This window comes from Centruroides sculpturatus, unplaced genomic scaffold (genome assembly GCF_000671375.1).
Source record: "Centruroides sculpturatus isolate CEXI.00-Female unplaced genomic scaffold, Cexi_2.0 scaffold423, whole genome shotgun sequence".
NCBI classification, from domain to species: Eukaryota; Metazoa; Arthropoda; class Arachnida; order Scorpiones; family Buthidae; genus Centruroides; species Centruroides sculpturatus.
This window is the reverse complement of record NW_019384765.1, coordinates 361,853-506,031: the sequence shown is the minus strand read 5'-3', so window position 1 is coordinate 506,031 and position 144,179 is coordinate 361,853. Positions and strand designations below refer to the sequence as shown.

The 144,179-nt window shown below is 29.8% G+C and overlaps 4 protein-coding genes across 4 annotated transcripts in view; 2 read left to right on the top strand and 2 right to left on the bottom strand.

The window, feature by feature from the left end:
- LOC111628901 (testis-expressed protein 264-like) overlaps window positions 1-17,192 on the top strand; it is a 24,813-nt gene extending 7,621 nt beyond the window's left edge. Inside the window, exons 2-3 of the mRNA XM_023372758.1 lie at window positions 5,438-5,659; window positions 14,093-17,192. Of these exons, the coding sequence (XP_023228526.1) occupies window positions 5,438-5,659; window positions 14,093-14,458 (588 nt within the window). The 3' untranslated portion in view covers window positions 14,459-17,192. The remainder of the gene's footprint in view (window positions 1-5,437; window positions 5,660-14,092) is intronic.
- A 16,808-nt stretch (window positions 17,193-34,000) lies between these two features.
- Window positions 34,001-68,227, top strand: LOC111628900 (condensin-2 complex subunit D3-like). Its single transcript, XM_023372757.1, has 6 exons — window positions 34,001-35,779; window positions 37,060-37,403; window positions 43,354-43,595; window positions 47,371-47,522; window positions 52,567-52,756; window positions 66,125-68,227. Exons 1-6 carry the CDS (start codon window positions 34,040-34,042, stop codon window positions 67,843-67,845), a joined length of 4,389 nt encoding a protein of 1,462 aa, XP_023228525.1. The 5' UTR covers window positions 34,001-34,039; the 3' UTR covers window positions 67,846-68,227.
- Window positions 68,228-90,885: 22,658 nt separating this feature from the next.
- Window positions 90,886-112,109, bottom strand: LOC111628905 (LHFPL tetraspan subfamily member 3 protein-like). Its single transcript, XM_023372762.1, has 3 exons — window positions 111,288-112,109; window positions 92,451-92,696; window positions 90,886-91,097 (listed from the first exon to the last, which is right to left on the bottom strand). The coding sequence occupies exons 1-3, from the start codon at window positions 111,697-111,699 to the stop codon at window positions 90,898-90,900; spliced, it is 858 nt and encodes a 285-aa protein (XP_023228530.1). The 5' UTR covers window positions 111,700-112,109; the 3' UTR covers window positions 90,886-90,897.
- A 16,234-nt stretch (window positions 112,110-128,343) lies between these two features.
- The window catches only part of LOC111628903 (reelin-like), a 283,387-nt gene continuing 267,551 nt past the window's right edge, over window positions 128,344-144,179 (bottom strand). Inside the window, exons 67-70 of the mRNA XM_023372760.1 lie at window positions 137,583-137,814; window positions 133,972-134,140; window positions 131,716-131,843; window positions 128,344-128,429 (exon numbers count right to left, since the gene is read on the bottom strand). Coding sequence (XP_023228528.1) covers window positions 128,372-128,429; window positions 131,716-131,843; window positions 133,972-134,140; window positions 137,583-137,814 — 587 coding nt within the window. The 3' untranslated portion in view covers window positions 128,344-128,371. The remainder of the gene's footprint in view (window positions 128,430-131,715; window positions 131,844-133,971; window positions 134,141-137,582; window positions 137,815-144,179) is intronic.

Below are 144,179 nucleotides of genomic sequence, written 5' to 3'. Positions count from 1 at the left end.
TTAAAAGTAGCATTATAATTTTCTTTAGAAACCTGCCCTATTTCCCACTATTTCTAAATTAAAATAATTCATAATAAATATGGATGATTATAGATACATTTTTGATTTAAAGAAAATTTCATTTTAAATAAAATAACTCAGTGTTAGGTGCATATAATTTTACTTTATGAATATATATTTTTTACTACATTATGTATATGTTTATTTATTATAACAATGAAAAAATCATATAATCAATTTAAAGAGGTTTTAATTTCAACATGTACAGTACTTGTAAGTGTACATGTCAAATTAAAACTACCTTTGGGCTTCTTTTGAAAGTAATTTAATAACCTTCAAAAATTTTTGCATCACACTAGTTGAAAATCACTGCTTTAGAGGATGAATGTTTTCAATGTCAACTTATGTATTTCCCCCCACTTTTAAAGACCTTTATTCAAGACCTCTCCTCTACAGTGCACTACAGAGGTTAGTGATTATACAGAGTTACACAATCTACGTACATGATGTATGATAACAAAACATAATGTACTGTAAAGAAATATATGAAGGTAACGTGGTTACATATACAAGTTATAATCTAATACTGTGTATGTACAATCCATTTAAAGTTTATGCTACCAAATATGGAATAATGCAATTGACAAATACTGATACATATATTACAGAGAATAATGTAATTACAAGTACATAATGCCGCATAGGTATGAGTATATTGTGATGACATGAATTATTGATAGGTGAATGATTAAAACAGTAATATTAAAAATATAAACATGGTAATAGTTATAGGTATTGCGATGACATGATTATTGACAATTAAATGATTGATATAGTAACATTAAAAGTATATACATGAGAGAAATTAGATAAAAGAGGCTCACAAAGCCAAATATGCCAAGGTGGGCAGTTAAGTTATAAGCTGCCTATTTCCCATTTGGCAGAAGTACTTTTTGATTAGAAATTTTAGGCTATTGTAGATTTCCCTATTCTTGGTTAGTTCACAAGGTGCACAATGGCAGCAGATACCATGAGAACCTACCATGATTTGTAGTTCCAGGCATTCCCTCTCTAGACCCAGACAATCAAAGATGTAATGCAGAGAGCCATCAGGCACCCCTTACAAATTGCAGCAGTCATCCTCCTGGATGTGGAAATGGGCAAGAAAGCTGGCAAAGCAGTCATGTCTTGTGAGGAACTGCACCTCCTTGTGAGTTAACATATTCTTTAGGTGGCTGATATGCCTGATGGTTGGGAAAAAGAAACAAGGAATAGCATATGTCCTCCCTCTTCCAAACTTCCTTCTACAGCCTACAGTTGTGGTCTTCCAGCAATGATTTCACAGTGTTCTTTGTGAAGGCAGTAAGCATGTGCATACCAAGACTCTCCTTGCTGCCTTGTCAACTTGTGTATGTGGGAGCTATAGCAAGAAGCCTGAAAGAAAGACTTAAGTTCCTTAAGTACATAATCAACAAGAATACAAACAGCACAGTGTTGGCCAACTATGCCAGGGAACAAGACATAGAGGTTGCATGGGAAGATGCAGCAATAATCTGATCAAATAGAACTCTTAACACCCTCCAATACTTGAAAATAATTGAAATAACTAAAGCCCAGAAAAAACAAATGTACTGATTTTAGAGATTCAAACAGTATCCACAGTGTGGAAATATATTTTTGAAATGTAAACTTTGACACTTATAGCCTATTAGTTATTTTTATCTTAAAATCCTTACTTCTTTAAATTTCTGTTTATATTCTGTCTACTTGGACCATGTTTATTAATAGGAATTAATAGGATTATACTGGTGTAGTTTCTGATTAACAAAGAGATGAGATCGTAGTCAAAAGACGGGAAAATATAAACGACAGCATCAGTAATCAACGAATTGTAAAATTTTTGAACAATTAGGCGAAGTCTCCTAATAATTGTACTATATAATGAATTCATTTTTAAATTTTAAGTTAATAGTTTTATTCCGTTAAATATTCATAAAATATTAGTTATTTTACTTATATACTTATTTTATTTATCATAGTGTCAGTACGTTTTTAATTAATCATAAATTTTATTTAAATTAAATGTATACCAAACAAATATATACATTTTATAATTTTCATCATTGTATAAATAAAATATTCTTTTATTTTTTCTTAACTATTATTAAAATAAATGAAAATTTAATTTAAAATAGAAAAATTACAGATCACTACAAGATGTTAAAGATTATAATCATTTTTAACAAGTTAGAAAGATATGAAGATTACAAGATCATCACTTACACGTCTACAAAAATCATACATGTAATAATTAGTAATTTTATGCTAATATTTTGTTTAAAATCTGGTAATTAATGCATGATAAGTCAATTACCTTCATTAGTAATGTCTTGATTAACTTGTAATTAATTTTTCTATTTTTAGCAAGAAAGGGATGTAGATAATGAAGAAAAGGCGTGAATCATCTGTAACCTGCCATGATATCTAACTAGAAAAATAATGGAATCAGAGAAAGAACACCAAGTAAAACTTTTTTTTTATTGCGTATTGCTCTTGTGAAGCAAGAAAGAAGGTCAGAGAAGAAACTAAAGAATTTCAAATAGTCACTTTCTGTTTGAAATAGTGTTAAATCGTTGTGCCATCTATATGCNTTTTTAACATTAAATTTTAATTATTGTTGTTTTTTATTTTCTTTTTAAATTTTATATTATGTATGTTTAAATTTTAGAACATCTTGAGTTTGTATCTGTTTGATTTTTAGTTTTAAAAACACTATTTTATGTATTCTATGCACTAGTCCTAACTGAGGAAGACCTGTGAATATGTTGAAAATGTTTTATTATAGTAAAATACTATTGGAAATCCAAAGGTGTGTTTCATTATATAATTCTATTTTTTTGTTTCCTTTTTTCTATAAATATTCTAAACCAAAAGAACAAAAGATTTTGAAAACATAAAACAACAGATTCATTAGGCATTTGATACAAATAGATGATCCCTTCTCATTTCTATTATCCCTTCATTTGGTTTAGAAGCAAATTCAAAAGAAGCCTTTGTCATAAGCAGAGGATTTTATGAAAAAGAAAAATAATATTGTCTCCCAAAAAGCCTGTTGACCTTCCCGAGATCAAGAATATAAAATCAAATCAGGCATTTAGAAGCAAAAATTGCAATTAAGGTAGTTCTTGAAGATGAGCTTTTAGGCTTAAAAGTACAGTACTTGGGTGTTAGAAGATAAACTGTTTTCTTAGTTTGGTCTCCAAAAATAGCTTAATATAACACATGGAAATTAAGGATTTAGTGCATTTTTTTAAATTTACACAATCTTTAAAATATGCATATTTTACATTAAATAATTTTTCGTTTATAATAAAATTTTAATCATTATCTAAAATTTTATTGCAAACTAATGAAGTAATTTAAGATACAATATTCATTTTACTGAAATTAAAAATTAAATAAAGTTTTCACTTCAAACTTGTAAATGTAATTTTTCATAGAAGTTTCAAGTCTTCAGCTGTTTTTTAAAACAAATCAAGATAAGAAAAATCAAATTTCTTTGAAATTCTTGTACTGAAAGCTCTAATTTGTATTAACCTATTAGCATAATCAAATATTTTCTTAATGATATGAATAGATCATGCACACATCTTTCATGATGAGACTTGTGTAATTATTGTTGACTGCTAGTATTTTTAAATAAATATTTTCTTATTGGCTGATTATTATACCTGTTTATTAAAACAGGTATAATTCTGAATTACAAAAACTTTATCTTGTTAATAAAATATTTTAATACCAAAAGACAGTTTGTATATTTGAGCCTATATGATTATACTACAAGGGTAATCCCAAAAGTAAGGTCTCCTATTTTTTTAGAAATACAAAGAAACATTTATTTTTAATAGTGTTTACATCATTTTAAAGCTTGAACATTTATCTATTTTTCTACATAATTCCAGGTCAATGCATTTTTGTAGGCACTGTAGCAATTTTTATATGCCTATGTCATACCAGCTCACTTCCAAGTCATGGAACTCATCTTGTGCATACTTTCCAATATTGTATGCAACCTTTCTGTTAAAATCCTATGAATGGTGCTTCAGGAAACCCCAGGAACCAAAATGCAGAGATCATCCAGAGTGATCTGTCAATCTTCATGAATGGTTTGCTCAACCTTTGCAACTGTCTCATTAGAAATTGATAGTCTCCCACTTCTTTCTTTGTCGCGAATTTCAGTACAACCAACTGCAAACTTCCTACACCATTTGTGGACATCCCTATGCACAACTTGCCATACACTTCTGTCAATTGGCAATGAATTTCAATTGGTTTAACATGACATGGCGACGAGATGGTATGACATGGGCATACAAAAACTGCTACAGTGCCTACAAAAATGCATAGACCGGAATGGCAATTATGTAGAAAAATAGATAAATATTCAAGCTTTAAAATGATGTAAACATTGAAAATAAACATTTATTTGTATTTCTAAAAAAAATAGGAGACCTTACTTTTGGGATTACTCTTGTATATTGTATTTAAGAGCTTATCACACATTCAGACTACAGTAGAGCATCGTTTATCCGAAAGTCAATCATCCGAAACGTCGGTTATCCGAAGGAATTCCAGTCGACAAATTTAAATTTTCGCCAGTGCTGTGGCACTGTAATCTTTGGCTATGTCTTCAGCTACTCAAATATTTTACGTTTTTGATACTAAATTAACTTCTAAAGTATAATTTTTTATTGTTTTTATATTTTTCAATATATTTATTTTGTTTGTACAAAATAAAAAAATAATTTTTAACAATACAATAGTCTTCGTTAGGCTCAACATCGACGAAAATTCAATGCAAAGCAACACACAACGGAGAAAAATTTCAACACGGGATAAATTAATATATTTTTTTGTACATAATTGGTTATCCGAACAACCCCAGTCCCCAATTGATTCGGATAAACAACGCTCTACTGTATTTTTCATTTAATATATCTAGTTACAACCAAAGGTAACAATTTCTTTACATCTTCTAGAACATTGTAAAATGAATTTTGGCTATAACACTTGCAGCCCTCTTCAGTTAGATTATTTTGGTCTAGAAGATGTAAAAAAAAAATTGTTACATTTAGTTGTAATTAGAGAGATATATTAAATGAGATAAATAGCCTCAATGTGTGATGAGTCCTTAAATACAAACAGTATAATTTTATAGGGTGAAATAAATAATAAGTTGGCAAGAAACTATTTTTCAGTTTGTATAACTTTGTTTATTAAATATATTAGTACTTGACACTTGTATATCTATTTTGGAAAAACCTTCTACAGTAATGAATTCTTTCTTTAGATAATAATTTTATAAAAAGTAAATTAAATAATAAATTCACTTTTAAAAATATTTCACAAATTTTAATATGAATTTATTATTATTTAGGTTGACTCAAATAATTTGAGATACTTGGTTGGTGCAATAATTAATGATGGACAAACAACAGCTAATCAAGAATATAAAGATAAGTTACTTAGGCAAGGATTTCAGACTGCTTCTTTTCCATCAGTTGATCATGTTGTGATGACTACATTCCCATTCAAAGGAACACTCTCTGTTATGATAGCGATTGCAAGGGTGTATCCAAAACTACGTCAATATCTCAAGGTTTGTCAATGATTAATTTTTAAATTTTAAGTTATATTTTTGAGTTTTATTATTATTATTTTTTTCTTATGTTATGGATAATAATCACTTTTATACACAATTTCTTAATTCTAAATAAGTTACTTTTTGAATGTCAAATTATCTTCAAAAGGTCTGTTGACATTGACTTCATTCTGTTTAAATTAAAAAAAACAGTCTGAAGAAATCAGAAAATATTAATGTATATGAAATATTTAACATCAGAATATATTAATATACTAAATATTTTCTGGCTCCTTGAGACTTTTTCAGTTTTGTGTTTTTCTGTGAATTCAAAAAGTATTTATGCTAGAGTCAAAAATAAACCGAACTTTTAATATAACTTTTATTATATAAATAACTAGCAGACCCCGCCACGCGTTGTTGTGGCTCAAAATGTATCCATTATAAATGTATAACACTTCCCCCGTGTGGGGGGAATTTTTCGAAAAATTTCTTCTTAGTATACATTCTCTCGGCGTACCCTATTAAAACGCAATCAAAAACGCAAAAAGCCGCATCTAAAATAGTATAAATAGAAGCAGAGTTCTTTACGGTAAGCCTTAATCCCGTTCATCTCACCCCAGTGGGGGGAATTTCGACACGTATATTATATAAAAACACGTGCGTATTCGAATTGTGTGAAAATTTCAAAGGAATTGGTAGGAACAAACGAACATTACATTTTTATTTATATAGATAGATAGAAGATGATCTACTTTAGTTCATCCTCACAGAAAAGCAAACTTAGGGCGTCANAATTTTATATATATATATATATATAACAACATTAATTTTTTTATCTTTTCTAAGTTATTGTTACATTATGTTATGTAAGTTAAGTTTTTGTATCATTTCCCTTCTCCCTCTCTTTCGCCACCAGTTTACACCTCCACTGTCGTCTATCATCAAAGATAAAGTGCAAATAAAACTACATTTTTTAATCAATTATTATTCTATTATGGTTATTTATACATTTACAACTACAAAATGCATTTTTCGGTGTTTTCCTTACTATAGTTATTTTTTTAATGTACTACTTAGCTTTAATTTGAGTGTGTTTTTCGTGTTGGAACGAATTATTTGGTTTTACATATAATCGTATGGGAAAAAATGATTCACCTTACGACATTTTCATGATACGATCTCAGTTTCGGAACGGATTAATTTCGTATCCTGAGGTACCACTGTATTTGAAAATTGTTTGATCAAAATTCAAATGAAAAAACAGTGAAATGTGAAAAAAAAGGTAAAAAATATTGGACAGTAATTTTTCACTCACTGATACAGGCCAATTCATTATGCTTATCCTGTTATAGCTTTTGCCTTGCACACTTTTTATTTATTCCCTAAAGTTGAAGGAATATAATATACAATAGCAGGCTTGAAGTGCAGTGATGAAAACTATTAAAGACATTTCAAAAATTGACTTTTGCAGTAGCTGCTTAACAAATCTATACATCAGTAGATTGTGGCAGAAGGAGTTTATTTGAAGGTAATGGATACAAGACATGTTCCAAAAATTTCACTTGGTTTTGATTTTATTACATACTTTTTATTTATGAGAATTTTATATGTAGTTTGTTGTTCATTTAACTTTTCAACTGAAATTAAAATGAGAATCAAAGTCAATTCTCATTAACCTTTCAGCAGTGGGATAGTCAGGTATGGTGCTACCCTGAAGTAGTGGAGAATAAATGTGGGAAATTTTAAACTAAATTTTAAAATATTTTTCCACATGTTTTTTCTCATCACCATTTCGGAAAAAGATTTTGTAAACAGTTATGTCTAGTAAAGAAAAGTCTTTGTTCATTGTTACATAATTCATTTTTTATGTGAATTTTTTTTTGCGGTAGTTTTTGGTGATACCCCCAAAAGAATTTAATGGATATATCAGTTTCTTACCACTGCCACACAATCACCCTGGGCCCCTAATCTTGATTTTTTCGTGTTGTACTTGAATTGATGTTATCGAACTCACTTGTGTTACTATGACTCACATAATTGGTAGTCTCGAGTTAGACCCATCAAGCAAACTCAAAAGGCGAGCGGAAATACATCATACTCACTTGGTTAAGTATGTCATTAAGCATGTAATGATGGGATTATTTACAATGCATCTGAGTTTGCGACTATACTGATTTGACCAATCAACTTGAGTGTAACAAGTTGTAAACAAATCAACATGAATTAGTTTACACATGTTATAGTTAAAAGTTTGTCTTATAGGAATATAGTACACAGAAACAAAATGGAAACCTTCAATGTTTTATTTTAAAAAATAAGCGAAAAGAACAAAAAGAAATATTAGTAACATATATAAAAAATAATAAGAAAATGAACAGTGGAAAATTCTACAACAAATTTACNTTTGATTAGTGCTAAACATTCCGGGGGTCATAAAGATGCTACAGTTAAAATTTGGTAACGATTGGTTCAGTAGTTTTCACGGTTAGTGGTCACAAACGAAAACTACGTTGTCTCTTTATATAGTAGTATAGATACAAGTATTTACAGAAGACTAACTTCAAAATAAACCTTATCTACTGCTTGCAGCTACATACCCCTGCTGACTTACATATCATTTGTCAAAACAATACTGGAAACTTTTTTTGGTCTTTAACATGTTGACTGCCAAACTACAACAATTATCTTGTAGTCTGCGGTGATACTGTACAAGATAACTTATACAGTGTTGTCCATCATGTTTTGCTAGATATGACTATTCCTATAGTAAGTAGTTATTATAACTGATTAGTGTGTGTTGGGAATGAGAACAACACATCAATTGGGCATTATAAAACAAACTATAAAGTTAAAATCTGATATGTTTTCTGTTTTGATTGCCAGATACAAACATTTTTGTAGTAAATATACTAACAAAGTGGCTAATTTGTGCCTGGAATATAAATGACAAATCAATTTGGTGTCATAAAAGGAAATATTTATTGAAAAAATATTGAAAAACATTAAAAAGTAAAAAAAAAAATTATTTATATTATTCAAATTAAGGATATTGTCGCAATTTCTATCTTGGCTTTCATTGTTTATTTCTGGTAGCAAATATTTGTCTGAAAAGAGCATAACAATGCCTTTCTAATTTTCATACTTCCTTCAGAATTATAGCAAGATAAGCTTGGTGAATGTACTCAGAAAGATAATGGAGTGAAAAATTTCCCCAAAAGTAGGTGTCAATGGGTGATTAATTACTGCCCAATATTATACCAGATTTTTCATGAATTTTGAAGTTATGAATGAAAATAAGATTTAAAAATTTTTTAAAAATATCAGTTTCTTTACATCAAATTGTAAAGTAAAAACTATATCATTATTGGAAAAATGAGGCACACAAACAAGATGATATATACAGTGGTACCTCAGGATACGAACGCCCCAGCATACGAAATTTTCAGTATACGACATGAAATTCGAACATATTTTTTCTCCACGATACGAACAAAAACTCACCATACGACGTTANTTATGCTTATCCTGTTATAGCTTTTGCCTTGCACACTTTTTATTTATTCCCTAAAGTTGAAGGAATATAATATACAATAGCAGGCTTGAAGTGCAGTGATGAAAACTATTAAAGACATTTCAAAAATTGACTTTTGCAGTAGCTGCTTAACAAATCTATACATCAGTAGATTGTGGCAGAAGGAGTTTATTTGAAGGTAATGGATACAAGACATGTTCCAAAAATTTCACTTGGTTTTGATTTTATTACATACTTTTTATTTATGAGAATTTTATATGTAGTTTGTTGTTCATTTAACTTTTCAACTGAAATTAAAATGAGAATCAAAGTCAATTCTCATTAACCTTTCAGCAGTGGGATAGTCAGGTATGGTGCTACCCTGAAGTAGTGGAGAATAAATGTGGGAAATTTTAAACTAAATTTTAAAATATTTTTCCACATGTTTTTTCTCATCACCATTTCGGAAAAAGATTTTGTAAACAGTTATGTCTAGTAAAGAAAAGTCTTTGTTCATTGTTACATAATTCATTTTTTATGTGAATTTTTTTTTGCGGTAGTTTTTGGTGATACCCCCAAAAGAATTTAATGGATATATCAGTTTCTTACCACTGCCACACAATCACCCTGGGCCCCTAATCTTGATTTTTTCGTGTTGTACTTGAATTGATGTTATCGAACTCACTTGTGTTACTATGACTCACATAATTGGTAGTCTCGAGTTAGACCCATCAAGCAAACTCAAAAGGCGAGCGGAAATACATCATACTCACTTGGTTAAGTATGTCATTAAGCATGTAATGATGGGATTATTTACAATGCATCTGAGTTTGCGACTATACTGATTTGACCAATCAACTTGAGTGTAACAAGTTGTAAACAAATCAACATGAATTAGTTTACACATGTTATAGTTAAAAGTTTGTCTTATAGGAATATAGTACACAGAAACAAAATGGAAACCTTCAATGTTTTATTTTAAAAAATAAGCGAAAAGAACAAAAAGAAATATTAGTAACATATATAAAAAATAATAAGAAAATGAACAGTGGAAAATTCTACAACAAATTTACAAGAAAAGGACAATTCAATTTGTGGAAAGAATTAGCTGAAAAATTAATTGCATGTGTTGGAGCTAAAAAATCCATTGTGTAATGGAAAAAGTATTTTAATTTAATCCTTTCTTCATAAAGTTTTCTTCCTTGATCTATTTCTTAAATTGTTTTGTCTATTAAGATTATTTATTAATTAGAACTTAACACTTCTAATTAATAAATAATCTTAATATAGTGTCTATGCTTTTAATAATTTATACATATAATTTACTATCATTTTAATTCTCTTTTTCGACGAATTAGACACTTTTTATTTTTGGAAAAATTTGCTGTATAATTTTATCAACTATGAATTAAATTTTTTATTAGTGTTGACCTGACATGAAAAGAAATGGCATCTGCTCATGGTCAAAAAATTCGTTGTCTTCTCAAACAACGTCTTTTGTCTCTTTCTAACTCTTTGATAGTGATAAGAATTGCGTATCCATCAGCCATTTTCACTTTTGTGTAGTGATCTCACATGCTTGACTGAACATGAGTAGCAACTCACATGGGGAGATGGGAAAACATGTGAGGGATAACTTGAGACTGACCAATTTGACGTCAGAGTTTGAGATGGTACCACGTGACACCTTCAACACGTTGAGAGTTGTAACACGAAAAACTCAAGACTAAGGGCCCTGGACGGATATATCTGTCTCACTGTTGAGTGGTTAATTGAATACAGGAAATCCTTGTTAATTTGAACTTGGATAGTTCAAAATTCTGTTAGTTTGTAACATTACTATTTGACCCAGCTGGGGATATAGAGATTTACATGTTAAGGAATTTGGTTAGTTTGAAAATGGCTACTCTGAAATTCTAAGCGAAAATTCTGTCCAAACTGTGATATGTGTATGTTAACTCATTTGTTTAGATTGAAGTGCCTCCATACTATAAGAGAACAATAGACAAAGAACAACGCTAATCTGGTCAACATGGTTTTTGCTTTTACAGTAACACATTTTCGAGTGACACCTTACTATTCTTTTTTTCTCTTACCTCATAAAATAGGGCTGGGTTTTGGGATTTCAAATTTGGGCTACAAATAGCAGATTGAGATATCTGTAGGGCTGTCTACAACCATACAGATTTGGGTAACTTACTACTTTTTGGACTTCTTTAAAAATACTTTAGGTTACACTTCAAGAAATTCTGTTTTAATTTTTATAAAACCTACCTGGCAACCTGTGAGATTCTCACCAGTCACATTCTGTTTACCTGCAGTTTATTTAAATTATCATCATCAATTAACAAAAATAGCATTCTGTATAATAGCCATATTCCATTTGCTTAATAAATTACATCAGCTACAGCGTTTGGCATATTGTACAGAAATATTGATATGTAAATAATAATTTGTAAGTTGATAATTTCAAGTCACCATTATTTTGTCCCTTGAATTTCAAACTAATGAGGATTTCCTGTAGTATGTTTTTATTTATGATATGGACTGTTTATTTTGAAAGTGATGTAAGTCCATTTTTGGAAAAAAATTGAGAAATCACATAATACAGCGGAACCTCGGTATACGACCTTAATCCGTTCCTGATGTTTGGACTTATACTGAATAGGGCGTATACCAAACCAACCTTTCCCATAAGAAGTAATGTAAAAATGATTAATATGTTCTCATGAAAAAAAATGGCTGGCTTTTACACCTCGCTTTCCTGGCTAGTTCCTGCTTGAATTTTCATGAGATCAGCATGTATCTTTTTAGCTTTCTCGCAAATAATTGCTTCCGATATGCTGTCTCCAGCACACTGTTTTTCAGTTATCCAAAGCAAAAGCAATTTCTAAACATGATCTAATGTCTTCGATCTCTGTTTAGAAATTGATTTAAATTAATTAACCCCTTTCACAACGTTAGCAGATTTAATAATGTCTTTATTTTTCACGATTGTCGATATCGTCGTTCTGGGAATACGGTATGCAACAGTTAAAATCTCGAACACGCATGCCACCTTCATATTTCTCAACAATTTCTTTTATCAGTTCCATTGTGATCCTAGTCATTTTTTTTAGTTTTCTGTTGCTTTTCATTTGCATTTTTGCAATTCATGATTAATAAAAATAATAACATTTTACTTACAAATTAAAATCAGAAAAAATTTAACAAAGTTATAAACCGTTGCACCGCAAACGTCTAGTCTGATCTAGTACACCGATAGTGCTACTTGTTCATAGATAACGCGTATAATTGAATTAAGTCGTATACTGAACAAAAGTCATATACTGAGCAAAATTTGTTTCGTCCAAATAGGACGTATTTCGAATTGGATGTATTCTAAAGCAGACGTATACCGAGGTACCACTGTATATATACAATTTAGTGTGAACTTTTTATTTATAAACAATTCACACTTAGCATTTTAAAATAACATATACTTTGATGAATTAAAAATTCATCAGTAAATGACATTGCATAACCATTGATTATGAAAGTGGTGTAAGTCCATTTTCTGTAGTCTAATTATTAAGCACTTGGGCTGTCCATAAATTAATCTGCATTTTTCTTGAAATTTTTACTCTCTCTCTTGTCCCAATTTGTCTAAGTTTTTGTAACTAACCCCTTCTCCTTCACGGATGTCCAACATAACTCAACCCCCATTAAAACCTTCATTACTTTATGAATGACAGATATCGTAAATAGAAATGAAACATACAAGAAACTGAAATAAATATAATAAAGTGCATAAACTGTATAAAATTTAATGAAATAAATGGATGTCCACTAATGCTAAATCCCCTCCCTCCCTTCCAATGTGGACATCATTTATGGACAGCCTCTTACAACAGAGGATAAAACTATGAATTTTACCAACAAATGTACAATTTGATGGAATGGAAAAAATCCATGTAATGAACCTATATGAAAAGCAGTGTCTAATGATAAGCTCATGATAATGATAAACTTATTATAAAATAGTTTAACAATAAGTAAAAATTTTTAATGTTCAGAATAAACAACGCTATTTTATTTCTTGTTGTTATATATAAATAAATAAATAATTGCTTACTGGAATTAATTAAATAATTTATTCCAGCATTAAATGTTGTGCTGGACTAGAGAAAGGTGTTTGTTTATTTAATTATATATAAACAAAATCAGAATAAAACACAATGTGTTTCAAGTGAAATTGAGTTTTACAAAATATAAATTTAATGAATATTACAGTTCAATAATTATGAAAGTGGTGTAAGTCCATTTATTACCCAGAAAGAATATATTCGTTTAATTAAATTCACATAGAATTCTTTATGCAATCAACTTACATATTTCTAAAGTCATAGGAACATTGTCAAACTTAGTACAATTTATTTATATTTTTGAATTAACTAAAATGCAAATGTTTAAATATCTTGAAAGAAGAAAAAATGGACTTGCGCCACTTTCAAAATAAATGGTCCATATATGAACATTTATTATCTGCATTTTATAATGGAAAAAATTAAAGTAAAACTATTTAGTTTATCCAACATTTATTAGAATTATCCTTATCACAGTTGATACTTCAAATGCTAGATTGGCTAGTAAAACTTCAAGATACATTAGATCTAGGATTTAAGAAATTAAAATATCAATATATAAATTTACATTGAAAAAGAAAAAGTAACTAATGACAGACATTTCTGAAATAATTAATTTAAAACAATATTATTTTCTTTAAATTTGTAATATTAATTATTTTTTTTTTTTTTTCAAACAATCTTTTGGAAAGTTTCAGTAAATAAATCGAACAAGTTCTTAAATAATAATAACCAGCTTTTAAAAATATGAACTGTCAATTTTTTAATGCCTTTGCATATTTGATAAACAGAATTTTATTTACTTAAATTTAGGAAAGGAAACTGTGTGCTCATCCAGTCATGGAAATTTATAATAAAGAAGAAATTGTCTTCTTAGCTCCTTTAGCTAAGCAAGATGAATTTTATGTTTCAGAAGCTTTAGAAGAAAGTGAAGAAGAAACCCCATCTAATCAAGTTCAATCAGACTCAGATATGTCAAAAATAACAGAAATAGAAGGAGAAAAAGTTTCAGATGAAAGAGAGACAGTTCCGCCACCTCCCTTTAGTGGTTCCAGTTGTTCCAATAGTGTTGAATTTATATCACATGTTGATGTTCCAGAAGAAAATGGAAATAGTAAAGCTAATGGTTCAGACAGAAGCACAGCATCATCATTTGAGGAATTACAAATGGATTCATGAATTATTTTTAAATACAGAAAATGTTTTACAAATAATCTTTAGTATTTTCTTTGGAGCTGACAGTAATTTGGTCATTAATACCAATAATGCTCCAATCAAATAATACTTGTATTTGATGTTATAAATTCACAAATTTAATTATGCTAAGAATGCCATCTCTTTTATGAAAAAAAAATTTTTTTTATTAACATTTCAGCTTCACTAGTATACGTACAATCAGGAATATTTTGTTTCCAATATAACTATTAATAATAATATATAAATTATTCAAGATACATTCCATTTTATTAAGCTATTTTATAAGATTTATATTTAACATTAATAATCATTTATACTTGTAATAAGTTAGTTAAAAAATTAGAAGTTTTTTACATTAATATTAATAAGATTGTATCAAAAAATATATTCCTTTCATATATTTTTATTTTCTATAGATTATGTAGTTTATACTTTGGTTTAAGATGGTATTCTTAGCAACTAGAATTATATATTATAGTTAGATATTACCCTTATAGTGCCAGATTGAATTAGAACTTTACATATCTCATTGAAAAAGTGCTCATTATCAATTCTTATAAGTTTTCAATTAAGAATTTCCTTCTAAACAGCTGATTTCTGTTTTATCTCGTTCTCCTGACAAAAAAATAAGTTAAAATCTTTTCAAAAATATACTTAAGTTATATGTTCCATTATTTTAGATAGATTTCATTAATAAAAATTTATTTCAATTCAAAATAAATTGATGCAAAGCTGAGTTTTATAAATAAATATTTTAAAATGTTAAGTAAAAATCTCAACATACTGACACTAAAGGCTAATATGATTAAAACTTAATCATATGTTATTTTAATGAGTTTTGAAAATGTTTTAAGAAAAGAAATAATAATAATTTAAATTTTTCTATCTTCCTTAGATTTTTATGGAATTTACTAGTTATTTCCCTCAATATTGTCTAAAATTCTTGGCATTTAAATATGAATGTTATGTGATATTTAAAATGGCTATAAAAAATCAAGCTATAAAAAAGATCTCCAATGTTATTTTCTCACTGTTACATTTATACAAAAAGATGTAAAATCACTTCAAGAGTTACACATGATCAGAATTAATTTTGGAAAGCTTGGTGATAGTAACTACTTATCTTTTTTAATGTAGTGAATTTATTTAAAGTCATATTCAAAAGATATATTCTTCCTTTATATGATGGAAATACCAATTTATCAGTGTTATAAAGAAAAATCTATATTGCTAAGTCATTATCAAAAGTATTATATAAGAAGATTATTCTAATATTGGGCATCACCTCAAAAACAAAGTGCACATTCATATAATGTACATACGTAGATGTAAATTCTTTGTGTAATTAAGGATAATCTTTGTTTTGTGATATTTTCGTACATTTATAATTTTGTAATTTCCTTAATGTCAGCCATTAAATTTTCTTGCAGAGATCCTCAAATTTAGAAATATTTCAGTGAAAAATGCAAATTGAGACTCTGCAGGCCAGAGTGCCTTATTCAAGAGTATATTTGCAATTTTAGTAATTATTTGTTTATATAATTTTAATTAAAAATAAATATTTTTTAGTTAATTTTAGTTCAATCAGTATTTGAATTTTTAATATTCAATATTTCTTCCTGCGTAAATTTCAGCATTTGTTTGCACAATGAAAATTGTGTAATGTTATGAATAATTTAAATAAGTAATTGTTGTAAATCTAATAGCATAATTCATCTCTTTCATGTCACAAGCTCTAAATTCAGCAATGGAACTGTAATGTGCATTACTGATGTCATTCAGTAAAAATAGTTGTGAATGCTGTAATGTATAATCAGTGATGTGTGATGAGTTAACATTAAACTATGCATAAATTATAAATATTATTCTGCTTTGTTGTTTAGATATTTAACTAATGTAAAATTACGTATTTCGTTTAAAGTTCGAAATTTGTCACAAAAAATGTCATATTAGTAAAAGATAAGAAACTTGTTATATGGAGAGATCGTGAATAGAATTTGTCTTATGATATTCCTGAAATTCATAAAATGTTTGCTCATTCGCACTATTGTAAAACATTCAAAATTCGTAAAAATGAATTTCATTGCTTTAAAGCAACGAAATAGCAATAGAAATATTTGTACACAAGATGTTCCCTGTATTTTCTTGGTTATTTGCATTTGCTTTCATAAGGATTCCACGATGTGAAAAGTATTCATATTAAACTTAATTTGCAACATGTTAATGAAATAATTTTCTGTTTTATTTATACCTTCGTAAAAATAGTCATTTAAATGATTCAGCAATATAAGTATAATAACTGGACTTCTTGAGCAGCTGTGTATTTAAGGTGTATATATATAGGCCTACACATACAAATTTTGCACGTTTTTTCATTAAATTAAAGCGTATTTTTCATGCACGCTTTGTCATTATTAAACCAACAAACAATCTTGTAGATTGCTGATTTAATAATAATGACGATTTACATATTAAATAGGACATACAGTGGAACCTGGTTAACTTGAATCTCGTGGAAAAAATTCACACTTGGGTTAACTCGAATTCCGCGAAACTTTTTAACTTTGATTTAACATGTTATGCTAATCTATTGGGGAAAGAAAATGACGTCGAGTTAACCAGATTCCACTGTATTTCTAAATACGGTAGTAAAGAAACTGTAAACTTAGTTTTGTCATTCTTGATGGTAAAAATTTAATAAACCTGCTTTTTAACACATTTTTATGAAAATGCATTAATTCTCAACAGACCTTTCGGGTTGTTTATATGTCAGTTTATTAAAGTTCTTTAAAGACGACAATAAAATCAGTTTTACATCATTTTTCTATTGAATGTATGCAATTATGACGCTAATTCCGACGAGAGCATACCTACAAGAATAATAAGAATTGGGTCATTGCAGTAGCCTTAAGAAAATGTTTCATTGGTCATATTCGTTATTTTAGAACTTTTCGTCAATATACAATTTTCCATACACACTTTATATTAATTAACTTATATACTGTATATAATAGCTTTCACAAGTAAATTTCTTATTTAAATAAGTTAAAAGCACTACTATTTCACACCAAAATGGTACGTCGCGTCGTGAGAAATCTGGCACCTAACATATCACGATTTCGGTTTATCAGCAGTCTTTTCCAATCAGCTTTATTCTAATTAAAGCATATACATTTCTTTGAATATCATTATTTAAAATCAACCTTCGGTGCGCACAAACATTTTTAAAGATCGGCATGCTTACTATATGGCCCACAGACTCAAAAAGGTTCACAGTTTGTTTGTGACAACGCGCAACACTTGGGCCATCTGCCTGGGGGATGCCTTCCGGGAGGTCTTTTTAAGGAAAACGCCCGTTTATACATTACAGACGTTGAGAGAAAACGTGGCTAGCCCGTCCGAGTGAGGCGCGAACCCACGTCTGAACTCCTAGTGTTTAGGGAACGAAAACCGCTTGGCCACTGATGCGCCCGAAAAGATTCGCCTCCGTATATTAATTAAATATCAGGCCGGATGCCCAAGCAGTCAAGACGGGAGCCTATTGCTCTGGGGGACCCAGGATTGAATCTCAACTGGGTCGCAAAACTCCCAGGCATTTTTCGGGGGGTGGATCATCCGAATTCCAGATATGTCATGGTCCTGTCCCTCACCACCCAGCCGTCCCATTGTGGTCATGGTCGAATCATAATGGGCTTGCTAAAAGACGCCCTCTTAGTGCCCACAGGGCAGAAAGAATATAAAAAATTTTCAACTGGCAAAGAGCTTAATTTTGAGGGTAGTAGGGTAGCGATGAGTTTTATAAGAGAATTGTAAATGTTAATAACGAATAAAATTATTAAGTCCATCCTTTTTCGAGATCTGACACAATACTCCTCTATTTCCCCACCCCTTTAACCATCAAAATTTAATAGCATCAATGTTCCTTGTACACAAGCTATCATGCCAAATTTCGTTTCATATAGATGCCAACACATATACAGAATATATTTTTTTTTTTTTTTAATTTTTTGAGTTCAGGAGGTGTCAAAATGTGAAAATTTGTAAAAAATCTCTGAGGGTCAAATTTAATACGATTCCAATGCTTTTTCCTTGTTACGTATACATAACAGTTGAGAAAGTAAAATTAAGCATGTTTTAGAAATGCATTTAACTTATCATTACAGATCCTTTTGTCTTGTTTATAAACGTTTAAATAAATGTTAAAGAAAGAAATGTCTTGTTATTTATTTTCAAAATTAAAAAAAAAATCTAAGAAGAGTCATTTTGACTATCACCATCTCAGCTAAGAGAAAAACGCTTCCTTCCCTTTGCAACACTTTTACACAAGTTAGCATATTCTAAGTCGTTGCCTTTACACAATACAAATGACACTTTTGACTAAAAGGAAAATGGCGGACGTGTATTCAATTTTCTTTAAACATGGCATTGCTACAGCCAGAGTCGGTAGATTACCTGGTCTTTCGACTAACAGTTCAAACTTAGCTAGAGCCAGTATTTGCCGCTATTTGACCCTCGGTTGGTAGAAGAGCTTTTTCTTGCTTTGGATATACTGGTAAAGCCAGTGATTTCGACCTATAATAGTTGTTTTTTTTTACGCTAAAATGTCAGCGTGTTTTCTGCCAGGATGCAAGGCAGGATATGTCATCAAACGAGAAGAGACATTTCTTCCGTATTCCTGGCGATAAGATTAAAGCGTGGATGCGATGCATTCCACAAGAGGACAAGATGCTAACAAGTAAATGTTACGTTTGTGACGTACATTTTACAAGTAAATTTATTTTAAAAACCTACTCCGATGTTATAAATGGAGAGAGAGAAATTCCACGAGATCGCAGGTATTAACATCAGATGCATATCCATCAAAATGGCCCACAAGTTGCCAAGCGGTTCTGTTCGCTGAACACGGCGTTCGGTGGTGGGTTTGTTCCTCACCAGGACAGGCTGACCACATGGAGTTATCCGTGCTTTCTCCACGTCTATAACGCCCGAATAGGGCCAGTTACTCTTAAAATAACCTCCCGTACAGCATCCCCCAGGCAGGTCGCTCAAGTATTGTGTTGCCGTAATTTTACAAAACAAACATATCCGTGTCATGTCGTAACTCTCCTAAGTATGTACTTTTTTTTTTTTAACTCTTTCCGCCCCGTGGGCACTAAGAGGGCCTCTTTTTGTAAGCCCATTATGGGTTCGGCCAGGCGCACAATGAGGCTGCCAGGTGGTGAGGGACAGGGCCCGACATATCCGAACGGACCACCCCCGAAAAATTCCTGGGGGTTTTTTTGACCCGTTCGGATTCGATTCCGGGTTCCCCAGAGCGGTAGGCTGCCACCTTGACCGCTCGGCCATCCGGCCGCGAGCCTAAGTATGTACTATACATTAATACCTCAAAAACCATCAACGCAATGTCTAACAACAAATGAAGAGCCATCTAGTAAGAGCTTACGAACACACAATACCAAAGATAATATGATAATATATGTTTGTTATCTAATCTTAAAGGAAAGTGGAATAACAGAACAGCTTTAGGGTGCGACTATTCAGACACGAATTTAGTTGCGAGCGATAGTTCTCGTAAAGGAAAACCATGCACATGCGAGAAGCGAAAAATCTCGCTGGCGAGAGCGAATTTCTGGTTCTTGCACATATCTGACAGGGTTTGCTATTTATCGCGTCTCGCCTCTTCTCGCTCGCTCGCGTCTGCATAGTCGCACCCTTATTGTACCCCATAGCTCCAAACAACAACATTAAACTTTCATCACATTGAAGAGCAAGCTTATGTAGAATAATTGCACTGTAGCCATTAACTATAATGTCTTTTTATTAGGATCTAAACAATTTTTATTGTATACATAATCACGGTTTTGAGCAGTAAATATCAAAAATCTTCACTATCTCTCTGTGGCTCACCTTACCTTATAAACACTTTAAGATTGATAAAGAAATATACAATTAATCATTAGATTTGCAAGATATACACTTCCAAGTACAACTGGAAGAACATGTAAGAACGCCGATTGGGGGGAAAATCTTTTATTTCCCTACCGTCGGGATGGTCTAAGGTCTACGCGTATGTGGGTGACGGTTTTTAATTAAATTAAAGGCAGCAAAGACAAGTGTTTTACAAAGGTAAACCGTTTATTCCGGACGATAATGCTTACATAAAGTCTTTCGTTGACAAAGTCCTGTGTTATAGGAAAACTTCGACGTCGGTACCGGTCTTGCGTTGTCGGTAATTTCGGCGGCGATCTGGTCCAGCGTCGTAGGGGCCCCTTTTGACAGTGTTGAGAGAAAAAGTTCAAAGTCTCTAAAGCTGGTGCACAAAAAGAAGAACGGAGGTATAAAAATAAGCGGAGACGACACGAACACAACAGAAGACTAGGTGGGAGTCTTGGTGGAAGTCCCGCTGTCCTTGGAATTGATGCTTTTATAAGTTTTTCGGGATCGGCTTTTTGCTAATTGGATAGACCTTACATCACCGTTTTCCAATTGGTCATCCACCTGTCTCCAGGTGTAAACTGAGCTTCGTAAAGCTCGCGGGAAAGGTCGGCTGAAGATGGTTTATCCGACACCATCTTTTCGAAACTGATCGCGTTTAATTGTTAACTATGACACATATGCTTTTTGATATTTTTTTTCTAGTTTCGTTTTGCTTTCTAAACTGCGTCTTAACTTTAATATTTTAAATGTTCTTCTTTTATATCTAAAATTTTGTTTTTCCCGTTATTCTCTATGAGCGCTGACGTCAAAGTCGGGTATCGCCGATTCGATACTTATATAATTTGCTTTCTTGGCGATTTAACTTAACAAACTTTTTTTTTCTTATATCTTTCCCTTTTACGGGGGCTATTTCCGGGGCCTCACAAACATTTACAAAATTTGCTTTGTAATCCAAGCCTGTCCTCTGGAGATCATACTGACAGTAAATTATTAGCAGAGCCGTAACTAGCCATTCCTGTGCCCTGTGCAAGAATTTGCATTTAGGCCCCTTAATTTATTTGGTTTGGGAAAATAATAAAACAAATATATTACAATAGATTTTTAATAAGATTTATTTTAATTGAACTTTTCTGGCTTTCATTTCAGCAAATTCATTAATTACGTGATCATAATTAATATTTTTAATGATAATGTATTCTATTGAAATAATAGAAATATTGGACAATCGTTCTTGCCCTATAGTTAATCTTAATAAATTTTTTATTAATTTTAACTTGCTAAAACTTCTCTCGCACGAAGCAATAGAAACGGGAAGAGTTAGAAATATTCGAAGAGCGACATTGATATTTGGGTAAGACTCAAACCAAAATCATGAAGAGCCTGTAGAATATTAAGCGGAGATGCAGTATCTATATTTTGTATAAGAGTCGTTACTTCAAAATTAAAATTTTCAATTTCACTTGTGAATTCGTACTTTTTTAAATCTTTGCTATATTTAATAGTGAGATCTGCAGCCGATTTTTTTTTTAAATCAGCAACACTCATGTATTGTAAAGAAGAGCCACAGAGAAAGCAAAAATCAGCCTTTTTTCAATAGCATTTTAAAGACCTCGGGGGCCCCTTCGAGGCCCTACTTGGCCGCATAGTTCGCTTACCGCTTAATCCGCCGTTGAGCCACTACAAAGCAAAAAGTTAAGTCAGAATTTCTGCACGCCTTTTACAACCTCGAGACTAAGATTTTATTCGAGAGTTACCACGTCTTCTATTTAGCAATTTAGCAATTAAAAAATCCCCGGGCAGATTTATTTTTCTTACAAAATGTTACCTTTACAGATTTCTAGCTCTGCACACTGTAGAAAAATCTAGAAATACAGTTTTGTATATCATAATAATATCAGTCGTCAGTGCCGTAACTAGCCATTCCTGTGCTCTGTGCAGGAATTTGCATTTAGGCTCCTTGATTAATTAGGTTTGGGAAAGTAATAAAACAAATACATGCATTTTGGGCCCCTCTTTCAAGTGGGCCCTATGAGGGTGCACCTGTTGCACCTGCCTAGTTACGGCACTGTCAGTCGTTGCCAGAAAGCTCTATAAAGTAGAGAAAAAATTTATAAATTTGAAAACTATAAACATAAATTTAAATTTCTCAAAAAATAAATAAATAAAATTTCAAAAGTTGCTACTTTTGGCTGATTTGTCTGCGGTATCCGCTATCTCACTACGTCCCTTTAAAAGTCGCCACGGTTGGGAACACTGGTGAGCAGACATCTAGGATCTAAATAAGGTAAAATGTAATCGCCAATAAAAAGGAAGAAAAATTTAAGATTTAAAACTATAATTTCTTGTGAACAGCAGTTTGGCCCCCTTCCAACTGGGCCCTGTGCGAATGCACCTGTTGCACCTGCCTACTTACGGCTCTGATTATTAGATCATGATTATTTTGCACCAAAGCGTTTAAGTTTATTCTATACTATTTAGGAAGTTACATTGTTAATTCTTTACTGCCATTACTTGGTTGTGATGAATGAAAAATATATAGACAGCAAAACCTTGAGATACTGCACCAGAGATGTTTACGTTTATCAAATTTCGGGGTAGTTTGTTATACCAATTGATGTACTGGACAAAAAGCAAATTATGTGTACAGTTAACAAAACCAAACATGGGTGTTTATTTTTCAATAGTGGATATAATATTAAATTACTGTTTTGTTATACTGTACTGTATTGATGATAGGATGCGACAAAGCTGTTCACAAGTCATACTTGACCTCCAGCTTTTTCATTTTTTTTACCTGTCGGTTGCATTTTTTTACTCGAACGATTAATCAATCATTTATTTCATCAGTTAAAAGTAAAAATCACAGAAAAATTTTTTATTTGAAGTAAATTTTAATAGCGCAAATAATGATTATTATTATTATATATAATATAGTGTTATATAATATAATTTGTTTNACTTAAAACTTTCAATTTCACTTGTGAATTCGTACTTTTTTAAATCTTTGCTATATTTAATAGTGAGATCTGCAGCCGATTTTTTTTTTAAATCAGCAACACTCATGTATTGTAAAGAAGAGCCACAGAGAAAGCAAAAATCAGCCTTTTTTCAATAGCATTTTAAAGACCTCGGGGGCCCCTTCGAGGCCCTACTTGGCCGCATAGTTCGCTTACCGCTTAATCCGCCGTTGAGCCACTACAAAGCAAAAAGTTAAGTCAGAATTTCTGCACGCCTTTTACAACCTCGAGACTAAGATTTTATTCGAGAGTTACCACGTCTTCTATTTAGCAATTTAGCAATTAAAAAATCCCCGGGCAGATTTATTTTTCTTACAAAATGTTACCTTTACAGATTTCTAGCTCTGCACACTGTAGAAAAATCTAGAAATACAGTTTTGTATATCATAATAATATCAGTCGTCAGTGCCGTAACTAGCCATTCCTGTGCTCTGTGCAGGAATTTGCATTTAGGCTCCTTGATTAATTAGGTTTGGGAAAGTAATAAAACAAATACATGCATTTTGGGCCCCTCTTTCAAGTGGGCCCTATGAGGGTGCACCTGTTGCACCTGCCTAGTTACGGCACTGTCAGTCGTTGCCAGAAAGCTCTATAAAGTAGAGAAAAAATTTATAAATTTGAAAACTATAAACATAAATTTAAATTTCTCAAAAAATAAATAAATAAAATTTCAAAAGTTGCTACTTTTGGCTGATTTGTCTGCGGTATCCGCTATCTCACTACGTCCCTTTAAAAGTCGCCACGGTTGGGAACACTGGTGAGCAGACATCTAGGATCTAAATAAGGTAAAATGTAATCGCCAATAAAAAGGAAGAAAAATTTAAGATTTAAAACTATAATTTCTTGTGAACAGCAGTTTGGCCCCCTTCCAACTGGGCCCTGTGCGAATGCACCTGTTGCACCTGCCTACTTACGGCTCTGATTATTAGATCATGATTATTTTGCACCAAAGCGTTTAAGTTTATTCTATACTATTTAGGAAGTTACATTGTTAATTCTTTACTGCCATTACTTGGTTGTGATGAATGAAAAATATATAGACAGCAAAACCTTGAGATACTGCACCAGAGATGTTTACGTTTATCAAATTTCGGGGTAGTTTGTTATACCAATTGATGTACTGGACAAAAAGCAAATTATGTGTACAGTTAACAAAACCAAACATGGGTGTTTATTTTTCAATAGTGGATATAATATTAAATTACTGTTTTGTTATACTGTACTGTATTGATGATAGGATGCGACAAAGCTGTTCACAAGTCATACTTGACCTCCAGCTTTTTCATTTTTTTTACCTGTCGGTTGCATTTTTTTACTCGAACGATTAATCAATCATTTATTTCATCAGTTAAAAGTAAAAATCACAGAAAAATTTTTTATTTGAAGTAAATTTTAATAGCGCAAATAATGATTATTATTATTATATATAATATAGTGTTATATAATATAATTTGTTTGTATGTATATTAAATTGACATAATAGCAATAATAGCACAATTTGATAATTGGCTATTATGTCAATTTTGTTCGTTGTCATTTATTTATCCATAAACCTGGTTTTGGAGTTTAAATAAAAAATTTTTCATTCTTATAATAAAATTCATATAAAAAATTATGAAATCGAACTCGAAGGTTATATATCTATAAAAATATATATATCTTTCAATAAAAAAAATATTCAACCTCACTGCGATTCGATCACGCCAAGTCCTTGCAACGTCTATATAGACCTTGAGCTCTTGTAGTGATTGCAGTGGTGGTGACCAGACCCTAAACACCGGAGTTCGATCGGGGTTTCGCGCCTCACTCGGACGAGTTGGCAGCGGGAGTTTTTCCGGGTTTTCCTCCTTGCCAATGACGCCTGAATAGGGGCCAGCTTCCCCCCAAGTTCTCCCGGAAGGTATTCTGTCTCCCTTTCTCGCAAGGGTCGTCTTTTATAAGGCCGGCTTTGGTCATTTCGTGACCTCTCTCCTATCTTCTCGGATTGGTCGTCTTCGATAAGACCGCCTCTTCGGTCGCTGTGCGATCGGTCCCACTGTTTCTTCTGGAGTGAAGAGCGACGAGCTGCAGCTCTCCTCTATCAAAGGTTGAAGTGAAGTGATTGCAGTGCCCCTTAGCGTTGCCACCTTTTGAAAATTTCTGACCCGGACGGCACGTCAGGTTTGTTCGGACAGAAGTTCCTGACGCATGCGCAATGTCATTTTACAATGCGAAGAATAAGGTGCATGCCAGTTCTAAACCTGTTACAGTTAGGGACTAGAGACTTGCGTAGGAGTAATGTAAGTAACCTAAATTAAGAAAGAACGGGTACATATAACTTAGCTCTGTTTCAGACGTGTACGATCGTACAAGAAAAAAAAAATTGTCAACAAGGGTTGCACGCCACACGTCAGCGTAAACAGACTAACATGGCAGAATTGCAGATGAGTTTCAGTGAGTGTGAGTCTTTCGCTGTTAAAATAGTGTAAATTTGTAAAGATATTTGCAAGAACTTTGTTTCGTCGTAATTTCACAATTTCTACGAAATTCCCGGACAAAATTAATAGTTCACCCGGACAGTGAGTCAATTCCCGGACTGTCCGGGTGAAAACCGGACGGGTGGTAACATTTGTCTCTACAGTAGTTGATTTTAGCGAAGATAGGTAGTCGAAAGACCAGATAATCTAACCACTCTGCTACAGCCACTCTATAAAGTACTGTACATTCTGGCTCGTTGAGTACAATAGGCAGAGCCGTAACTAGCCATTCCTGTGCCCTGTGCAAGAATTTGCATTTAGGCCCCTTAATTTATCTGGTTTGGGAAAATAATAAAACAAATATATTACAATAGATTTTTAATAAGATTTATTTTAATTGAACTTTTCTGGCTTTCATTTCAGCAAATTCATTNAATACCTTTTGAAGGATGAAGAGCAACCAGTATGCCAGTATTGCAACTGCTCTCTAAGTGTTTAACACATACTGCTCGATTGCTCTGCCTTTGAGAACAGTCGTAGACAGCATTTTGGAAATGCAAGTTTTAAAGAGATTCCGGGCCAGAGACTAAATTATTATAATGTATTGGACTTTTTAAAAGTCATTAATTTGTATAAAGAAATTTAATTAATTATTTATTTATATATTTATTTCATTTTCTTTTAGCTTTTTGTTCGTTCTTGTTTGTTATTAATATGTATATATTTGTTTTTCTTTGTTGTTGTTTATTTATATATTTATTTATTTATCTTTGTCATATGTTTGTTACTTGTGATGTTTATAATTATTTACTATTTGTTATGGTGCAGCTTAGCCTATATGGCTCTTGTGCCAAAAAACCAATATTAACCAACCAACCAGTTATTTTAGATTTCCTAAAGATCCAATAATAAGAAGAAAATGGATCCATAACTGTAAAAGAAAAGACAAATTTAATCCTGATTCTTGTCATGTTCGCTCTGCTCATTTCACAGAAAATGATTTTGAGAGAAATTTAAAAGCTGAATTATTAGGTTTATTGGCAAGAAAACTTCACTACCAATAGTAAATTTAGGAAACATAGAAAATAAAAATATTAAGCAGTCAAATGAAAGAAAGGATCATGTATTAAAAAGAAATAGAAAAAACCTGATAGAAAAACTTTTAGATGTAAATAAACAGGATAAAGGAGAAGAATCTCTTAACAAATGTAACAATTGTAAAACTTTAGAAGATCTTAATTTTATATTAAAACATGAAAATTCTATTTTAAATATGAAGATTAAACAGATTGAGATAAGAATGCAAGCAATCCAAAGAAATCTGAAATTTTGGAAAAGTAAGTGTCATCATTCAAAAAGAACATGAAAAATTTAAAAAAATAAAAAAAAAATTTGTTATATCAATATTGAAAGGCACCTATACAGAAACACTACTATATAATCTGCTGGAGATAAAAAAGAAAATTAAATGGAAGAAAGAAGATATGAATTTGGCATTTACTTTGAGATATTTAAGCATAAGATCATATTTATACTTAAGAAATCAAATGAATATCCTGTTACCTGCAGTTTCGACACTTCAACGATGGGCTTCAAAAATAAATCTTTGTCAAGGCATATTAAATGATGTTATAAACATCATGAAAATTAAAGGCTTTGAACTTTCAGAAGAAGAAAAACTTACAGTTCTTCAGTTTGATGAGATGAAGGTAAATACTGTATATACTGTACTCATATTGATAAAACCACATAATTCAATAATTATTTTAATTTTCTGTTTTAACATTTTACTGATATTTCAGGTAAAGCATATATATGAATATGATAAAGTGAGGGATAAAGTTATTGGACCCAATAATCAAGTTTTAGTAATGATGGCAAGAGGACTATTTGCATCATGGAAACAACCAGTTTACATGGATTTTGATGTTAAAATGAAAAAACAACTTTTATTTACTGTTATTTCAAAACTTTTTGATGCAGGATATACTGTTGTTGCTGTTGTTAGTGACTGCGGTGGACAAAATATAGGATTATGGAAGGAATTAGGGATAAATATATTNTTGTTAAAAAACGACTAGCAGAGCGATGGCAAAACATGTGGAATGCACAAATCCACAATAAACTACACGAGATCAAGCCGAATATAGAAAATTGGACACGTAATAAACAGTATGACAGGAGATCTGAAGTAATTCTTACTCGTTTGAGAATTGGGCATACTCGGTTGACTCATCTGTACCTTTTGAAGGGTGAAGATCAGCCATTATGCCAATATTGTAACTGTACTGTAAGTGTTAAACACATACTTTGCAACTGCATTGCCTCTGAGAGGATACGTAGACAGCATTTTGGAAATGCAAGTTTTAAAGAGATTCTGGGTCAGAGGCCAAATCTTGATAAATTATTGAACTTTCTGAAAGTCACTAATTATTATAAACAAATTTGATTATTTATTTATCTATTTATATGTTGTTATTATATACATGTGTACTGTTATATATTTTTGTTATTGGTTTTGTTATTTATTATTTTATTTATTTATTTAATATTTTACATTATATATTCATTTATATTTATTAGATTATATTATTTTATCATATGACATGGCGCAGCTTGGTCGATGTGGCCCTTGCACCAATAAACCCTAATGTAACTAACTAATTCGATCACATCGTCTTTAAATTTTTTCAAAACCTGAAGTAATAAGTTGTTGCAAAGTTCTTCATTTGACTGCAGTTGGTTGTTCACTGTACGATGCATGCCAGGTGGAAGTAGAACAGGCATCGGTGGTGTTGTGCCTAGACTGAGAATTTCATTGTACTTGGAAGTCCTAGTCCCTTTTATTACTGGGGTTCCAGGAAAAGTGGAATTTAAATGAGAAGTAGGCGTAGAGCTGGTTTTGATGATTCTTGTAGCCATGTCGATTATCTTTGAAAATTGTTTTGAGATGTATCGAACATGCATAGCAGTTCCCAAGTGAGCCTTAGAGTTTTTGGTACAATAATTTTTGACCTCGTCAATGACCTGGTGTGAATTGTCCAAGACAGTATGTGCCATGATGAAACAAAAGTGTAGAAGAGGTGTAAAGAATGGCCCAATTGCCAGAGGAGCACCGCACCATAGATCTACCAAACAAGTAGGGCAGAGGGAAAAAGATAGGGTTGATAAGAACAACGAAAAATGGAGTGAACGCACCCAGTCAGATTTGACCGTAAAGTTGCAGTGCTGCCAGCATGAGCTGTGTTATTGGTAAAGTCACTTTGTAGACTGAAGGTACAAGTCCAGACTAGGGTTATGCCAACAGGAAAATGGTAGGAAGCGAGTTACAAAGCATAAGAAGTAGCCAAAGTCATAACCACACCAACAAGGTCAATGTATCCAGTCAGTATGGGCAGAGTATTTGAAGAGGGAGGCCAAGCTAGCTTGGCCTTTGGAAACAATGGCTGCTAGCCAACCTGAACCTGTCTGCTGTTGTCAACAAGTGCCAGATGTGGAACCTGTCTGCACTTGGTGACCTGGAGAGACAGAAGGGGGGATGAATTGATCTTCAAATTGGGTGTCCCTTCAAACAAACCAGACAGACACGTGGTGCCCAGTTATCCCAACACTGTCTATATTGGTTAGACACGTGTTAAATCCAAACAGCCCTGGTTAGACAATAAAACAATAATACACACACAATAAACATGTAATCCACAAGACACAACATATCCACAGGAGGTACTGTGACTAACACAACACAAACAGTAGCACAAATATCCAAAATGGCAATCAAATGCTGTCTTCTGTTAAAGCGATACTACACAGGCCGGGAGGACATCATGGTCAGTGCAGGCCCGAGGCAAGTTTTAGGCTGGAGCGAGATCCTATTATGGTGCCCTCCTTGGTTTCCCTTAATTTATACCAGTGATGCATGCAAGCAAGTAACTTGGAAGATCTCGACAACATCTTAATTAAGTATCTGTCTAATTTGTTGATTGAAAACAGCCATACTCGTTGGCACTGCACTCCTCACGGTACCAATAGGAAAAGTTTATATAGAATGAAAAAAATATTTGTAAAATTAAGGTACATTTATTTATCACAAATATTACTTTTATAATGAGATTGTGAGGTTCTGGACAGGTCCGAACATCACTAAAAATTCGCGTAAAAATCACTTATTTTTAAAGGCAAAATTATCTTTTTTTTTAGAAAAAAATAGAAGTTGGAAATAGTTTTCTTTCTGAAAACGACGCGAACTTTTAAACAATAGAACAATGGAAAATCGAAGATGGACTATCTCTGGTTGGAGATTGAATTAAACTTCGATTTTGACCTCTCTTGCGCTACCGAAAGGTTTTGGAATTGTCATCAGGTGATAAGGAGAGACCAATCGGAAAGTAGAATCGGGGGGAAAATGGATAAAAAATCTAATGTAATGTGTGTGTGTGTCTCAAACCTATCTTCGTCTTCATCTTCCGACCTCGGATCGACATCTTTCCATCAATGGAAGTCGACCGCATCGTTCGGAGTCATAGAGACGTCGATGGAATTGGTCATTCATGAACCAAGGACACTCATTCCCAATGGGACAATCTTGGAAAGGAGAGGAAGACCCCAAGGTTGCAGCTGAAGTAGAACTTCCAAGATTGCGGAAATCTTGTAAGCTTTTTTCGTGTTTAATAAACGGGTTGTATTGTAAACAAGGCATCAATCTCTGACTCAACTGCTTCCACATGTCGTTGATTGTTACCACCTGGCAATCCAAACGGCAAGGAGACGATGACGATAAATATCACATATTATCATCAATATATCGTTTTTAAATTTCTTTCCCCCTTGGTCCCCACAAGATCAGTCATTTTAAAAATTATTTTACTAACTAGTAAAAGAAAATTCAGTCAACATTCATTGATAAGATCAATAAGCATAATTAACTTTGGTTCTGGTACTTATTTATTATGTTCACTAATTAATGTATCAATAATACTTATAAAATTCTTAATTATTTAGGCTACAGGCTCCTAATAATAACAACAATAATAAACTATTTAAATCACCTGGAGAACAAATTTTAATTAAATAGCTGCTTATGTATTTTTGCATTTGCAAATTTTTTTATGATCTCCTCATACAATAATGTCTGAGTTATATCATTTTCAATGGACAGCAAGGCTAGATCAGAAAGCTTGTCTTCTGCAAGAGTCAACCTAAGGTACGTTTTAATTCGCTTAAGCTTGCTAAAACTCCGTTCACCTTTGGCCAGAGCTGTAACTAGCCATTCCTGTGCCCTGTGCAAGAATTTGCATTTAGGCCCCTTAATTTATTTGGTTTGGGAAAATAATAAAACAAATATATTACAATAGACTTTTAATAAGATTTATTTTAATTGAACTTTTCTGGCTTTCATTTCAGCAAATTCATTAACTACATGATCATAATTAATATTTTTAATGATAATGTATTCTATTGAAATAATAGAAATATTGGACAATCGTTCTTGCTCGATAGTTAATCTTAATAAATTTTTTATTAATTTTAACTGGCTAAAACTTCTCTCGCACGAAGCAATAGAAACGGGAAGAGTTAGAAATATTCGAAGAGCGACATTGATATTTGGGTAAGACTCAATTAAACCAAAATCATGAAGAGCCTGTAGAATATTAAGCGGAGATTGCAGTTTCTATATTTTGTATAAGAGTCGTTACTTCAAAATTAAAACTTTCAATTTCACTTGTGAATTCGTACTTTTTTAAATCTTTGCTATATTTAATAGTGGGATCTGCAGCTGATTTTTTTTTAAATCAGCAACATTCGTATATTGTAAAGAAGAGCCATAGAGAAAGCAAAAATTAGCCTTTTTTCAGTAGCATTTTAAAGATTTCGGGGGTCCCTTCGAGGCCCTACTCGGCCGCATAGTTCGCTTACCACCGTTGAGGTATACAACACATATGCGTACCACTATAAAGCAAAACGTTATGTCAGAATTTCTGCACGCCTTTTACAACCTCGAGACTAAAATTTTATTCGAGAGTTACCACGTTTTCTATTTAGCAATTTAGCAATTAAAAAAATCCCCGGGAAGATTTATTTTTCTTACAAAATGTTACTTTTACAGATTTCTAGCTCTGCACACTAGAAAAATCTAGAAATACAGTTTTGTATATCGTAATAATATTAGTCGTCGCCAGAGAGCTCTATAAAGTAGAGAAAAATGTATAAATTTGAAAACTATAAACATAAATTTAAATTTCTCAAAAAAATAAATAAACAAAATTTAAAAAGTTTTGCTGATTTGTCTGCGGTCTCCGCTATCTCCCTACGTCCCTCTAAAAGTCGCCACGGTTGGGAACACTGGTGAGCAGACATCTAGGGTCTAAATAAGGCAAAATGTAATCGCCAATAAAAAGGAGAAAAAATTTAAGATTTAAAACTATAATTTCTTGTGAACAGCATTTTGGGCCCCCTTTCCAAGTGGGTCCTGTGCGAATGCACCTGTTGCACCTGCCTAGTTACGGCTCTGTGTGCACCTTTTCCCTATTTTATTGTAGCTTGGTACGGTAAAACTAAAAATGGATTGGATGAAGTGGACGTATTTATTTATAAGTGNAAAAAAAATATCCAAATTTAGGAAGTGTCAGTCACCAAAATAAAAATGAACATAGTTATACAATGATGTCCCTTGTTCAGGATTTATCTTTTGGTGGACTGTCACAACCATCAAGAAGATTTCTTTAATTTAGTTAAAAAAATTGAATCAATTTTTACAAAAACTGTTAAACTGCATTTGAAATGTAAAACGGTTTCATCTATTACATCATTATTTAAACAGACAATTAACTTGCCAGAAGACATTATATACACATACGTAAAGCAACGTGTATGGATTAGATTGAAATTTTTGAATAATTTAATTAAACATGATCGTTTCACTGTGAAAAGAAAAGTAAATTGTAATAACAATAGAGAATTAAAAAAAGTTTGTACCTGATTTAATTAATTGTTTTTATGTAGCATTTAATTTGTACATATTGACATAAAAAATGTGTTTATAACATAAAAAATTGTTCTTTTGAAACTTAATTTGTACATATTGACATAAAAAATGTGTTTATAACATAAAAAATTGTTCTTTTGAAACTTAATTTGTATATATTAATATCAATAATATCGTTTTCGGTACACGAGTATTAAAAATTGAAAAATAGACCAATATTATTTTTAGTTCAAAAAAAAATATATAGTAGTTTGACGATAGAAATTAAATTAATTTACTTATATATAAATCACCTACGTAGGATTTACCAAAATTAATCGTTTTAAGAAACTATTGTTGTTATAAAATCATAAAATAGATAAAATAGATTTCATTTACAAAGTAGAAAAACTCATTTTAACTTCAACTTTACACGTAAAAATTACGAAGATTTGCTCAATATTCCGGATTTTTCTTATTTATAATCAATTTTTATTTTTATTTAATTAAGTAAGTATCGTAATTAATAAAATATTAGCGTGTAATTAAAGCTACGAGCCTCTGATCGGTAACGTTTCTACCATAAGGACATAGTAAGATGTTTCGTTTTCGACTACGAGTGACGTCAAATAAGCAACCAATGAGAAGCGTTTCTTCTCTATGAGGCAACCTGATAATAAGACCTTGGGTTTGATAGAACCTATGAGAGGCTTAGATACAAGGTCCACATAGCGGAAAGAATTAAATAAAATTTCTTAATTGCGAAAATATACAGTATTTTTTTTTATTCATGAGACTGAAGGATGAGGCATTGATTTCTTAAATCATTTTATAGTTTGTGACTTGAGTAGTACTCAGATGTCTTCTCAGCGAGGCAACCTGATAATAAGACCTTGGGTTTGATAGAACCTATGAGAGGCTTAGATACAAGGTCCACATAGCGGAAAGAATTAAATAAAATTTCTTAATTGCGAAAATATACAGTATTTTTTTTTTATTCAGAAATTGTTTCTACGAACTTTTTATTTTAATAATTAAAATTAAATAATTTACGATATTTCTAGCAGAATTATTAATAATAATTTGTAGTTCGAAATTAAATTTAAATATTTTTAATTATATCATTTTTTAAATTGATTTAAAAAAATTATCTGGCAACACGTTTGTGGCGCGCACTTTTTCTCAATTTAAAATGGCGAATACAGGAAGTATAATAGAAGAAACGGTTGACGTTTATACTCAGTTTCCTTACGAATTATTAGAAGACGATTGGGTTAAAGATCAGTGGGACAATGGATTTTTAAACAGTACTATTGAACTAGCATCAACAATCGACCACGACCAACTGGATAACTTGTTAAAAGAAGCCGTTAACTTATGCCATTCGTGGATTAAGCGTTCTGAATGTTCGGATCAGAATGAAAGCAGTGATTTAAATGTAACTCTGTGGTCTACCCTTTTAGATAATAATATACAGTGGAAAAAACTGCTTGCTCTTATTTGTATGTTAACGCAGAGATCGTCCTCGCATGGTTTTAATATTTCGGATAAAATCACCAGTTTAAATTCTTCTGGACTATATTTTGCTCTCTTAGCGATACCTGGTAGTAAAGCATTTAGAATTTATCATCCAAATCTATTTTCTTTGGCATTAACAGCTTTGCGCTTACCAAGAGCAAAAATATTTTGTAGAAAAAGAGGTGTTCCTAAAGGAAAAACTAATCCTTCGAAAAAATCAAAACAAGATAATTCAGATTCACAGTCTAAAGGACGCAGAAGAGAGAAAACAAATAATTTAGCCAATGAAGTTTTTATTCCCGAAGAATCCGACGATGGAAGTTCGGATAGGCAAAGTGATAAGTTAGAAAATGGTTTTGATGTCGAAGATGTTGATTATTTTGTTAACGTTCTTACTTCTGTCATGAAAGATTTTTTATATTTAATGGAAAATTTTTCGCTTAAAGACGATAAAAATTCTGTAGAACAAATAATTCAAATTATGGTGGAATTTGTTAGATTAGATACAGAAAATTCTGTGATTTTATTTGATCAGAGATTTGAAGATATGTACCATAAAAAGAAAAATGATTATCATGCAGTAACATTTTATGCTTATAAAGTTTTGCTAACGTTATGTAATCAATTGCATGGGGATGATATGCAAAATATTATCAGTATTTTTAAATATATAATGCCAAATATTTTAATGTCAGATGCTGGAGGTTTTCAAACAATTCCTCATAACATACAAATAGTGAAAGATCATTCTACATCATTTATTTGTTACATAATTAAACATTTTAAAGAAAATGCTATTAAAGGTGCTCGTATTCTTTTACAACAACTCTCTGTTCAAACAATAGATAAAGCTGAATTCAGGGCTAAAGTTTCTCAGGCAATTACTGTTGTTCTTAATTGTTTTCCATTGGAACCCTATGCTCAAATGGTAGAATGGTTTTTTAAATTAGTCAGACATGCAAAAGTTAACTATAGAGTATGTGCTTTGGAAATATTTTCACATTTACTTTCAGAACAGGAAAAAGAAATAACTGATGAGAGTTTACAATCTTTGAAATCTGTCCTATCTCATAAAAATATTATATATTCTATTCTTAGTAAATGTAATGATAAGGCACCATCTGTGAGAGCAAAAGCATTAACAATAGTAGCATCTCAGGCTCAAAAAATTGTGCATATATTAAATTCAAAAAATTTAATACAGAATGATCAAAATTATAATGCAGGTAAAGAGGATCTTATGGATGAACAAGATGACGCTTTTATGCAGCAAGAATATGATGTCAAATCTGTAATGGAAATGCTATTGAAAAGAGTAAAAGACACAAAAGTTAATGTAAGAAAAACTGCTATTCAGGTGATGGAAAAATTTCTGTGTTTGGATAAATCATCTGTTAATGAAAAATATTTGCAGGTAAGAAAGAATATATTATAATAATAATAATGACAATAATAATTAAAAATTGAATTTGTGTGCAAGTTGTATAATAAGCCTACATAGAAATATGTATTGATTTCATTTATGATATTTGGATAAATTTGCAGTTTTTCTATGAATAAACACAGCAAAAGATTTTTAGATGAAATCCTTAGTTTTTACTTTTCCAGATGTTATGCATTCATAACAAGGGAAAGTATGGGAATCATTTCAGATTTTCCCTTTGAGCTTTTTGCAAATGCCCATGTTTTAGATGTGTGAACCCAAAAATGGCAAAAACTTCCATGGGTGTGTGTGCCATTGTGTGTTTCGCTTAATTTCTCAGGACATAGTGAAGATAAAGAAACAAAATTTTGCATGGTATCTTGTATATAATAAGTCATTGATGCTATTAAATTTTGGTTGTGAAAAGCCAAGGGGATGGAGAGAAAGGGTGGTCATGTATTAACCACCGAAGTCATGTAGGGGAGAGTACCACCCACAGTCATTCTAAGAAGTGAACTCTGATCTTAGGACTGAACATGTAGTTTCTTCTATGTTAAATAAAATTTGTAATCAAATTTTGTAAATTTGGGAGTGCTTCAAATATGTCATTACAAGTGGGTTTTATGTGGGTTTTTTTTAACCTTATTTAGTATAGTAAAATCATAGGACCGATAAAAATTTGATGTTATATTAGGGTTGTTGTTACATTTGATAACATTATAATTGGGTTAAATTGTATATTGTTTGTGCAAAATAAAAAAATAATTTCGGATGATACAATAGCCACGATTATTTTTTTCAAAAATGGGAACTTTTCGTTATGCATCGACAAAAATTCAACCTGGGCCGACACACAATGGAGAGAAATTTTGAAATTAGATAGGTTAATTTCATTGACGATGCATCATGGACGATCTCGTGGTCGTGGCTGGCGAAGTTTGAACGATCGCGCCCAAAAGCAGCAATATCAAAGAAGATAGGAGAATGTGAACGAGACCTGCCTTGAGCATCAAAGTGATTCCATCTCCAAGACAGCCTTGTCCCAAATACAGTTTTGCCGTTTTACTTGTTTTTTCACTAAATTTATTTTCTTATGAAAATTTATAAATAATATTTTGAGTTATTTTTCACACAAGAAACAAAATTAATATGAATATGATTTTCTATTACATTCATTTTAAAATTGTTGTACCAGTACTTAAAAACAATGATTGAATTAAAATTTGAACTTTTTAATGCATATTTTACATGACTTGATTTACTTTTTGCAGGTAATACAGGAACATTGTCGTGATCCTGCAGTTCTTGTTCGTAAACAAGCTCTTCATTCTTTAACTATTATATTTGAAACATATAAAGATTCTGATGTTACCCAACAATTTTGGATGAAAGGTGTTTTATGCCAGCTATTTGATGCTGAAGCATCTATTCAGGAGAAATGTTTAGATATGATAGATTGTATTTTATTTCAAAATTTGACGTTAACTTCTAATAATGTACTTCAACATGAAGTTGCATGGAAAATTTTAAATTTTATTGCATATGGAAAATATCAAGATTTTCAGCGTTACTTGCAGAAGGCTATTCATTTATTGGTCAAAAAGGGAAAAATAAAGTAAGATTTTTAAAAAAACTATTGTCTGTATATTAAATTTAGTTTTTGCAATATACATATTACTGTGAATGACCGATATCTGGTGAATGTCAGCTTTCACACAGTCGTTTAGTGTATGTACAAAATATTTGCTAAATATCATTATTTCTCACTTACACCGGCAAATGTTGATATTCAGCATGCACTGATGGTGAATGTTGAATAAAAGTATTTTTATTACGTTAAGACAAAAATGCAACTTTTTAATATGTCAAAATAGGGGAAAGCTTAAGTAACAGCACATGTAAATAAACTGTTGAATCTAATATGAACAGTACATTCTAAATCATTAAAGAAAATAATACAATAATAAACTTACACATAAATTATGTGATTAACCTTATACAATCTTATTTATTGCAACAACTTAAACTGTTATGGCACTTTGAATTGCACAAAAGTCCCTTGGTTTTACAACTGCATTTATTCGTGGAACACTTCTTTTTGCAATGACAGCATGTATAGCCTTGCCCTCCACTTTTCGAATTAGCTGCAGCTGCTTCTCTCAGTGATATTTCTTGAGAAGATCTCTCATCTATAAAAAGTAACTTTTCTTTACAAATTACCAACTCTCAACGGGTATAAAGCTGCTTGAGGATACCATTTTTGTTTGTTAATTTATAAAAGTCGGCGTCTTCTATTCCGACAACAACTGCCAACACATTTTGGGCATCTGTACAGCCATGGTCGACATCAGGGACTTGTATTTGTACGGTATCATCAATTTGAACATAAGGAAACGGCGAAGAACTTGGTGACAGACTGTCCCCTCTCTGTTGACATCGGCTTCTCGGGTGTCGTTTCGACGTCCACCAAAGCTTATCTGTGCTTGTCGACATACACTGGTGATTATTTGAATGAATAATAATATAACCAAATATTCAGTCTTTCACCAACGTATTTTGTATGTGTTGGCATTCACCGGAGAATATCGACATTCTCTAATTTTGGTCTTTCACAGTAACATATATATTGCAAAAACTTATTTAACTTAAAAACAATAAGAATCATTGATTATATATATAATCAATGATTCTTATTACATGTAAAAATCATTTTAGTATTATATTATTATAAGTAATATGAAAAATTAAAGTTTTGTATTTATTTTAACAAAGTTTGAAATATTTAAAAAAATTTTCATAAATATATTTAAAAGTTGTGGTAGATTATATTGTATCATACTGACATATTGCACTGTTGTTTTATTTGGTAATAAATTTATAGAAAGTTAGTTTAGTAGATGAAGAAGTAAATCATTATAGTAAAAATGAAAACAAAATATTCTTTATATGATTTGTATGAGAGTGATTTAACTTTACCGAAATATTATAAGGAAAATCATCGTAACAAAAGACTATAAAATTTAGAACTGTTTTAAACATTATTATTGATAAAATGTTGTGTTGTTTTTTATTGAGGATATCAGATTAAAATTTATTGTAAAAAAATTTAATACTACTACTAATAAATAATTTATGAATATTTAGTAGTTAATATATTTGCATTAAATTGCTTTTAAATGAATGAAACTAAAGGTAATTTATAATATAAGAAATATCAAATTTTAGACCAGTTGGTCTTAAAAGATAGAAAAAAATTTATAGGCTACTGTCTTTAAAAGCTAGTTTTTAAACAAATAAATGTTTTCAGCTTTGTTTTAGCTTTTTTTCACAAAGAAAAATTAAGAGATATAAGATGGTGAAAAGACTGTTGTCTGCACGTTTCTGGAAGATGAGAGAATCTTTGAAAGAAAAAGTTATCCACAATTGCATTTAGAGAGTTCATAGCATCTCTCAAAGGAATTTTTAGCCAATCAATGACTGATTTTGATGTAGTCACTACCTGTGATGTAGCTCTTGGAAGCTTCTGGCAGAAAATACTTTTAAAATAATTTGATGACATATAAAATGAATCATGATTCAAAGATATTGAGCTATTTGGAATCAAAAGTACGAAACTTGTAGCTCTCAAAAGGATAAGTAATGAAAGGAAACCTGTATGAGTAACTGTAATCACCTAAGACTGAATCAGACATAAAAATCTGGCACACAAACTGGAAATATGTACTAAAACAACCACTTTGCACCTAAATACTAATTCCAGCAAATGAACAACAAAAAAAATTTTAATGTTCAAATGTTTTTGCTGTCTTTCAGAGGCCATCGTCAGGAAAAATTGCAGAGAATAGAAAAACAGTTCTATCTTTTAGACAGCTATGTTCGAAAACTGCTAAAAAGATAGAACTGTTTTCTATTCTCTGCAATTTTTCTTGACTGAATTTAATTTTTAGCAATAATATTTAAAAAAAATAAATAAAGTAATCTCTTAATGCACAGCAATTTGAAAATTTTTGGTATATTGAATTTTTAAAATTTTAATAACTATGTAAATTAGATATTTTTTCATGAAACTTGTTTATTTTACTAAATGTTGTGTGTTGTATTTGTTTATGTAATTATGTTTTATTTTCTAAATTGTTTTTATTATGGTTTTATGGGAGTATGTTTGTTTTGGGGAGCCCAAACAGCCATTTGGTGTTGCTGCCTATAAAATAAGTATTTTAAAAAAATGGAGAGACTTTCTTAACATTTAGACAAATTTTTAGAGATAGCATATGCATTTTAATATTACAAATATTAGAAAATATATGAGCTGTTGATTTTGAAAGTAGGGCAAGTCCATTTTATGTTATTGCTAGATATTTAATGGTTGCATTTGAATGAGTTTGAAAATACAGTAGAGCGTCGATTATCCAAGTCAATTGGGGACTGGGGTTGTTCGGAAGATTGATGTTTCGGATAACCGATTATGTACAAAAAAATATATTAATTTATCCCATCTTGACATTTTTCTCCATTGCATGTCGCTTTGCGTTGAATTTTCGTAGATGTTAAGCCTAACGAAGACTATTGTATCTAATATCATAAAGTACTCAGCAAATCACTATACATATAACTAACACCTTATTCTTGCCGAGAAATATAATTTATTTCAAACTATAACTTTCAAATTATGTTTGAAATAAATTATATTTCTCGGCAAGAATAAGGTGTTAGTTATATATATATGACTATTGTATCATTAAAAATTATTATTTTATTTTGTACGAACAAAATAAATATGTTGAAAAATATAAAAACAATAAAAAATTATACTTCAGAAGTTAATTTAGTATCAAAAACGTAAAATATTTGAGTAGCCCAAGACATAGCCAAAGATTGCAGCGCCACAGCACTGGCGAAAATTTAAATTTACCGACTGGAATTCTTTCGGATGATTGACTTTCAGATAATCAACGCTCTACTGTATTCGTAAGCAGTAATAGACTTATGTTTTTTTGGTCTTATTTCTTGTAAATTTAATATGCAATAATGGTTATCTGTGTTAGATGAAAAAAGTCATAGTTTTGATATGCACCAATGGACTTGCCTCACTTTCAAAAGCAATGATTTGTTGAAAGTGTTGATTTTCTTTGAATGGAATATAGTTATAATAACAAAAAATTGAATATTTTATTTATTTACTTATTTATTTTATTTCAAAATTTCATACTTCTTTCAAAAAGCTACTATAAAACAAAAAATAAATTTAATTTTATAGGAAAAAGTGGATAAAATAAGAAAAAAATATTCAGTAATAAGGTGTATGCATATAATTATATTTCTTAGTTTAGATGGTGCAGAGTTTTTAAAGTATTCATGATAAATGGCTAGTACTCTACATAGGAGTAATAAATCCATCATATCTTTATATTTTAGAGTGGACATGCCTCACTTTCAAAATCAACTCACAATAAATACAGGTATACCTCGAGTTACATCGTTCTCGATTATATGTCATTTGTCAAAAAAATATATGGAAAAATAAATGGGAACATTTTACATCATTTTACAATTTAACTTTATTTGTCTATATTTCTGCAGGTTTTTGTAACTGAATGAACTTCATTGATGATAGGTTTTTAATAGAAATTAAAAGATGATGTAAACAAAATAAATACAGGTAGCCCTTGGTTTATGCCAGTTCAATTTACGCCGATTCACAATAACGCTGCTGCACAATTCACCGTTTTGAGGTGTAATTCCCCAATTTTCCCTATGCCAGACTGATTTTCATTTCAGTGTTGACGTATTTACTGAGCCGCGACTTTGTACATTTCGTTAAAACAAAGATTTTTATTGAATATATTTATTTTTCTGTTTAATATTATTGGGTATGTATACATTTGCATTAAATTAATATTAATACACTAAATGTTTAGGTACCCACGAGTCAAGTTATCAAACTTAATAGTCCAATAAATGGTGTCTGAATCCATAGCGCCAATGAATGTATCCCAAATCAGTTCATTCAGGAAAACACCTTACAACGCAGCAGCACTTCCGGCGATCACAAACTATCATTAGTGAGACAAATCTACTTCTTGTTGGCCAGACAGTATCTCAGTCTCTATCTAAAAGTCTATATCTATCTCTCCTTAGCCACCTTCAATTTTCCCGCTCAAACTGACATTATATATGCGCTATGGCAGCCAGTGGTCGACCAATCAGTTGTCTCGTCTGTAGTTCTACGCCGGGTTAACTTATTCTTTCAACTATGGAGAGTTTGGCAGATGAACTTTGTTAGACAATGATTGGGAGCAAAGTGCAAATGTAAATAGGAGCATCATATTCAATCATATTCCAAAATTCTCACCGAAAGAAAACAGAAATGTAAACAATTAAAGATGGATCCTTTTTTCAGAAAAATGTACAAGATCTGAAACTAAAATTTTTTAATAACATTTCACTTTATTTTATGATAAAATATATTTTAAAAATTAAATTTATTTGTATTTTGTATTATATTGTATTAATATTCAGAATTATTTTCGTATTTTTCACTTATATAGAACCTAACCCTATACCTCAGTGTAAATATGGATTCATTTTACGCCAATTTGATTTGCGCCAGCTTTTGAAGGAACGGAACTGCAGCGTAAACCGAGGACTACTATATTAAGAAAAAAATAATTAAATGTCAAGATCTCGTTGAATATCCCATCCCTATTAGTTACAGTATTACAGTTGTAATTCTATGGAATCATGGTAGCAGAACCTTCAACTAGGTCCTTTATATCTTTACAAGGATTCAAAAATATTTATTTTTTTTATGGAAGGAAACTAGGGAAATTAAATCCTTAAAAGTATTATTATTTTTTAATAAAATTAGAAATTAAATTTAAAGTATTTAATTTGTCAATCTTTTTAATGTCAGTATGAAGTGATTTTTAAAGTAAAGACAAAACAATATTATCTTAAAATTATGTGTAGACTGTTTAGTATACATAACTTTTTAACAACTTTATGGCTTAACATTTTTCAAAAACATATTATTTATTGATTTCATTATAAAAATTTAAAACTATTAATATACTTTGCAATTTTGTAGTTTGATTTCTTTGTACTCATATGAGAATCTTATCGGTTTTCTATATGGGAATTTTCTGTGCATACTTTTAGTTTCTTGTGTACATGTGTACGAATGTGATTTTTTCTGTGTAATTTTTATATGTGCTTTTTTCATGTGTTTCATTAGTAATATATGTATTTAGATCATTTTATTAAAATATGATCATTTTTTATTTTTAATTAGACTATATGTTTTCTGAAGATATTATTTTTACCATTTCTTGCAAAATATGATTAACCTCAATTATATACTCTATGAAAACTTGTTTTAAAAGTTTCATATTTGTCATTATGTTAATGTGTTCTAATGTATTCTAATGTTTTTCTCATTTCATCTTTTTAGCACTTTTTATTTCTTATTGTTATGTGAGGTATGGAAATCTTTAGTCTGACTTTTCCTAATGTAACTGAAACAAATAAAAATAAATTAATTTAGTTTTTCAAATTTATAATTTCAGAGAGTCCATGGTAACTCATTTGAAATGTCATGTTGGAGGTTCTAATGATCCTGCTGTATGGTTACTTCTTGCATCATTTGCTCTTTATTTAGATTTTCATGACACAAATTTTATTTTAAATTATTGGGAAGAATGTAAAGAGAATAAGAAATCCATTTGTACTTCAACATTACAAAGAATAATAAAAGTAATTGGACATCTTGCTAATACATTTCATAAGGAAAAACTAGAAATAATTAAAGGTAATTTAATAAATTTGATGTGATAATTTAAACTTTAATAATAGTTTATAATTATTATTTAATAGATTGCATTTTAAATACAGAAGCCCCTTGTTATATCGGGTTTGTCAGGAGACAAAGAAAAAGTGTGACATATTCAGTGGTGTGATATAATTGAGTACTAAAAATTCTGGGCTTTTACTAAACAGATTATTCATGCGATGGAATCTCTATCTTCTATTCTTTCATCAGCATGTGTTTGATATAAAATAAGTTTAGTTTTTCAATACTGAATTTTATTCGTGGTTATATCATATTGACATTTAAATAAACATTGATACTATGAACACCCATTTAGCAGTATTGTTTATTTGACGATGACATTTAAAGACAAATACTGTTGATATAAAAATAAAATATCAGTTGCAATTTTATTATACAGTACTATATTTCATAATAAATCTCTTATATTATTATCTCTGTGCAATTTATATTTTTCAATAAAAATTATATAGTAATTGAAAATTTAAAAAGTAAAATATTGAACATGTACAGTAGAGCCTCAATTATCCGACCCCCGATTAACCGACACCTCTGTTAACTGACCGTCCTAGTCGGCAAATTTCAAATGTCCACTAGTGATGTGCACTACAATATTTGGCTATGTCTTGGCTACTTTAATATTATTTTTACGTGTTTTAGTTGACAACACTCATTCGACCATGAAAGGGAGCCAGTATTTAAACGAGGCTTAATTTTCTAATTTTTAACAATACAATAGCGACGATTATTGTTTTAAAAAATTTTTGTTAGGCTTAACACCGATGAAAATTCAACGCAAAGTAGGTTAATATTGATATACTAATTACGTGGGATATAATAATATACTACACTAATAATGGATTTTTTCATACTTTTCGGTTATCTGACTTTTCAATTATCCGACCAACCCCAGTCCCCAATTGAGTCAGATAATCAAGGCTCTACTGTAATAGAACATCAAAACTTATAAAATTACAAAAAGTAAAAATTCTCTAAAAAGCAAAGTTACTACTGTATAAAAATTTTAGAATTTTAAAAATAAAGAAAACTTTTCCTTACACATTACTATGTCAATTTGAAATTTCACACGTTATGTGAAATTTCGAATTGACAGAAAGTTGTAAATGAGGAGACAGTACTTAAAACTAATAAATAAACAAATTTTAATATTAAAAAAAAAACAAATGATAATTGATCTGTCCATCTATTTTGCTTATTTAGATTTTGACAAATTTATTGTTTACCTGCAATGGTAGTTTCAAGGACAATGGCAGGAATAAAATGCCGTATTTCATTGCAAAAAAGAAATTCAATGGAAATTGATATTTTAAAATTTATTAATTCAAGTGCTTTTAAAATTTGGGGACCCAAAAAAAAGCATGATATATCCAAATTCACAATATAGTGAGCGACTATTGTAATATAATTTTTAATGTTGCATGTTAATTTAAAAATAAATTACATATTTAAATGGAAATTCTCTAATTTAAATAATAATCCAAGTTTAAATCTTTTAACATTTATTTGTTATAGTGAATCTCTTAAAAATCTGATTGATAATAACTTAATTTATCATATTCAATATGTCATAATTTTTTACTTTTAACTTACTTGTTTAAAAGTTAATTTGAAAGCAACACACCTTTGGTATGTTGCTTTCAAATAGTCCTTTGGACTTTGGCAAGTCTAGACATATTTTACTCAAAGATAACTGTTAAAGATACCTTTTGAAAATAATCAAGGGTACTTGTTTGTTTCCTGTTGAGAAGATTTGATATATCTTCATCACTGAAGTTTCTAAGTTTAAAGCAAAGAAATATATTTTCATCAATATCATGATTGCTATTGTGCATTAAGTACTTTTGTGTTTTGTACTTGTTACCATAATCAATGTTTGTATCTGCACAGGAATACTGCATATGGACCACAGTGAATTATAGTGAACTTCAAAAACCGGTGTTCTATCATTTTACTTTAGATGCTATGCCAATTTCTGGGTCCCACAGTGGCTGCCAAGGTTATACAATGATGTGGATTATCTGTCAAGTTTAACTCGAAACTGTGAACTCATCAAACAACATTTCCTCTGTCTAAACATACCAAGGGTGACTAAAAACTTGAAAAATCTTTTCTGCACCACAGACATATCCATCTGTTTTCATGGTTTTTCTTGAAACTATCCAACAGTCCTTGGCCAAATTATTAGAACCACTAAAGAAATTGGTAAAATGACAATTTAGACAAAAATTAAAATTTTTAATTTGAATTTAATTTTTTGTACAACTCTATAGAGTAGTAAAACATTTCAATTGAAATGACACACAAAATAACAACATATAACAAAACATAAATGTAACGTAAAACATTATTTTGTTGCACTTATTTTTGTACTGATTACAGCTTTGATGCATTTAGGCAGATTCTCAATGAAACTCATGCACATTCTTTCAAATGTTGATTATGATTTTACTGAAAAATTAATTTCTCAATAAGAGTTTGTAACATTTTCTTTAGCTTTTGGAATGTGCAGAATAAAGAAAATGAATAGGAAAGAAGCATATGCCCAGTTCTTTCCCATTCATTTTCTGCACATTTGTGTATAAAAATGGGGCCATACGTATATGTACTGTACATACTATACCTGGCCAAATTATTACAACCAATGAGGAAATCAGAGTAAAATGACAATTTTGACAAAAATTTTGATTTTTAATTTGAATTTTATTTTTTGTACAACTCAATAGTACAACTACATCTTTTATCAAAAGTTTTAGATGGCTGTTAAAAAAGTCACTTAAAAGTTTTAATAAAAAAATTTTTAAGAAAATTTTATACTTAATTTTTAAAATATTTTACATATCTTTATTTTTAATTTGAGAATGGGAAGTCTTGTAATCAATAAGAAATTATACTGCTCAGACTGCTTTTATATTATAACTAGGAGGGCTTTACTCCCTGTTCTCTTTGCTTGCTTGCCCTATAGACTTTGCCCCTTATTTCCAGTGTAGAGAATTCATAACAAAAATTTAATTCGTCAGTTTGTGGTGTTGCCTTTTCTAGTTTTTGATAGGAAAAAAGTGTTGTGAGGATTTTAAGCTAAGTATTTTATATATACAGAGTAGGTTTGAAATGTAATTAAAAATAATAGAGTTTGATAATAGAAATTTACTGTGGAATTAGGAAATAGTTTCCCTGTAATAGTTTCAAATTAATGAAGTTTTAAAATGTAATTATTTTCATTTATAAAACAGATTTTAGTCAATTTTCCATTTTATAAAATTTAATCAATTCAGTCTTGTTAATAATTCTAATATAATTTTATTTGATGTTATTATTATAATTTTTTTATATATTAACTTTGATAACTGTGTTAATTCTCTATATTTTTTACAATTATTTTTCAGAGATCAACTCCTCTGACGCATTAAATATTTAAAATTTTTGTATTGTATTATTTATTGTAATAAAAAATTTTTATGCATAATGAGTCATAGTTTAGATTTGAAAATTACTAAATTATAACGAGCATAAAACTATTATTTAAACCCATAAACAAAATATTTTTGAAAAGTGCATTTTATTTGAAAAAAAAAATATTTCTAAATCTTATTCTGAAACAGTCAGAATATGTCATTAATGGGTTATTTAACAAATGTAAGAGTGTATAAAAATATTTGTGTTATCAATATTTTTATTATAAATTAATGAAATCTTTATTAAAATATTTTCTCATTTAGATATAACTTTTTTCCAGACGATCTTGAATTACAGATAAAAAAATTTCTATGTATACCAGAATTAATTGCTTCAAGTGTTGAAACATTATGTAATATTTACATTGCATTATATAGTCAGAGCACAGAAAATCAAAAAAAAATAAAATCATTCAGTAAGGAAGTTATTACAGTAAGTAAATTTATATAATTTTTGTATTATATTTGAATGTTAATATTATATATATCTTTGAGTTATGTCTTCAGATATGATATATTAGTTATGTATTTCATAATTTTGTGCAAATATAAACATCTAAAACCCAATAGTTATTTATTAAAATCAATCAATTGCTGGATTATATGGGCCTATATTATTGCTATTATTATTATTATTAATAATAATATTAGTAATTAGAAATTCACATTATTATTCAACAATAATGAAATGCAACACACTCACACTTTATTTCAAGATAAGGTAAGAGTGACAACACTGGAGAGAATTTGATTTTTCAGTGACAATAAGCATTACTTCTTCCAATAGACAGTGTGCTTACTATTAGAGGTCATCTATAATATTTTTCATCTTGCAACTGCACTGTTTATTAGAGGATGTTTACCGTTAAAGGATGCCATGCCATTTATTCAAATAAATGTGGTATTTTTACTTATTTATAATAATAAAATATTTGGAAAATTGCTAAATAATTTTATTTCTTATCAGACTTTATTTTTTTAATTACTAATTATTAAAGTTAAGATGATATATACAGAATGTCTATCTTGCATTTTTAACTTTTTTTGATTAATTTGAAGATGTCATATATTGGGTCAAGAACAATGAAGAAAATAATTAAAAAAACTTCTTTTACATTTATCATATATTTCATACTGCGTGTGCATATTTGGTTAAAGGTTGCATACACATGCACATTTCTTCAAATTATCAACTTTCAGAAATGCTTGGTAAATTTCTCAGAAATTTTATTACAAGATTACATTGCATGCCTTTAAAGTACTCAACTATATAGTTGCCCCAATTTGAAATGTTTGCAATACTCTATCTGGATATTGTAAACATTTCAATGTAGTAATGATTTTTCTTAATGCAGTGTTTGTGTCACTATAATTTATAAGTTAAAACTTAGATGAAAGCAGTGTCAAATAAAACTGCTTTAGCTACACATTCTTTCTCTACCAAATTTATTCATTTTCCTTAAAATGTTAACAAAAAAATTGAAAAACTTTTATATAGATTTTTTTATTAAGTAAAATAAATTTTTATCTTCCTTAAACATTCTAGATAAATATTTCATGTAGAGAGATTAATGTCTGATTATTCATTTTTTCTGTAGTCTCTGAAGTGATCATATTGATAGTTTTTATTTAAGCTATATTTGAAATAATAATTATTAAAATTACTTCATGAAAAATAACCATAATATAATGTGTGTTGATTTCAATATATAGAGATGTAGTCAACCTTTCATGTAGACTACTCTAGAGGGACAGTACCTTATTGCACTTATAAATAAAACAATTAACTCTTTCATATGTGTTGTAGATTCTACAGTGGTACCTCAGGATACAAACGCCCCTGCATACAAAATTTTCAGGATATGACATGAAATTCGAATATATTTTTGCTCCATGATACGAACAAAAACCCGCCATATGACGTTACGTTAGTTCGCAGTGCCATTTTTTTTATTCACTTCTGTTCATTGGTCTCAGTCCGCGTGTTTGCTTTGTCGTGGAAGGATCTCACACAATAAAGGAAATCTTGAGGTATTATCAGAAAGTGACTGATTTTATTGAAAAGAAACATCCCGAAAGGTTCACACTGGCCGTATTGCTACTCGGAGTAATGACATTTGCCTAAGTCATTTTAGANTATCTTATTACAAATTTCTATACTACATGTGAAAAAAACAATAAGATTGCTATCGTATATTTAAATATTAGTGGCAGAATGGAAGCACTGTATTGTCATCTTCCAAACAGCCAGATTATACTCATTTGCGCATGCGCTTTACAGAGCACCAACCTCACCTGGTTTAGCTGGTGGAAGCTACACATGTATAATGCTTCCAATGATTCTATCCAGGACCAGATCCAGGCCAAATATCTAGCTGCCTGCCTGCTAGGTATTTGGCCGCCTTCACCTGATTATGTGAATCATGAGTAGATTTATAACTTAACCCAACCGATAAGAATTTACTGGTATGTTTTTATGATAGTTCTGTTTAGTTGACAGGAGTTAAAAAAAACCATTAGAATATTTGATATTTTTATTCTTCTCTCCCATTTTATATTACTTATGGATTTCTATGTTAAACCAGTGATATTACTATTTTGTATGTCCATTTTAAAGGGGATGTAGAAAAAAACATGTACAATTCTTGTACAATGTTAAAAAATTAACTGTTACTTTGACAGCATCATTTACAACTAAATTTAATGAATGAGAGAGATGCACGATGTACAGAAAAAGCTCTAGAATTTATTTTCCTTACATTTACGATTTATATATCCATTTGTCATAAAAATTTGTTTTTTTACTTTTTTCCCAAGACTACAAATATTCGAGTACAAAGTAACTGGTTTTGACTTATTTCTATTTAAGAAGTAGTTAAATAATTAAGCGATTAGGGAATTAGGAACATAAATAAAATCCTGCTGAAAGAGCTGGAATTTTACTTAAACAAAAGCTTAACCGAACCATCTCTAGCCAAGTACAGTGGAGACTGATTTATTTGTATTATTAATGTAATAAAGACAGAAATTTTTCCAGTTCAATGAGAGTGACTGAAAAGGTGTAAATTTTGGAAATTTCTGAGGACACTTGGTCCTAAAACGAATTAGTTAGAAAACAAATGACTATTAAGTTAACAAATTTAGATTTTTACAGCTATGGTGAGAAACGTTTAAAATTTACAACAGCCCTGTTGTGTCCTTTGAGATATACTAGTGATGCGACAAAATAGGTATTGACATTGACCGGTATCAGCACCCTGGGGATTTTGCAGCCTGCGTGCATGCACCTACCAGGACCTTCTCTGATTCCATCCATTAGTCACTCGTAGGGAGCTATTTGACTAAGTGCATTGTTTTAAGATTTAAAAAGTAAAGAATATTTTATATTTTTATGTACCTTTCTTTACAAAGCTATATTTAATTATAATTTTCTTTAAAAGTATATTCATGCAATTGAAGAATATTTTGTACCAGGTATGTACCGGTACATCCACCACATATTTTATTTCACCAAGTAAGTTTTTATAATTTTATTTTTAATTGTAGCCCTTATTTTGTGGCTAGCGATTCGGAATGTAATTGTGATGTTAAAATATGCATTTAGAGAAGTCTATGGTTTTTACTGGCTTATCGAATAAATGATACAAATGGACCCTAGACATCACTGACGCGCAATTGACTGATTACTCCTGGCTGTCATCATCTTACAGAAACACAGATTCCCTATCATCAAATGTCACAGCATGCCACTGTTAACTACTCAATGTTTAACTGGAAAATTTGTTTTACGTATCAGATCACAATTTTGTTATTTGTTCTAATTATACGATTTTACATTCACTACCTTGTGTTTTACTGTTAATGGTTTATAAGGTATTGAACCCAATTTTGGCCCAATGTCTTGAACTCCACCTTTCTCTCCTCTGTCTTTCACATCCAATAAGCATCAATGGTCTCCTAGCAAACTTGTGTTAAAAATTCAGTGCTTGGACTCTTTTTCCTAAATCAGCCAGATCAATTCTTCTAAATCTTGTTTCTCAAAGAGAGTTTTGATATTATTTTATCAAAATTAGATGAATTATCAATGGAGTTTGACTGGTTGGCTAATTTGTGTAAGGAACACAAATACCATAAAACAATTATTAAGTCATTAACAGTAATTTAGCATAAAACAATTAACAGTTTTTATTTACAAATTTATTTTATGGTAGATGAAACTGCTGATGTTTATGGTTGATACATAGCAAATTTGTTAATAGGTATTTTACCTAATAAAACTATTAGCAAATTTTTTTTAATATGATATAAAAACAACTAGATAAAATTAGTCATGCTATATGTAGATTTATTCAAAAAAATTTGTCAAATTTCTTTTTATCAGAAGTAATTCCTTTTAATAAAATCATGCTCATGATCTCTGATGCTGCTAGCTATATTATTGAAGCTGGACAAAAGTTTAAAATATTTGATCCAAACTTAATTCATTGTACTGTACATATCTAGCCTGTGGACTAAACAGAATTTCAAAATAAATCAGTTTCTATTTGTAAATGAGTTAATAGGAAATATGTAAAAAGCTTTTATAAACATTTTTGTGAGTATAATTATATAAAGAAAGACTTCCTAATGTTTCTTTGCCATCAAAGCCAACACTTATTCATTAGAATACATAGATGCTAGTCTATTCAAAATATTTTACTGAGATAAAGATCATAATTTCTAATTTTGAGGAGAGTATCCCTTTAGCAATTACCAAATCAAAAATAATTTTATCTAAACCAATATTAAGACAACAATTGGCCAATATAAGTAGCAATTTTAACTTAGTTTCTGAGACTATTTTAAAATTAGAAAAGCAGTCCATTCTATTGGAAGAATCTATAGTGAAAAGTGGTAGAAAATTTATTGAAACATGTAAAAGCAGTCATAGGTACTATTGGTTATATTATATCAATGAAAGCTGATGAAGTTATTGAAAAAAGTTTTAAACACTTAACACAAGTAACAAAAATTTTATCTGGTGAATTTTTTGATAACTGGATATTGCTCCTGAAGCTATAAGCTGTTTAAAAATGTCCTTATTATTTTGGTGGACTTTTTCTTTATATAAAAGCATTCTAATTGACTGAAGACAATCAATTAAGATAGATATTATTGGAAAACATTTAATTATAGCTTATCTATCTGATTCTATTTTCTATTATATGTTAAAAAATTTATGTAAACAATAATTTTTATATATGTAATTTTCATTAATTTAAATAAAAATATATAAAATTATGTTAACTATAATTATGTCAATTATATTTAGCCTCTGTTAGTGGAAATTTTGAGGAAAATGTTTGCATGTAGCTTCATATTTCATTAGTATTGATGTATGATAATGACATTATTATAAGACATGTATCTGAATATTTTGGAAAAAATTTCAGTTATAAATTGAGCTTTACTAATTATTGGTTTAAAATTTTTTTCAGGATTGTGATACATATTTATCTAGTGTAATTTTAGAGAAGTTGGATGATATAAATTCTTATACTGAAGAACAAATAATAAAAAGACTGTTTACCTTAGGTGAATTAGCACAGCTCTCTCCCAATAGCATACCATCACGTTTATTTTTAATAATTCAAAGTGTTGTTGCTTCTGGTTTCAATGATGATATAGGTAAGAATATTTCCATATTTATTTAAATAGTTTTTGAAAATTTATTTATTGAAATTATAGGATAAATTAAAATGGTAAACATTAGTTTTAAAATTAATTTTACAATAAAAGCATGTTAAAAATAATCTATTAACATCAGGTATAATAAAATTTTATTGGCTTATATTTTAAACATGTAAAAGCATTGTTTAAACCATTTATTATAAAAAATATGTAAAAACATTCCAATGATAAATAATAGAATGTAAAATACTAGAAAAATTACAGAAATTGAAGACTAAATATAAAAACATTTTGAAGTTTATTTGCAACTGTCAGAACCAATCTACACTAACAGAATTGACATTTCTTTAGAGGCTCTACAATTTTTCTAATACACATTATCCTGAATTTTTAATTTTACAAAGGAAAACTTTTACCATGGTGGAATAAAACAGGGTGTTCCAATGCATATACTTCATGACATTATGAACAAACAGAGGGACAACAATTGCTAACAAATAATCTTTAGATGATGTTTTTTAAACTTAATTTTAAACATTTCTTTAAATATTTGAAAATATTTTTGCTATTTTAAAATATTTAATAAACATTTTAACAAAACATGCTTTTTTTTAATTACATCCAACATTGCTTTTTAAAAATATTTATTTAAAAAAAAAACATCTTAATCACACACAATTTTTTACATAGGAAATCAAGAACAAATGCAAATGAAAAGTAATAGACAATTAAAAAGAATACATAAAAAAACAATTTTTAAAATGGTTTTCTTTGATTAACATTATATTAAAAAATACTAAGTATTTATAAATTTTATCATTTTTCTTTTGTTTTGTTTTTCTTTGTATGTTAATTTCACTGATCTTCATATTAAGGTCATGTACATGTATTATTGTATGTATTTTAATTATATATTTTATTACCTTTTTGGGTGAAGCACAATTTTGTTGCATCTGAACACTCTAAAAACTTTGTTTCTTATTTTATAATCTTTTTTAATATTGGACTGATGAAAATTTTCAAATATTGAATTAATAAGAATCACTGACTTTATTAAGGAATCTGATGGGTACATGAGATTCCACATAGAAATCATAAATAGCCAATCTGTTGTATCTTAAAGCTTCTTTCATGCTGTCACCAATAATTTCAGATTCAAATTTATGAAGTAACTGTGAATATTCCAAATTGTCTTATAAGTTGTTAAATCACATTCAATTATTGGCTCTTTGAATTGTGTATTTAACCAATCTTTTCCTACAGATTCCTCAGAATTTGAAATTGAAAGGTCACCACTATCAGCATCCAATTTGCCAAATATTTGAAAACTTAAAATACTGTCTTCCCCAACATTATCTAATTGGCTGAGACAATTGTCATTTGCTCCTTCCATTCTCCTTATAGCTGAGAAAAAATTCTCCATAATATCTAGATTCAGGCAGGCTGTTAATATATAATCAATATTATATATTTCTCTCAAATGACAAAATAAACCTTTCACCAAGTCATTTGTAAGTAAAATGCCTTTTTGAAAGTGGAGGAGGGATGTATGTTTGCCCACTTTTATACAATGAATGATCATTGACATATTATTTATAATTTGCACCTGGTTATCATAATCCATGCCAAAAGCATTTTCTTTTGGATTTGGGTAATACTTCATGCTAGAATTAAGGACATCAAACCAGTCATTTATATTTTCAATTATAAATGAGTCAGTAAAAGCAACATTCTAATTTAATATGGTTTTAATTCTAAATATTTGACAGCTTTTGTAGTTATGTTAGAAAATAATTGAGATGTGGGATGAATTTTTTTGTCTGAGTGCTTTGATCTTTTAACTGACTACATGTTAATTTATGAGAAATCTTCATGTCAGATAATGAATTTGTGAGAATTTGTTTGATGCATTTTCTATCTATTAAAGTGTGTTTATACCAAAAGTCATGATTCAAGAAATGGTTCTTTGCCAACTTAAGGAGGTGTGGTACATCACCAAAAAAGTAAACTTTTCATAAATCATAAGGATGGTTAATGAATACGGTGCCATCTGGGTTTGGTCCAATATTTAGGGCCTTCCACAGTTGGAGATTTTTTGGTCCCAGATCACAGGTGACAGCAACTGCAGAAAACCTATTGAAAATAACTTTTCAATAATAATTATTAAAAGTTCTTTAGTCATAATTGAATCAAAATTGTAGTAAATAAGTTGCTTTCACTTCCCACATAGGCATTGACCTTGACACTCAACCAAGACTTATGGAGCCCCATACCTTTTCTTTAGAAAAATCTATTATCTATCAAAAGAAATTATAACTAATCTGTCAATATCATTTAATAAATGTTGTTGGTATGACATTAAAAGAAACGCTTCATCTAAGAAACCAGATTCAAGATTAAGTTTTGCCACCCATCTGCATAATGTGGAAATACAAGATAAAGGAAAGTTAAGTTTGTCTTTCCAGAATCTGTAAGCCTTTGAACTGATGCATCTTAATGTTATAACGTGTGCAATGTTTTCACATGACCATTGTTTGCTTTTTCTATTATTCATTAGACAGTAAATCTGGCCAGGGGTACAAGTTATTGTTAATGAATTTTTTAATGTTTGCAGTTGCTTTTTCAGAAAGGCAACTTTAATCTCCAGGGCTTTGTTGTTGTTGATCTTTAAAGATTCATTTTCTTTCTTTAAAGACTTTATTTTCATCTTTAGAATTAACATATGCTTGTCTTGTTGGATGTCTTTTTCAATGTTCTCAAATGATTTTATGTCTTGGTAAATCTAAATAAAGAATTGGTTTGTTTGGCTATTTTGTTATTATTAGATGATGGTTTGCTACAAGTTGCTGTCTCCAACCTAAAAAGTAAAAATTGGTAGCTATAACATTTTTTTCCATTGTAAAGGTATTATTGATATCATTACAATAAAAAAGATAATAATTATGTTCCTTTTCAACATCTCATCAACAGAAAAGCTGTTCATTCGTTTTTTAGCTCTCATATCATGTTTTGTTTCCTAGTTTAATTCTTCTTTATCTGTGTTCAAATTCAATGTAGGAACTAATTGTGATTTAAGACGAAGTGATGCATTCATCATTTCAATTTGTAGCCAATTTTCATTATCACCTGGTTGAAAATTCTTTCAAAAGATAGCAGCTATGAAAAATAAAAAATTAACATTTAAAATAGATCATATGAATTAATAAGGTTGAAGCAGCTTAACCTCAAAAATAACTAACTGAATTAAAAAATAAATAAATATAAAGTAGCTTAACTAGTAAAAATGCTAATATTTAATATAAATTTAGGAAACATTAATCTTTTAAAATTATTTTTATTAACCATAAATCACTGCTATTAAATATCAGTTTGTGACCACAGGGTTGGCACCATGTCAGGATGACACCACTATGTCTTAAGTGCCATAGAAATCACAATAGTGATAGGATTCTCGCACAAGCTGTCATGTCTGTAGGCGGTTGGATCCGGGAAGGAGGCGACATAAGAGACAGTGCGTTTTAAGGAAGTGCACCAAACACAATTTTAGCATTTTTTAAAAATATTTTATAAGGCTAGTATATTGTATTAAAGGCTTAATATATTATATTAACTATCCTCACAAGTCCCAGTCTTGAGAGAGAGTTTACATAAATTTGCAGGTAGATAAATACATTGTAGAGGATCTGAGGATGCACTACAAGGATGCCTCTATCTTATCTTTCCAGCACAGCTTTGGTCTTCCTCTCTTCCTCCTTCCTTCCATTACCAGTTTTCTGACCCTCTTTCCAACATAATCTTCACTATTTCGCTCTGTGGCCAAACCACCTCAACCTGCATTCTTGCATCTTCCTGCTCAAGGGATCCACCTTAACAGAACCTCTAATAAACTCGTTCCTTATTCTATCCTTCCTTGACACTCCACACATCCATCTCAACATTCTCATCTCCGCCACCTTCATCTTTCTTTCTTGGGCTCTTGTGATTGCCCATGTCTCAGCCCCATACAACATTGCAGGTCTAACAACCTATTTGTGCAATTTACCTTTCAGTTTGCAGCTAACTTTCTTGTCACATAACACACCACTCAACTTCCTCCAGTTCAACCATCCATATTGAATTCTATGTTGCACTTCTTAAGTTCAGCCCTCCCCCATCTCAACAAAGGCCCCTAGATACTTAAAACTCTGAACCACAGGAAGAGGCACATTTTGGATTTTAATATAGCACTCATCCTTGCCACTCAGAATCATATAAGCTGTTTTAGCTGCTAATCCTAAGCTGTATAAGCTGCTAATCCTCATGCCCCTTTCTTCCAAAATTTTCCTCCACTCTTCCAGTTTCTTCTCAGCCTTGGTTTGGGAAGGTTCACACAGAACAATGTCATCTGCAAACAACATACTCCATGGAGCACCACATTTCATATTACAAATCAATGCGTCCTTTATCAGGTCGAACTGATAAGGGCTAAGGGCCACTCACTGATGTAAACCAATGTTAATGGAGAACCCTTCTGTAGTGACCACGCTTCTCTTAACTTGAGTCTCTGCTCCCTATTACATTTCCTTGATGAGACTAACATACTTTTCTGGAACATTATTTTTCCTCAAATATCTCCATATCTCTTTGCCTTGGTACCCTATCATATGCCTTTTCCAGATCTATGAACACTATTTCCTGCATTTCCCTGTGCCTTTCCATCAGCCGTTTCAATGCAAAGATAGCATCACTCGTACCTCTTTCCGGCATAAAGCCAAACTGTTCCTCACCAATCTCAGATTTCTGTCTAATCCTTATTTTGACAAATTTCTCCCAAATTTTCATAGTATGGGACAATAACTTTATATCTCTGTAGTTTCCACAATCCTATACATCCCCTTTACTTTTAAAGATCAGTAAAATAATGCTCTTTCTCCATTCATCTGGGATCTTCTCCTGCTGCCAGAGTTTCTTCGTAAGGTCCCAGATGATATCAATCTCCTCCTTACCTAAACCTCTCCAAACTTCAACTGGAATCTGATCAGTACCTACTGCTTTCCCCATCTTCATTTCCCTAAGAACTCTTTCCACTTCTTCTCTGCTAATATCTTGCACCACTCCTTCATTTGCCTCTCCATCCTTGTATAAAGTTCTGGGGTTTTCCGCATTCAATAAATTTCTAAAATATACTTTCCATCTTTATTTGACCCTTTTGTAATCTTGTAATACCACTCCTTTATCATCATTAATCAGTTTAACACCTTACTGTTTCTCACTTCACTCAGATGTCTCCTGCAGCACAAGAAAAATTACTCTGGCTGGATCTACCTCCACTCATGTATGTAACCAGTTAATTCACTTTCTTTTCAAAGTAGGTATTAATTAGTGCAAGCTCAAAAGCCACAGCATGATCGACTAGTCTTTCTCCCTCTCCATTTCTTTCTCCCCACTCCACCTCCCAAGAACTCTTCTTTTCATGTTCTTTCTCTTCCGAACATGATCATTTAAATCACCCCCACAGATTAATCTTTCCTTCATAGAAACACATATTATAACTTGGTCAAGATCTGTCCAAAAGTTTGTCTTTTCTTCTTCTCCACTAACTGGCTGAGGAGCATACACACACACAATTGCAATGAAATTCCACCAAAGTCCAACTTAACACTCATATTTCTATCACACCTTCGTTTAACCTCCACAGACTGTCTTTTAGAACTTTATCAATTATGATACCAACTCCATTCCTTCCTCCCTTATTTGCTCCACTCACAAACAGCGTGTACCCTTCACCAAGTTCTTTAGCTTTATTTCCTTTCTATTTTGTCTCTTGCAGGCACAAAATGTTCACTCTCCTTCTTTGCATAAGATCAACCAACTCTCTACTCTTCCCAGTCAATGTTCCGATGTTTAAAGTACTTACTCTTATACTTGTCTTCTTCCTCTTCTCTTTCTGGACTAACTTCTTTATCCGAACCTGTTGTTGGTTCTGTAGCCCCAGCTCATTTGACATAGTTTTTGGGCGACATGACTGCACATCACTTTGAAGGGACATCCTAATACAGTTATAACTTACTTGTAGTTTAGAAGACATATATACAATTTGTTCTAATATTCAAAACCCATAAAAACAAAGACGACAATTACATAAAATTAAAAATACATTACATTATACATTAAATATGATATAAATTAAAACAAAAAAGTATAAAAATTCTTTGAAGGAATTTGTTTTTGAAGAACTGCTTTTTTTTTATGTGCTTTAACTGCTTCTGACACAAAATAATTGACGATGCTATTGTACATTGTTTCAAAACATTTCCTTTTTTCTAAGTTTTACTCTGTGAATGCATTGTATTTTATATTTATTAAAAGCAATTAAACAGTTTAAACAAAGCATTAAAGGACAAAAGACCAGCACTAGTAAACTGCAAGGGCATTATACAGCATCATGACAATGCAAGATCACATGATGCCAAAGTAACTGTAGAAAAAATAAGAGAATTGCAGTGGGAAGTTTTGCCTCATATGCCATATTTTCCAGATTTGGCACCATTAGATTTGTTTAGATCTTTACAGAATTATTTAGATAGAAAAAGTTGGTTGAATTGATGGTCAAAAATGCTATTGTGGAATATATTGTCACAAAATCTGAGGAATTTTTCAGAAGAGGAATTGAGAAATTGGTAGAAAGATGACAACTAGTGATAAAACAAAATGGATCATATATATAAATGAGGATGTTTGTTTGTTTGTTCTCTATACACTCCTGGGCCATTTGACCAATTGGAACAAAACTCAGCAGTTATGTTTACATACTTCTAACTTAGATAATGTCATACACCCCACTTTCAAAATATTTATTGAATTTCTGTAAATCAGTTAATTTCTATCTACATTTGATTTGCTGGTGTACATGTAGTGCCATCTACTGGCAAAAAATTTAACAAAATAATAAACTAAATATAATTCTTATTAAAAAGAAGGATATAATTTTTAAAAATATATATTATATTTACTTAATTACTGCATCAATGATATAGTGCGAAATAGACACATCATTGTCACAGTAATCAAGTGAATATAATATATCATTACAGACAGGTAGCACATAGCATTTACCTGCATAGAATTATATGCTACCCTGTGAAAAGTCTATAGCAGCGGTTCCCAAAGTGTGCACTACAACACTTTAGGGAGCAGTGGCTTCCTCACAGCGGTGCCACAAAATATAAAATTTTCATAATTTTGCTTCCACTTTCAATTCAATGTGATAAGATGCGACATTTAGCAGACCTGATGCAAATCATTAACTAAGTAATAAAGGTGGCACATAGAATTGTAAAATGTAAAAAGACTCTTACCATTGCAAAAAACTCATTCTACCAGCTGCTGTAGATATGTTGAACATTATGATTGATGGAACTGCCGAGTAGCAGCTTTCAAAAGTGCCTTTGTCCAATAACACTATCACTTGCAGAATACAGCACATAGCAAAGGACCTCCAATGTCAGTTAATGAAAAAATAGAAGGAAAGGAATTTGGGTTGCAGCTGGATGAGGACACAAATAATAATAATGATGCTCACTTAATTTGCTATGTGCAGTTTATAGATTATAATAACATTGTAGAAGACTTAATCTTTTGTAAAAGTATCACTGCTGGTGCCAAGGCTCACAACTTGTTCGAGATCCTTGATAATTTTATTTCCGAAAATAATTTGGAGTGGACCAAATGCATTGGTATCTTTACTGATGGTGCTCGTTCTATGCCCGGATGTTATGGAGGATTGCAACACTTTTTCGAAGCAAAGACCCTGATGCACTGTGGACCCATCGTGTTACTCACAGGGAAGCACTCACATCAAAATATCTGAGTCCTGTATTGAACCAGAATACAGTAGAGCGTCGTTTATCCGAAAGTTGGTTATCCGAAAGAATTCCAGTTGGGAAATTTAAATTTTTGCTAGTGCTGTGGCACTGCAATCTTTGGCTATGTGTTGGGCTACTCAAATATTTTACGTTTTTGATACTAAATTAACTTCTGAAGTATAATTTTTTATTGTTTTTATATTTTTCAATATATTAATTTTGTTTGTACAAAATAAAGAAATAATTTTTAACGATACAATAGCCACGATTATTATTTTAAAAAGTTTATGTTAGGCTTAACATTGACGAAAATTCAATGCAAAGCGACATGCAACGGAGAAAAATTTCAGGATGGGATAGGTTAATATATTTTGTCGTACATAATCGGTTATCCAAAAAATAAGTTATCCGAACAACCCCAGTCCCCAATTGATACGGATAAACGACGCTCTACTGTATGTAGTACATGTAGTAAACTTTATAAAAACTTCCATTGAAGGCAAGATTTTTCAAAAAACTATGTGAGGTTGTGGGATCTGAGCACATGTTTTGTTGTACTACCAGCACTTTGAGAAAGCACAAAACATTATCTTGAGATAATTTTTTGTCTCATACATTTGAACTGGGGCAGGAAATTTATATTTTTCTTAAAGAGGAAGACCAGAAGTATGCTGAACATTTTCTGATTGGAGATTTTTTGGTAAAACTAGTATATTTAAATGATATCTTTGAAAAGATGAATGCTCTGAATCTCTCCCTTCAGGAAAGCAACATGCACCTTTTGAAGTCGATTGAGAAAAGTTCAGCTTTTATAAAAAAATGAAAACTATGGAAAAGAAAAATAAATGAAGACGGAGGAAAGAATGTTTCTCCTTGTTGCAACAGCGTTTGACTTCAATGGAGTTGATTTCTCTTGAGGTATGAACTCTATTTTTGAAGAACATTTATGACAGCTTATCACCTGGTTTGAAAAATATTTTCAAAATGATAATAATGATAAATTTGCATGGATTCAAAATCCATTTAATGCCAGTGTTCCATCTGAATTCGCTGCTGCAGAAGAAGAGAATCTTATTGAGTTGTCTTGTGACAATATGTTGAAAACAAAATTTAGCAGCGTGGAATTAGCTGAATTTTGGATATCAGTAAAAGATGAATGTCCCCTTCTGAGTGGTAAAGCTCATAGAATTTTAATTGAATTTGCGACTTCTTATTTGTGTGAAGCTGAGTTTGTCGCTGTGATAAAAACTAAGTATTACACGAAAATTAATGTGTAGAAGGAAATGAGGGTGGCTGTGTCCAGTTTGATTCTAAGGTTTGAGAAAATGTGCAGTGATCAACAGGCTCATTCATCGCACTAATTATAATTAATTGAATTTGTTCAATTATATTTTTTGTTACCTTAAATACGTGTTTTATTAGGTTGTTCGGAAAGTAAGTTTGTTTTTTTACCACTAGACAGATTAGTCGTATTTTTTCTGCCATTTTCATTCTAAACCATATTATCATTATATATTTTGACAGCTAGCATTTTAAGGCTTATTTGTAAAAAATTTTGTTTGATTTTGTGCAATTGTTTATTTTTTGTGTCCCATCAAATATGGAAGATCGAAAGCAGCATTTTCGGCATATTTTGCTCTTTTATTACCGAAAAGGTAAGAATGCTGTTCAAGCGAGAAAAAAATTGTGTGACGTGTATGGAGAAGATGTATTGACAGAATGACAGTGCCAAAACTGGTTTACAAAATTTCGTTCTGGCAATTTCAATATTGAAGATGCACCACATTCTGGATGGCCAGTTGAAGCCAATGAAAACAAAATAAAGGTACTGATTGAAGCAAACTATTGAATAACAACACGTGAAATCACTGAGATTAAATTTGTCAAAATGAACTGTTTATGATTACTTGAAACAAATTGGTTTTGTTTTAAAGCTTGATATATGGGTTCCATGATATGTTCTTAAAGAGAGATGCTCTCTTTGGTGGGATTTTAAGGAAACTTTTTTTGGAGCTTTTACCAGACAATTTAACAATTGATTTGAAAATGTACTGCCATTGAGTAAGCAAATTGAGTAATATCATCAAACAGAAAAGGCAGCCAGAATTGATCAATAAAACAGGTGTAGTGTTTTACCATGATAATGTCAAATTTCACACAAGTTTGGTAACTCATCAGAAACTGTTATAACTTAGATGGGAGGTGCTATCACACCAACCATATTCGCCAGATTGAGCACACTCAGATTATTACTTGTTCCGGTCTATACAATTTTTTTTTAACTGTAAGACATTTACTTGAAATGACAATGTCAAAAATCACTTGGATCAATTTTTTGTAAGCAATGATCAAAACTTTTATGAATGTGAAATCATGCTACTACCAGAAACGATGACAACAGGTATTTGACCAAAATGGTCAATATATAATTCAATAAAATATTTATTCATTATAAAAATATTGTGTTTTTTTTCCACGGAAAAAACAAACTTACTTTCCGAACACTTCAATATTTATTTTTTACTTAATGTCCTAACTCTTTAATTAAAAAGATATTGGATATTTTGCTCTTTCTCAAATTGTACTTGTTAGAATTTGACATAGGGTGCATTGGGAAAATCTGAATTTAGCAAGGGTGCCGAGAATCAAAAAAGTTAGGCAACCACTGGTCTATAGTAGTAATATGTCTTTAATTTTCTAAATGTAACAACTCGGGTTTTTTTGTTTTTAAACGATACTTTTTTAATTCTAAAAAGTGCCCTGTAAAGCCGAGTGGATAAAACCACTCTCTGAACTCTGATATTTGACTATTAGATTAGTTGTTTGTTTATATAAGGGGCCGTCCATAAATTACGTAAGGACGATTTTGGCCATTCTGGACCCCCACCCACTCCTGCATAAGAAACCATAACATTTTCTTTGATTTCCCCTCCCCTTCCCTATCTGATGTAATATTTTACATGATTTTATAGAAAGATTCCAAAAAATTTTTTATGAAACCCTAAAAACCTTAGGTCCAAAATATATAATTATTAATTAGTTAATTAATTTTTGCCAGATTGACTAGCTAGTGCACGTGTGAACAGAAACATCATACAAAATAAAACAAGAGAGAATAGAGAGAAACCACATTCTGTTGCCATATTGATTACATCTTGGCTAAGGCCACGAAAATAAACTACATGCTGCTAAAATGTGCTAGGTGCTCCTGGGGACTAAATCATAAAGCTTGTAAAACTCTATATAATGGGGCAATACAACCAATGCTACTTTATGCAGTCTCTGGCTGTGGTCATGTAACTAGTAAAAATTCAGTAGCAAGTAAATTACTCTCTCTTCAAAGTCAGCTTGCCATCAGAATTTCAAAGTACTGCAGAACTGTTTTTACTAATGCCTCTCTGATACTAACAGAGCTGCTTCCTTTGCCACTATGTATTGTAGAAAAGGTACTACATCAGAACTACAAACGTCAAGGCTCAACAATGGTCTCTACTCCTATCTACGGCTGTTCATATGTTACCATATTGCAATTACTGTACTATCGCTGATCATCATCCTATAAACAAGGTTATTTGGTGTCGTCTGCTTCCTCCATGGTTAATCATGCAGACATTAATATCTACACAGATGGGTCCAAAAGCTCCCTTCTTGAATCGGCTCAAGTATATCTGTATCTTCCTCCAAACTAACATATTTTGCCAAAAATATGTTAGAAGGTACAGATACCTCCCACATACCTCCATCTATCAAGCTGAAGAAGATGCTGACTACCAGGCTATTCAGTGGGCCACTTCACTATCAAACAAAACATTGTCTATCAACATTTACAGCAATTCTCAGTCTGTCCTAAAAGCTTTATTAAATCCCAATTGCAATAGCAATAAAATTGCATATATCCAGCACCATATTAAAAATCTTGTAAATAAGATAACTTTTATATTTGTTCCTGGCCATACTGCCATACTAGGAAATGAAAAAGCCGACTTTGAGGCTAAGTCAGCTGCAAAGGACACTAATTTGGACTACACTCACATCCCTCTCTCATGTAGCAGCCTTAAAAATTATGTTCATGACAATGCTGTGCAAAAGTGGAATCAGTAAAAGTAGTTGAGCAGTAAAACTGATAGAATAACAAGACTTTATTTTCTTAGTGTTGAATGTAGGTTCTCATCACTACTCAGAGATTTAATGTTTGCTACTGCTCAACTACTTACTGAGCATGGTAATTTTAGAAGCTACCTGGTGATGTATAACCGGGCAGAAACTGCTTCTTGCTTTTGCTCTACAAAAAACCTAGACACCATCGACCATATGATCTATCATTGTCTAATTTACGATCAAGACAGACTTATTTTGAAATTAGAAATCTTTACACTTGGTTTCAGGTAGCCATGTCTACTCGATAAGCTTGTTCAGAAATCACTGTTTGATGCTTTTTACAATTATGCTTAAAAAATATGGAAGAAAAGACTATTTATAATTTATAATTTCTAGTTTTACATTTTAGTTTTCACTAAAAGCCAAATACTAATTTTATGTTTACTTTGTATCATGTATTTTGGTTTATGTATTCTTAGTGTTATACACCCGTAGTAGTGGTGCACTTATTCTAATTAAAAAAAGAGAGAGAGAGAGAGAGAAACCACCACATGGCCTTTCTCCCATGACAAAAAATGTGTAGAGCGTGAATCTGCTAGTGTTATTACTCTATCACATCACACGAGACAATGAGTGTTCTTAATAGAAACCGCCAAATTGAAGCCAAATTCAAAACGCCACCACTCAATGAGATCAAAAAATAAAAAATAAGAATATTACATAAGACGAGATCTATTACCCCGTACCCCTGAGTAAGAAATCATAAGAAATCCTTGACCCCCACCCATCCCAAAATATCTTACATAATTTACGGATGGCCCCTAAGGTCCAGTAGAAAAATGGACACTTATAAATAGACTGCTACCAACTTTTGAATATTCTTAAACATATTTTCATTTCCAAGATTTCAGACACTCTTCACATCTTTAAAATATGCCATACATAAAGCAGTGAAGCATATTCTCAAACATGTTGATTACATGACAAATTTTTTGCCTTAGGAATTTCAATAGTTTCTGAACAATCTTCATATACCACATTCAAAGAAATCTTGTACATGAATATTTATTTTAAAATATCAAAAGTTAATAACTGTCTATTTATAATTTTCCATTCTTCTGCCAGATGCTGTATTTATTTTTCATTGAGTTTGCAGTTTTTATTTTACTTATTTATATTTAATTTTGACTATATATGTTGTTACTCATTGATTATTTTAGATAATATAATACTTCCTTTGATAGATTTTTTGTATGATTAGATATTTATATAATAATTAATTTAAAACAAAAAGAAATAGAATTGTTTTGTTTTAATGAAAACTTTTAATGAACTTTTTCATTTATCAAAATTTTTATCATAATTAATTATCTGATATTATAACACAGTTCTTTATTACAATCAAAATATTTCATTATTTCAGATTCTAACCAAAAAAGCCAAGCAAATTCTCAATCTAATACTATAGTTCCATCTCAATATAATGGAAACAAAATTACATCTAAGGTACGAGCACATGCCTTCATTGCTCTTGGTAAGCTGTGCTTGCAGAATGAAAATTTTGCAAAAAAGTCAATTGCAGCTCTTGCAAAAGAATTAGTTTCTTCTTCTGATCCTATTATCAGAAATAATATTGTCATCATTATGGCAGATCTTAGTGTCAGATATACATTACTTGTTGATCCTTATATATCTTCAATAACAGCATGTCTGAAGGATTCTTCACCCTTTGTACGAAAGCAAACTTTGATTCTTTTAACCCAGCTTTTACAAGAAGATTATATAAAATGGAAAGGTACTTTATTTTTTCGTATGCTAATTACTTTAATAGACGAAAACAATGAAATTCAGAATTTCGTCAGATACAGTTTGGGCCATTTGTTATTACAAAGACATCCTCATATGTTTTTTCAACATTTTGTAGAATCTATATTTTTTTATAATTGCTATACTTCTCATTCTTCTTACAACAAATTCACACAGAGGAAGGAAGAAGTAGAGTTATTTGCATTGAATGGTCCTAAAAATAAATGCAACAGAATGATATTATATAAATTTATGTTAGAAAATATGAAGGATGAAGAGAGATTTAAACTGAATTTGAAATTATGTCAAGATATTTTAAGTGCTGTACCAGAAACAATTCCTTTAAATCAGGAGAGTGCAGGTCTTCTTCAGGATGCACTTTCAATTTTATGTTGTGATGAAATCAAATTAACAACACTCACATCATCTGTCCAGGATGAAGTGGAAGATGGTGATGTAGCTGCAGCTATTGTAGCTACTGCACAAAAGACAATTATTTCACATATGGTAAAGAAGAATGTTATTGAAAATATTGTCCCTATTGTAATAGCATTAAAGCATATATTTGAAAAAGTTAAATCTCCTTTACTGAAAGATCTCATGTTGTTTATGAGAGAATTACTGAAAGATTATAAAAATGAACTTAAAGAGATTATGGCAGCAGATAAGCAATTAGCCAAAGAAATAGAATTTGATCTTCGTAGATTTGAACAAAATCAGGAAGAAGAAATGCAAGAAGTTACTAATGTGCAACAAGAAGACAAGAACAAAGGAGAAAAATCAATAAAAGAAAAAGTTCCTCAAAAAGAATTAGGAACTGTAAAAACACCACGAAAAAATTCAGGCACACAACAGGATTATCCAGATAAAACACCTGTAAATGAAGTAATGAATAGAAGAAATAGTTCTGCATCTATTTTAAATTCTGTTAGAATAGCAAAAAAATTAGTTGAAGAAGTAGCTAAACGAAAAAATGCAACAACAATAATTCCTCATCAAAATGAGAAATCCAATATATTACAAAAGAGATTTTATTCAGAATTATGTATTAAAAATCCAGTAATATCTTTGGAAAGGATAGATAAAAAAGTACTAGAACTGTCAAATTTAACCCCACGAATTTGTTTACAAAGAAATATTTTATGTCAGACACCTAAAGCTCTTAGTAAAATCAATACAAAACCAAAAACTTTATTTCAAGTTACAAGCACTCCTTCAGGTGAAAAAAACAAAACTCTTCAAATGCAAAATGACATTAGTGCCATATGTGCCTCACCAAATGCAACAGCTCAAGATATAAATTGTAATGATTTGTCTCACATAGATTTTACACAGTAAGAATTATCAAAAAAATGTGAATGTATTATCCAATGAAATATGTATAATAGCACTTGTGTTTATATAAAATTTCTTAATTCATTTTTGTTATATAGTTCTCTTATTTTAGTCATTTAATTAAGTAATTTGACTTTTGTCTTTTTATATTATGAGAATTTAAAATTTATATTTAAAGAGTTGGATACTAAGTTTGGGGTTTTGTTAAAAGTGTATTAAAACATAATTTTTTATTTGTATTGTGAATTGAATTTTTTCGTGTAAGTCCAATAATAATTTATTTTTTAATATATAATAATAAATTTTAAAAATTTAATTTTAAAATATTTGTACTGTCAGTTTAAAATGACAGGTATTTGATCTCCATATTTTAAATTTAAAAGTTAAATGTCATTTATTGTATCTTGAAAATAAAATTTAATTCATAAAAATTGCATTTAAAAATGTTTTTCAAGTTAATGTGTTTATATCACATATGTTTGTTAAAAAATACTTTCAAACATTAAAATTTTTAAAAAATTTATATGGTCTAACTGATGATTTATTATTCTGATAAAAGAAGTGTTAATAGCATCATTAATACAGTCAAACCTGTCTATAACGGAACCTGTGTATAGCGAAAGCCTGTCATTAATGGAAAATTTCTTCAGTCCCTTGAATTTTTTACAAAAATTAATGTAAATTATCCTGTATATAGCGGAACCGGTCTAACGCGGAAACAAAGGAAAATCAGGCCTTATAACAGAAAAATTGGTATCTATCCGATTTAACAAGAAGTCTACAAGCCTAGAATGTATAAATAAAAAAATACACATGCAATACAGAATAGGAAAATATGACTACAGTATTACAGTAATTTTATTGGGATTTCAACGAAAGTTTCTGCGTATTTTTGTTAACAGCTGTTTTTGCTTAATTAATTAATAATTAACATAAATAAGTGATGTAATTATAAGTTGTGAAATTTAACACATTATTCCACATATTATATTGTATTCTTTGTTTTGAAGTTTAAACTTTTTTTACATCACATTTCGTTTCAATACAAATTAAGTCGAAATGTCTGCATATGAAATGCACGTTGGATATATTACGCATGCTATTTTAAGTTTCGTAAAGGATATCACGCTATACAAACAGTAAAAAATACTCGTACTTTGTATGGGTATTTTTTACTTCTAAACTCCGAAATGTGTCAAATATGGTTTTGAAAGTTTCATTCGGGAAATTTTGAATTAAAGGATACAAAACGTAAGGGCCCACAAAAGTTGAGAAATTGCGGGAAGAAATTGTTAAAGATTGAGGATAACAACTCGTAAATTTGCAACAAATCTTAGTGTGTCACAGACATGTTGAAACATCACATCCACTTGAAATGGTTGTAAAACATGCTGATGATTATTTCCGCGCGAAGTTTTTGTTTTTTTTCTACTTATGAAGAAAACGAACTGAATCGAGTATAATTTTGTCTGACGAAGGTAGGCAGCTGTCAGGCTTTTTTATTTTTAAACTGGTTACTCATTTTTATCTCAGAACTTTTTCAGATGATTGAAAAAATTTAAAGTTAAAATAAAAATATTTGTTAGAGAGGTTGCGGCCCAAGTACAAACGTTACTTGTACACGCCAAGCAGGAGTACACGGTTTACGTTTTAACTCCAAGAAAAAATCGTTGCAATACACATTCACAACATCACGTCACGTGACTCAGTGAACGTCGCGCATTGACTCAGGAAATTTGTTGGAAAAATGGCGGATACATTTAACATCGAGGGTTACCAGCGAAAGGTAAATAAACAAATTAAACTATTTTAAAGTATTTATAGGATGTTTAATAACACTTAATAGAGAGGTTGCGGCCGACGTTTTTAATGCGAAAACGTGTACGTCGGACGTTCAGTGCCATCTTCCTGTAAGCCTAGAAGTTTGACAATGGCGTTTGGTCTCTATTAATTATTTTTAATTAGCGTGGTGTCTCCTACCGTACGATCGGACTACCTCATCCTTTTGTCGAGGGAAGTAGTGGCTTGTCACTAAGTAAATTCGGATAATTAATTTTTAGAAAATTTACAAACGTATTACGCTGTTGATGATAGATGATGCCGTGAAAGAACAAACCTAACTTAAGCTATTACGAAGGCAAATATATGTAAATTCGATTAATGTTACCCGTGGTGCCAAAATGGCCGCGCTTCGGTTAGGTTCGGTTCGTTTCCGTTAGATTGACTACATTTTTAGTAGGCGTTTCCTTTTTTTTTATTTATTTTTTTCAAGAACTAATCAATGAATCAATAACTAGTGACGTTTGGCACTCGGCGACTGTCGGAAGCGCGGCCATTTTGGCACCATAGGTAACATTAACCGTAAATTCTATAGGTACTTCGCATCACTTGCTACAAAATTGCATAATAATTTCTGGATTAAAATCGTCTGTTTCTTTACAATGTCATTCACAAATGCTTAAATAATCATTATTTTAATAAAATAGGTCATAATTTTAACCCCGAACACAAAAAATGAAGTTTAAACCGATCTACTCGCCATGCTAGACGCAGCGAACGCCATTATCGACCGTCTAGAATTGCCAGATGGCGGCGCTCGACCGTCCGCCGTTCACGTTTTGGGCTGAATACGACTGCCCAACCTCTCTAATAACCGAAAATTTGTTTTAGCCTGTGATGATTGCTGGGTTGAGTACCGGGGTTCCACCGTATTTGATTAACGCCATTTCGATATACGCGGTACACATTGAGCAATTTATTAATCGATTTAATCAAGGGTAACCTGTATATAGCGGAAACCTGTCTACTACGGAAGAGTAGTTTGGACCCTTGGGGTTTGACTGTGTTAATATTTAAATATTATTTTAGATTCTTTTTATATTGAGTTGTCCACCATAACACCATAATAGGTTGCCAGATATAGCACCAACTGACGTAACTATCAATATACTAATTTAAAATTTATATGTATATATTTTATATTTGTAAAATTAATGCTCTTAAATATGGTTATTTAGCTTAACATGATTTTGTTTTATTTTTATTTAGTTACTAGCTGCAAGGACCCGCTTCGCTGGGTTTTTATTTGTGGGTGAAGATTAAGATAATTACATTATAGCCAATCTTACCCGTTTTCACAAAATGCAAGAATTAGGTCTCCCGTTTCCAGACGTTTCCAGAGAACTTTTACATGAGCATAAAAATATGTTCGATTTCCCGCAAAAGCGCAAAAAACAGCCTGTAAATCTTGCATGCTGCTTTATATTAACACTTCCTGGTCCCGATTCTATTTCTGAACGTCTCCTGTTCACGTCCAGTCAAACGAACTATTTTCAACGTTTCTGGAACGTTTACGATCGTTCTATAATCGAACCAATATTCGAATTTTATGTTCGAATTAAATTCGAACAAATTCGAACAAAACATTCGAAATAGAAAGCCATTTTCAACCACTTTCAAGCCCATATCTCCCGCACCCTTATNGTCGACCCCCGTATAAGATCATTGATTATTCCGTTTTATATGAATTCCATGTTGTACAAGTCACTTAAATTTTACAAAACGTGAGCCGTTCACAGCCCGGTACACGTATTTGTAAAATCTAAGTGACTCGTACAACATGGAATTCATATAAAACAGAATAATCAATAATCTTATACGGGGGTCGACTGTATATGATAAATATTCATTTTGGTGAATAAATATAGAGAATTTTTCATTAAATGTTATGATGTGTAAATTATTTTTACCATTTGAAAGTATTTGGTTCTTCAGAAAAATAATAGAAAATTTTCTAAATGAAATAAAGATTTTGATAATGATTGAAGAGATAAAGTTATCAATACTAAATCAATACAGAAAGATTTTGGTAGAGGGAAGAAAGGGTGAAGTTGGAAAAGATATTTCTCCAGAAAATGGACTGTATTTGTTATACGTATTACAGCAATTTAATTGATGCTTTTAACTTGTAATTTGAAACCAATACATTTTAAACTATCATTTGGTGTTAAAATTATAGGATGAACTGTTCTTATAATTATTTTTTTTTAGATGACAGAGATTAAAACATTTTTATGAATATAAGAGATGCTTCTGAATTTAGAAATTGCTTAAGCGAATTTAAGATTAGCTACAGACAAGATTTATTTAGACAAATTTAAACAAATTGTGTGAATTTTCACACAATCATGAAATATTACTTAAGTTTAATTTACAATATCTGCGATTATTATTATAATACTGTATATTAAAACAAGCAGATGAGATATCTTTTGCCCAGACTGCTCGGGCAAAAAATAACAACAAAGATTATGATTATTTCGTACTTCTAACTCATATTATAGTATTTGATTTATATAAGTACAAAAGTTATCTTGTGTAAGGGTTTATCACACCAAGCGACCAATATAACAGATTTAAAAAATCCTTTAGCTCTAGCCCTGTGAGCACTAAGACGGCCTCTTTTAGCAAGCCCATTATGGGTAAGTCCACAATGGGGCTGCAGGGTGGTGATGGAGATAGAGCTCGACATATCCGAACGGAATACCTTTTGAAATATTCCTGAGGAATTTTCGACCCGTCCGAGGGTCGAAAATTCCTCAGCCTTGACCGCTCGGCTATCCGGCCGTCGAAAAAAAAGGGTATAAAATGACCAGTAGCATTCGTGGCAAACATTAATTAGATAATTACAAAAACATTAATCCACATAAGCATGTTAGTAGTATTGCATAGGTATATTTGATACAGCCTGGCATAATTACGCGATTTCTAATATAGTGGGTAATCGGTTAACGAACACTTTCGCGAAAGATTTTCATGTTCGGACAACGGACACCTCACAGCACAAACACAAGAAGAAGCGACGTGAAATAATGAATACCGATTGGTCTTCCCTTGTCTTCAGGCAACAATTCGAAACTTTTCGGAGCGCGGGAGACGTCGACATCGATGCTCAACCCGGTATATACTAATCGGATAGTATTCCTCCGAACTTTGAAACTCTGCCCTGTAATGCCTTTTATTTTTCTGACAGAAACAATTCTTTTATAGTACAGTATTCGCGAGACTGTCGTGCGGGCACTCGTTAAGTTTTGCATCTGTTTTTATTTTCGAAATGTGAGAGTATAATAGCAAAGATAGAGTGGGCAGATGTCTGATGTTGCTGGGAAGTATGGCTCGAACAGGTCTACAGTAGGCCGCAATTCAATCTTATCTAAGAAAGATACATTATAATCGAGAAAACTCAAGCAGCTAAAGGAGTAACAAAAATCACATCTGAGAAATAAAGAACATTGAAAAGCTCATAATAGAACCTGAAACGGATCTGACGAAAGAAGAACGCCAAGAACTCGTGAATGAAGAACACCAAGAAACGGCGAGATATGTTTTCTTCTGAATATTTACGAGAAACCATTAAATAGAATCACGTGGTGTTATTCAGTTTTCCAGCCGTGGTTTATAGAAGAGAGAAATATTAAACGTGTTATACCTGAGAATATTGAAAACTGAGATCTAATAGTTATAGATGATTTAATGCATTAATCATTTATTTGGTTGGATGTGGCACTACGTATATAACACTTTTGAGTTGATTTATTTGATGTTAAAGCATTACAGACCTTAGTATCGACTAGGTTTCGATAAACTCTTGATTTACTTTTAAAGTAAAATTCTTCTATATAATTTCATTAATTTGTATCTCAAATCTGGTTTTTGATGCGAATAAATTCATACAGACTTTCCTCGTCTGTTACTTTTACGAAGCGAAAACGAATTGGTTTACAATATCTGGTAGAACTTGGTCTAGGATTTTGCAATAAAATTACCTTTTTCTCATTTTTGTCGTAAGCAAAAGTTTGTATATGCACTAAAGATGTAGTAATTATATTAGTCTTCGAAATTTTCTTCCGAAGCTCTTTGTTTGTATCGACTCTGTCCTCCACTGCTTTCCAAACCCCACTTAACGTTGTAAACGTTGGTAATATTCTTCAAATTATATTTATCTTGTAGAAAAAAAATTATTTTATACATCTGCTAGAGTGAAAAAAAGACGTTCTGTCGTTAGGTTCACTAAAGCTTGAAATTTGATATCAGTTTTATCTTCTGTAATAGTAGTAGCAGCATCTGATAGATAAATACAAAATTAACACCTTTTTTCTACAGTACTTTGTCGTAACATTATATATTGCGATTTAGTTAATTTTATGGAGGTATTTAAAGCCAGAGCTTCCTCGGGAGAATATATATCGTGCTGAACGATGGCCGATTATATGCTTTTTTCAATCTTATTGCTCGTTTTGGAAATTGCACAAAACTTTTCACTATGTTAACTGCGTCTTTTTCAAGATAATCATAATTTTACCTCAGCAGCATAAGTAATTTCATTCAAGTTTGGATCATCAATGATTTGAACTTTTTCTCATTTTTGTTCTCGTTCCAGTTTTCGTGAAATCTTTTTTGGGATATCTCATTATTTGTTTTTGTGGTATTGCACAGCTTACTCTAGTTTGTGGTAAATCGACATTTTCGATAATTATCTGATCATTGAGCCATAAATGATTTTTTTGTTGAAAAATGTTCGATATTTCGATTACGTCTCTTCCATCTCTGATTTAGACCAATGGAAAATGAAGAAATGATTCGATGTAATTCATCTATATCTATACTAATATAATAAAGATAATGTTTGTATGTTAGTTTGTATGCAGCAGGTAATCTCCAAAACTACTCATCCGATTTCAAAAATTCTTTCACCAATATTTAGAATGGAACCTCAGGGTGGACATAGGCTGTCGAATACATGTCGAAATTACCCCATTGGGGGGAGAGGGACAGGATTAAGGCTTACTGTGAAAAACTTGGCTTCTATTATACTATTTTAGATGCGGGTTTTTGCGTTTTTGATTGCGTTTTAATAGGGTACGTCAACAGAATGTACAGTAAGAAGGGATTTTTCGACATTCCCCCGCGGGGGAGAGGGACAGGATTAAGGCTTACTGTGAAAAACTTGGCTTCTATTATACTATTTTAGATGCGGGTTTTTGCATTTTTGATTATCGTTTTAATAGGGTACGTCAAGAGAATGTACACTAAGAAGAAATTTTTCGAAAAATTTTCTCCTAGGGAGGAAGTGTTATACATTTATAATAGATACATTTTGAGCCACAACAAGGCGTGGCGGGGTCTGCTAGTTTTCCATAACTTGACTAGGATTAAATGAAACTTTTCTTTAATGTAGTCGCGATAATACTGTATTTTGTAATTCGGATGGCACGCTTATCATTTTCTTTTTCAAAACGTTCTCTCCCATAAGCCTGATGATAGATACATCTATACAAGAGTTTTTAGCCGTTTGCAAAGCTAAAAACACTTAGGCTATTGTTAATAAGTATGTCCGCGGCTACTCGCAAACTTTTCCATAGCCCTATTTGTTTTATTCGTTACGGCAACGCAACACTGGGCGATGACTTTCGGGGGGTCTTTTAAAGGTAACTGGCCCAATTTAGGGGTTAAAAATTAGAAAATTAAGCCTCGTTTAAATACTGGCTCCCTTTCATGGTCGAGCCAGTGTTGCCAGCTAAAGCATGTAAAAATAATATTAAAGTAGCCAAGACATAGCCAAATATTGTAGCGTCACATCACTAGCGGACATTTGAATTTGCCGACTAGAATGCGGTCGGTTAACCGATGTGACGGTGAATCGGGGGTCGGATAATCGATGCTCTACTGTAATTATTTAAATGATTAAGAGATGTTTCTGTTTTATTTATTAATATAATTAATTAAAAAGTTCTAAAACTTATTTGAGTTTGAAAATAAACGTTTCAGTTCGTTATTTTATATCTTTTGTGTGTTTTATTTAAATGTCCAGGTTACTTCCACTAGTATTTGTTAAGAGTATATTATGCCTTTGCTCATTATTGCGTTCTTTCAATTTTGTTCTGTTCTGTAACGAGTATTTTACACGATTTTTATATATTTTTAACAACTTTGCTTATGGCTGTTTTGGTTTTGGGTATTGAAACTGAACAATATTCAAAAACGAAAATGCGACAATAGAAATAGAATTTTTGCGGAACTTAACATCTGTATGTGTAAAAAAGTAATATAAGAATTAAACCTGTTACAGGCATGAAAGATTTGGCGATTGTTTTCCTTTTCAATTCTACTTTCATTATTTTGTTGTTCGTTATAAATATTAAGATAAGACACATTCTTTTATGTAATTCTGGGAAAGATTATGATAATTATGGAAAACAATTGTTCTTATTTTTATTTATACGCAATGACATGTGCGAAGAAACTAGTATAATAAACGCTTTTCGTATTATTTTAATAATAATAATAAATAGCAAATCACTAATGTTTATAGGACAAAATGAAAGCAATTCTTCGTTATTAATTAAAAATAAGGATTTGAAACTTTCAAGAATTTGCTTGATCAAATAATAATAGCGATAATAGTATTACTCTAATTTTTTAAAATACATAATTATATATTTGCTGAATTTTAGTATATTTCAGCTTTTGTTTTCTTAATTTTACTTTAATAACTTGTGTTTCTGGAGATTAGTGTGCAGACATACGCCAAATTAACATAAGCCGACCGTCGACGTCTGTAGTATGCCAAACCGTGGGAACTTTTACGCGATGACTGATGTCAGATCCTGCTTCACAACTAATTTGCATATGTAAATTAGTTTTGAACTATTCTGAATTGTCATATTTACTGAAATATTTCAAAATTTGCATATATATATTGTATGTATAGAAGTTTTGTTTTCATATTTTTATTTTCGTTTAGAAATTGAATGTTTTTTTTTTTCTAAAAAAATTATAAACATACGAGATTATAAGTGAAATACATACATATCACGTATATATTTAATTTGTATTTATATATTACTATTATATATAATTTAAAATTTTGAAAATTTGACCCAGAATTTTTGAAATTTAGATGATGAGTCGGGTCCTGAATTTCCCCAAAAATATTTCTATCAGCAACTTCAAAAATAATCAGATTTATATGCGTCTTTTAATTCTTAAATATTTGAGAATTAATGAAAAAAACTGAATTTAAGATGATAACACTTCTAAAAATATAATAAATCTTTACGCGAATTTACTACTAAATTTTAATGAGTTTATAAAAATAAAATTTAGAAAAAATTAATGAAGTTTTCTGCTATTTGAATAAGTCAGAAGGCTTTAAAATAACGAAAAGTAATTTTAAATGAATGAAACTGGAATGAAGAAAGTGGCTGTCCTTCGTCGGTGTCGGTACGTTTTTATTTATTTATTTTTTGTATTTCCGGTAGCTTCGTAACTCTTCCTGTTATATTGCTATTGTCCTTATGGAATGAATGGTTATAAAAGAATCTTTTCTCGTGTTTGGCTCTCGATGGAGAGAGATTTGTGGAGCCATGAGTTTGAGAAACGAGAAGTGAAAATAAATTCATTGTTTACTAGATCTATCTAATCAATTAAATGTCTACCACGTTTGAGCCGTTGTAATTTTCGTAAGCAATTTCAGTAGGGATTTTGGTTTTCATTTCTGTTGCCGATTTGTCCGTAGAGGATTGCTTTGAATCAGCGGAATTTTTAAAAATAATTTTTTTACATTTAATTAAATGTAAAATTGTATGAAATTATAGAAATAGTGAACATACAATATAGAACGAAAGTTTGAAATTTTAGATCGCTATTTAGTTTTGCCTCCTCAATATTGCTTATATTTTCCTTTCTACAGTTTTATCGACGAATTTTAAAATATAATTATTGCATTTTTTAAATATTTCTAAATAATTACGGCAATTTATCACAAAAATTATTCATTTTACTGTATTGTTTCACAAGAAATTAATTTTAAGTTATTTACAATTTAAATTTTTAATTAAAAAAAACTACTAATGAATTATTTAGGTACGAATTATCTTACAAAGTAATTGAAAATAGTAAAAATAAACAAACTAATTGTATTATATTTATCATCCTGTTTCAAAGAGCACTAAGATTTTTAGATAAAACAGCATAAGTGATGAGACTTTACTCAGAGTTTACCGTAAGTTTAATAGATTAGCTTGTATCTGTCAAATGAATTATGTATGAACAAAATGCATAGTTTATCCTTCATCGGTGCCGACCGATCTCATTATGGAGAATAATTTGGTCTGGAATGTCATAACGTTTCGCGTTATTAATTAATCAATTAATAGGTTGAAGCCGAAGTTTTAAACGTAAAAACGTGTACGTCGGACGTTCAGAGCCAGAATTTGCATTTGGGCCCTTACTTAATTAGGTTTGGGAAAATAATAAAACAAAAACATGCATTTTGAGCCCCCTTTCAAGTGGGTCCTGCGCGGGTGCACCTGTTGCACTTGCCTAGTAACGGCACTGCGCATGCCATATGGTAAGCGTATTTATTTTTAAAAACGTTTATGCGTGTCGAAGTTTATACTTTCGAAGGGGACACTTTACCATAATACGGTATTGTATAATCTATTCGCGAGAAACCACAAAAATTAAATACATCAATAAATTTTTATCTAATTAACTATTTATTTTCAAGTTATGTCTCCCCTGGAAGATTTTTTGCGGACGTCCTAGTTACACCAGTACATAAAAGCATCATTTTTGGGAATAAAAAATTAATTTAGATATGTAAATATTTATGTTAAGAAATCTTGCCATCGAGATTACGGATCGAACAGAGCACCTATCCCGAGTTATTCTATAATTATTTATTGAATGGAGAAAATCAACAAATATGAGCCTGATTTAAATGTAGTTTGAACATAGTTTATTCTATTCTGTCGTCTTTATAATAATGCCATAAAATGGCATTTTAAAAGATACAAAAACGATATTAAAAGAAACCGGTAAACTCTTAAACTTCATTTATTATTGCATTTAAACGAATATAGGACTATAACCAACCAAATTTTATTTATAAACTGATAAATCAATTTAGGGCATATTAATTGCAAATAATCTTAGATTTTAAATAAAAATTTAAATTTTTAATTAAAAAAAACTACTAATGAATTATTTAGGTACGAATTATCTTACAAAGTAATTGAAAATAGTAAAAATAAACAAACTAATTGTATTATATTTATCATCCTGTTTCAAAGAGCACTAAGATTTTTAGATAAAACAGCATAAGTGATGAGACTTTACTCAGAGTTTACCGTAAGTTTAATAGATTAGCTTGTATCTGTCAAATGAATTATGTATGAACAAAATGCATAGTTTATCCTTCATCGGTGCCGACCGATCTCATTATGGAGAATAATTTGGTCTGGAATGTCCTAACGTTTCGCGTTATTAATTAATCAATTAATAGCGAGGTTGAAGCCGAAGTTTTAAACGTAAAAACGTGTACGTCGGACGTTCAGAGCCAGAATTTGCATTTGGGCCCTTACTTAATTAGGTTTGGGAAAATAATAAAACAAAAACATGCATTTTGAGCCCCCTTTCAAGTGGGTCCTGCGCGGGTGCACCTGTTGCACTTGCCTAGTAACGGCACTGCGCATGCCATATGGTAAGCGTATTTATTTTTAAAAACGTTTATGCGTGTCGAAGTTTATACTTTCGAAGGGGACACTTTACCATAATACGGTATTGTATAATCTATTCGCGAGAAACCACAAAAATTAAATACATCAATAAATTTTTATCTAATTAACTATTTATTTTCAAGTTATGTCTCCCCTGGAAGATTTTTTGCGGACGTCCTAGTTACACCAGTACATAAAAGCATCATTTTTGGGAATAAAAAATTAATTTAGATATGTAAATATTTATGTTAAGAAATCTTGCCATCGAGATTACGGATCGAACAGAGCACCTATCCCGAGTTATTCTATAATTATTTATTGAATGGAGAAAATCAACAAATATGAGCCTGATTTAAATGTAGTTTGAACATAGTTTATTCTATTCTGTCGTCTTTATAATAATGCCATAAAATGGCATTTTAAAAGATACAAAAACGATATTAAAAGAAACCGGTAAACTCTTAAACTTCATTTATTATTGCATTTAAACGAATATAGGACTATAACCAACCAAATTTTATTTATAAACTGATAAATCAATTTAGGGCATATTAATTGCAAATAATCTTAGATTTTAAATAAAAATTTAAATTTAAAAATAAAAAGGCGTTTTATTTTGACATTGTAAGTTATTTTATTTTGATTTCTTATAAATCAAAAATAATTTATTTATATTACTGAAAATTTTTTTAATCGAAATTCTTCCGAAATATCTTAAAAGAGAGAGACAAAACGAACAAACTTCCGGGAAAATCTCTCACGATCGACAATAAGAAAATCGAATACAGTAATACGAAATTATTTGTAGCTTCGAACGTTGGACCTTACAGCAAAAAGTTCATATAGAAATTTGTATTATTTATTTTCGACTATTCAATGAATTTATGTATTGCATGTAAATAATCTTTATATTCGAATCCATCTTTAGTTTGATAAAGTTTTGTATTTTACATTCGTCTTTTATTTTAAAACTTTTCATACCATTATTACAAAATGGCAAAAGCTTCATTTTCAAGGATAGAGATGAGTTTTATATATATGTGTACCGCTAAAGCTCGAAAGTTGTTAATGTGTACATTACCTAGCTAATCTGCAGATTAACTAGGGTGATCCGTTAAAGTTGCTAAAATTGTTCTATTTTTCAAATTACCTAGGTAATGTGCAAATTACCTACTAGCAAATTACCTACTAGGCACTCGGTAAAGTGAAAATAAGGTTTTTGCTGGAACAACAGCAACGTTTCTGTACGCTTAAATTAGCATAATGTTCTTTATTTAATTTTCGATATCTAAAGAATCAAGTTAATACAATCAAACAATCAACAAATTAGTTGATAGAATCAATCATCAACCAATTAAAAAACATACAAAAAATCAAACGGTTTAAAATATTAATACAATTAGGGAAATTATTATATAGATAACCAACTATGGAATTTCGGGACTTTGAGTATCTATCTGAACTGAGGGGACCGAGACGACTTCAACGATACCCAACTTTTGGACCGGAGACAAAAAATAATAAAGTTATTATACTTTTTCTGGTGATCGCATGATATAATTGTGCAGTTAATGTTACCTTTGGTGAGTAAAATGGCGGCTCGTCTCTGATTCCAGCAAACATAAGAAAGGAAACAGTGGGGACGCACGTTCTAACCTAACCTAACCTATTCTAATTACCATAATTATTACCAACCAAATTATTAGAATAGGTTAGGTTAGGTTTGAACGTGCGTCCCCACTGTTTCCTTTCTTCTGTTTGCTGGAATCAGAGACGAGCCGCCATTTTACTCACCGTAGGTAACATTATCCAATTGTGCTTACTTATTAGTGCAGTCTGAAGATTGATGACACTGAATTTCATAGCAATTGGTTTTTGCGACAAGCACACCTATTTGTGGTACATTTATTTGTGACAAAGATCTTATTTTCACTTTACCGAGTGTCTAGTAGGTAATGTGCGGATTACCTAGATACTCTGCACATTATCTAGGTAATTTGAGGAATGGAACAATTTTCACAACTTTAACAGATCACCCTAGTTAATCTGCAGATTAGCTAGGTAATGTACACATTAACGACTTTCGAGCTTTAACGGTAACATATAAAAGAAAAGTTGTAAATGTCCAAGACGTTTTGTGTACATGGGCTTTTGTCAGCATAAGATTTTCTTTGCGTGCGATTTGTCTTTCATCTTTTGTCCTGTGAACTTTTTCTGTTTGCGTTTCTGTCCGGCCAAGATATTTATCATTTCTTTTTTCTTTTTTTACTCTATCCTGCGGATATTAGTTTTAATAGGAGTGTGATGAGGGATGGAGTCCAACGTGTCCGGGAGAGTCGAAAAACCACTTGAAGTTGTTTGAATAAGTTCTCTGGTTCCCCGTTGCCAGATGACAGACCGATGGAGCGACTTTTTTGAAACACCGTCAGCTGTGCTTAATTGTTTTTGACTGCATCGTAATGCATGCTTGACATTCGAATATCTCCGAATAGTATGTAGCCTATACTAAAAATTTTGAACATAGTGAGCCTCTGAGAGTTTTTTCATAGGACATATGATAGAAAATTGAAAGTAGTCAGTAGTCAGGTGGTATTATCTGGCGTACAGTCGCACCACAGTTGTAATCATTTACGTACTGTACATGTCTGAGACATAACTTTATGTTGAGTTTTGTAGTAAACGTACACTTCTAACTTGGTGCATAACTTTTTTCAATGAATGTACTTATGTACTTTTTTATTATTATTATTTTCAACAATGATTTAGAATAATTACGATGTTCTTCCGTCCCTTCAATTTTCACGAAAAATTCTGAGCTTAGGGTTTACTAGGAATTAAGATGTTTTCTTGACTTAATAAATATTTAGGCCTACAATTAGAGGTTTACTAAGATTTACTACATACAACAGTTTTCATATAGGAATTAAACTATAGGAAATATTAAGACATCCGTAATACAATAATCTCACATGTAATTTTTTCGATGATATTGGGAAGAACTCTTTCACGTACGAGTAATTTCCAACTAAGGCACTAATGCTTGACAGTGCACAAACTATTGTCTTAATGGAATATGAAATTATTCTCTAATCCCAATTTCTATGCGCTACTTTTAAATTTAAAAAAAAAATATATTTAAATAATAATATCTGTTCATTGTGCTATCGATAAATTTTAATTCCAACTTCACCAGCTTCCACACATCTTCCACATCACATTACTATTCTCTATATTTAACAGTGACACTTGTATTCTTAGCTTGAAATTCTGTCTTGGGCTTTTGCCACACATATTCTCTTCCATCATAGCCAAATATATAATATATAAAATATATCACTTCCGAGGTATTTTAGGGTGAGAGTTTGAGAAAGAATCTACTTGTACGCACTTTTTTGGCACGCATTTTGTAAGAAGGTTTGTTTTCTGTTTTATCATGTAACCATACAATGCCCATTGTTTTAAAAAAGTTTATACATTCATAAACAACATATCAAGAAATTTATTAAACGCACAAAAAAAAGGAAGTAACGTATAGTATCAAGGTCTTGTGGGACATTTAAAATATTTTTAATTACTGTACGCAGACTTTTTTGAGTCACCGTATACAATAAATAAACGCGCTTATCAGCTGCCATCTTATTCTGATAACAATTGCCTCTATTTGCATATGATTGGCTATTCTTGTTTCGGAAACGGAAGGTTAGAAGCGAATTCGTTAAGCGAAACTAAATCGGTTTTCGCATTCTACTTTCGATAGCGAAGTCTGTGTGAACTAAGTTTTAACTATAATTACTTTGCGTACAGTTTATATCAAGTATTGTATGTCATGTTATTGTAATATTATGAGATTAGATTACATTTATGTTAATTGAGGAAAATATATATAATCATTTGACTATGAACTCCTTTTTAAACTAAGAAAGGTTTGATTTCATAGCGCATATTTGTGTATGAATTAAAACAACACAATTTCTACAGTAGATGTTAAATTACAAATTTCAACAGTTGAATGATTATAGAGGATTTAGATTATTTCAAGTAATAAATGATTGTGACGTAAACAAAAAAGTAGAGACAAAAGTATTAATTAAATATATAAACGAATAAAAATACAAGGAAACAATTCAAGTTAATACATACGGTAATTAATAATATATTGGACTGCAATTTGAAAAAAAAATGTAGACCTATAAATTCCCACTGTCCGTTCGCTGTCCGTCTGTCTGTCTTTCCTTAATCTTAAGAACGGAGTTAGATAGATGAAAGACCAGATGTGGAATCCTTAGGGGCAGGATGCCCCGATTAACTATATAAGAACTTCCAATGCAAACAGGGAGTCGTATTATTTCAATTAAAAAATTTTCCCTGAAAGCTGTTAATGGATGACCGGCACGACTCTATTGTTAAAGGAAAAGCATGATGTACAGGGACAAGACATTACAGTAGTGTACTAATTTGAGATGGAGAGCATATATTTTAAATTAAATAAATTATAAAAATTGGTCGATTTCTAAAATTAATGTACTTATGGAACAGTTTTTTTCTATATTAAACTTTGTCTTTAGTAATAAGTGCTGTAGACGTGGGGAGAAAAACGAGAATGTCTTATGAATCCGTACGTATGGTTTTAATGATTGTAAATGTATTCTATTATAAAAGCCTGAAGAGTGATGTATAGGTTTATTAAAAAAAAGTTGATTTTATGGTCTTGGTCTTTGATAAAAAACGTTTACAGTTGGCATTACGTGTTATTAGCCAATATACTATTTTTGATTTTTGTTTTTAAAAAATTATAGACGCAAAGTTTAATATACAAATAGGATTAAAAATTGCAGCTGGCATTGTGACGATGTCACAAATAACTGCTCATTGAAATTAAAAATCCATTAAGTTCTATTTAATTCTTTTTTAATTTAAGGTCATTCAGTCGTCAATAAGCACACGAAATAAAGAATTTATGACAAAATATCTGAATATTCAGCATCGTAATGCCGCGGAGTTTTTGACCTTATGTGATTTTTAGCTTATCTATTCATTTGATCAAACTGATAATAAGTGTAAATAAAATAAATCCGGAGAAAATTCGTGTATTAATTACTACTTGCGTCATATTAATTATTATTTGATGTCTCTTTAATGACGAGTCTTCTATTATTTGTTATTTTTAATTATTTCATTTAATTTCTGGTATATTCACTGATATTTTGATTAAATACATTGCATCAATGTTATAATAATGCGATGGTGTCACGATGATACTGACTTGGCTTTGTCGTAGATCTATGAAAGTGTTATGCAAGTTGAATTCTTTTAATTGTTTTGCTAATATAAATTTTACTTTTGTTCAAAAAAGGTTTTTAAATTAAAAAACTATTATATTGGTTAAACATTTCATAAACTTGTAATTTTTCTTTCTTTTTTTTTTAACTAAGGTTCCTTTAAATAAGCTGTTGGACTTACTCCTGAAAATATATCAGATTAGTATAGAAAAAATGTCTTAAAAAATAGTGAAAAAAGAAAATATGGTTTCATTATGAGAGAATTATCAATAAGTATTCCGCTTCTGATATTGTTAATTGATGTCTAGAGGCGAATTTAGAAAATTTCCAAGGAGACGACTCGAAAAACAGTTAAAATTCGGTCATAAAAAAACTTAAAATTTATTGATTGACCATAAAAACAAACATTATTCTTTAGTATTTGTCCTTAGAATAAAAATAAGAAAATAAATTACATTCTATTATAGATAGCATAATTTACTAGTATTTTATAAAATAAATTACCTATAACAAGTAATCTCCTGGGGGCAGTTGTAGCTTTCAATGCCTCCTCTTCAATTTAACTCCATTGTTGTTAACAATTTAAAATCACGTTCAAACTTTCTTAGCATGTTATATTATTTTCTCAAATATAAAAATTATTGAGTTTTGAATACATTGAAAAGTTAAAAAACAAATATGAAGACTTGATAGAAATTTAAATTTAATTTAATAGAAGTTAATACCAAACTGAGAATATTTTTTTACTGGTTTAAAAATGATTAAAAATGTATCTATGCAAATAAGTATCAGAAAGAAAAAGTCGATTATCATTATAGCGAAATAACAAATTTTAAAAGAACTAATTAGATAAATTACATTTATATATCAGTTTATTTTATACCGATAAACATTATATACTGCTGTATAAACAGATAAAATGAAACGCTTCTCAATTATGCCTAATAGCAGAAAAATACAGCAATGTAGCTAGAAGGAAAAAACACATTTAATAAATTGCTAAGTTTCTGCAATTTATAGTAGTATTTTTAGCATGTTACATCATCACATAGTATAAATAATGTTACATGTTCTTATGTGTTCTGTACATCCTATATTGTTACTACGAAATCAGCAGAATTTCCGCTAAAATTTTAGAATATTAATTAATGATATGTTACCATTTGTTGTTTTTTCTGATAACTAAACTGCAAAAACAATTATTTTTTATTATTTATTGTAGTTTATATTTTATGGAAATTTTACACAAATGTTACTATAATGAGTTATATATAGGGTTCCTACGCATCTGGAAAGCCAGGGATTTTCATTACTGTTCGGGAAAAGTCAGAGAATTTGTCTGCTTAGCTGCCTTGTTGATTTCGTTTGCAGAATATGGTTGACCAAGTGTAGCCATCTACAGGTGGCAAGAAGTAATGCTACAACCTTTATTACGAATATAGCAGAATCCATTTTTCTATTGAAACATTTTTAGTAATAGAGGACACCATTAGATGTACAAATCCGTCTTTTATAAAATTTTTGTGTCTTTCATATGTGCATAACTGCTTTTCTTATCTGATATCATCGAAACCTGAACCTTGCACAATCACATATAATGAATTAATTTTAATTTTATTCATGTAATAAGTCTTACTTACTGTATTGTAAGAATATGTTTTAAAATCACATAAAATTGTTTAATTTTTTAAAAATTTTGTTTTAATGTTTTGACAGTTAATACAAAGGTTTACTTTTACTGACAGTTGCAGGTCACTTTTAAAACTAACGTTAATTAATTGTTTATGTGAAGAATTACTATAAAATGTAACACTGAGGAGAACATTGTAAAACTCCGGGGATCAAACAGTCCCTAATATAATATAGTGCCAGATCAATCAGCATTTTAAAATTTTAAAACATTTTGAGATTTAAAAAATACTTTATCGTGAATTTTGAGCGAATAATCTGCAACACTCTTGATAATGTAACATCGATTAAAATTTTTCCAAAATATTTTAATTTCCTGCACTTTGATACCTAAAATCTGTTAATTTGGCTATAGAAAAGTCGAAATGCATTCTGGTTGAGAAATTTTTGGATAGTTTGTCAATCAATTTCGATTCTTGTTAATTTATCGACCCCCAGGTTAACAGATTGTCATTCACAAAAGTCATTAGCGATTAGGTATATTAACCTAAGATATTAATTATTTTATTATTGATGATCAATCATTTATAGGTTGTTTTAATTCGTTTTACCGAAATTAAAAGTGTACTTAAATGATTCTTAGATTTTCATTGTTTCTGTAATGCAAAAGCGAAGTTATCTCTGTCAGAAATGCTATTTTAAACCATTTTATATTTTATTCATTTCGCTTGGGAATATAATAATAATATAAAATAATTTTTTTTAAAATAATTGAAATGAAATTCTTGATTTTAAACCGTAACCGATGTTAAAAATTGCTATGGAAACCTCAAATTTGTCAATGATGTAAATCCATCGCAAACTTCTCCGAATTAATTTTTATATTCTTCCTTTTAATCTGTTATTTATTCGGATGTTTTAATTGCCAATTTTTATTCTTTTATACGTTATACAACAGAAAAATTCCAGAATAACATTTTCAAAATCACTCAAAGAGAACAAACAATGCACAATATTCAAGTACTGTATTTAAATTAACTTCACTTTTCAAAAAAAAAGAAAAGAAAAATCTTGTGTTGAATAATAATAAGCTTTCATTTTTATTAAAATGTAGTTTTTTAGTTTCAATAAAGACAAGCTGTTTCTTTCTAGAAGTAAAATGCTTTGTAACTGTGTGATGCCGAAAGAAGGGGGGGGGGAGATGGAATATTTCTAAACATTTGACGTTTTTAATGGAGTTTAAAATTAGTTTTGTAAAATAATATTGCCAGGACACTCCGTTTTGAATGCTAGAAAACAATTCATAATTTATAATTTATATCATGAAACTGGGAGAATTAATTAACCGGCTAAGACATAACAGTATTATATATCAATATTATATACTGAATGGCTTAAAATATAATCACATTGTACAGAATATTTTCGAAATCTTTCTCGATGTCTTAATATATTTGCATACTAATATCGAAGGATGTAAAATTGACGTCCTTATAATTAACATCAACTGCCATTAAAAATTGTTAACGTCATTCAGATATTGTGAAAACGATAAAACCTAAAATAGATATTATTATACTCTTATCATAATAAAGTAATGGTTCCAATTTTTTTGTATAAAAAAAGCTTGAAATGAAAATTATATTATAAAAGAATTCGGGTTAGAATAAATTAATATCGAGTTTTTTAAAACACGAAGCTTGTTAACATGTATTTTTTTTCGATCGTTTGTAAATGCATTCTTAGGCTATTATATTTTATTATATTGGGTCGAATTTCGCATTAATTACAGTATACAATTTGTTGATAGGAAGAAGTGTTTGTCGGCCGAAAAATAATAATTAAAGAAAAAAAAAACAATTATAATTGTTAAATTTTAAAGAAATTTCTTCTCTCGGGATTAATCTACTTCATGTTTATTATATTTTTAAACACTCTAGATCGTAAATTATCTTATTTTTTAATTTTAAATACAAGTTCATGTTTAAATTTTTATATCTAATGTTTCTTTTGTAGTAATTACAATTTTTAAATGATTTACATATATAATAAATTAGAATTCCACCTCTTTTTAAATATAAAGTTGAAATAAGTGTTCTAATAATACTTTATAGATAAATGTCTCTTCAAGCGGATCTATTATTATGTTTTTTTTTTTAAACATATATTTAAGTTACAGGTTATTTTATTATATAAAAGGCTTTCGTTTATGCATATATAACAAAAAAATGTAATAAGAATAATTTAATACGTACGTCCGAGTTAAGATACAAAATTATTACAGGGAAAAGTACTATAATCCTGCACTTTTAACACTGACGTTATCAGTGTTTAATTCATTTTCCCCCCACCTTTTATATGATTTTATACAGTAGATTCCTTGCTTTACGGGTATATATTTTTATCGTCATTTATGAAATGGTTAATTAAATTTTTTTATTGTACATATTGTTATGGTATTATATATAAATTACAAATGATAAGAAACGTGTAGCTATACTACTAATAGTTTTATATATAGGATTTCTAGAATAAAACCTCAATTTATAACATTGATCATATGAGAAATCGGATTTCTATTTACGGTGGTTCATAGAATTTTCTCCAGCAAATCGCAAGAGGGAAGGTTTTGTTGTAAGTTAGAATGATCAAAAATGAAAAATACAGGATAAAACATCATAAGAATCATCGGAAATGTTTTCTAATTTTTCGAGTTCAGTTAGTTTTTTTTTTATAAAACTTTTTATCCCATCTTCATAAGATATCCTCCCATCATTTTTCATTAAGACTGGTAGGCTTGATATTTACGAAATATTCCACGAAGGCGTAAAATCCGAGAAAAATAAAAGCATTGGGGTGACATCACTAAGGGCGTATCTCGAGTCACACCAAACATATTCCGCACGCGTGCAAACCGTTTCGGTGTCTTACTATCTACTTCGACCGCATAAAAACTTTCATGCTAATTATGCTGGAAATCTCGAGTTCCTCGAGGAAATATATTGTTTTATAAAATGATACATCCGATTTTATCGCTCGAAAGAAAAATTGAAGGTTACTCAACGTCTCTTGTACGTGAATCATTTGGCTTTTATCCAAATGTTTGAAGGTTCCTAAGAAATTTTCTTTTGTTTTTTTTCTTTTTTTCGTTAGAGGAAAATATCATCTCGAGTAATTTTGATGGATAAGATTCATTATTTATTCCTTGGCAATGAATAAGTCGGATATATCGCCGTTTTTAAACATTATCCGGTTTAATCTGCATATTTTACTTTCCAGCAGTTAAGAGAAAAGAATGTGTGGGTTCTCTGTAATCATTTTTTATATCAAATTATATGTAATTGCATAAAATAAGTGTTTACAAACGTAATTTGTCTTTTCGTTCCAAAATTATTCCGGATTGTAGAAGGCATTAGCCTACTGTATACGATTATGTTTTTCTTTAAAATGTAGGCTATTATTTTAAATGGACAATAACATAATTCGAATTACGAATTTCTTCAATCCTAACCTGTAATTGCATTTTCTTTTCTTCTTTTTTTAAATTCCCAATTAAGAAATTATATAAATATTAAGTTTATTTGTATGAATTTGACTAGAATCTGCGTAACTGAAGTAAGGAGTTAAGCATAATTATCCGTATTTTAAACGTGTAAATTCCCAAGATGACAAATTCATATAAAATGGTAGGTGATATTTTAAAATTCTTTATGCCACACTTCACTAGAATAAAAAATAAAGTTAATTTTAAAGAAAAGCATCTACCCAAATAGGGAATCATGTCACATTTTTGTGTCGTTAACCGCCCTCTTCTGATTCATTTTAAAAAGTTCCAACCCAAATTTAAGGACATTCGAGATAGAAAACAACACATCCCATTTTGATGGCGCAACCATTTTTTTTCCAGGCTTCCATTTTCATATTGCCATTCAGAAAAAGAGAGAAGAAAAAAAAAATCTTACAAAAATTAAATTTTTAATAACAACACATTTATAATATACAGTTAGTGAATAACCGTTTTAAGACATTTGTTACGTGGATGTGGCTTAGAATTAATTATATACTGTATAAAAAACTTAACTTTTACATATACAATATATCAATATATTTCTATGAAAAATTACAATTTAATGAGACATTTAATTTAATGAAGGTGCCGTAAAACGATAAATCTTCACGACACGATTAGAAAATTCGTAATAATAATTTATATATGTTTTAAACGTTCTTTCGTCTCGGTCATTTTAAATATATAAGGGCCTAATTAATTCATTAAAAATTATCTTAATCGTATTATTAGATGGAGCTTATCGCGACAATAATGTAAATTAATCGCGTCGCGTGGGTATTTCTGGCCATAATTAAGCTTCGCGATAATCGAAAATTAATTAGTTTCACTTTTTCGAACTTGAAAAAGGAACCCGAACCTTACGAACATCACTTCACTTACCTCCCCGCGTTTTATAACTAATTGAATACGTTTATCTGTTAATAGTGAAACTATAAACGTGTTTCTTCGAAATTTTTCAAAAAAAAAAAAAAAAAAAACAGAAAATTGCTAAAGCTTTCCTTCATTTTTTTTTTTTTTAAAGTTGGAAGTTTCTCATGGAAGCGTTATAATCGGGACGATAGTTACTTCCTTTGGAACGTCCCGTCCTATGGGAAAAGTCGGAGAATCTTTCTTGATCGTTGGGTTGAGGTGCAACCACCATGATAGGTTGCAAGTTCATCGACTTTCTGGATGCAGTCGATTGATTGTCGGCTACAAAAGCGCTGTTGACTTCTCCTAAAAGTAAACAAATCAATTAGATTCTGTTTAATATCGATTAATATTTTGAAATTTTTAAGTTATAATTTAGTTTTTAGCATATTTAGGCCTACATTAGAAAGGTATTGATAACATTAGAGATATTAATTATCGAATTCGATATAATAGAACTAATGACTTTTTTTCCCTATAAATCTTTAAATTTGCTCTCATTTTGCTTAAAATTATTTGATCAAAATTTTATTTGAATGTGTTTAATCTTCACATTGCTTATGACTAATTATTTTGTTAAAGATCCTACTTATATTTAATGGAATTATTTAAATCTTTAATACTATAACAAAATTGACAATTATTCATTGTCCTGTAATTTTATAAAGGTTAGTATTAAAGAAGAATTAAAAAAGGAAGTTAATTTTGTTGTTCTAACTGAAAGGGAAAATCTACTTGTAGGATTGCTTTTCTAAAGAGATAATAAGCATTTAATGAATGTTTATTTAACTTCCTATTTACTGTCAATGATCTATTTAAGAAGTCGTGAAGACCAGAATACTTAATCGTTTATAGATCCGCAATTACGGACTTAGATATCTCCAAGTCCGATCACATAAAGTTATAAGTGTACTTTCTAAAAGGTTTATTATAATGGTGATAAAATGCAGGAAACTATTAGCCTAAATAAAGCAACAAAGGTACAAATTTTGACAATACCGAATAGACGATGTACCGCTTTGTTCTTTCATTGTTTTCAAAATAACCTCGTGCACTTGTACCCCCGTGCATAAGTACATAATGTATTATTTTCTTAATAGAGATATAAGAAAGTTATTCTGAGGGAAATATATTTTCGTTGCAAAACTCATCTTTTAGGTTAATTGTAGTTTCTCTAACTTTATGCATATGCGGTCACGTGTTTTCGTCGTTCTCTTTTAATCCACCCTCACAGTCACGACGGCCGACGTTTAGTGGGTCGTGATGAAAGTTATATAGGCCTAGGTAAAACTATTCATTCACGATTACAAATCTTATCCAGGCGGGATGAGTACAGAAAAAAGCGCAAACACCCACATTGAACATCTTAAGATTTAAATGTCAGAATTCTTCACTTGTTTTTATTTAAAAAAATCTAAAACCTATTTCCTTTTGAGATTTTAATTTAAGATTGACACATCCCGTTCCATTTCCGTCAATTATCAGATTTTTAAAAGGGATTAGCGAAAGTTGTTTAAATTTAATTCAAGGAGAATGCGGATCTGCATACTTATCAGGATTATCTTATTGAAAATTTAATCCTTTAACTAGATAATTTTTTTGATTAATAAACACTTAAAAGAACGTGATACGAAAACAGATTAACTAGAAAGCGCTTACCTTTATAAACGGATCCGTTAGTAATGTACTGCTCCGGTAATAACTTGACATAACGAGTGCCCAAAACGAAAGCTAGAACGGCTAGAACTACACAATCACACACTCCGATAATGGCTAAGATATATGCCCAACGTATGCCGCATTGTCCTGTGTTGTAGTCGTCGGCATCGGGACCGCATACTTCTCTAACTTCGGCAGCATCCCAGCCTGCTGGGAACGTCAATACACCAATCACCATCGAAATGGCTAAAAAAAAAAAAAAAAATAAATGATCATTAATGGATTTCAAGCAAATACTTGTCCTCGAGTCTATAAATTGTTTATATTTTTTAAAAATTGTCACTTCTCGATTATTCCAGAAAACTATTTCATGAAAAATTCTGTTAAAAGTTAAATAATACTCCGAAGAATTGTATATGAACTACATTACATGGCTATCTACAGAATTAAAGTAACTTTAGACACACAAAAATGTTCGAATTCGCTTCTTCCAGCAACTTGAAAAATGCATCAAGACTTATTTAACAAAGAACGAAGTTTTTCAGTTAGAAAATGGACCGAAATCTTTAGATTTACGGATCAAATTTTTAACGACGAAATTTAAGTGCGAAATTAATGGAACCAAATTAAAAACTAAATGAAATTAAATAGAATTGTTCGGATGAGTTTCCAACTTGTTCTCTAGTTACTTCAAGGGTCAATAAATTTATCTAAACCCCCTAAACAACCCTCAATTTGGGTTGTTTAGGGGGTTGGGATGGACAAATTTTATTAATAGAGCAATTTAGGGGAGACCGGGGCAACTTCGGCATGCGGAGCAAGTTTGTCAAGCGCTTTTTTTAAAAACAAATTAAAAGGAGACTTTGGTTATAGGTTAGGCAGTTGAGTTTTATTGGTGGCTTGTTGAGTGTAGTGTTTTTATTGTTCTCCAACAAGCGTAGTTGAATTATCAAGCAAATTTTCATTTTCGTTCAATTCCATATAATATTTTTTTTCCATTTATATTGAATTGGCAGGTTTTGTTATAATTCCATGATAACGAAAGTTACTTTTCCTGTTAGAAGGATGTAACTTCAACTTATTCACGTGGCCAGATCGTGGCTTGGCATTCTGTTCTCAGGGTTGTACTTAATGTTTCGAAATCATGACTAGCGGGGTAAGATCGGCAACATAAAGCCACATTAGAAGCAAAGGATAAAAATCAAACAGATGATAAATGAAAACATGTTTGCATTTGTTATTCATGTATATATGTCTTTGAACTTGCATTTCGTTGTAATAATATTAAATGGGTGTTGGATTTGTATTTCTTTGTTTTAATAGTGAATTCCAACTTATACATTGTTAATAACATAATTTTATATACGTGCCTATCTTGCCCCATTACTGTTGCCCCTATACCAGGGGCAACTTTAATAAAAATAATTAAAATAATTACAACTTTACAAAAAGAGAGAAGTTGCCGATCTTGCCCCTATACCCGGGGCAACTTCGTCAATTTCTCTCTTCTTGTAAAGTTGTAATTATTTTAATTATTTTTATTTCCAAACTGATTTTAACCAGTTCTATAGTAAGGTAACATTCCAATAGACAATATGCAAAGCTTTTTTTTTTCAGTTTACAGCAGTATATATTACACAAAATTTAAGTAAAGCTTAACATGCCGATCTTGCCCCGGTCTCCCCTATACAACTTTCAAGTTAATAGTCGAACGCAATTTTGAATTTTATTTCATCCTATTTGTAATTTTTTAATTTTATATCGGTGTGGAGAAGGGAGTGGCAAATTAATTTAATTTGGGAAAAGATCAACAAGCAAAAAGAGTTGGAAGCTTTTGATTTATTGATGTCCGATATTTGTTTAATAAGTAAATGAAATATCGAAAAAGAAATGAATAATTTATAAATAATAAGAATAGTTCAAGATAAAGTAATTAGATTTCATTTATATTTATAACAATAATTTGATCAGCTAAATAAATAATAAAGTCTTCATCTTGTAGACTACTCTTTTATACGATTTATTCATTCTTCGAATCAAAACGCACAATGAAATTATCTTCCACCAAAATATCCAAAATTATTCTATTCAGTATCCATAAGATTACTCTGACAACCACTTAAAAGGGTTTTTTTAGACAATTCAGCAAACGCAATGTCATTCTCAATACCCGAGACCAAGAATTATTCAAAAACTTATTATCTAATTCCTTCTATATGTATTCATTTCGATGATTGTCAGAATAATGAATAAAATCCTGCACATATTGCTAATTTTTAGCTTTGTCTTATCCGTAAGATCTTAAAATTTTTTATCCAACAACTATAAAATTTAAAATTTTTTGCTGTTTCATATCTAAGAAATCGCCAAATTTCGTTCTAAACACTCAAAACATTTTAGGACTTTTAAGTAAACTGTAATAGAATTTTTATAATAGAAAAATTTATTAAACATATATATTACATATTACGATTAAATATATATTATTAAGCACTTTTAACGGTTTTGAAACCACTAACATATTTGCCGTAATGGTGTTAACAGCCTTTAGTTTGATAAATCGGGACTGAAAATTTAATATTTTATCCTGTAATAAGAATATTTCATTTTTATTTATATCGATATCTTTGTACAAATTGCATAATATATTCTTGATTCAAAAAATCTTTCACCGGTCAGATTTCACCAGTAGATAGGCCAATAACTTAACTCCCGAATTGGAGAAAAAATATAATAACTAGACAAAAAAATTGTGTAGTAATAGTCTTAAGAATTATAAATATAAATAATTTCTAAGTAATATATGTAATGTCTTTCCGAAAGTAAATAAGTAGCTGTTTGTTAGATAAGAATCAGGAAAGCAAAACTAACATTCTGAGTTTTCAGTGGTCGTGACGGCCTCAAAAAGTTAAATTCTGCGTGGGAAACCGTTATTAAAGTGTTTCTGGCCGTAAATTTTTCTCGGATGCGGGTTTCGTGAATAACTTTCTGAATTTAAATTTGAGTACAAGGATCTCTTCATTTGGTCATTTCCTTCTTTCTTCCGGATCTAAGTTATTAGAGATAATAACCTTTTATTCGTGAAAGTTGACATCACAGATTTCCTAGAATTACATGTTTTCGAAAAGAATCTCTTTTTTTATGACGCGAAGTTTTCTATTATAATATAAAGAATTTTTCATTTAAAGTAAATATTTAAATATAATTTAATAGTTACTTGGTTTAAAAAAATATTATGTCGAAAAATAAGCTCAGACTTTTATTTAGTTGAATTAAAATCATAGAGTCAAGGAGACATTCCATCCGCAATCATTAACTTGTGGATCACGTACGCTTATTATTCAAAATGGCGCCTTACAATAAGAACCATAAAACCATTTTCATTTATTTTACTAGGACTTTTTATTCATCTTCCTGATGAAGTTGATGACATAATTATATTAATGAAAATTTTATTCAAAATCTATTTTTGAAAGGTTGTCCTCGGGCTGAAAGTGTTGCGAAAAAGAGTAAAAAAAAAAAAAAATGGCTGAACAATAGCGAAGCAAATTAGATTACTTATTTTCGTTAATCGAATTAACGAAACAGGTTAAATGGTCAACGTAATGATCTGAAAAATGAAGGAAATGTATTTTTAAATATAAATAAAGGAGTTTCGTCTATTCTAGGACGTCACGAATCGGTCAATTAAGGATCTTTGATGTGTCGAAAGGAGGAAGAAACGATAAATTACGTCATAATTAATACACGATAAGCGTATTGTTGACTTTATTTATATTTTAATTTTTACAAGGAAACTACAATATGAAATTTTTAAATAAATTTTGTCTTAGATCGATAAGGATTTCATGAGAAACATAAGAAAATAAGTACGGATTCTCAGACTTCTTGTCATTTCTAAATTTGTTTCAAAATAAGAGTTGATTTTTAATAAAATCCACGGCGAGTGATATATTGGGTAACAAAAATCATCTATAGAAATTGGGTGAACTTTTCGGGACGAGGTTAAATCACGTTATCAATCATTATAATCGACTTTTAAAGAGAGAGGGGTTATGAAATCGTTAGGAAAATTATTCCAAATTACCGCCTATTTTCACAAGGTTAACTTTTGCAACTAAGATAAGAATCATCGGAAATTTTATAAACAGTTACTACTTATAACCTATTATTAACACTTGAAAAAAACGCTTTAAATTATTCCAAAAAACAAAAATTTGTTTAGTAGTAACATGTAGGGTCTAAGCTATTTAATAGAATATAAAATGTCAAAAGAATCATGATTATTTTCGTAGAATTTTATAATATTAAAGTATAACAATCTCCTAAAACAATTTGATTTAATTACAACCTTGAAAGATACGAATTTTTACGAACGATATTGTGGTCCTCAAGTCAACGAATAGCCGCGGGGCCCTCGAAATATGATTTTTATTCAGAGGCCAGATCATTAATAATATCCTAAATTTTCTCTATTAAAAGTTCAAAGTTTTGTTCCAAGTTTTCAAGCATCGAATATTTAAATTTTGTAGGAAAGTAAGTAAATAATTCATCTTACGTTTACGTATAAAACTCGTATTTGATGACACGACGAGTTTTATAAAGTCTTCAAATAAAGATTTTATGTCGTATTATTTGTTTGCAGACATGAATAATTCGTGAGAAAATTCGCGTTTAATAGCTTTTCTTTGAATTTTTCCGTTATTTCACACGTAACGAGAATTATTGTGAAATGCGAGTAGCATTAAAAATGATATGTATTGTGAAATCTAAATTTCATTTTTTTCACACCTGTCATTGAGCTGGGTACAAAAAATATTCGGATATATATTGATAGTATCTGTTTAATGAGGTGATTATTATCGAATCCGTAGTGTAGTTAGCATTAAAATTCCTCTCAGGTTTAAGACTTCCGTTGTAAACTTGAAGTTGGGTCGGAGGGATCGTAATACAAAAAAGAATCCGTGGAAATATACCTACGGTATCTTAATACCCGAACGAAGGCCTCCCTTTGATTTAGCTTAAATTTCGAGGTTAAATCCCCTCGGGACATCCTCACTACGCCCCATTTTTGTAGAATCGATCCAAATCGAGACGTTTGGTCCTCTAAAATGTTTTCCCCTCTATAAAACCTAATACTTCTACATTGATTAATTAGTGAATGATTACATTATAATTTTTAATTTCAACATTCTCTTTCATTTGTCTATTGTCTCGTGAAGTCTGGCACTTCTTTCAAGGACTCAATCTTAGAATCGAAAAGATCATTATTAGAATAGACTCATACAGTATACGCGAATGAATGCCAAACTTCAATCTTATTGTTTCATTTCGTCACGATTGCCTTCGAATGAAAAAAAAATCATTTGTAGAAGTTCGACACGTGATTCATTCCTCGAAACATTCCTTTAATAAGTGACACGCTAAAGAATTAAGAAAGCGAAGTAGCCGATAGGCGTTGTCTATAATGATTGCTTTGTTTAAAGATCGAGAGTATTAATTAGTTCCAATCACGTATTCACTTCATGTCGATATTTAATGATACTTTCGTAACAGAACAAATATTAGATTTACCGCGTCACGTTTATTCGTGAATTCCTTATGGATACTATTAAACGTGACTTATGATTGCTTCTCTAATCCGATAAAAGAAGCTCGTTAAAATCAATAACGATCCATAAATGTTAAATTTATGGAATGTGGATATCGTAATTCGAACGAGACATTGCTGCTTGTTTTTCCTCTTAAGCAGGAACTCGATTTCGAGGTCGCCTACAACTTCCGTTCTTCGACATTTGTCTCATTTCCTGAATCCAGAAATGAGTCTCTTACAACTCAATGAGCATCCGTGTAAATAGTTATATAAAAACGTTCATTTTAATCATTTATTATTGAAAATTCGTGCTAAAATTAACTAAATTAGTTCAGTGGATGTTTCTATAACCAGTTTGATGATTTTCTTTCACTTGAAAACAAAAAAATTAATAAATGTTGGATGTAATTATATCATTACAAAGAGCAGGTCACTAGATATTATGATATTTATTAGTGTGATTGAATACAGATAAGTTAGATCAGTGGTTTTCAACCTTTTTGAGCTAGTGGCACGAATAATTTTTTCGTGGGACACTGAAGAACCAGTGGTGCATCAAAGTTCCTTTTATAGTCGTAAACGTAATGTGTCGTTGAAGATATTCATTTTTTAAATATAAAATATGTATAAATAATATTAAAACGAAAGAAAAATTAATATTTTTTAATTATTTTATGAAATTTTATAACATTCGTGAGAAAGTACTGTATGTGTCACAATAAGGTGTCGCGGCACACCGGTTGAAAACTGTTGAGTTAGATTATAAAAAATTTTAAGTCTACAGAGATATTTTTTAGATTCTAATACATAAACATTAGAAAATGTACTTAAATAAGAAGAATTCTACTATAAATTACAATTTAATTGCTTTTATTACTCATATTTAAATGTTATTCGTAGTTATTAAACAAGAATAATTTCTGTTCTCAATTTAAAAATTATAATAAATAAATAAATAAAAAGCTAGGAAAACTTCCTTCTTCAAGAGAACTTTTATAACTGACATAATTTGAAAAGAAACTTTCGTAGAGAACAAAACGATATTAACAGAGCATAACATTATTACAATAAAGGGTGCAGTCTCGTTACGAATAGCAAATTCCGACCTTAATTATTAATGACTGATGATTGAATCAATTCTCCAATTGAACGATTAAACAATTATTAATATAACTGTCGAAATTAAGAGTTTTTAAATTTTAATTGTTCTTAAAAAGTTCGAAAATTACGAATAAAAAACGTAACGTAATTAAAATTGACGAGTAATTATTTCTTTCGATATATTGATAGGAAAATATTCAAATTATTTCATACTTGAAAATTGTTTTTTAACTGCAAAACAATTTGTAAATTGTTGAATCGAATATTTCGTGTTCTCGCACGACACAATTGTTGTTGGTGTAATTTGTATGAATTCGAACAGAAGGTTTCTTTAACAATGCGTTAAAAGATGAATAATGAATAATGAAAATTATGGTGTCTATTAAGCAGTTTTTTTTGTTCTCACCCTGTAATTTGAATAGGTAGACTCGAGTCTGTTATCGATATATCAAAAACTAAGCAGAATTTCTGCACGCGCTGGAAGAACGAGTCTCGAAATGGAAAAAGTAGATAACAATCAACACAATTTTAGTAAAAACTTTTATTTCAAACCCGAACCGAAACCAATTTATCTTTTTTGTACGCCAACCTTGTCTCGCACAATACCGACTACAGATAAACCGGAGAAGTAAATTGCCTTAAAATAATAATAGGGCTCTCTAGATCCATTTAAAACCAGACAATAATATGGAGAATAAATAACAACACGTTTCTCGCTATAAAATAGCCTATAAAGCGCAAAACGAACGAGATCATAAACAATAAAAATGCGAAGGTAGGCTCGAGGCATTTGGAGGTTAGGTTCCTCATAACTGGGTGGGATCGTATCGATGACGTCACGAAGCGTGAGCCACGAGGAAAAACAAAAGAAGCCCGGAGGTTCCGAGAAATCTTTCGATTATCGGACACGGCACAGTCCTTGATCCATCGCCTAAATATAAACAGCAATTAAGGTCGCAGGAAAAGGTGTCTCCACCCTGCCACATCTTAACCCGGTGGAAAAATGTCATAAAGATTTTCCTCGCGGACTTCTTAAAAGAACAATACCAAAGCTGTCGTCATCCTCAATGATTACATTTGTTTCGATATTGGGTTAAAAAAGTGATACAGTTTCTGTGGCACCGTTGCGGAACACAGGACTTAACCATGCTTAGTTTTACGCTTTAAGTGCTTTCGGCAATAAAAGTTTACATCGAATTGACTGATTTTTTTAATCATAAAATGAAGAAAATAGGTCTTCTAATAGTTCTTTAAAATCACAACTAGTAATTATATTGATGGTGATACTAAATCTAAAAACAAGTATCGACGAAGACCTATATTAAAGGTTTTCTAGAACATTTAAAGTTGAATATCTTTGTAGACGTGATAATTACGGCAATCAATATTATCTTTTGTCTTTGTTTTCTTTGTTAAAAGCGTCATTGTTCGTTTATCCGTTTCCGTAATATGGAAATTAAATCCGTTCGTCACTTTTCGTGATATTCAACGAAGACTCGTCCGTTTGTTTAACCTTATCACTAAATCCATCGATCACGAAAGAGTTTTATTATTTCTGTTTCTTGTTCCCCTATCTTTTTATTATCCCGACTCTTAGAAACTAATGACCTACAGAGTTTACATAGTTATTAAAATAATATCTTTTGTCTTCTTCCTTAGAACCTAGTTTTAAATACTGAATATTGAATGATCTGTAAAGAACAGTACAGAAACGGAATTGTTTTACGACTTTTACATAGATAAATACATGCCTAAATTGTTTTAACGATTATCATCTCGACTGGTACGGTTCTAGTTAGTTGGTTTTAAACATGCGAAAAGTTCATTAATTCACTGTCACCTGAAAAAATTCTATAGTGTAACTTATAGTTGTACTTAAATGTCTATAGATTATTTTTAAACTAAAATTGCTTTTAGTTTGAATCTGATAATCTCGACATTAAAAAAAATGAATGATTAAAATTCAACTAGATCGCCATAATGCAATTTTTGAAAACCTTAACCTAATTGCGTTATACCTCATACTGTGATACAATATAAATTTGCGAATTAAGTAAGTTGGGCGGGCTTCTTTTCGAAAACAATGTTTTTCGTGTCTTGAAAATAATTAATAATTCGGTTAATTACAATTTTTATACTCTGTTTTCCTAATATGGAGACATTCGAGAGATTTCCTCGATTATGAAAGTGGATTTTAAGACCCTCGGAGAGTCCTTTATGTGCCAAGAACCCTTTGGTAGTGTGTTGAAGTCTACTGATTCTTCTCACAAAATAGTTTTTAAATATATAAAATTAAATATAATAGATTATAAAAAAATGTATTATATTGAAATGCAGTTGTTGAAATATTAAAAAATGTATTTTTTTTCTTTACAATAACTCGAATCTCATTAATTTATTCAATTTTTAAATAGTATTGTGTAAAGGCAAATTTATGCCACGTATATTTATTAATTTATTCGTGGAAGTCGGAATGAAATTCGATTCTGAAAAAAACAATCAACATATATTATGTAATAAAGACGTTTTCTTTTAATTACATGTTGTTTTATGCCAAGAAAGAACTAAGTTTATCCCAGACCTAGACCTAAATCGTTAGGAAAAGTAGTAACGGGTCTAGGTCAATATTGTTTGATTGTTCTTGATCATGATCATGAAGATAGATTTTTTAATTCTTATCGTCAGCTGCTAATTATTGAAGAATGTCACGAATTTACGCATAAACAATGATTTGTGAGTATCAGGTGAAGTTGCTAAAACGAAGCCCAAGGGATATCGCATCTCACGCTTGACGGAGTTGACCGTGACCTCCGAGTCCTCTTTACTGTTTTGGTCACGTAAGAGTTAGTTAAACTATAAGCACTAACGTAGTTTGATTCTAACGGATGTGAATGAGGAAGAACTAAAGTCTTTATTTGACCGTCGAGAATCTGAACTCTAAAATATCTCCTGCGACTTCTGTCCGACCATTCCCAGACGTTACGTTACGAATGCTTCCTACATATTGTAATTATCTAACATTTCAGATTTTAAATGATTCTAAAAACTGCCCCTTAAGATCTCTAATCATCTGAATTTCTAACTTAACTAGCATTTTAAGTTAGCAGAAACGGCTACTTATATTTTCAAGTCACACGACAGTCTATTTATAACAGAATCTAATCATCTGTTACTCTAGATGAGTTAGTACTTTAAACCTTAAAAAATGATCACCTTTGCTATATTATCATATAGCATTCTACGCATTTAACATATCTACGGAACGACTTTGTATATAATTTAATCGTGTAGCATTCTAAATTTTAGCAGATGAAAAGAACCACTTTCGGTTCTGTTATTAATCATCTACTAAGGTAGAGAACCTGTAATTATTATTATTTATTTTTGTGTCATATTCAAGAGAGATGGTAGTCCTTGTTTCATCTAAGAGATTCTGAAGAATTAATAGTAGAATTTAACATTTAAATCCCTTCGGGACACAGTGAACAAGGAAAATCCTACATAAAAGACAATTTACAAAGAATTTTAAAAGTAGACCGACGACAACACGAATATGTAAATTTCATTAAGACTAAACTTTTGTATAGTTTTTACTACTAGATTTTACTGTCGTTTGTATTCAGAGAAACAGAACTTACTATTCGAGTTTAAGGCTATCAAATGGAGTGAGTAATATAATTACTCTTAATATCCTCCCACTATCCGTCTTCATTTGCGACATATCGCATCACGAAGTAGGTCTGTGCCGTAGTGTTTGCTTAGAGATTAAAAGGCTAAATGTTAAAAACCGGTGCATTTACCGATTTCTCAGAAAGCCTTTCACATTTTGACAGATTTTTTTTATCTATTTCGTCGACTCATACCGCGCTCGTTAGCGCTGGTATCAAGACGTTTTTGTTATCGCGAAACATGAAAAAAGCCTTTCATATAAAAAGAATTTTGACCTTAAATATAATGAAAGCTTCCTAACGTCAAAAATAGTATAAAAGACTTCTTTGAACAAAGCTATTAATTTAACTTCATTATTTCATTCCGAATCTTTACATAAATTATCCTTATAAATAGAATTTTTCCTGTAGCAAAGCATCAGAAGAGGAACAATTTTTGAAAGAAATAAAATGGCCTGGCTACCATATAAACAATAGAAAAATGGAATTTCGCTTGCAAACGTTAGTAAGAAGAACGACACTCGATCCGCCCGTCAAAATTGGGTGGAGATATTTATTGGATGATCGAGGTGGGATTAACCTTATTCTTAAGAGCTTCTATATCAGTGTCAATGTCCTTACTGACCTAAGATGTGGCGAGTCGGCAGACTTAAAAATAAACAAAAATAATATTTGTGGGATTTAAACAATACTCTGAATATAACGTAATTATCTACTACAGAATTTCTAGGACATAAAATATGCATTGTTTAAAGTGTGGCTCTAACTCCCACCGGTTAAAATTTTAAACAATTTTGAATAAAAGAATATTTTTAGTGCAGTAATTGTTTCGAAAATGTAGGACTCTCGTGAAACCGTGACATAGAGGAATTTTAACGCTTTTTGAAACTATAAAGAGCTTCTGTCAAATTTGTACTTTTACAGACAGCTTTTATTTCGAAATTCACGAAGGAACATGATACTAAAATTACTATGAAATGCCATTGTTCCATAAATAATACTTATTCCAGACGGAGTCAATCGACGTTTGTATCGCTGATCATCTAGAAAGATTGGTCTTAATACATGTTTCCTTCACAATTCACGTTACTTATGTACTGTACAGTACTGTACTTCTCGCCTAGAATAGAAGACAGATTTTTTTTTTAAATGAATATATTAAAATATTCAAAATTTCATCTTGCAAACTGTATTTAAATTTAATTTCTTCACATAAATATAGTCTCAAATTTAGAAATATTTGTTAATTTATTGTCCTTTTATTGTGCCTTTGGGAATAATTTTGAATATTTAAAAGGTACTAACTTATTTTTCAAACGAATTGCGTCATAAACTCTTCAAATATAGTTCCGTGGCAAAATTGTCGACTGAATATACATTATATTTCTGCAGGCGAAGAATTCCGATAATATTCTTGTCATTATTTTTTGTCCCCCCTCCCAGTTATCATTAGGGCATATCATCGCCTAGAGATAAAATTCGTCGAAATGACGATTCTCAGTCGACATTCTTAATAACGACGTCGAGACTGTTGCCTGCAGAGAAATTAGTTTTTAGTCGCATTCGAATAGTTTTACGAAGAAGAGCTTTAATTACGAACTCGGAGAATGTAGGGAAAAAGTAGCTCACCTTGAATAATTTCCTATATATTTCAGGGTTACACTTAAGTCAGTTTCTTTCTCCCTATTACTACGAAAATAAATCATTTGAAAATATGTGAAGATTGTATTATTCGGCGAATAAATGCAGTTGTTTTTTAATTGTTTAGAAGTGTTTATAAGTAAAATTTGGCACTTATCTATAATAATATTTATAAGGTAATTTAAAAGTGTATAATTAAACGAAACAATCAAAATATCCCGAAGACAACCAACTAAAGAGATTCTTACAAAAACTATTCATCAAACGATCATTCTAGGAATATTATGGAGGAAAAATATTTACTGGCAATAAATATAATTAATATTTGTGTTTATAATTTTTTTTATTTAAAATTTAATTACGTATAATTATAAAAAATTTTTTAATTTGGCGTCGATTGTATTCAGAACTTCTTCAATTTCCATATTATCAATTTTTATGGCCATATTTATAGCTATTATAGAATTATATTGATTTATAAAAATATAATGCAATTTAATGTTCGATGCGAATTTGTTCTCAAACTATTTATATTTCTTTCAATTAGGAACGTAGAAATGAATGACAGGGTAACCACCGTTACAATTCTATCCCCCAAAACCAATGTTTTACTCTATTTGCAGTTAGAATAATATATATGAAAGGTTATTGACTCGGAATCGTATTTACTATTGCATATGATAATCTTAATTATGTTGTTCCACCTGGTGCTTCCTCGGGATAGTTCAGAGAAACCATTAAACCAGTTTTAACTTACGTTAGATTATTCCAAGTTTATTCTATTACTTAATAGAATAAACTTGGAAAAAAAAATCAAATACGAACTGCATTCATCCCGTATAATTTCAATTCAGAGAGGAAAAAATTTTGCTCGATAACCACTATAAAAGTTCTATATACTTAAACGCTTAAATATAGAGCTACACAGAAGTGTACGAATTACCTTTAAGCGGGCTCTCCTTGAAAAAAGTAGAAAATCTTCAGGAAATGGAGATGGTGTTAGGTCGACGACCTTAAGTTCTTTTGACAATGACCCTTTGATGCGCTGACAACGAAACTCGACCAGAACCGAAAACAATTTTACTTATCCAGGAAATTTTTAAATAAATACTTTTTACACGAAAATAAATGGTTATATTTAAATAAAATTAGAATTAATATTTAAAATGTCTTCATTAAAGAATATATAACAATTTATCCTTCTTTATAAGATATTTCCGTAAAGATTTGTTTATTATAATTATCCTTCTATTTTAACACATGCATTTCTTGTATGGGTATTTAAGAGCTATTTTAGACGTTCGAAAGTTTGGAGTGCCGAAGAGAAGAGTGCTTGTGAATCTTTTCCAATCGTTACAATACAAACAGAACAGGCACGAAAACGGGAGATAATGCATTTAAAGCATGCCATTTCGTGCTTATCAACTTACGAAAGAGGAGTAAAGTTTTCCTACTTTTTCACGAGTGCATTTAAACAGAGAATTCAATTTGAAAATAAAGTTTAGAGGAAGTGCCAAATTGACTATTTTCGGAAAGATATAATAAAAACTATTGATTCTGTAGCAAACTTGTGAATCGATGAACTTGTGATAACGGATAGTAATACTAGTTTTTTTAATTATTTAATTATTAGATACCAGCTAGTAAGTGTTAAATATAAATAAATATTTTACACCCACCCGCTAGTAAAATATAATTTTTGTTTACTATAATACTACATTAATACACATTTACATCTAGTAATTTCGAAATATCGAATGTAACGCGTAGGAGTTTTAAAACAATAATATTGTTAAGAGGTGGTATACGAATTTCCGTAATTAAGGGTGCAAGTTTCTCTACCAGCTAGTAAGTGTTAAATATAAATAAATATTTTACACCCACCCGCTAGTAAAATATAATTTTTGTTTACTATAATACTACATTAATACACATTTACATCTAGTAATAATTAATTTCTCTTACGAATCGAAATACAGATTTTATTTTCTTAAAAATAAACATTCACCGTACTATGAATAACACAAAATGGCGTATATTATTTATTTACATTTATATTAGTTAATACATTTGAACCTCCAATTACGCAAAACTTGCTAACAATGGCACCTCTAAACAGCGGCTATTTTTTCCAGGAAATTTTATTTTTGAACAAAATAACCTCCAAACAACGGCCATATTTTATGTTCCTGTCTATATTCTTTTCATTACCATCCTATGAAAGAAATGCCAAAGAAAAACTATAATTTCTTCTTTGAGTTAAGCCATTTTGTATCTCCTTTATTATTATTCAAAATTTTCAGAAGTTTTATGCAATAAAGAGATAATAAATTATAAAAAAATTTTAAGACATTAGTGTTATTCATATATAGTTTATAAGTTTAGACTTTTAATAATAATGAATGAATAAATAAAATCATCAGAAAATTTTGCAGCAATTCTTCTTAAATTGTATACAGATATTGGAAATTATTCTAATTTTCTGACAAGATGAATCTGATTAGTTAACAGATTCATAAATAAATTATCAAAAGAAAATTTCCAAGAAGTGAAGAATGTGGGTTTAGAAACGAAGAGTGGCGTAGGTTTAACGTTTAGAAGTAATTTCAAAGTATTATTTCATTCTTATTTAATTTTTAATGAGTAAATTTTTAACTTTAACTTTATTTGGTGATGAAATTCATTATATTAAATATTCTTGTATCAAAAACTAATTATTTTAAAATGAATAATTTACATATACAGTATATGGATCCTTCAAGTTTTCTCAAAAATAAAAATAATTACTTTACTTTTTAATTCCAAGTGGTAAAAATATAATATATATTATAAATAAATTATTTCCTTCATTTAAATATATTTCACATAATAAAATAAAATGTATTTAAACTTTGATCTAGATACAGTAGAATATATACATTTTTATTTATATTAANATACAGTATCTCGATTTAAACTCGATTAAATAAAGAATAAAGTATTTGAATGCGGACAAGTAGGACAAGCGAAATCACGAATGGTTGTTCCGCCTTTTAGACCTTGGACATACTGCATGAACACACCTAACTCGTCTTTAATGGGCGTTAAAAATACCAAAAGCATCAGATGACTTTCACTGGGTAATAAACTATTTTGCTTCCTTTTGTTTTAATGACAGAAAAAAAAAATTAAGACAACTTTTTTGACGTGATTCGTAAAAAATAAACGAACTCGATTTACGTAATTCGAAATTCCCTGAACATTAATTAATTAATTACATTACATCTATATCTCATATTAGCAGGAAAATTAGGAATTTATTTATTAGACTTAATAATTTTATTTTATTTTATTTTTTTTAAAAAGGAATAATTCGGAGATTTAAATATTTACTTTTGATATTTTGAATATAAGCTGAATGCAATCTTAATAAGCTTCTTCAACAATAAAACGAATCAAGATTGGATCTTACAATAACATCAAACATACCTCAAGGAGCCAAAAATTGTTAGCCAAATATTCCAATTTTGGTTCCTCGAAACGAGTTTGATCTAAAAATTCATACTTTTTTTAAATTGTTAACACCGAATTTATTACTGGAATAAAGATTTTAAAGTACTTTTGCATTAATTTAATCGAAAGTTCTGAAATTAATTTTGTTAAGTATACTTAATGGAACTGTCGAAGACAACGGTAGCATTTATCTCTGTTCTACTTCAATAGTTATTAAAAACTTTGAACGAGATACTTTTAAAAACTTTTAAATATGTATTAAATTAATTTAGAACTCGGGAAAGGCTATTAATTCTACAAACAAGTTTATGACAGAATAAGATAGATCGAATAAGTTCAAAGCAACGTTTATAAGAAAAAAAGTGAAAAAAACTAAGCCCGATTACAATGGAATGTGTGCAGTTTATCGTCCCCCAGGGCAATTAAAAAGAATTGTTTTAACTAATGGAATTAAATGTGGAATTATTCTACAGCTGTGAATATTTTATCATATTTACGATAGGGCTAGTAAGTTATATAAATATACATTTCGTAAATCGATGCTTGACTTAAACAATAGAAGTAAAACTAACATAACCTGTACTTTTTGGTGGAGTTGTCTATTCGACGCTTTTAAACATTAATTATCCTCATAAAAATGCCGATTATTCCTTCGATTTCAATTGAATAATACAAATAAAATGATAGTAATTAAATACCCGATTTAAAGCGGATAATAAATGTAAAAGGAGTGGATATTAATGAATTTATTTACGATATAGTTCGGGCGAGTTTCGTTTATGTTATATATAGAGGAAAGAAAAAACTTGTCGAGTAGCTAATTATCACGGTCGCCTTTCGATTAAAATAACAAATTATTGAAGAAAATATGAAGATTAAAAATATTTTCAGGTGGAAAAAAAATATAAATATAAATTATAGGTCTGTCGTGCGAAACTTTTCAATGTAAAGTCGAGAATCGACAGAAAATAATAGATAGATCTAATAACCGAATTGATTATGACCTATTTCTCATGGGATACTGCGGAATGTATGCTTATTTTACACTATAAATAGGCTGAGCAGCTTGTTTACTTGGTAAATAAAATTCTATTATCAACCGTTTGTAGGTTATGCTGAAATGCTTTCATTCTCTTTCGAGTCTGTCGAAATATCGAATGTAACGCGTAGGAGTTTTAAAACAATAATATTGTTAAGAGGTGGTATACGAATTTCCGTAATTAAGGGTGCAAGTTTCTCTCATAAATATTATATATAAATATACTCGGAATGAATTGATTTAGCTGATAAGATCCAGTACTTAGACGAATAATAAACAATATGAATGGAAGTGAATGAAACAGGTTCGTTCCAGACAGAGATCGGGATAAGAAAAGCGCCTCACTTCCGTTCCTTGACACAAAAATCGTAGCAGGAAGTACCAAAATTATCTATAGCTGTTAGATCTTCTGAATCCATTAATTATTCCCACAAGTGATTATCGCGTTATAAATAAATCGATAATGGATTAAACCACTCGCCATTTTCCTTAATTTCTTAGATATATTTAGTGTGGACGATTTAAATTTGGATGAGACGATAAATGGCATTCAAGATCACTTGTGTTGTGTATATATATATATATATATATATATACAGTATCTCGATTTAAACTCGATTAAATAAAGAATAAAGTATTTGAATGCGGACAAGTAGGACAAGCGAAATCACGAATGGTTGTTCCGCCTTTTAGACCTTGGACATACTGCATGAACACACCTAACTCGTCTTTAATGGGCGTTAAAAATACCAAAAGCATCAGATGACTTTCACTGGGTAATAAACTATTTTGCTTCCTTTTGTTTTAATGACAGAAAAAAAAAATTAAGACAACTTTTTTGACGTGATTCGTAAAAAATAAACGAACTCGATTTACGTAATTCGAAATTCCCTGAACATTAATTAATTAATTTTTTTAAAAAAATGTATCCAACATCAATCTAATTTCCAATAATAAAATTTTAATATTGATTCATGTAACATAGAATTTGATCCTCCGTTTTCCTTTGAACTAAAATCTCAATTAGAAAATTCTCAAAGGAAATGAAAACTAAATATAGATTTATTGGACTCACAAAGCGCAAAATGTGCCAATAGGTGACATTAATGACCTTTAACAAATTTCCCCGATGAGAAACGGGCCACCGGTAGAAAGACCCTACCGGAAATAACGATTCCAGCTCCCGCGATGCCACTAAGATAAGGTTGAATGGACATGAATGAAAGCTTAGAATATCGCAGCGTATAGAATAGAAAATGTTCTCATGCCAAAGTTAAGAGTAAAATTGCAATTCGAAATAAGCTACTTAGGTTATGAAACACTATTATTGGGGATTTCAATCATTTTATTTCATGATGATGTTGAAACATTTTAAAAAAACGAATTATTATTATTTTCCTCTTTTAGAAATATATTTTGTCACGTTATGTTATGTCGGCCGAGCCTCTATGGAATATATTTGTGGTAATTATTTTTCCGGAATGTGATACTAGATAATTTTGCACTTGATACAGCCGCGAAGGACAATACAACAAAGAAAACTAGTCGGACAGCATCTTTACCGCGAATACAAAAATTTGAAAAATGATTGCTGCACGTTGAAATTCCTAACTGATGAGTTGATATTTTCCTCTTTGTTTGTTTATCTCTTGGCTCCACTATCATTATATTTTTATTTTCCAGTTTCATTGTATTTTGGAGCCTTGATTTTACTTTAAAATCTATTTTTAGATGATAATTAACAATTGTGTATATATGTACGGTACATTTATTAACAGTAAACAATTATAATTTAAAGTTAAATATATATATACATATATAAGAACAATTAAAACTCGAATATGACTAATAAATATTTCATTCTGAACCCTAAAATGTCAAGACCAAACCCAAAAATGGGAAATTTTTTCAAGTAGAGAAAGTTAACCAAGCGTATTAGTAAAACTTTTATGGTATTTTCAGTTTCATCTTGTAAATATTTAACGAAATCGTCGTATTTTCCCTCTATTTGAGTCATTTATACCGATTTAATTAGAATTTAACTTCGACAACAAGCTGCAAAGTGAGAGAGCGAAAATTATCCCGTTCGTCGATTAATGAGTAAACAATAAGTATTACTAAACAACTTTAAAAATGTTTGTTCGATTGCAAAATAGTTTTAACACAGATTAAATCATTTTTATCTCATTATTTGTCAAATATTTTTAAGTTGTAAAGACTTTTGTTTCGCCAGTCATTCGCGATTTGTCAACTCGAAAATGAATTTTACTTTTATATTAATATCAAAAACTAAAAGTGCTTACCGCTGAAAACTTGCATCCATCCACAAATATGAAAGACCGTCGAGGAATGAAAGACGAAGAACAATAACATGCAGCAGATGGAGAGTAAGATAATGACGACAGAAAGGCCTACGAACACGGTAGCGGCACGAAAAGCGGGAGAGGGAATGGAGCTGAAATCGTCTAACCGCCCCTCGCAGATGACATCTTGTCCATCTTGAACCATTCGACAAGCTTGCCACAGTCCAAAATATCCAGTTCCTTTGCTTTGTTGAGTGTCACCCAACCAATGGGGCTGAACAAACACGACAACGTTTATGATGGCAAAGCAGATAGTAAACACACCCCACAACACTCCGATGGCTTTCGAGTTTTTCATATAGTTCGCATGATAGACGGTGGCTTCGGACGTGTACTCGTACTTCGGATCCATGGTCCGGCTTTCACAGGAGCACCAAAGTTTTAAGTCCTAATCTCTCACATGGATTTGTCGGTTAGTAAAACGAGCAACGACGACCAAAGTGAGTCACAACGAGGAGAAGACCTGCCACCTCGATACTCTGTAGTGGCACGGTCGACGTCAGCACCGACGTCCAATGGCACGCAGCTCGGTGGGATCTACTTCCTACCTGTTGGAAACTCGTTAGACAGGTTGAGGAGCATAGTTTTCGACCGCTTGACCGAACCTAAGTTGGTGAAATCCTACCGCGCATGACCCACATCCGTCCAAATTTTACCAGTTCGAGAGATCATCTCTGGCAGTTCGTTAATTTCCGAATAGTTAAAACTTTTCGATCGAGTGACATTTAATTGTTGAATAGTCATCAATTCTCAATTTGTTAACTGTGAAGTTCAATGAAAAGACTTTCTCGACCGTTAAGCCGAAACAGATCTTAATTAGAAGACATTCTAATTAAGATTTCTCTCTGTCTTTTCTTAACAACGGCAGTAATTATTAAATTGAAAATAGTACCGTAAATTTGGGTTCAAATCTCGAAAGTTTGAAGGTCAGCCTTACCTTCTTATATAATAAACTGTTCATTTTGTCTGTCGAATGTAATCTGTGTTATTTATTACATATTGTAAATGATTTCGTATTGAAACGAAAACAATAGATGAAAATAGTTATATTCAAGATTTATGGCTCTTGTAATTGAATTAATTCAATTTAAAACAAGAAAAATATTTATTAGACCGTATAGAATTATATTACACCCCAAATATTTCTTTTATCTTGACTTTTCGACTTAATTTTCGTACGGAACTTGAACGAGGAGAAGACCTACAATCCTATTGATTTTTTTTTTATTTTAGATATTTACAAATGACAATTTAATCGTAGGTTTTATTTTAAATTACTTTTATACAGTTTAATTTTTACGGATTTACATTAATTTCACTACATAACCTTTCCAAGCAATTAAACCATTTAATTAAATTTTATTCTCGAAATTATTCTACTAAAAGTTTAATTTTCTAATTGGATTATTCATCGAATTAAAATTTTTTTTTTTTGCCATATTTATCGATTTAGTAGCGAAGGTTTATTCTCTAACATAAATGTTCTTTATCGCATCTACAAATAAAAAACAATATTATTTTATTGTACGTGATTACGATTTTATCGGAGCTTCTTATTGTCTTTGTTGGAACTTATCTGGAACATGTTCTCACTTTCTATAGATGCTGATCGAACGAAAGACCTTAAACGGATGTCTAAATTATTAATTGAATAATAAACTATTTTAAAGGGGGTTTTTATTTTTTTAAATGAGTTTTTAAAAAATTAACAATTAACCTATACCTATATGTATTAATTACATTAATTTATTTCGTAAATGATACAGGTTTTTTTTATAATCAATTAATGTAGGACTATCTTTAAAGGGGTTTTTATTTAATTACATAATTAAATATGAAATTAATGTATAAGAATGACACAGTTCGAATGTTCTTTCTTCTCAAATTTCTTATTCTTAAGTAGTGTAGTAGGCAAAATTTCTGTTCTAGATTATACGAACGCGTGACTTTAGCGGTGTGAGGCAGAGTCACGTCAACTTTCTACGTTAGATGGACATTCGTAAGTTATCTTCGTTCTCGGGAGGTCGTAACAATAAAAGGAAACCAGTCCGACCTTTGACCTGAATGATATTCTGTATAATGTCAAGTGTTGAAATGAGGGTAAATAGCAGCATCGTTTCTCCGTCTTTAGCCTATATTTTCTCACAGAATCAAAACAATAATTCGCTTCTATATATAATGTAATTTGTGAAATTGCTATTATTATTTTTTTGTTATTTTATTAGGGTATTATAAGAGTGAAAGCTATCCGTGTTTTCTGTGGGAAGATCAGCGGTCGTTGGTTTCATTCTTGACATTTCGAAGATGCCGAATACCATACTCAGTTTAAGCTATACCTCCACGTATTTATACATATTTAAGTTATACGTATATAGGTTAAACAGAGAAGAATTATCATAAAGCCTGCATAAAAACGTAAAAGCTATCTAAGCTAACAAATTTCTGTGCGGAAAATTTTCTATAGCAAATATTTTAAGACGTATGATTAGCTTTATCCTTATAAATACATCTTTATTTGTGACAGATTGAGTTTTGCAGCAGATGGCTAATGTCGAACGAGTCTTCCTTAATTTCATTTTATTTTGGACGTCGAGTCAACGAACTGAGGGTAAGACCCGATTTTTCTATTAGATTTAATACGAATTAATAAAATAAATTGCTAAATTTTAATTTATAGAATGATGTTTATGATCATTTTGATGCAAAAACTGATCAATCTGGTAAGCCTATCCTTACAAATAGTTCTTTTTTTTTGTAGTCGTATTATTAAAAATGATATTTTTAAAACTATTAATTGACGCAATTAATTTCTTCGTAAGAAATCATCGAAAATAAATGTTAATTGCAATGTTGCAACATTTAATATTGCTTAATATTGAAAAATATATATATTTTTGTATATATTAAATAATTTAAAATTATAAATTGATACAGTATTTAAGGAATTTTCGAAGAAGGTTATCCCAAAGATCATTAACAGGTTTAAGTAGAACGAAACTGGTTGGCTTCGTAAATGATTAGCTATCGTGACCGAAATAATAGATCACACCATCTTCGCTATAATGGCAACGATAAACTTTAAACAATACCAAACATTTCATATTCTTACAGCTTTTTCGACTCTTGTATAAACAAAATATAAAAAATAAAAAAGTTTTTTCATTGGCAGAAATGTTATTTCGGCCTAGATTTCAACTTCATTAATATAGATGTAATTTTTTCGATTTGGTAATCATTAGTTAATGATAAGTTACATTTAAATTGTCGATATCTAACAAAGAATTCCTCTTGTAATGCCCCTCGTTCCCCTCTTTGCTAGACTGCATTTATCTCATTCGCCAAAAAATTTCATGAAAATTATTCAAACACATATTAATTACTATTTTATCATTCTTCAGAATGCAAATTAAAATTTTGTATTTAAAAAAATATATAAATTTGATGTTACAATTTCTAATTTTGAATTCATTTTAATCAAACCGTTTTTCCTTAATAAGTTATTGCGTGATTAATATTTAGTTTTAAAAAATCAAAATATATTTAAATCTAATATATTTAAATCTAATTTTCCGGATGAAAACAGCGCATAACCTTGAAGTCTTCACGCCCAGCATTAATTGACAGTGAAGCTGTCAGCAANAAAATCAAAATATATTTAAATCTAATTTTCCGGATGAAAACAGCGCATAACCTTGAAGTCTTCACGCCCAGCATTAATTGACAGTGAAGCTGTCAGCAAAGGAGTAAAAATCGACAAAAACTGGACAACCAAGCGACAACACACTAGAATTTTAATCTTCGGAATATTCTCTTATAAGGTAATTTTTAATCACCCAAGCAAATAATAGCAAAATTAATTTAATGATCGGTTTAGCATATCTTAGACAAGTAAATAAAGCGAATATCCGATTTTCACTGTGCTAAAACTGTAACAAAATCCATCCTCTTAATATCTTCCTGTCGGATTTTGGTATTGTAATTGGTATAATGTACTTTAATACAGTTTTATTTTATTAAAATACATTATTTTCGATAAATTATTTAGAAATACTGTATTCGTTAAAGTATTAACAATCACTTCTATAATGTCTCTAAATATTTATTAATTGTAGTGAATAAAAGTATCAAACATTCTAAATACTTTTACTAAAATATATGAATACAATTATTTAAAAATTTCGATTCTCGTGTATTTATATAGATCATTTGAAATTTTGAAATGTCAATGAGCTAGATAATTTCCTTTAAATTGATTAGCTAATGTTAGAAAAATGTAAGGAATATGATTTGTCATCCAACGTGGTATTTTCCTAAATTTATAAAAAAATAAAATTCTGCAAATCCTCGTGGAATTGTTTTTTTCACCGGAATTTAAAGTTTAAACAAAATTTAAATAAAATGAAAATTTTATTTAAACTTTATTTAATTTTTATTTTATTATTGACAACACTTGCTGATTTGTAATCACATTAAATATATGAAGGTTCACATTCACGACTTTTCCATGCAGTTAATTATCGAATTTCCTGGACATCGTCGACCACAGCATCGTTATTGAACGCATCCAGATAAAATCTTTGATTACTGAGTAGAGATATTGGGGAAAAAACGAAGATTTAGTGGAGTCATATGTTTACATCGAATTAAATGTTCGAAACTCAACATCGCGCTAATTAACTAAACATTGACGAAATCGGGCATCTAAGTTTATCCAATAATACTTTTTGTCTCATGGATAAGCCTAAACCACTGAGTACGTCAAAATGTTTATCTAATTAGCGGAGTGTTGAGTTCGAAAGATCAGATCTGGAAAAAAATGGTAATCCAGTTAGACAGTATTTATAAAGTTTTTTTTAATTAGTCATATAAAGGACACTTTCCTATCATAATGCATTTGAATGCTCTTCATTTCGCATATTTAAAAGATTTTAAAAGTTTATTCTTCAAAATATTAATCTTATCTGCAAAAGAGATGATGAATTTTAAATAATTTTAAGTCTCTGCTTTCCCTCAATTTTCCTATGATGTTTAAAGTAGAAAAACTTCTATAATTTTAATTCTTCCAGGTAATTTCCTTTATATTCAAAGAGTAGCTGAACCTTCGTTAAAACATTGGTCCTATCGTCTAGGATAAGTGGATTAATTTGTTTATATCGGCAGTTCCCAAATATGGAGCCTCGACCTTACTGTTTAAAATTGTTTTTAAAATGATTCCTAATAAAAAATTCAGATCTATAAATTTTGTATAAACCAGTAATGTCAGCACTGATTAACATCAACGTCACTGACTTTGCTAATAATAACTGTCTCGTCATTTCGTGTGATCATTTTAATTGTCATTTAACTGCGTAAGTTTTCTTTAGCAATCGAAGTTAAACTACAACTATTGGATAATTTTTGATAGGCAAAGAAAAAAATTTATTCAAATTGAATAAGATTGGTTTCAATAATGAAAAAATTCTGCATGTTTTTTTTGTATGTATTTATTAATAATATCATTTATTTAAGCGAGAAAATTGTCAACAATAAAAATAGACGATCTTTACAAAAAGATAAAATCGCATGCACTTATTTGTTAACAAGAAAGATATTTTTGCGATTGCGACACGATTACGAGTTGCATAACGTGTTAGAATCGCAACTATTATATCACGATGTGCAATTAATTTTTTCATCATACTCTATTTTATTATTCTTTTTCTATAAAATATTTCGCAAATTCGATTCTCGTAGCGTTCGGTTTTGTAAATTTTTTTTTTTTTTTTCAAAATATTCGAGTTTTGAAATGCCGATAAGTTAAAACGCGTAAATTTAGTGGTGTCGTTTGTACTGCTGCGCCGTATGCGTGAGATGACGATGATAACTTTTAAATGTATTAAATGGATTCGTATAAAAGGGGTTTTTAAAAATAATTTTTTAAATATAGAGTTTGATGCCAGAAAATTAATGCTGAACATTGACTGTTTTGTATAATTTCTAAAATAAACTCAGCAAACGAGAGATTGAATTGTGCGGAGTTAAAAAAATCTTTGCAAGTTACAAACTTTTGAAGACACTTAAAAAATCTTAAATATACGTCGAAAAATGTATGCTTTTCGGAGGAAAACAGGAAAAAATTCTTATTGAAATAACAATGAGATAAAACACCTGAAAAACCGAACCTCAGTTTAGCGAGCCTTGCGTTAAAATGCAAGATCACTGAAAATGAGAAGACGAAACGATTTTTAAAATTTTATTTCATTTTATTTTTTTTTTTTTTGTTATTTTTCTTTCTACTTTTCAATTTTATGACAAAGGAAGATGTTCTAAAACAGTATTTGAAATTTTTCTATCCGGCCGTCAAAATCACAGTAAATTTTTAATGTTTTTCTGATACGTAAATATTTTTAAGTGGTATGCAAAATAAGTAAGGATATTGATAATAGCTGTTGTTTTGTTTCTATTACATTGTATATAGGCAATTTCTACAAACTCGATTAAGCATGGCAAAAAAATAATAATAAACATGCTTATAAATTTGCTTTTCTACATNAAAAAATCTTTGCAAGTTACAAACTTTTGAAGACACTTAAAAAATCTTAAATATACGTCGAAAAATGTATGCTTTTCGGAGGAAAACAGGAAAAAATTCTTATTGAACTAACAATGAGATAAAACACCTGAAAAACCGAACCTCAGTTTAGCGAGCCTTGCGTTAAAATGCAAGATCACTGAAAATGAGAAGACGAAACGATTTTTAAAATTTTATTTCATTTTATTTTTTTTTTTTTTGTTATTTTTCTTTCTACTTTTCAATTTTATGACAAAGGAAGATGTTCTAAAACAGTATTTGAAATTTTTCTATCCGGCCGTCAAAATCACAGTAAATTTTTAATGTTTTTCTGATACGTAAATATTTTTAAGTGGTATGCAAAATAAGTAAGGATATTGATAATAGCTGTTGTTTTGTTTCTATTACATTGTATATAGGCAATTTCTACAAACTCGATTAAGCATGGCAAAAAAATAATAATAAACATGCTTATAAATTTGCTTTTCTACATACAAACGAGGATATAAATTCTATGTTTTAAAGGGAAAATGTATAAAAGTCTGGAAGAACACATGCGATAGGCGGGAAATTTTAATATTATTCTTCAAAATTAAATTGCTTTTTCTTTAAAATGTTTGTATAAAATTAAACGACTGTTTTGATGTTTTAAAGTACGAAATATGTCATTTACTTATTTATTTTTTGCTATTTTTCTTTTTGATATAACCCGTGAAATTTGTTGTCTTATACGAAAAGAAATAAAAAGGTTAGAGAACTGCTTTCGAACAGATAAATACAGTCAAAACTTTCAATTTCTGATAATACTTTTGACGTTTCTGTTGAGGATGACGGCAGAAAAATACAAGACTATTGTCGGTGATCATTCGGCGAAACTGCATGACTGACTTTTCCAAATGAATGCCAATAGATTAGATTAATTCTAGAATATGGTCGGTAAAGTGTATTCCAGAAAGGTTATAAGATACACGGTATTTGACACTTAACTAGTCAAGTTTATTAATTCTTGGTCGATGATTACTATAAGCAATATCCAAGAAGGTGATTGAAAGAAAAAAAAAATACTATTAAGCTAGCTTTGTTTTAGAAATAATATTTATGCTATTAGGCTGATTTAAATAGTTAAATAGGATTTTCAGGCGTCTGTATGTAGGCCCACTTAACAACTCTAATCATTAAAGATGAAATTTTTAAAGCAATATTCCTATTTGATTAAGCACGAAGAATAAATAGCTTATGAATATGCGATATGCCATAATTTGCTCAATAACTCTCCGAAAGATTAAACATTTTTTTTTTTTTTTTTTTAAATTGAAGATGTAATTATTCAAAGCTTAAAATATTTTCGTAAGGTCCATTTCTCTACTACAATAAAATTCATGAATTTATATTTTGTCGATTACTTTTAGCGAATATTGTAGACACTGTCTCTAATTAAATATTATTTTTTAAAAATTAATAATTGTGTAATGTAATTATTCTAAATAAAAGCCAAATGCATTATTAAGAAATTTAAAAAATTCGTTTTTTATCAATGCAGTAAACAATTAAGAATTTAGTTTTTTAAAATCAATTGAAGTTTGTTCCGAAGCTATAAAACATTGAAAGTGTACATATGAAAAACAATAAAATTACTACATTGTTCTTGCATGATTCACGTGCGCGAGTAGGATATTATTTTCTTCATACTTTTCAATAGAAATTAATTACGTATGATAAAAATATCAGTACGAGTCCTTATTAATTCGAAGTGTAAAATAAAAGAAATTAACATTAAATTATCATCGGAACAAAGACTTCCGGACTTTTTATATATTTTATTGCAAAATAAATCACGTTAGTTGATCGAACTGGCCTCATTCCTTCGGCGGCAAAACAATAAGCGCGACATCTCAAGTAATTGTTGCTAATGAAAAAGGAGAAACTTTCTAAAATATAGAAAAATCCAAACTACAATATATCTCACGTTTTCTGAAACTATTTAACCCATTAAAGTTCTGATAAATTAACGATGTTCTAAAAGAATTGGGTTAAAAAATAAATGTTTAAAATCGTTCTTAACGATATGGAAATGATATAGATCTGTTCTAATTCCCATATTTTTTCTTTTATATAAATTTTGAAGCAACAGTGGAACCGTTTAAACTTTTACCCGATGATAAATCGAGTTAAAAGTCTGCTCCGTGTTTCATCTGATAAATCTTTTTCCATCGAATGTATTCTACAAATAACAATGATAAAGTAAAGTATTCGTGACGATAAGACAATTTATCATGTGATTCGTGCTCGATATCACGACGTTCGAAAATTATAAATGTCGATAAAATTATTAAAATAAATTAACTTATGTAAAGATGTATATTATTTTAAAGATAAATAGTTCATCCTTTCGGACGTTTAAAAAAACCAACGAAAGGAACAATTGGCTTATCGTTTGCTTTTATATTTTCCCGATTTCCATCACCCGATGATTCGGTTAATTGTTATTTCCATCGACGTTGTTATCTTAATTAACTATTATCTGATGTAGTTAGAGTGGAGCGCACTTTTTGGTACTTGGACGTCAACAGATACGGATGAAATGTCGTTAACAAAAATATTTTTTTCTTTTTCTTTCCCTCAACTATGGAAAAAAATTGCATTCGTTTCAGTCATTAGGTAATATTTTTTTCCGAAATCCGATCTCATTAGCTGGTGTTGAAAATTACAAATGTTACTCTACTCTATAGTGCTAAGCTCTATGTGTCACGCTTTTTTTCGTGAAGAACTTTATTAGTTCGAAAGTGGTATTAGAATAACTTTAATAGACCTAATATTTTAAATGCGGCAGTATTCATTCTTTTTCTACTCCATTCTTATATGAGAAAACGAATTTAAATCGTTCAGAATAGAAAGTTGTTATTCTTATATACAAGAAAAAAATAAATGTACACTTTTTTCGACTCGTTTTTCCCTGTCAATCAACTCCAGTAATTCGAGAATAATTAAATAACAAAAGTACATCGCGTTATACAAATATTCATTCGGAAATTTTGAGCTAATAATATATCCTATATAAGCACGTATGTAGGTCTATCTTTTTACAAAGAGAAATAAAAAAAAAACAAAACAAATAAACTTCATGTTAAAGTCTATAGAAATATCCAATAATTGGAAAAGAAATGGAGATATACTATAATTAAGTAGATTCTTTTTTCGTCTATATTTGTATAAAAACTATTATAATTATTTGGTCAATAATCTAGGAGAAAATAAGTCATCGACCGGAAAAATTCTCATTTTTCGTCTTTTGAAAACATCAGAAATGACGGACGATGACTTTTTAATTATAAGTTCTCCACTGAAAATTACATAAATTATCACTTCCGAAACTGCGTAATATTTACGTATATTTACTCGTTATATAGGTCTTGTTAATTACAAAATAGCAGAAATTAAAAACGTAAAAACTAATTACAAGATAGTAACTACAAGGTAACAACAGTTTTATTTTTACCTCGTAAAATGCAAATTTGTTATTGTTTGTTTAAAAACTGCAAAAATCGAAACCAATAATTATATTGTATGCAAACATTTAGCCCGGAGTATCAACCTTCGAAAATCATTTTTGTTTTTTAAATTAAAAAAAAAAAAAGTTGATTGTCACGGTTCGATCACTCGCACGAGCAAATTGTCCGGGTGTCATTGTTGCCGCTCCAGTTAAATTCCGACAAACGATTGTGCTTGACACAGATTTTCACTAGTCTTTCACTAGGACCCGTGTTCTTTCGGTCAAGATGAACACACAAATTAAGGAGGGGAAAAAAACTTGATTTAGTAAAGTATAAACGAATATGATTCATCCTTAATGGATTTCTAGGTGATTTATTTTTTTAAAACATAATCAATTTTAATAGTCGCGGTTATAAACATTCGTCGCTTCCTTAAGACACACACAAACACACAAAAAAAATACATTTATGCCGTTAAATGGTTTACAATAAAATAGCGACACAAAAAGTCTTCCACCATAAAATCGATATTGGCCCGGATGTTTAATGTTAAAAGAAGAATAAATTTCCGCATATTAAAATTTTTTTTCTCTTAAATTATTCGAGTAAAAATGTCGCAAAACTACGTAGCCTAATTGTTTTCTGTATATATTTTCAATTATGCTTCAAAAATAGGAATAAATTAATCTCTGTTTTCAGTACAAAGACAAGTAAAAATTTAAAAATTAATCTTTTAAAACAAGATTAATTTATTATTCAGAATAAAAGATCTATTTAACTATAACTCAACACATTAAAGTTTTGTGAAATAAATGCAAGGTTTAGCTATAAATCCAGTTCTCTCTATATACATATTAAACAGAGAAACATTTTATTACATTATTTGAAGAACGTATTCATCGTCGATTTCTACCTTGACCTAATCCAGACATTACGCCAGATATTGTAAATTAAAAAGTATGACTCTCCATAGAAAATATTACTTATAAACAGTTTAACATTGTTTTAGACCTTATCGTTATATAATGGACTTATGTTGTAACTTGAACTATTTTTACTAGTATACAAAATAATAGAATTTAGCAAGAGTATGAATATTTACATAATTTATACCGTATAAATCAATAAAGGTTAAAGTTCGTTTCGCTAATTAGCACTTCTGATGATTTCTTCAAATAGTCAGAAGAGTTCTATGTAAGAATATATGAATTATTTATTTTATAATTCTACGAATAAACAACAGAATAGAACCTACCATAAAATATAAATTTTAACAAATATTCACACTTTCTAAAATGATAATCATATTTATATTATTTCCATTGACAGATTTATTTTATTCTTATCCGGGTTTAAAAAAAATACTTTTCTGAAAAAATCTAGTAATTCTAGTTGCTTTTTCTATCTGCAAAAAACTTGTAAATATTTTAATAATTAAAATTCTTTATCCAGACAACTGGTTTGCAAAAATCAGGAAGAATCATAAAGACTTTTAAAAAAATAAATAAAGAAAGAATTACACAAGTTAACAGGATATAAATAATAATTTTTTTTTTTTACAAAATAAAAAGAAATATCTAATAGTTCTATTTAAAAAATAAAAAAAAAATTCCTTTTCTTCGAATTAAATTTTTCCCGAAATTTTCTTTGTTGAAGAAAAATTAAACGATTTTAATTTTAAAAACCTAACCTAGATATTAAGCGAATTATAACAGATACTAGTATATATTTCGCGCATTGACCAGGTAATTACGCAAACGTTAACTCTAAGAACTTGAACTTATTTAAGTTTGTTTCATCATTCGGCTTCATTTTTTTTGTTTTTTTTTTTTATTAATCACACAATGGAGATTTGATGACGATTATGAAAACGCACTTTCCATTCTGATAGCATTCGCTAAGAAATAAAAGAATCGTTCCAGTAGCTTTGATTTTCTCTCACGTATGAATTAGATCGTTCTTCTTATTATGTCAAGGTAGCCGTAAGGATTATCGAATATTAATAATTAAATCTCCGAATGTGGAATTCGCACATAAAATGTTAGAGGTGGAGCCGATGTCCATGAGAAAGATTTTCTAGCGGCCGGATCACGCATTGAGAGAAACTATGCAAGGATATTGTCCAGACAAATGGCAGTTTATCTTTTTTTTTTCTTTTTTTCGTTCTTATCTTTTTTGTTGTTTTGTCTATGTTCAGAACGTAAGCATACACCCTTACCATTACGGGTGATTAACACCTACAGAAATATGCAAAATTATTAACATAATAAAACTATTCTAGATCAAACCGGATTTTAAGAAATCTGATTTAAAATTTCCTAAAATAAGACATTTTCTCAAATAATTTAATTAATCTAACTGATTATAGGAAGTTTTGAAGATTATTTAATTCAAATTTTATTATTATGATTACGGATTAAACAAAATACAGCAGATTGTTTTCCTTCTTGTGAAGAATGTTTCCTCGATTACTGATGGTTAAATCGGATTATTTATGTAAATTATACAATAAGTGGGGATAATGATGAGATAACCATTAATCAATAAAAAAAAATTGGATAAGTATCATCATAATTTGTTGTTTAATTTTTCCTCGAAATATAGATTATATGGTATTAATAGGAAAAAAATATAAATTATATTTATAGATTATTGAATAGGGAAAAGAAAAAAATTATTTTGGAAAAATCTTTCCTGAGACAAAAACATATTTTTATTCAATTGATTTGTTAATAAAATCAGTGAAAAAATATTTATATTGTCGATTAATATAATTTTCTATGGCAGACTTATTAGCAACATAGTGCGGAACTGTTTAGTAAATCAGAAGCTATAGCCTGACTTTTAACATTAGTGTAATAAATAAACAATAGATTATTTTCTTCTTGCATCACGTTTCTTTCTTTCAATTTGTAACATTTACATAAATCTTAATTTCTCCTCATACCATTTGATTTCTTCTATTAAGCTATTTTAAATAAGAGTAAACTATTAATCATTTTTGATTATAAAATTACTTAACAAAAATATAAAATGATTTCGAAACTTTTAGTTGCATTCTGAACGACCGAAAGTTCACATATTTTACGATAATTCTTTCAATAACGAAAAAATTATGTTAATTAATGAATTAATTACATCTTAAGTTATTAACTTAGTTTTTATTTAAATAGTAATTGAATTAATATAATGTTTCCGCATTAAATTATTGGAAATAATTTTGATTTAATTTTTCTTTATTAATTTAATTTACTAATTTGAGAAATTATGTTACACTCTCATTATAAGAAGATAATTTTTTATTTATCAATTATTATATAGACTATAATAATTATTAAAGGTTTATTCTTAAATTTTAATTCAAATTAAAAAAATAAAATAAACAGATCAAAACATTAGTTCCAACACTTATAATTAAAATACTTAAAATTTGATTTATAATTTACGTTATAAAAATAATAATAATTTAATAACTTTTTAAGTTGATTAAGCATATAAATATTAACAAAAATTTCACAAATGGTTCGTTGAAATCCTAAATTTTAAAAAGGATCGGGTTCATTTATAGTTGTTCAGATTTTGCGACATTTTATTGGCCTAAATTCGTAGATAAACAGAATAGAAACTTAAAAAACAAAAAGCTTAATGATTTTAATCGATATAAAACCAAAGCAAAAATCTATTTATCACTCTTCTTAATGCCATTTCAAAGCTGTCATTTATGTAAATCTCAAGTATGTCTTACCTCCACATTATCCTAACTTGTATCTTTCACCTTTTCCAAGGACAGTAAAAAAAAAGTCAACATTTCATTCCCCTTTGGATTTTTTCTCACTTTTTACAGCTTATTCATGCTTAGTTATTTTATAATCGTTCTGTAAGGTTATTCATATCTTGACAACTTTTATTAATAATTCTAATACAAAATTTTAGACCTATAAATAGCTAACGAAATATCAAAACTTTTGCATAACTTTTAATTTTCTTTATAATAAATAATATTTCTCGTACTTTCATTTACATTATCTTAGCGTTTTGATATTTATTCTAGCCTGGTGTAAGATAAAAGTTGAAACTTTATATATGCAATATTTACAGAATTTTATCGTTTAAACAAAATTTAATTAACCAAATACATGCAATTGTCATACTTATTGATTCATAGAAAAGATAAATAAAGTGGTTACATGAATCAGTAATTGATAGTTAGTCAACTAACAAAAATTACTTTCTACATCAATAAGTACGAATTCTATTAGTAAATAAATGTTCTATTCTGATTTTAATGAAAATTTAAAGGTAAGCTTACAATAAAAGCTGACTATGCGCTTTATAGAGCTCGATTAAAACGCCGATTATTGAAGGACTCAAATCATATGAATTGTGTGAATATCTCTCTCTTAAAATTATTAACAAGTGATTGTAAATAATAGGATCTAATTGTAAATTAAAAATATATAAATGTTTTATTTTCCGAAGTTTACATTCAAAATACAGAAAAATCATAGCCTAAATTTTAGTAGTTTTATAATCTAGGAACATTGCAATAAATTAATTAATAACTTTAAATGAACTTGAAATATTTTGCAAAAAGTTTGATTTAATTATCGTATTTTTATTTTTATTAATATTTGATGTTTTATATTAATAAATTAAGTTTACTTTGTTCCCTGTATCACGTATTTCACATTAAATATATTTGATCGTCGTCATCACCACAATTATAACTATTCAGTAATAGTATGGAAAGATATCTTCCTAATTGTAAACGTCATTATATCGTAGGTCACTAAAGTCCGTATTCACAACCAAGGATCAAGAATTAGAGTTAGAAGTTACCCAATAAGCGTCTACGTTTTAAAATGAACGTGAAGTGGTTAATAGGATTTTGGAATTCGTGTGAAATGACATATGCTCACGAAATCATTGCATATACACTGGAGTGCGCACTCAGGATTTAATCTTGGGGGTGCCGAGTTGAACGGATAAAAACTTTTAATGTGAATTCAATAAAATTCCCACCTTATGTGACCGCTAATTTATTAGTAGTATGGAAATAGAAGACACGACACAATAAAAATACAAAAAAAAAATTTAATTAGGGAAAGAATTTTGCAAAATTTTCTAGTGGATTTTTTTCATTTTCCTTTGGAGGGTGCCAGGGTCCTTCGGCTCCCTCTGGTGCGCCACTGCATACATAAAATATTTTTCCTTGAAAAAATAGTCAAATCTACAATTTGAGTAAGAAATGACATCATAAATACCTAATCTGTGTTAATAATTCGTAACACGGCTGTAGTTTATTTAAACAAAATACAGTATAACCGAAAGTGTCAATAACTGATGACCTCAATTACCAGTTCTTTTATTTTATTCAGATTTATTGATAACTTAACCGTTTTAATTTCGTTTTCTACAAGTATATTCGAAAAGTCTTCTCTAATTAAATAGAATTAATTTTCAATTACTATTTATATTCTCATAATGAATTTTAATTTAAAGTAATTTAACATCTTCACAAATTTAAATGTTCGTACAGCAATTATTAAATTTCTTTTTCATATTTTGGTTGGACACACTGCGTGTTTGTACCTGTAACCTTCGCATTTTATTACGCTATTATTATCATAATAAAATTCGGAAAAATAATTCTTTTTAAGAAGGTTTGCAACTCGCTCAGCAACTCTAAAAGGCACTTAAAAAATATTATAACCGATAATAACGGTATGATTCTCATATCTCACCGTTAACTCTTGAGTTAATTTTAAGGCTGACAGTAACAATTATTCGTGTTTCAAGGCAGTCAATTACAAAATATTCCTTTTTTGTTTAGTTATTGTTTATTGACAACGATGTAATTTAGAAATGAAATTATCATAAAACACGTGAGACATTTTTAGTATACCATTAGACGATTACGACCTCAAATTCTAAATTATTCAATGGTGTGGAACTTAAAGGGTTGCTCATGGTCATCTTGACGCTAACAGTTCGATACACGACATAGTTTCTTTCCAAATCGGTTCAAGGAGATTTAAATTCTAACCCAGCTTTTATATTTTATCCTATTATTGTGTTCTTAATGTATTCTCCTTTTCAGGGTTACCTATAGCGATAGCGTTATGGAATTCGAAAAAAATCGGTCAAAAATTACGGCAGAAAAACTGTTTTCTGATCGATAACGATGTGGAAAATTATTGAGATATTTTTACTTCGCCATTAAGTCGTTAGACATTTGTTAAATTCTCAGGCCGTAAGAAGCTTGGTACGATTGTAAGCGAAATGGATTACCCATCCTTGGTTTACCAACCGTTTTCGGAAATTTAAAACGACGTGGGGAATATCGATATGCTCTGAATATATCAATAAACTCTGAATGGTATTACAGTTGGGAAGGAAACTTTACGACTCATTTCAAATCTGCACTTTCCAAGCAATTTAAACTGTCTCTAAATTCTTGTGTGTTTAGGTAATGATTTAATAAAAAAACATTAAAATCTTAAGGTTATATTGAAAATTTTAATTCATAAAGAATTTACAGTAAAAATCGTCAATATGTTACAAAATGTGATTACATGAATTGTATCAAATTTGGAGAACTTTTTGACTAGTTGCCTAACTAACCTGCATTATAGATACGTACGACCTTGATCAGAAGCTGAATTTAGGACAACTCGGTCAAACATTATCATCAATTTGTTACATTGTATTGAAAATATATTGTTTTCGAATATAGAAATAAACAGATGCGTTTAGATGCATGTAATATACGATTATTAAATACACATATCTATTTAAATGTTCATAATGTCTGTATAGAATACAAAAACCAAAATCTAGAATTATAAAATATTAAAGTTTACATATATAATTAATGATAATTCATAACATTAAATTAAGAATTATTTTACTGTATATAATACTTTTACAGTAACGGAAAGGAAGTCTTCATTTCCGAGGACTTGATAATAAATCATTGTTTATCACTTGAAGTGTCTTCTTCCGCCGAGACGATAACGTTTCCCATCTTGCTGGGCCAACCTGTGGATGAAAAACACGATTCGTTCATTGTCCATCTCCACGACAATCTCGCTTTTCTGTGCATTACTCACGATTTAAAAGCAAAATTCTGTCATCCAAGGACTAGATAACCATGAACAGTTATTCAGCGTGCTATTACCTCCTACACCCAATGCAGCTTTGAATTCACCCTAATTACTTTCTTTGACGATATTGTCAGTATTCTTACCTGCTGGGATTTAACATGGTTTTTTCATGACTTATATAGAACTGCCTCCCATTGTCCGAACTGGTATTCCAAAATTTTTTATACTGTATTACATACTTAAATATTAATGAGATCTTAAATTTATTTAGAGGTAATTTTGGAGAAAAAATAATAATAGTATGGTATAATTTGGTAAAAATATAATAAAATAATAAAAGAATACAAATAATATACCTAGTGCTGGTGCCATCAAGTTCACATGTCATAGCTTGACGTAAACCACAATCACTAAAATATAAATGTTTTCCATGTCCATTTGGTGCAAAATTGCCACAATCCACACTCAGTCTTCCACCTGATATATTACACCATATACTTGATTTTATACCTTCTTCAAAGCCATCAGTGAAAGATGTAAGCAGTAATATACCATTGATTATATTACTTGAAGGATAACAATCTGGACCTTATAAAATTAAAAATGATTAAACAGTCTCCAGAATTAAAATTTACATTAAATTATTATTTTATTAAAGAAAATAATAACAAATGAAGACATTAAAATTAAATTTTAAAAAATTTCAGAAATATTTTTATTATTGCTTGGTTAATTCAAAATGCAAAAAACATTAATTTCTTTTTGCTTGTTTATTATTATTTTTTAATTATAAACTGAAAAATGTGTTTAATTTTATAAATTTTCTATTTACAACTTTAAANCAATGACTAAACAATTTTTATAGTCTTAGATGAAGAAGAACAACCATGGAAAGTATGTCATATGAATGCAAAAAAAAAAAAAACAAAACACTTCATCAAGTTTGTACTTAATGACACATTCAATTAAATAATGTTAACATCAATTATTGGCATTCTTACAATTATAATAATTTATTTTATTAAGATATATATTATTAATTATATAATTTTTAAATACATTAATAGATAATTTAGGTTTCCGTTTTCTAATTTAAGTCTTATTTGCCACAAATATATAAAATTTTGTCTTTCAACTCTCAAGTCATAAGAGCAAAAATTGTTAGTAGTAATCATTTTTTAAAAAGGAATTTGGTTAATTTTCTTTAAATTTATTCCTACTACATCTATTTATATAAAAATATCCCAGGATCCTTTAATTCTTAAATGATAATGCCTTTAGTTAGATCAATAATATTGATACTAAATTTAATAATCTGATGACCTTGACCCGATTTCGGGGTCAAATAATCTTTTTTAATCGTTGAAAATAGGAGAAAAATTAGAATAAAATTTTTGCAGTGATATTATTATGTGTAAACTTCATTTCGTTTCAAGCTTATGAACGAAAACTGTTTAGAAAATCATTTACTGTACTTTCTCTTTGTACTGGTAAAGTAAAACACTGACAAAAGAGAGTTAGAGACTAATGCAATGCTATTAAATTTAGAATTTAATTTTCTTCAATTTAACTGTCATTTATGTTAAATAATTAAAATTTCTTGTTTTTAATAACTTAGTATAATTCTCTTTTTATCATAATTCACATTTTAAGATATTTCAGCTTCTAATGTGCTTTTGTAATGTATAAAGTCAATAAAAAAACGAGAAGTGCAAATGCAATTAAGCACAGTTGCTAACTATCACGCAATTTTCATTCTAACTTTACGAGCCAAAAGCTTTGCTATATCAACTAACATGCAAGACATTAAGTACGCCTGTAAAATCCAATAGATGGTTGATATAAAGAAATTATTAGAAGTGTTATAATGATGCCATGAAAATGGTAGTCGAATAGTTTTTTTAAACTCTTAAATCCTGTAAACATTAGTGCATAACGAGTTTTTTTCATGCTATGTGTTGTTGAGATTAGTATTTAAAGAAGTTAAATAGCAATTTTTCACGAAATATTATGAAACGAAAATTATAATAAGTTATTATTAGGATAGCATTCGTTGTTTTCAACGACTGCAAATTAAGCTGAGCGAGATTTACCTTTAAATCTAGAGTTTGTTTAGTGTGTTTCAAAATAGAAAAAATAGAAGGAATGGTATCTGATTTAGTGGCTGATTTTGGAAACTCGATTCCTTTCATACTTTACTTTAGACGACTTAATTCAGTTCGTATGTAATAGCTTTTAAGCTTGTTCATGCCAGCCAGCGATGTTTACGAATATATAAACGAATATAGAGTTGTTAAGCTGGAATTTAGATTCGTTTATCACGTTAAATTGTTTAAAATAAAAAAATGTCGAGCAAAAATTGAATGGCTCGCACTTGTTTACGCCTGTAAACAAAATTGAACTGTTGCGCACGTTTTATAAACACCCAAAATCCAATATTAATTCTATGGCAGAATTTTATCGCTATTCCTCCAGGACACGATCTTACCAGGGTTCTAAACAGCTTATGATATTCACCGTTTTAGACTTGATGACCGTATCAAATTTGGTCGCGATCGGTCGAGCGGTTTCAGAGGAGTTTATTTAAATCTAATGACATTTGAGTAAAAAAAAATGTTTGAACATTCTACTTTTTATGACTACGTTCTGGTATACTGTTACCGAAAACTGTTTTATACGAAATTGGTCTTACTTTATCAGAGACAGATCTCAACGGATGCGATAAGTGTTATCGTCCTCCAAAGAGTTGTTCATTGTCAACAAGAGCTTCATTATTATTATTATTTTTTTAAATAATGATAACAATATTAAAATATAAACATTTTCTCAATTTTGTTACATTTTTATGCTGTTTATATAGTTTATTTCATTACACGAATTAAAAATTGCACTACCCAACTGTATGTCCAGGTCTATGTCAGTTGTGTTTCCTAATTCAAGAGTAAATGTTCCTTGATTACCCTTTGTACTCTATAACTGCAATTTGAATTTTTTATCATTAGTAACATTTAACGTTTAAATCGTTGATAGTTCTCCAAAATGAGATTAAACCATAGAAAACTTAGGCTAATACGGAATTCAACAATGCACATTTTATCGATTTAATAAGTACCCTTTCGACTTTGAATTATTTTTAATCGTTAGCCTACTATATTTCAAAAGGATTTAAAGATTTTTAAATACATGATATTATATTCAATAAAAATAAAATTATAACTTACGCAATAATTTCTACGTTATCTAAAGCCCACTGGTCGTGACCCGGACCGTCGTGAAAAGGTTGCCACCATCGAAATTTAACTCCATACACTTTTGCTTCGTTAGGTATTTCATAAACAACTCTTCTGGGCTGAAATTGTGTTTATACACAGAAAATATATTTTACTCTAGTATCTTTCAGTATAATTAAAATAACGTAATAAATAATTATTTGGATTAAATTATGCTAATAAAATTAAACTTTATTGATAGGCTGACCAAACCGAAGGAACAATACCGTTTCATTTTCGTACCCGGGTATCCCATCGTTTTATATATTAAACACATTTATATGTTGTATTCTAAACCCGTGATTTGTTAAAAAGTGTTTATTCTGCATCGATATTTGTCATAAATTCGAATGGATACTATCGAGGAAGAAATGGAATAAAATACAGCGTAGAGAAGAGTTTCAACGAATTTAAGGAAAATATTACACAAACGCAAGCATGAAATTCGACAATTCAATGAGTGCTAATAAAGACAATAATAACCAAACACTTGAAAAAATCGAATGAAAAAATCAACAGATGGATCAAAATATTTAACGAAATGCACGAAAAGAATTATTAATATCTTGAGTTTCAAGATTTTAATAATTTGATTAAATTAGTTCTTTGTTTTTGAGGAACTATAGCTTCTGTAGAAAGAGTTGTTCAAGGAAATTCATGAGTGAAAATAAAGAGAAGTTGAAAGTAAATATTGAAGCGATAGCAGCAATGCTAATTAAGAAAGCAAAACTACAACTCACAATGCGATAAGTTTTACGATAAAATTGCGTGTGACCAAAACTGAAACAAAATAAATTCATTGAAAAATACGTTTGGTTTGACTCTAGGAAACTTTCTCCATCGATCTAACTATTAAATTTGATATAATCTATTCTATAGATATATTACTGTACTTAAAATCGTCACGATACCTTTTTCGGTCACCGGGAATCGAAAGTTTTGAACAAGTGAGCTAAGCGAGCAGAGGATGAGCGAAGCAAGGCGGGATTGCAGATTTGAGCGAGTGAAGTGAACCGTGTAACCATGGAATTGGAAGTTTTTTGTGGGACATTGAATTGATCGAACATGACGATTTTTTCAAAAATAAAATGTTTTCTTGTCTTGGAATGTGAATGTTGTTCGATTTTGATGAATAAAATCTGAAACTTTTTTTTTTTTTTATATATAATTTGAATAAAAACTCTGTTTTTCTAATTGATTTGGATGTGAATTAATTGCATTTCGAAATGGATCCGAACTCAGTTTATATTATGGAATCTTCACTTGGAATTGTATAATTTTATATATCTATATATTAGTGAAATTTTTGTTATGAATAGTATATACTGGGAACAAGTGGAAGAAGTGAGCAGGAAGTCGGGTCGCAGTAGACAACCTGATTCTTCCGCTCATTCCTTCCACTCTATTCCCCATATTTGTCCGCCGTAGGTGGCCAGGGAGGGCAAACTCATTAGTATTGTATTAAAAGTAGCACTTTATATTTTCGAAAATTAATAAATTTCTTTATTAATCCTTTAGAGAAATTTACCTATTCTTTTTTATGCCACCAAATCATTATCACCAATAATATACTAACGAATTATTACAGTAGTAAAGCTCTTCTATATTTCTTGACGAAATTATAATACGAGATATATATATTTATCACTTGTGGCTCCCCGTCCCGTTTTAGTATAAAAAGTTATGGTCAATCTATTTATCGATCTTGTAAGATAGATGCAGATGGGGCCCAGGCAAATTTGAATTAGGGAACCCAATATACAGTGTTAACTTCAGACATTTTTCTTCAAGGGAATGTTTTGAGAGAAATATTTTCTTATAAAAGATTGGTTTGGGGCCCTAGGCAATTGCCCTTTTTGCTATAGGATAATGCACCACTGGTCGAGAGCGTGTATGGATCCAGGAGAGAGAACGGGCATCTTTAGTCGTTTTCTGGACAAATGAAATATGTAAAATGTTTCTTTATTAATAAAAAAGTTTTGAAGATTTTCTTTCTTTCGCTGTAAAAATAAAATTAATTTATTGGATAGGAACCACTATGGGCTCCTAAGTTTTCTCCAGAGTGAGAGGGAGAGTTGAAAAAATTCCCAGCTTTCATCTCTCTCAACAGCTCTGGATATATGCTAAAAGGATAGTAGCAGTCTTTTTCCGAAGCTCCCATTTAATATTTTATAAATATTATTTTAAAAAATTTATATAAATCATTACCGTCAAAAAATCTTGAGGTGAATGGATTGCAATTAATTCCCATGTTATACCATTATTCACGGTGTACTGAAATAAAACTGATTTATCACTTAGTCGTTGAGTTTGTGAATTGATATGACACGATGCAGAACCTTCAGGTGTTCCAATTCGAATAACAAACATTATTTTACTGTAAAATAAAAATTATCATTAATTTTTATGCAAGTTTAAATATTATTCTTTTAAATTATAACCAATCTCAAATGAGTTTATTTGAAAAAATATATTTTTAATTTTACAATGTAACTTTTTTTTTGTATTAGGATTAGCATATTTTCGTGATTGAAACAGAACGCATTTTAATATTTTATTTATAACAGATAACACAAGAAAAATGGAAAGAAGATAGTTAGAACCTGTTTTCTGTCCAATGTTTTAATTAACCCAAATACTATCAAAAGTTACTAAAATATGAGTTAATTATGGATTAAGTTAAATATGTTTCAAAATTAATTGTCTGTTTTTTCCCCTAAAATAACGCACAATGATAAATATTTTTGAATAAATAATATTTGATTATTTGAATACTCTTTTATTATTATTTACAAACCTCTATACAATTCGTCAAAAATTTAGTTTATATTAAACTAAATAAAATTTGACGAATTGTATAAATATATAAAAACAACTTTTAAAAGAACTTCAGATATAGAAGGAACTGATAAATCAAGAAATTAAAGATGTTTATCTTTGATATACTATACCAGTAAAAATATCTCCTAATGAGAGATCAGTGATACATCTTAAAAGTGATTATCAAAAGTTTCATTCAAATCTTCTTGAATTAGATGCCTATCATTTTTAAATTTATTTAATTAAAAATATCCCATGATTATTATATTCTGAATTTAACTTTAGTTTAATGGTTACTTCAAGTAAAAATGTTATTTGCTCTTGCCTTCTCTTGAGAGGGATATCGTTTATTTTTCCAGGTTGTTTTTTCCGATATTTTATTGGTTTAATTTCCTCTAAATAAATTTCCATTTGTCCTTCACCATTTAATAGATGCACTCAAAATATCACATTTTCTGAAACTATCCCACTATCTTTTATTCAATTTTTTTTTATGGGTTGATAGGTTTGTCATTGACGTCGAAAACTTTCTTTATTTTAATTATAACTCTTTTAAAAACCTTTTATATGTTCAAACTTTTAAATTTTTATAATTTAAAAAATTTTTTTCTTTTATTTTTTATATACTTGCTTTGTATTTTTAATGCTTCGTTGTATTATTTTTTAAAATGCTTTGGATTAAATTCTTAATTTTGTATCTTTGTAATTTAATTATACTGTATGTATACCTTTGCATATTTTATTGTTTTTCCTTTTTATTTAGGTCTTTGTTTTGTCCTATTGGGGGGTAGTCCACTATCTGGCAGCTTGCTGCCTTGCCTGTAATTGATGTTAATTAAAAATAAAATAAATAAAACAATAAGTTTTTGGATTATTAATATTTTTAATTATTAAGATAGTGATCAGCTGTTATTGTAATGTTAAATTATTATCAAAAGTAAAATCTAGAATATTTTGGCAAATTTCAAAATTCAGCTGTTTAATTTAAAATTTTAAAAAGAAAACATGTCCTTGGAAAAGATGAAATTCTGATAATTTTTTCTTATATGAAATAAAAATTTAGAAAAATCAATTTGCATTCAATTTCTAAAAATTAGGATAATATTTCTTTTATAAAAAGCTCCATTAAAATTTTCCTATTTATAACAACAAAGTAATAATTCCTATTAATAGCATACAAATGTTTTAATTAAAGGCAAATAACATAACAGATATTTTGGACATTTCATTCCAGATGTTAAGTCACATCATTATATCTACAAGTCACAAAATTTTAATTTTTTTTGGGTGATATATGTAAAATGTTCTTTTAATAACAATTTAAAATCTGCTGAAATGCATTCAGTATTCACAAGTGCATAAACATATATAACAAAAACACACATTATCAGCATTGTATCATTTATTTTTCATTCCTTCCTCTTTCTCTATTCCATTTCAGTTTTAGGTTGATATTGTTCTTGACTAATAACTTGAATTTAAATTTATAAATTCAAGTTATATTGATAAAATTGATAAATAAATTTGTTCAATATATGATTTATTTAATTTAATGGATTGTTTTGTTTTACTTTTGTCATGTTTTGTTGTTTAAGTGAGAAATTATGACAACATATTTACTGCTTTATTTGTATTGAATTAATTAGAAACTTTCCTTAATTAATTATTGAAAATTATTAATTAGATAGCTAATTATTGTAAATGCTGTTTTTCAGATGAAATTAGCTCTAAGTAATGATAATAACAGTATAGATTTTACCCTCATATTTATCCTCAAGAATGATTATGGTGATGCCGAAACGTCAAAAAACTAAAATAATTAATAAAGTAAGTTTTGCATAGGTTTTAAAACATAATTTTTTTATATTTATTTATGAATAATGTAAAATATTTTGCAAAGATGTCTTGTGCTGATGACTGTTAAGATTTTTTTCAACAGAAGATAAAACATTTTTAAAATACAAAAAGTGTCAGACATTAATTGATATGACATTAATGATGCATAACTTTGCATTTCAGGAATTTCATTAAGTGTAGCCTACTTATTGAAGAAAATTCAAAAAAATATTGCATTTGTATAAAGAAAAACAACGTTTTTCTTTATACAAATGCAATTATAGAAAAATTAAAATATTTTATGATAGTTGAATTACAGCCATGTTACTAAGCAGAAATTATGCTGAAAGTTTCAAGTTTTCATAAATTATATTTATGGCTGTATTACCATCAAATCCAAAAAAATTATTATAATTTTTAATTGATCTGAAGAAATTTATTGAACTCATGATATAAAGAATTGTTGTTAAAAATGAAGTCTTCAGATTAAAATGAAATTTTTAGCAATTCTAAGATGTAATGAATTTGACTATAATTTAATTGCAATGTCTTGAATCATCATCCTTATATTACAGATATATCTTCATGCCAATGAAGGAATTTTTAGGAAAACAGAAATTTCATAAACTAAAATATATCCTGATTGATTAAGTAGTTAGTCTAACTTCTTTGTTCTAGTTTCAATGCTTTGTAATAATAACAATAACAACAGAAATGCTATGTACATATATCAATATAGTATGAAAAAAATATAAAAAGCAGTATTAGTTATTATAAGGAGAATGTGGTGATTATTATATCTAGTTTTTTGTGAAAAATAAAATTTTGACTAATCTAGTATGGTATAACAATATATAACATTTTACTAAAAAATATTATATAATTCAAATGATTATAATAGAATAGAATGTATTTATATATAGCATTGTTAGATGTTTATGAAAATTTTTGAAATTCAATTTAAAATAATCTTCATAAACATCTAAAAGCATCATATTTAAATATTTATTCTAATACATACCAGCAAGGTTTTACTTAACAAAGTGCAGTATAATGAAATCTAATACTTTAATTCACCAAAAAAAAAAAAAAAAAAAAAAAAAAAAAAAAAAAAAAAAAAAAAAAANATATAATAAAATAATAAAAGAATACAAATAATATACCTAGTGCTGGTGCCATCAAGTTCACATGTCATAGCTTGACGTAAACCACAATCACTAAAATATAAATGTTTTCCATGTCCATTTGGTGCAAAATTGCCACAATCCACACTCAGTCTTCCACCTGATATATTACACCATATACTTGATTTTATACCTTCTTCAAAGCCATCAGTGAAAGATGTAAGCAGTAATATACCATTGATTATATTACTTGAAGGATAACAATCTGGACCTTATAAAATTAAAAATGATTAAACAGTCTCCAGAATTAAAATTTACATTAAATTATTATTTTATTAAAGAAAATAATAACAAATGAAGACATTAAAATTAAATTTTAAAAAATTTCAGAAATATTTTTATTATTGCTTGGTTAATTCAAAATGCAAAAAACATTAATTTCTTTTTGCTTGTTTATTATTATTTTTTAATTATAAACTGAAAAATGTGTTTAATTTTATAAATTTTCTATTTACAACTTTAAAAATGAACCATATTTATGAAACATTAATTGAAGAAAGAAAATTATCTGTCCATCCATTAATTAGTATAAATTTGTTAGGAATTATCTTATAAATGTCATGTTTAAGGTATCTAGATTTATTGGAAAAATGATGGAGACTCACTTGTAGTCTATAAGTGGCTTTTGGGCTTCAATTCAGAATTACACATGAATAATGTTAACATAGCAATGTAATTAATTTTTGAAAATTCACTTCTTAACTAAGCACACATTCTCTATTATATGAGGGCTTCCTAAGCTATGCATATCGTGACCCCAGCATTTCTCTTTGCAACCCCATTTTGGGCTGCAAAAATTAAATTGAAATAGTTGAATTTGAAAAAACAATTAGATTTTATTCATTATCATTAAAGCATAATTTACTTTCATTAATATTTGTATACTTAAAGCAAATCCTAAAACTGGTTTTTTATATATGTACATTGTTTTGCTTGCAAATAAATAAAGTAGTTATGGACAATATTTGTATATCTTTATCTTATATTTAATACCTGGCATGGGGTCATGAAAAAATTTAGTGAATGAAAAAAGTTTAGGAAGCACTGTATTATACTATACTGTTCTCTATATGTTTTATTCTTCTTTTTTTAAGTTAAAATTTTTTTTATTGTTTTAAAAAATTTTTTGTATAAACTTTATTTTATTTATATTATAAATCCACAAAAATGCAGAACTACTGAGAAGTAAGGCAACAAATACAAATTTCCTCACTCTAAAGGGATCAAGAGGGTCCATTATAGAAAGATTTATTACAATCTCAGACTAACAGAATGTTGAACTGGGATCTAATGTGTCTTTTGACAGTCTTGCATGAATAAATAAGTTATTATATAGCTAGGTTTGCCATGCATCCTACTTTTGGTAGACCAGTCCTACATCCTACATGAAAGCTTAATTATCCTACTTTACATTCAAAAAATTAATTCATTTTAAAACATTAAAAAAAAAAAAAGACATTCAATTAATTTCTGAACATACTGTATGTACAGGATTTTGTGAACACTAAAAATCTTTGTTGAAATATAAAATTCTAAATTTAATATTAAAAATTATTAGAAAAAATAGTACCACAGCTATTGACTTGTATGTGACTCTAAAAGATTTTAAACAACTACTTACTTCTAGAATCGCAAATAAATTTTTCAGGTATGAAGTTATGCAAAAGATGAAAGATTTACTCTACATGAAAAGCAAAACTTTGAAAACAAATTTTTAAATGTTTATAACAAAGCTTTGTCTTATGTGGAAAAAAGAGTTGATTTCAATGAAAAATCTTTAATTGCAAAGTTGCCAAACCTCAGAAATGATAATATATTAACAAAATTGCTAAATTTTGAAATATTTGCTTAAACTGTAGAACTATTGAATACTTCTAATATAAACATGAACAAACTTTTTGAAGAAACTATATTTATTAATTAACATTTAAAATACCTTGTTAACTCACCTGAATGGCAAACAAATGTGCTACTATTGATAATTTAAATTTTTTTAAAAACATAACATTAAATAGTGATAATTTATTTAAAATTATATTACACATTTTAATCATACCTACATTGTCATTTATAGATATGTTCATTTTCTATCATGAATAAATGGACTGATGAAAAGAATAAGTATTCCATTGAACTTATAAAAGTAGAATTGCTTATATGCATCAATTGTAAAAACAGTTATGTACAATTTTTTGAAAAGGTACAAAATAATGTAGAATTATTGAGATGTGCATAGAATGATAAAAAAATATAAGTTCAGACATAATGAATGAACAATATATATATATATATATCTCTGTATATATGGCATTATATTCAATTATTGATAATAATTACTTAAATTATACAGTGTAATTCTAGTTAATTGTTACCTAAATTTATTCAAAAAATAATTCATAATTTTTTTACTAATAAACTTAATTTTCTTTTATTAATCTCCCTTTTTTATGTTGTTGATTTACCCTATATTGAGCATCATGTGGCAATCCTACATATAGCACTAATATATGATTTTCTTACCTATATGTTAAGCATACTAATGCCATCTGTACTTGAATAAGTTAATTAATTTAAACTAAAAGCCACATGGAAAATTCATAGTTTTAACAATTCAATAATGTGAAGTAATAGATGATCTAATCCAAAATTTGCTATAGAAAATACTAAACATCATAAAACTTGGTACATCTTTATAAATAAATACTGCTAATTTCAGGAAGCCAACTTTTTATTAAATTAATAAATAAATAAAGTTTTCAGTAAAAATCTTGGAATTAACAGTTTAAAATAGTGTAATGTGAAAGATATAAATTAGAACAAATTCAAAATTAATATTCTGAACAATTACAACAGAACATGTGAAATAAAATACAATAATCATAAAGTAAAATAAAAAAAATTTGGTACTTTTCCATTAACTGGCACCAGTCATTTTACTACAATTTTTAGTGAAATGTTGTAATATTAAACAAGTGTATAAACAATGCTGTATAAACATATTCATTGTAATATTACATGTATGAATTATGAAATAAAATATCAATTTTGCTAAAAATTAGTAGAAAAAATGACTGGCACCCAGTTAACGAAAAAGTATCAAAAATTTATTTAATTAAAATTTCTATTAACTCCATCTATAATGTACTTTACTGTAACACACAGCACAATATTTAGAGCTTTTTAATATTGAAAGCATTTTTACGTACTTTATTTATAGCTTCTTCAGTTAGTTTACAAGATATTCAAATGCAATGAGTGGAACATGCTTCAAATAATGTTCTAGAATTTTTCTTTTTGGAATACAACATTTGAAAGTGCTCTTTTCAAATATTTAAAAGAAAAAAATAATATGCAATAAAAATATAAATAAAACAAATACAATAGTGTGAGAGTAGCCGGGGGTACTCTAATCCGCGGAGGATTAATCGGCACAGATTATCCGAAATCTGTCTCCAAAGTTTCGGATCGAGAGATCCGATCTTAAAAGTTCTTATAGGAGGGCTGTACTATTCGATCCTAATCGCGAGATTCGGATCTACGTCAGGATTCCTGTGAAACCAGTTTGTCAATTTATTGATCCGCAGACAAACACGCGTGCGATTGCTTTATAGATCTGATTCAGACACAAATTAAGAGTCATTTCGTTTGATAAACAAAACAACAATAAATTTAATAAAACCAAAGAAAATAAAAACTAATACAAAATACTAATGAACGAGAGATATAACTACTACAAATAAGATACAAATCGAGAGATATATGGACTCATATTATACCCGATGCGCGATTGAGAGAGAGAGCTCACAAAATCGTTAGAAACATACAACCTGTTCTAGTTGTCATTCGTCTTCTTCTGGTAGACAAGGGACGCTTCGGAGATAAAGTTCATTTACTTCTTTTCATGGGAGATCAATATGTGCACAAAGTCAAAGTATAACTTCTAAGTGTTGACTCGGGAATTCTTCTATGTGACTCATCGAAGGGCGTTGGTCATCAGGAGGGAAATGTGTGGAGTTTGGACACTTTCAGATCTGTCGCTGAACTCCCCGAATTCTGACAAATTTCCTCTATATGTCACGATCGGCGACCAATCATCATGCAAAGATTCCTCCGTGAGAACGGATGGAAAGGGGAATATGTGAGGGGTAAACATTTCCCATCAAAGTGAGAGTTTTCGCAGATAAGGGAAAAACAGAGGATGTTCTAACTTCTATGAAAGGAAGTAACATCTGTTATCTATTTTTCCCACTCTAAAACGTCATTTTTCTCACCCAAACGAAATAATATTTTATAACAAAATATTAACGTTATTAATAAAATTACCGATTTAGACCCAGGGGCCTTTCAGGTCTCACAATAGTAGTAAATGAGTGAATAAATAAATATTCCAAAATTATAAAATTAAAATATTCAATAAAGACTTCAGTTGTTATTCTTACTAAAGTGTTGCAACACTTTATTTTTGCATTTCTGGTTAAATGGTCTTCCACAGTTTGCTAGGATAAAGAAAAGTTTTATTCAACTCACTAGAAAAATGATAAGATACAAAAAAAAAGCAGCCTTGGAACTACTTTCATATTTTACATGACAGGACTTCACTAATGTTTGCAAGCCTCAAAGTTTGTACATTCAAGTTCAGAAATCAGAGCTTCTCTTAATAGCTGCTTTACTTTTCAGGTATCAAGAGAGTACTATTCAAGTACTGTATTTTACGGACTATAAGACACACTTTTTTCTTTGAAAAATTGCCTCCAAAATTCAGGTGCGTCTTATACTCGAAATTAATATAAAAATGTCCAGTGTTTGATTTAAAATTCCCGCGTCTTAAAATTGGCCATATATTTGATGCCGCAGGAAACCTATCTCTATCTGGCAACATTGAATTCAACTGGCAGCAGCAGCAGTGTACCGATGCAATGAACATGAGTTGCGGGGAGTTGGGATAGAATTGTCTGGATGTAAGATTCCCGCGCTTTTTCTCTTTTCAAACAATCAACGGTTGTCGCCATAGAAACTCGGATCACGAGACAACTGGTGGTTCTGAATCCACGACCGCAGATTGGCCAGCGATCATCGTGTGACCATTGTACGATCAGCGAACATCTGATAGTGCTACTAAGCATTGATTGGTGGATCAGCGTTTGCTTCAATCTGTATAAAAGGATTGAATTTAGGTGGTAAAAATGTTATTTTTTTAAAAAATTGCTTAAAAATTAAGGTGCATCTTATAGTCTGTAAAATACAGTAATCAATTAATACTAGATAATAGATTTTGCTGACTACTAAAAAAAATTCTCTTTCTTAGAGTGAAAGGTATACCCAAGCACATTTTTCAACCATACCACTGGAATTTCAAAAAAATCTTACAATTTAGTTAAAAATACATTCCTAAGCTGAAAAAATTTGACTCATTACAATTAAGAGCTCTTAATCTGTCAATCCTTCCAGTGTCCAGGGCAGAGCAAGATGCCTTTTAAAAAGAAATTTTGATCCTGATTATAAAAATCAATTTTTATTGTTTGCAACACATTTTATTCTATAAAATGCATCCTCTTCTGTTTATAGTACAGTTAGTCAGTCAGTCAAAATAATCTTTATTGACTGGCACTGTTGAGCACAGCCAGGCAGAAATACAGAAAAATACATAGTAGACATATGCTGTTAGTCATAGAAGGGATACAGTAATATAACAGCAGAGAAAAGGGAAAGTAAAATTAAATAATTTAAACAATTTTAGAATTACTTATCGTTAACTTCCAGTATATATATACTCAGTCAGTCAGTCAAAATAATCTTTATTGTCTGGCACTGTTGAGCACAGCCAGGCAGAAATACAGAAAAATACATAGTAGATATATGCTGTTAGTCATAGAAGGGATACAATAATATAATGGCAGAGAAGTATATATATATATACTGGAAGAAGAAGAGATCAGACAGACCGAAGGTCCGGGTAGCGTAATTGGCAATGCATCTGCACGGTAAGCAGGAGTTGCAGGTTTGAGTCCCGCTCTGGGGCTGATTCTTTTTTTCCAGTAATTCTAAAATTATTTAAATTATTTAATTAAATTATAATTATTAAATTTATCAAGAGATGGCATCTAATGCCTAACTCTAATGTCAAATTGTCTTTTAAATTATTAGCCTGATAATATTCGGCTTTGGTTGGTGTCTAGCTTTAAACATATCCCCCACACATTCCAACATTTGTGCATACAGAAATAACTCTGAACATTTTTGCACATCTCTATGTTCAAGGCTTCCCAAGTCCAAAAGAGTAAAAATCTGGAAGTCATTTTTTGACTGATCATCATTCTTTTCCTTTGTTATAGTCTTATACTGTATAACAGCCGGGAAAGTAATAATGATTACTTTTTTAAAAATACAAAATTAATGTTAATTAATTTTGTAAAATTTAAAAAATTAATTAACATTAAAATTTGACACAGCTACTTAGTATATAAATTCATATTTATTGACTTGTTTGATAATGGCAATGGTATTTGGTAAGCATGTATAAATGAAAATAGTAAATANATGTTAGAGTTGCACCAGTTGATTGCCATCAATACAGCG

Bases quoted from the DNA above. Each gene is read 5' to 3' on its own strand.
- LOC111628905 (XM_023372762.1), bottom strand. From the start codon at position 111,699: ATGGATCCGAAGTACGAGTACACGTCCGAAGCCACCGTCTATCATGCG. The intron at 92,697-111,287 runs GTAAGCACTTTT...TTTTTTTTTTAG, and splicing joins ATGGATGCAAGTTTTCAGCG to CCATTTCGATGGTGATTGGT. The intron at 91,098-92,450 runs GTAAGCGCTTTC...GTTTACTTTTAG, and splicing joins TAACGGATCCGTTTATAAAG to GAGAAGTCAACAGCGCTTTT.
- LOC111628900 (XM_023372757.1), top strand. From the start codon at position 34,040: ATGGCGAATACAGGAAGTATAATAGAAGAAACGGTTGACGTTTATACT. The intron at 35,780-37,059 runs GTAAGAAAGAAT...TACTTTTTGCAG, and splicing joins TTAATGAAAAATATTTGCAG to GTAATACAGGAACATTGTCG. The intron at 52,757-66,124 runs GTAAGAATATTT...TCATTATTTCAG, and splicing joins TGGTTTCAATGATGATATAG to ATTCTAACCAAAAAAGCCAA.